We start from the raw sequence: 142033 nt of genomic DNA, 5'->3' as shown, positions 1-142033 counted from the left end.
ACAAATTCTTTCCAAAATCTTTTTAACCTAACAGATGTCTTGAAACCACAAATTCGTATTTCCAACTGCTTTTCAAGTGGTATAATATCCACATGGCAGTTGTAAATACTGTATGACTAGCATCAAGAAAGAAAACAATTACACACAATCTAGATGGGAAGACTCAGTCTCAGTAATACGATGTCAGAAGTAAGGGGATCTCTTGTATCTCTCAGTCCTGGCATGTGGGTGTGGGACAGAGAGGAGGCAGGTGCTGCAGGTGGTTCTGCCTTTCCCTTATCCTCCACAGGTAATCCATCTCAGGAATGGGGACTTGTAGAGAATTATTTCAAAGTCCAGGCACTGTTGCTCTCTTCTCTCTTCAAATGTTTGCAGTACATTTTCAACATATTTTGCACATAAGACAAGGTCTACTGTGACCTCGAGACGGCTCTTACCATTTCCATGAAATGTGCACTTTGATGTTGTGTCTCCAGATCTACCGCATTGTGTGTAAGTTGGGGTACGGTGAAGCGTGGTGGCCCACGACGGTGGTGACTAACCATGGGGACAGACGTCAGTCAGTGAGTCGCCAGCCTTCCTTCACCCTGTCAGAGTGGACAGATGCCCAGGAGGACCTGATGGACCTAGAAGCTGAACCCCAGACACCTGTTTTTGACCTGGGTCTGGACACCAGGACGGAGGGGGACATCATCACCCTCTCTGTTACACCTGTGGGCCTGCAAGAGAGGTCAGTGGGAGGATGGAGGTGGAGAGGTGGTCTCCGGGGGGGGGGGGGGGGGGGAATGTGTGTGTGTGCACAATTGCAATACATTTTTCTTGTACACTGTAAACCATAATGTGCTGTCATGACTCATAACTTTTGAGGAAACCTGTTGCACTTCATATATCTGAGTACGACCTGTACGCTCTCGTTGGCTGGCCCTCTCTTCATACTCGTCGCCAAACCCACTGGCTCCATTTCATCTACAAGACCCTGCTAGGTAAAGTCCCCCTTATCTCAGCTCACTGGTCACCATAGCATCTCCCACCTGTAGCACACGCTCCAGCAGGTATATCTCTCTAGTCACCCCCAAAACCAATTCTTTCTTTGGCCGCCTCTCCTTCCAGTTCTTTGCTGCCAATGACTGGAACGAACTACAAAAATCTCTGAAACTGGAAACACTTATCTTCCTCACTAGCTTTAAGCACCAGCTGTCAGAACAGCTCACAGATTACTGAACCTGTACATAGCCCACCTATAATTTAGCCCAAACAACTACCTCTTTCCCTACTGTATTTATTTTATTTATTTTGTTTTGCTCCTTTGCACCCCATTATTTTTATTTCTACTTTGCACATTCTTCCACTGCAAATCTACCATTCCAGTGTTTTACTTGCTATATTGTATTTACTTTGCCACCATGGCCTTTTTTTGCCTTTACCTCCCTTATCTCACCTCATTTGCTCACATCGTATATAGACTTGTTTCTACTGTATTATTGACTGTATGTTTGTTTGTCTCCATGTGTAACTCTGTGTTGTTGTTTGTGTCGAACTGCTTTGCTTTATCTTGGCCAGGTTGCAATTGTAAATGAGAACTTGTTCTCAACTGTTCTCAACAAGTTACTTAAAGTGATTCTGTGGTCATTACTCAAATTGATTGTCACTGTGACCCTGCAGGGGATCCAGAGTTGAGTTGTATCAGCTTGAACATTTTGAGTAACTCACCCACTAAGCCACCCCTCCAATATAATTTCCCAGTGTGCCTTGCCTTTTCAAGTGAATTGTACAGATGTAGGATTTTAATATGATCAATCAAATTTATAAAGCCCTTTTTACATCAGCCGATGTCACAAAGTGCTATACAGAAAGCCAGCCTAAAACTCCAAACAGCAAGCAATGCAGATGTAGAAGGACGGTGGCTAGGAAAAACTCAGGAACATAGGAAAAAGGAACCTAGAAAGAAACCTAGAGAGGAACCAGGCTCTGAGGGATGGCTTGTCATGCCCTGACCTTAGTATTCTTTGTTTTCATTATTATTTTGGTTAGGTCAGGGTGTAACGAGGGTGATATATTTGTTTTTGTATGTTTATGGGGTTGTCCCTAGTCTAGGTGTTTTTGTGTCTATGGTTGCCTAGGTTGGTTCTCAATCAGAGGCAGCTGTTTATCGTTGTCTCTGATTGGGGACCATATTTAGGTAGCCATATTCCTTGGGTATTTGGTGGGTTATTGTCTATGTGTTATTGTCTATGTATTGCCTGTGTCAGCACTCGGTTTACATAGCGTCACGTTCGGTTTGTTTATTGTTTCTTCTTTTATTAAAGAGTATGTATTCGTATCACGCTGCGCTTTGGTCTCCTCCTTACGATGAACGTGACATGGCTAGTCCTCTTCTGTCTGTGCCGGGTTGAGATTATAACAGAACATGGCCAAGATGTTCAAACGTTCAAAGATGACCAGCAGGGTCAAATAATAATAACAATCAAAGTGGTTGTAGAGGGTGCAACAGGTCAGCACCTCAGGAGTAAATGTCAGTTGGCTTTTCATAGCCGAGCATTCATAGTTAGAGACAGCAGGTGCGGTAGAGAGAGAGAGTCGAATACAGCAGGTCCGGGACAAGGTAGCACGTCCGGTGAATAGGTCAGGCTTCCATAGCCGCAGGCAGAACAGTTGAAACTGGAGCAGCAGCACAACCAGGTGGACTGGGGACAGCGAGGAATCATCAGGCCAGGTAGTCCTGAGGCATGGTCCCAGGACTCAGGTTCTCCTGGAGGGGAGGGAGAGGTAAAGAGAGAGAATTAGACTTAAATTCACACAGGACACCGGATAAGACAGGAGAAATACTCCAGATATAACAGACTGACCCTAGCCCCCCAACACAAACTATTGCAGCATAAATACTGGAGGCTGAGACAGGAGGGTTCGGGAGACACTGTGGTCCCGTCCGACGATACCCCCGGACGGGGCAAACCAAGCAGGATATAACCCCACCCACTTTGCCAAAGCACAGCCCCCACACTACTAGTGGGATATCTTCAACCACCAACTTACTGTACTACCCTGAGACAAGGCTGAGAAAAGCCCACGAAGATCTCCCCCACTGCACGAACTCGAGGGGAGCGCCAAACCCAGAACACTCTTTTGTTGCTGAGGATTTTCCTGAACAGCAAGAAATGCAAACATGTAGTGTTTAAAAAGGCTTCTAAAGTTTAACATTCCACTTTAAAATGTTTGACTTGATTTTCCCTGAAGAAAAATGTATCAACCCCTACAAAAAAATGTCCATTAATTATAATCCACATAATAATTCACATTTCCTGTTGTTGCAGGATTATTTTCATGCTGTAGCAAACTCAAATAAAGATCCTACATCTGTCGAGTTACCATCAATGACTGTATTTGTTATTTCTCTTTCATACTAAGATGTTTTCCCCAAACTTTTCTATACCGCCAACTTTTTTCACCTTTTCTTTATATCTCAAAGATATTGCTGGTATCAAAGCCAAAACGTGTTTTTCTGCCTAATGACCTAGTAATAATTTCCGTAAAGTTCTGCCTACGGTTTAGTATGAAACGTAGCCGTAATGCTGAGGCGGCATTGACACACCATATATATGGCTCTGTCTTAAACTGTTGATGGTTGCTACACTGTTAGAAAAAGGGTTCCAAAAGGGTTATGTGTGGAGGGATAGGGTTCTACCAAGAACTGATATGATCAGAAGAACCCTTTTTGAAAGACAAGGATTCCTTGTAAGACAAAGGTTTCTACCAAGAACCTTTCACATTCTAATAACTTTTTTTGGAAGAAAGTGTTTTTTGATGGTTCTTTGGAAGGCAAGACGTGTTCTTTGGTAGGCAAGAAGTGTTCTTTGGTAGGCAAGAAGTGTTCTTTGGTAGGCAAGAAGTGTTCTTTGGTAGGCAAGAAGTGTTTTTTGGTAGGCAAGAAGTGTCCTTTGGTAGGCAAGAAGTGTTCTTTGGTAGGCAAGAAGTGTTCTTTGGTCGGCAAGAAGTGTTCTTTGGTAGGCAAGAAGTGTTCTTTGGTCGGCAAGAAGTGTTATTTGGTAGGCAAGAAGTGTTTTTTGGTCGGCAAGAAGTGTTCTTTGGTAGGCAAGAAGTGTTCTTTGGTAGGCAAGAAGTGTTCTTTGGAAGGCAAGAAGTGTTTTTTGGTAGGCAAGAAGTGTTTTTTGGTAGGCAAGAAGTGTTCTTTGGTAGGCAAGAAGTGTTTTTTGGTAGGCAAGAAGTGTTCTTTGGTAGGCAAGAAGTGTTCTTTGGTAGGCAAGAAGTGTTTTTTGGTAGGCAAGAAGTGTTTTTTGGTAGGCAAGAATGGTTCTATATAGAACCATATATAATATTTTCCAGCATGATCTATTGCAGGGAGATTTTCAAAATGGTTTATTTTACTGTAGAATGTGTGTTTTTGCATGTACATTGATTGGTTGATTCATTTTATGCTAAACAACATAATTTCAGCACCTGTTACTGAGATGGTTGTTCCAGTTTAGATGTTTTACCTTTATTTAACTTGGCAAGTCAGTTAAGAATAAATATTTATTTACAATGACAGCCTACCCTGGACAACTGTGCACCACCCTATGGAACTCCCAATCACAGCCAGAGGTGACACAGCCTGGGTTCGAACCAGGGACTATGGTGACGCCTCTTGCACTGAGATGCAGCGCCTTAGACCACAGTGCCTCCGGGGTAGTCTAAGTATTCAATCTTCCATAACTTGGCAGTCATTCTGAATGCAGGTTGCGGGTGATTCACTTCTTGACGCTACCCATCCCTGTCACAGGATAATTTTCGTCAGCAACCGCTGAATAGCATAGCGCAACAGTCAAATAATATTACTAAAAAATATTCATGTTTTGCAATATTGCTAAACACAGCTTAGCCTGTCGTCTCAGATTTTGAAATTATGCTTTACAGCGAAAGCAATCCAAGCGTTTGTGTAAGTTTATCGATAGCCTAGCATAGCATTATGTACACTTAGCATCAGGAAGCTTGGTCACGAAAATCAGAAAAGCAATCAAATTAATTGTTTACCTTTGATGATCTTCGGATGTTTTCACTCAAAAGACTCCCAGTTACACAACAAATGTTCCTTTTGTTCCATAAAGATTATTTTTATACCCAAAATACCTCTGTTTGTTTGTCGCGTTATGTTCAGAAATCCACAGGAAAGAGCGGTCACGACAACGCAGACGGAAATTCCAAATAGTCTTCATAATGTCCACAGAAACATGTCAAATGTTTTTTATAATCATTCCTCAGGTAGTTTTTAAAATATATATTCGATAATATATCAACCGAGTGTGTAGGTTTTTCAATAACAGCGGGAGGAACAATGGCGGCTTTACTCTATACCGCAAAAACTCACTCTGAGAGCCGCCACCTATCCACATACGCAATGTGATTTTTCACGCTCATTTTTCAAAATAAAAGCCTGAAACTATGTTTAAAGACTATTGACACCTTAGGGAAGTCATAGAAAAGGAATCTGGTTGATATCCCTTTAAATGGAGGATAGGCATGCATAGGAACAGAGAGGTTTCAAAATAAGAGGCACTTCCTGATTGGAAGTTCTGTTATACTCACAGACAATATTTGACAGTTTTTGAAACTTTAGAGTGTTTTCTATCCTAATCTGTCAATTATATGCATATTCTAGCATCCGGTCCTGAGAAATAGGCCGTTTACTTTGGGAACGTTATTTTTCCAAACATAAAAATAGTGCCCCCTAGCTTCAAGAGGTTAACAATTCCACTTGTTGGATATCCTAACTCTGGCTGGATTGCAATAGGAATTAAATATTACTTTGCAAGCAGCATAATGTGATTTGCAGGCTTGATGTGGCCTGTAAACCAGGAGATTCTGAACATCACTGAGTTAGGGTATAACTAGGCCCTCAAAGAAAGGCCTTATGATATACACTGAGTGTACAAAACATTAAGAAAACCTTCCTAATATTGGGTTGCCCCCCCTTTCACCCTCAGAACAATCTACATATGTCGGGGCATGGACTCTACAAGGTGTTGAAAGTGTTCCACAGGAATACTGGCCCATGTTCACTCCAATGCTTCCCACAGTTGTGTCAAGTTGGCTGAATGTCCATTGGGTGGTGGACCATTCTTGATACACGGGAAACTGTTATTAAGCATGCAAAACCCTGCAGTGTTGCAGTTCTTGACACAAACCGGTTCGCCTGGCACCTACTACCATACCCCATTCAAAGGCACTTAAATATTGTCTTGCCCATTCACGCTCTGAATGGCACACATACACAATCCATGTCTCAACTGTCTCAAGGCTTAAAAATCATTATTTAACCTGTCTACACAGTGGATTTAACAGGTGACATTAATAAGGGATCATAGCTTTCACCTGGATTCACCTGGTCAGTCTGTGTCATGGAAATAATGTTTTGTATACTCAGTGTATGTAATGTATTGTCATAAATCATTTGATTTGAAAGGCTAATAAGGATGATGTAACCGTTCATAGAGGGTTCTAGGAATAACTTTTAGAGGATAAAATGGTTCCTGGTAGAACCCTTCATAGAGGGTTGTGTCTAGAACCATATACAGGGGGTTCTTTGAAGAACCCTACATAACCCTCTGCGAAGGGTTCTACCCAGCACGGAAAAGGATTCCAATATGGGGACAAACAGAAGAACCCTGTATGGGTATGCATCTCTTTTTCCTCTTGGCAGTTGTAAACTTTGCGAGGCGTGTGAGTTCGCCCATCTCTTCACAAAGCCCACCACATGCACTGTTTTCATAACCACTACTGGATGGATCCAGAAAGACTTACTGTGGGAATAAATATCACTGAATGACAAAAATAATGGACTAAAGTAGACTAATGCAATTGAAGGCTTGTATAACTCCCAAAGTCATCGAATCGTTGTAATACATTTGAAACAAAATCTAATTTATTAGAACATTTTGCCAGCATGTTATGTATGTAGTTTAATATTTTTCTCTTCACTAGCAGCGCTTAGTTTCCTAGACCTACTCCCAACCAAAAGCCTGACTTGTCTCAATTGTTTCACTGAATCTCTGTCTGTGTAGGCTATTGGTTAATTATTTTCTGGCTGGGCAAATACGTGTAGGATGTATAGCTCATCTATTCGTTTGCTCCTCTATCACTGATCCGAAACATTTAACATCCAATAATGTAGCCCAAATCAAGTGTAGGCCTATTATTTTGCTGGATCGCGTAATGTGAACTCCAAAAGCCATTGTAGGTTGTAAAATATGAACACGAAACTCGCATGCTTTTGAAAATAGGATTGCTATTATTTTCTATCGGTATCATGATGAAGACACTCTCAATGTAAGACCCTACACTTGCGAGGGTATGAAAGAGATTAAATGTGGGTCAAAAAAGCAAGGACTTTTTTGATGACAGCGGTTCCACGGGTGACTGTCACCAGTTGTAAGGGAAAAATTGGATTAGTATTTTATTCTGTTATATTCTTACTATAAAATATGTGTGTCGACTGTGATAGGGGTCGGTATGTCTTGTCTGTTTAATGAACAAAATAATGAACTATTGATATCATTAATTTGCACTGTAAACCCCAAGGCATTGTTTTACTCAAATACTTCTTGTAAGTGGTACTCAAAGTCAATGAGATGTCGTTATTACTTCAAATGTTTATGTGGTACTAACTCAAAACTAAATGAGAAGTCATTCAATTTAAATATACCTTACTCAAAAAAAATAGCATTTGTATTACTCATATGAAAGTAGTACAGCTCACTTCAGCTATTTACGTTTCTTAATCAGTTCACTCAAAATGTTGGAGTAGCAACATTGGTTTTACAGTGTGGATTTTAAAACATTGGTTTTACAGTGTGGATGTTACATACAGTGCCTTGCGAAAGTATTCGGCCCCCTTGAACGTTGCGACCTTTTGCCACATTTCAGGCTTCAAACATAAAGATAGAAAACTGTATTTTTTTGTGAAGAATCAACAACAAGTGGGACACAATCATTAAGTGGAACGACATTTATTGGATATTTCAAACTTTTTTAACAAATCAAAAACTGAAAAATTGGGCGTGCAAAATTATTCAGCCCCCTTAAGTTAATACTTTGTAGCGCCACCTTTTGCTGCGATTACAGCTGTAAGTCGCTTGGGGTATGTCTCTATCAGTTTTGCACATCGAGAGACTGGAATTTTTTCCCATTCCTCCTTGCAAAACAGCTCGAGCTCAGTGAGGTTGGATGGAGAGCATTTGTGAACAGCAGTTTTCAGTTCTTTCCACAGATTCTCGATTTTATTCAGGTCTGGACTTTGACTTGGCCATTCTAACACCTGAATATGTTTATTTTTGAACCATTCCATTGTAGATTTTGCTTTATGTTTTGGATCATTGTCTTGTTGGAAGACAAATCTCCGTCCCAGTCTCAGGTCTTTTGCAGACTCCATCAGGTTTTCTTCCAGAATGGTCCTGTATTTGGCTCCATCCATCTTCCCATCAATTTTAACCATCTTCCCTGTCCCTGCTGAAGAAAAGCAGGCCCAAACCATGATGCTGCCACCACCATGTTTGACAGTGGGGATGGTGTGTTCAGCTGTGTTGCTTTTACGCCAAACATAACGTTTTGCATTGTTGCCAAAAAGTTCAATTTTGGTTTCATCTGACCAGAGCACCTTCTTCCACATGTTTGGTGTGTCTCCCAGGTGGCTTGTGGCAAACTTTAAACGACACTTTTTATGGATATCTTTAAGAAATGGCTTTCTTCTTGCCACTCTTCCATAAAGGCCAGATTTGTGCACTATATGACTGATTGTTGTCCTATGGACAGAGTCTCCCACCTCAGCTGTAGATCTCTGCAGTTCATCCAGAGTGATCATGGGCCTCTTGGCTGCATCTCTGATCAGTCTTCTCCTTGTATGAGCTGAAAGTTTAGAGGGACGGCCAGGTCTTGGTAGATTTGCAGTGGTCTGATACTCCTTCCATTTCAATATTATCGCTTGCACAGTGCTCCTTGGGATGTTTAAAGCTTGGGAAATCTTTTTCTATCCAAATCCGGCTTTAAATTTCTTCACAACAGTATCTCGGACCTGCCTGGTGTGTTCCTTGTTCTTCATGATGCTCTCTGCGCTTTTAACGGACCTCTGAGACTATCACAGTGCAGGTGCATTTATACGGAGACTTGATTACACACAGGTGGATTGTATTTATCATCATTAGTCATTTAGGTCAACATTGGATCATTCAGAGATCCTCACTGAAATTCTGGAGAGAGTTTGCTGCACTGAAAGTAAAGGGGCTGAATAATTTTGCACGCCCAATTTTTCAGTTTTTGATTTGTTAAAAAAGTTTGAAATATCCAATAAATGACGTTCCACTTCATGATTGTGTCCCACTTGTTGTTGATTCTTCACAAAAAAATACAGTTTTATATCTTTATGTTTGAAGCCTGAAATGTGGCAAAAGGTCGCAAAGTTCAAGGGGGCCGAATACTTTCGCAAGGCACTGTAATTAAACTCAAAATATGCTATCCTATACTTTTAAAAATACATTTTCTTAGTGTGATAATATTTCTTAGGGCCTGCCTGAACGAATTAATAATGGGTTTATTTTTAATGGTGTATATTCAATTGATTTATTAAAATAGACACCCACCTACATCTGCACACCACTACTACCACTCGTCACCGGGATGCAGGCATGTACACGGGAGGTTTAAAAGGCAGGCCAGCATAGGGTAGAAATGGGCCTGTTTGTAAAGGCGACATAAAAACATTGCCCACACTTTGTTACAGGCAAAATACCGTAAATCATATGTGAAAGCAGTATTGGTGAACTCATTCATTTTCGGTCCTGTGGCCTTCGCCAAGTGAGTTGCTCGACGAATCTTATCATTAAACTTAATGACATTACATATCTCATGAGGACTTATTTTGAGGCCTAATAAAATTCCAGTAATATTCCCACATTTGCCAGATTTCCTAAAAATCCTGGTTAAAGGATTTCGAGGAACCTCCCAACCAGGATTTGTGGAAAGCCAGGGAAATGTACAAGAATTTCCCAACCATACCTGCAAGTCACATTATGTTGACCAGCAAAATGACATGTAACTCTTATTGGGTTCCAGCAAAATGTAGAACAGCCAACAAAATTATATTAACCTGAAACTGCATTCATTATAACAGACAGAGTTGGAAATGGTGTAAACAGACTAGCTAACCTTTTAAAACTGGAACAACTATTTCAGCAATGGGTGCAAAAAATCGAACTAAATGATTGGATTCATTTAGAAAAATCTGTTATTTATCTTTGTGTAGCATAAAAATGGTCAATGAATCACTCAATGTACATGCAAAAACACAGATGTAAAAAAAATATTCTAAAAACATCTACCCTGCAGTAGAGCATGCTGGGAAAAAAGTTAATTCGTTATCCTAACTTTTTTTATATAAATGTGTTGATCTGACTTCTCATTTAGTTTTGAGTCAGTACAACATAAACATTTGAAGAAATAATGTGTTGAATTTACTATAAGTATTTGAGTTAAAAATGCCTTGGGGATTACAGTATATGCGTCTGTGCCATCCTATGGGTGTGTGTGTGTGTTAGGAGGGGCTCCAACGTGTCCCTGACCCTGGACATGTGTTCTCCTGGCTGTACGGAGCCCTATGGCTACGGTGCCCAGCTCTCCCCCAGAGACCAGACTGCCAAGGAGTACCTGAGAGAGGGAACAAACGCACTCAGCCCTGCCCAGCTCCACACACGCGCTATGGACGACCAAGCCCTACAGGCAGAGTTCTATGTGAGTAACACACAAACCCACCAAAGAGCTCTCAACACCCAGAGGCTACTGTAAACAATGCATTAGCATTGTCAGCTCTATAGAGGATGCATTACACCTTTAGGCTGAGATATACACTCACAATCACACACACACACACACACACTCTCTCTAAGACAGAGGTAGGTCTACACAATCACACACTCTCTAAGGTAGATGTACACACTCACTATTAGTGTAAACCAAAGTTTCCCAAACTCAGTCCTGGGGCCCCCTCTGCGAGCACCGACTTTGGGCAACCCTGGTCTAAACTGTGTGTGCAATAGACACAAACCAAGATGAGCACAAACAATCATGCACCAGGGACACTATTTCCTGGACACAACCACACATCACTAAGCTACTATACATCCATTGTTCCGTTGCCAGGAAACTCCCATGAACTTTGTGGACCCAAAGGAGTACAACTACCCAGGGCTGGTGAGGAAGAACCGCTACAAGACCATCCTGCCCAGTGAGTGGACACACTCCCAACAGCAGTCATTTCAAAACGCTCTCTGAACCTCACAAATAAAAGCAGAGACACACACACACACACACACACACACACACACACATACACATACACACACACAGGCAGTTGTCTGGGTCTTGTGATATGGTCCTGTGTTTTCCAGACACACACAGTAGAGTGATCCTCCAGACAGCAGATGAAGATGAATTCCTCAGGACCTACATCAATGCTAACTACCTACAGGTAGGTCTCTGTCTAACAACATACAGGTAGGTCTCTGTCTAACAACATACAGGTAGGTCTCTGTCTAACTACCTTCAGGTAGGTCTCTGTCTAACTACCTACAGGTAGGTGTCTGTCTGCCTACTGCTCCATATCAACTAATTCATGTACAAGCAGTGCCGTCCCAGCCAATAAGCCACATAAGTGGACGATTAGGGCCCAGCGGCTTGTAAGCTAGGGCCTTGTGTGCAAGTTTTCTCATCCATGGTCCTGCGAGAACTACTGTGTTGCTGTCACTAGAACTACTGTGTTGCTGTCACTAGAACTACTGTGTTGCTGTCACTAGAACTACTGTGTTGCTGTCACTAGAACTACTGTGTTGCTGTCACTAGAACTACTGTGTTGCTGTCATTAGAGCTACTGTGTTGCTGTCATTAGAACTACTGTGTTGCTGTCACTAGAACTACTGTGTTGCTGTCACTAGAACTACTGTGTTGCTGTCACTAGAACTACTGTGTTGCTGTCACTAGAACTACTGTGTTGCTGTCACTAGAACTACTGTGTTGCTGTCACTAGAACTACTGTGTTGCTGTCATTAGAGCTACTGTGTTGCTGTCATTAGAACTACTGTGTTGCTGTCACTAGAACTACTGTGTTGCTGTCACTAGAACTACTGTGTTGCTGTCACTAGAACTACTGTGTTGCTGTCACTAGAACTACTGTGTTGCTGTCACTAGAACTACAGTGTTGCTGTCACTAGAACTACTGTGTTGCTGTCACTAGAACTACTGTGTTGCTGTCACTAGAACTACTGTGTTGCTGTCACTAGAACTACTGTGTTGCTGTCACTAGAACTACAGTGTTGCTGTCACTAGAACTACTGTGTTGCTGTCACTAGAACTACTGTGTTGCTGTCACTAGAACTACTGTGTTGCTGTCATTAGAGCTGCTGTGTTGCTGTCATTAGAACTACTGTGTTGCTGTCACTAGAACTACTGTGTTGCTGTCACTAGAACTACTGTGTTGCTGTCATTAGAGCTGCTGTGTTGCTGTCATTAGAACTACTGTGTTGCTGTCACTAGAACTACTGTGTTGCTGTCACTAGAACTACTGTGTGGCTGTCATTAGAACTACTGTGTTGCTGTCCACAGGGTTACGGGGGTGAGGAGCGGGCGTACATCGCTACCCAAGGTCCTACAGTCAACACGGTGGGAGATTTCTGGAGGATGGTGTGGCAGGAACGCTGTCCTATAATTGTCATGATCACTAACCTAGAGGAGAAGAATGAGGTAGGGAGGGAGGGAGGGAGAAAGAGGTAGACCAGAGGTAAATGCCCATGTGAACTCTGGCTCTCTGTTGCCCCTTACAGAAATGTGCAGAGTACTGGCCTGAGGACTCTGTGTCCCATGAGGGCATCCTGATCACGGTTGTCACGGTAACCCAGGAGGACGACTACAGCCTGAGGGTCTTCAGTCTGAAGGTAAGACTAATACTACAGTATGCATCTATACACCAATGCCAAGGACATCACAGGAGGCTGCTGAGGGGAGAACGGCTCATAAAATTGGCCTTTACAACGCAAATGTAATGGGATTAAACACCTGGAAACCATGGAAACCATGTGTTTGATGTATTTGTGTGTGTGTGAGACAGTGTGATGGAGAGGAGCGCAGCCTCAGGCAGTACTGGTACACCTCCTGGCCTGACCAGAAGACACCAGACAAAGCCCCGCCCCTCCTGGAGCTGGTACAGGAAGTGGAGCAGGCAAGAGAGGAAGCTCTGCTCACCAGCGGCCCTGTCATCGTCCACTGCAGGTGGGGTTGGAAACACAGACATTATACCCACACCTATTACCGTCAGTAGGGAGGATGTCTCAGTGGATTTTTTGGAATGTCTGTGCCCCTGGAGATAGAAGACATGTGGCAGCATTGGAAGGTCTGTGCCCCTGGAGATAGAAGACATGTGGCAGCATTGGAAGGGCTGTGCCCCTGGAGATAGAAGACATGTGGCAGTATTGGAAGGGCTGTGCCCCTAGAGATAGAAAAGGTGTGGCAGCATTGGAAGGTCTGTGCCCCTAGAGATAGAAAAGGTGTGGCAGCATTGGAAGGTCTGTGCCCCTAGAGATAGAAGACATGTGGCAGCATTGGAAGGGCTGTGCCCCTAGAGATAGAAGACATGTGGCAGCATTGGAAGGTCTGTGCACCTAGAGACAGAAGAAAATCGTGGTTGGTCAGGTCTAATACATTAATGGTTCCTCCTCATTCTCCTCCTCTTCATCATCACCCTCTTCTTCCTCTTCATCCTCCTCCTCCCAGTGCTGGGATAGGTCGGACAGGCTGTTTCATTGCCACCTCCATCCTGTGTAAACAGCTGAGGAGTGAGGGTGTGGTCGACATACTGAGGACTACCTGCCAGCTCCGCCTCGACAGGTCAGTCTACCGTCTGTCTTTCTTTACACCTGTCTGTCTTTGTCTCTTTCCTGACGTGTGTGTGTGTGTGTGTGTGTGTGTGTGTGTGTGTGTGTGTGTGTGTGTGTGTGTGTGTGTGTGTGTGTGTGTGTGTGTGTGTGCGCGACAGAGGCGGGATGATCCAGACGGGTGAGCAGTACCAGTTTGTCCACCACGTCCTCAGCCTGTACGAGAAGCAGCTGTCCCACACTGCAGAGGAGTAGAGCACTACACCTGTACCTCCATCTTAACGTCACCCTTTAACGCACAGACACAACAACATCCTGCCCCCTTCCATTTCAGAGGCCCACATACGAAAAGCCCAATCTTGATTTGAGAACTTTGCTTATAAGGCAAGACGGAATCTGCTGAGGTTTCATTATGCTGCCAGAAATGATTTGAAATAAAACAACTGCTATGAATTAAAACTATGTTACTGATTTGCTTTGCGGACGATGCTCTAGAAGTAGTGATGATGAAACATTCTGTCACTTCTAACTCAAACATTTGTTTTCACACTTGCCAGAGGTCTATGCAGGATATCTTATCCGGTATGCCCTATCAAGTGCCAGTTAACTTTGGATTATTCAGATTCCTCCAGATCAGAAAACGTTCAGCCTATATTAAAACAGTGATGTTAAACAATCGCACAGTGAGGGGTAACATGTTCGTCTGAAACGTAAGCATACCAAACTATCCCCTGTGAGCAGGATGAAAAGACATGCTCACTGGGTCTCTTTATGTTAAAACAGTACAGCAGGCCTTTCAAACTCCTGGTGCAGTCAGGAGTCACCTCATCTTCAGGTTGCACGGTGCTCCGTGTTCATTACCATTGACTGAGCCATGTACCATAGAACTCTACAGAACCATAGAGGACTGTAACCATTAGGTAACTAGGCATTGTGTGCAGTCCCTACAGTATTACAGTGTCATGTGTATGTGCAGTCAGTCCGTCATCATCATGACCTCACACAGAGGCGTCATGTGACCACCGAGACTGAGGGGGCGTGTGCATGTCTCATCTCCTGGGTTCACACATGAGCTGTTAGGACCGTCACATAGTGGAAGAATCCAGAGATAGAGGAGTAGCAAAACTTGCCCCTGTTCTTTTTTTTTTAAGTGTAAAATAGCCAGGGTGCCAGTCTGCATCGGCTCAGTGACAACCTCTTATGGTATTGTCATTCCTCTACCATAACAATGGAGTCAGAAAAAGCACAAACAGGTCTGGGACCAGGATAGGAGTAAATCAGATAGGAGCAGAAAAGGACAAATGTAAAGGTTGCGAGAAGAAACAACACTTCAAACTGGAGTTTATCTTAACTCTATTTGATGGTTTTGCTTTCTTTCTTAGTTGTTATTTCCCCTCTCACAAAGGATGCATGCTGGGAAAACCTGACCCCCGCCCTAACCCTTCCCATCAGTGCCCCCTCAGTGGTGTTGGGATGATGACACATCTACTCTCAACAGTAGCCTAAACACATGCGTGACGTTAGCTGCCCATGATTGTTGTATAGATAGGCCAAGCCTAATCCGTATCAAGCACAATAGACCAACTATGGTTGTGTCTCTGATGTTCAGCTGTAAATGTTATTTTCTGTGTCGTGTTTTGACTGTGTTGACTTAAATGGATTGCATGTGCTGTATGGGACTCTCGTAAGTCCACAATCAAAGCGAAGTGATTGGTTGTCCAGCTTTCCGTTGTGTAAGCGTTCTCCTATTATGTTGCAATGCTTTTGATACAGTTTGCTTTTGTGAAACCAACCAGAGATATTTTTAGAACATTTTGATACAACCCTTTCGAGTAGATGCCTTGTGTATATTACCATTTACACCACAATGGAATGTAGCTCATACTGTGGTCAAACCATTGGTTTATATTGCAAGATTTGACTGATTTAAAAAAAAAATGTGACAACTAACTAAGTTACCTTACAACAACAACAAACACTGATTATGTTTTGTCTACAGTATTACTTTGATGCCTCTGGGCTTTGCTTTAATATGCTTTGCTTTATGTGTCCAAGATTTTATCTTGTTTTCACAGAGTCCTTAAACATTCCCCATATTCAATTTAATGACATAAGGAAAATCACACTGTGGTTTCACTCTAAATGTTCACGCTGTAGTTAGGACGTTTGTGGAGTGTGGTTTCTCTTCGAAGCCAATGTCCATGAGAGGAACAGCTCGCAGCCAGGGTTTAGATGTGGTTAACACCTCCGATACTTAATATTCTGACCTACAGTGTGGTTTCTCTTGGTGTGTAACTGATTGAATTGGGGCCTGTGACTCTTGGCCAGACTGGCTTTACAACAACATGAGAAATAATATGAGCTACGTGTATGGCAGCTAAAACAATGATTAAGAGTTGTATGTAAGAAATCTCTGACAACTTTCATCTTGATTGAATACAACTGGTCAATTACAGCGAACATCACCAGGAGACAATCTCCTTGTTCTGGTTTGAAAGGCATCTCAAGAAGTCAGCACTAGTATTTTATCCTTCGATTTGAAACTGACAAAATGTTGAGTTTTGAAGATGGAAAATAGCTGAAACTTGGAGAAGCTGGAAATTAAACTGTGAAATCCTTTCTTGATAACACTTATTGCAATTGATCCAACAGCTACACTTTGAGTGCTTGTTTTCTGTGCTGACCGGGTCTCATTCCCGTGATGTAAAAGAAGATAGGTCAAATTGAAATAGCCAATCCAGTGAGCAAAATCGGTTGAATAGACGTGGAAAATATGTCTCTTTGGTTGAAGATGTTGAAAGTACATCTTTTTGGTTGAAAAGATGCTGAAAATACATATTTTTGGTTGAAAATATATTACAAACATGTTTTTGGGGATGAAAATATGTTGAAAGGTGTCCTTTTGGTTGAAAATGTAAAGACAGTTTTCGACCAGTTCTGCTCACTGGGAAAATATCAGACATACTCGAACCAACCAGCAAACAACCTACTCCTCTCCTCTGCTACTGCAGTATTGCTTTAAGTTGTGAGTTTTTGCATCCAAATAAAAGTTGATTTTCATGAATCTGTGTTGTCATTTCTCTAAGAATTCTTTGTCTGTCTCTAAATAGTAAAGTTAAATTAAGTTTTAAAAATAACACATTTATGTGAATGCCTTTATCATAGTATTACTTCAGTAATGGCACATTTCCATGGAGGATTTACCCCAGTCTTTTACCCAACATGCTCAGACTTTTCTGTTTCTATCTATGTAGCCTGGCACCCGTGTCTCACTGGGCCATGGGTCCAGTGGACCTGGAGCCAAGGCAAGGCCCTGGGTACTTTTCAGCGCTGCATTTACATGACAATGGCTAACTGTGAACTTTAGCACTTCACAAAGCAACAGTCTTGAATGATGCAGAAGTTGTAGATTCTGCTTGCCACAAGTCTTCAGTGTCACTCCTGATGGAAACACAATAACGCTAGAGCTAACATTAACATAAATCACTGGCGACACCCTGGTGTGGGGGTAAGTCTAGATGGAAAAAGCACCATGAGGCAACACTCCACAGAGGCTGACTTGAGAATCCCTGCTGCAGCAGTTGCCAGTTGAAGTAGAGAACTATGACCACTAGATGTCAGTTTATACAGTGCTATATTGAGCAATGAAAACAACACATAAAGAACGTCCCGTTTTATGAAAAAAAGACGTGTAAATCTCACAATGAGCATTGACCACCACTACAATAATATTAATATATTTATATTTATAATACATTGTCGCTAACAAAAGGCCAGGGAAGCGAACCAGATTCGCTCGTGTGAAAGGCAAACACCCTACATATCACACAATAGGATTATCCTACATGGAGGGAACTGTAATGTGGTTCATATAGTGATGATCACTACAATATGTTTTTGCTCTGTTGGGTAGTGGTGAATGATTATTTTTCCCCTTTTGTTGATTTTTTGTTTAATGCTGCAATATGTATCTTTTTTGGGCGAACTGAACCAAATTCACATAGAACTGTTAGTTATAGATATGTAATTCTCATTGAAAGCAAGTCTAAGAAGCTGCATAGCTGTTCTATGTGTACTATTTCTATGCTTCCCATGTTTACGTTTCGTTTTTGCATTTTTTAGTTTCAGTTTTGTACACCAGCTTCAAACAACTGAGTACACAATATTTTTGCTTATGGAAAATATATGTAGATGGTACAATGATTATGTACACTATACTTAGTTATTTTGTCACATAAACTGAAATTAGGCGAATTATTCGAATTTTAGCAACCAGGAAATGGCAGCGTGATTTCTGCATAGTGCACCATTAACTGGCTATTCTTTATTTTCATTCACTGCATTGTTTCCATATTAGAGTTAGCCCCTGTCTTGGCTCGCTCTCATTTTTCTTCTATATCCAATTCGGTCCCTCTTGACATTCTCATAAAATGTGTCTTCGTTTTATTCATGGTAAAGTCATGAAATAAAAGTTCTTTACATTGTTTATTTAATTATTTGATATTTAGTTAATTCCATGCTCTTATAGCCAAGGAGGGCATACATATTTGTTTACCTTTATTTAACTAGGTAAATCAGTTATGAACAAATTCTTATTTACAATGACGGCCAACCGGGGAATAGTGGGTTAACTGCCTTGTTCGGAGGCAGAACAACAGATTTTTACGTTGTCAACTCGATCCAACAACTTTTCGGTTACTGGCCCAACGCACTACCCTCTAGGCTACCTGCCGCATATCCTAGGATTCCGCACACCCATCCAGCAACATTTAATCATGGTTGGACAAAATCGTTTTTTCCTGTCTCAACAAAGGTGCATGATCCATACCATCCCTGTGTGTGATCTCCCGGCAGCCCGCGGGCCGCACGTCTCCTTTAAAAACCAGAGTGTCCCTTTATCCATGGCTCAAAAGGCTGACGTCAACTAACCCCTGAGCCACAGGCTCGGATTGGTTGAAGGTGACGTCAACTTGGATTTTTCTCTCTCTCCCCTCTGAACCATGACCTCATCCTTAGTTCATTTTAGTGCTATAGCTCACCTTCTGTTCTCCCAGGACGTTAATGCCTAGTAAATAGAGACTGCCTATCTACAATTGCGGTCACACTGCATGCCCCATATGCGAAACAATTTATTATTGTGCTTTAATGTGTTTCGCTCTGTTCTATTCTAGCGCTGTCAACTTTGCACTGGGACAGTAAAAGGCTCAGCTGTCGCACATTATTCCATTGCCCTCGACCCATGACAAGTAAACAGTGACCAAAGTTAAAGCGCTTTGAAGAGGGCTGACATGGCACACTGTTCCTTTACACATGGAGGTTAGCTGATCACAAATCACCAAACCGAGGAGACAGAGGTGAGTGTCTATGTTTGTGGACCCCTCCTGTTGTGTAGTGTGTGATCAGTCAGCTATCTGTCAAAAAAATTCCTACACTATAATTCCTGCGAAATATTACGTTAGCAGGGGGTGTTAGTTGGCTAGCCACAATAGCGCGCTGCTGCAGTTAATCCGCCAGTGCGCAACCCCGAATAATGGAACAATTCAAACCTGGGTTTATTTCTGCTTTATTTGGACAAATAGCTTACCGCTTCTCTTCGCATTTTCTCTCTGAATTTTATGGTTGGTGGAATGCAGTTATTTTTCTGTTTTTGTTTTGGTGCCGAAAATCATGTGCACGATGAATGGATGCGGTGGACAGATCCACACGTCACAAGTTCACAATAGAAGAGTCTACCGCACCGCACTGTATCATTCTCCATTGACGCACCGCGTGTATAATTTCATTGTCATTATCAAACCATTCACATTTTTGTGAGGTAAAAAAATACAACTAAACATTTTGCCACGATCATATCTATTCCATAGCTGGTCTTTATTGTCGTCTCCATTGGGTTTATTGTGGTGTGCTGCTCTATTCTCGCCCCCATCTCTATGCTGAGACTGGGGGACAGATTATTGTTTTCCATCCAATATTAGCCTACCGTTATTGTTATGATCATGTTATTATTTTGCAATAACCTAAGGTTATAAAACATTATAGGCTACTTCTATTTGCGTTTTTGTTATGTAGGCCTATTGATCATAGAGAGGAGATGATCAGCTAAAGTAGGCTACCTCTGTGTTATGGCAGGATGATCCTGCCCTGTTCATCAAAGCATTCAGAGGGGTCCTACCTCCTGCACTGTCATCTTCTGCCTGGGGATAGCCCATTACATTGATAGAACAGATATTTCCATTCAAACCAGTTCTATTTCGATATTGTGTTTACACTTGGGGAGTATTTTTCTACACTAATACAGGAGTAATGAAGGCCTAGATCACACTATCACTCACGGCTGGAAAAAAATAACTAATTGAAAGCAGACTCAAACCAGAATCTCTAGTGGCACAGCTAGCAACTGCGATGCAGTGCCTTAGACCACAGCGCCACTCAGGAGGCCCAACATTCAATATAATTTCTCAGTGTGCCTTGCCTTTTCGAGTGAATTATTGCATTACCACCAATTACTGTAGGTGTTAGTGACAGAGAAACATTGTTTAATTCGTTCCTGCTGTAGGAGAATGTTATCATTACAATTATACTCTTTAATTGTAAACTGACAGTGTTATTGTAACACCTCAAACAACACTATAAATGTTACACTGACAAATTAACACTAGGTAACACTGGCCAAAATGCTGTGTGTGTTCCACAGATTCCCATCCTATATGAGGTCTGTAGATGACGTTATTGGGAAGTTAATGATTAACTTGAATGATGTTACCTCATCGTTGGGTGTACTCCAGTTGATCCCTTTTTGTTTGCTTTCCCTCCACAAGCTTATGTGTAATTATTGACCTGAAGGAGACAGCCAGCACAGCCAACGTTGTTTATTTGACATGTATTGCATAGAAATGAGTTAATTGTTTTAAATGTATTGCAAAGCATTCTTTTTGAAAAATTTGAGTTAAAATAATTGACTCAGTTTGAGACTTCTGGTCATTTTTTAAAAGTCATGTTTCATTACTCCTGGGCTACTACAGCACCAAAAGTTTCATCTATATTTTGGATAGCATTATCCCGGCCCTATTTTGTTATTCTTCTCCTGGTTAGTGTATGAACCTGTTCCAATGCAGTAGTAATTGGTCAGTAGTGTTGGAGCCAGCCCTAGTCCCTGTGGTGGTACCCTACCCTACAGTACCCACTACACAGCATCCTCCCTCTGTCCTCCTCGTGCCCCCTGCTCTCCCCAATACGGGCTGTTTCCATGGAAACCTAGCAATCTGCTTCAGTCAGTCCCACCTGTTTCCTACTTCTTCTCTTCTGTTCCTCAGAGTTGAGCCACTGGCTATTTTAGGTAGTTAGGGCTTTTTATTCTAAATCTCTGAGGGTTTCTAAATGCAGGATGGAGGAGACTAGTTGTGCAGGGTAAGGAATGTCAATGTGGTTTACTATGTTCAGTAAGTATTCTGCATTGTCATGTTGGATGGATGAGGATGCTGAGGTTGGGGGCTCCCCTTCTCTCCTCTCTTCCCTCCTTTTCAGTCTAGACAGACAAAAGAGAATGAGAAGTGAGCTGTGATGCAATGATGGTGTTTGTACCTCTACAGATCTAACCTGCACACCCCTCCTCTTCCTGCTGGTACCTCTCTCCTGCTCAATACTACACCCCTCCTCTTCCTGCTGGTACCTCTCTCCTGCTCAATACTACACCCCTCCTCTCCCTGCTGGTACCTCTCTCCTCTCCCCACCCCTCCGCTACTCCTCTCCTCCCCTCTTCACCCCTCCCCTCCTCTCCCCTCACAGCCTCGTCCTTGTTGTCCTCACGAGAGAACGATAGAGAATGAGGGAGGGAGGGGGAGAGAGAGAGTGAGAAAGGGAGGAAGAAAAAGGGAGCTAGGGAGGGCGGGCTCGGGCGCCATTAGACATATGCAGTGGTCAGTGTGTGTTGCGCTCAACAGCAGCAACACAGAGAGGATAGGATCACGTCTCATCCTGCTCTCTAGTACTGCACTGTCTGTCTGAAGGACTCCACTGACATAGCCATGCTATGGGGATGTCATAAGGCATGGTAAGGATGACACAGGGATGCTAATATCCTTGGTCCAGTGAGGCTACACTAGCTGCTAGCTAAGGTGAGGAAATCAAATCTGCCTTTGTATTGGTCTTGGGAGAGAGGAGGGGGCGTGTGTGGATCTTTGTTTACATGCATTGCATGTGATGTGTTTTGTACTATGTGTTGTTGTGTGTGCTTTACTTGTATCTCCTCTTACATGTCAAGAGACGGTAGAGGCATTAGTGAGCACAAGATGATGAAATACATATTTTCAACCAAAGATACATTTTCTATGTCTTTTCAATGTCTTTTGCTCAGTGTACTGTAGTTTCCAGTGTCCCAGTGTCCTTGTGTTATGCAGGAGGACTCTGTTTGCTCTAGCAGTCTACATATAGAAGTTAGTTAGCTCTTCCATGTTCCAGATGCTGTGCTAGCACTGGTCACATTGCCAAGCAGCCACTGTAGATAGATTGACATCTATGTCAGATTGCTGCCCACTTGCTGGTGTAGGAGATGGAAGAAAATACCCCTGTTATGTAAGAACTACACTAGGAAGACATGTAATGGATGTTGTGTGCTGATGACAGTTTCAAATGCTCTTATCGTGACACACTCTATTCAATATGAATCGCTGAAGTTCAGAGTTACAGCGTGATTGAAATTTAAAGGCAATGTTCCTGCATTAGCGGAGGCTGCATTCACGGTAAACACTGCATATGTCGGCTCAATTGGAAATACATTAATATTTAATATCGCACAATTTGTAATGCTTCAGCGATACAGATTGAATAGAGTCCTTAGTGATGGAGATTAAGACTGTCGGTTTCACACCTAATTCTGTTAATCTTTCTCTCTCAATCTAATTTCAAACGCATTCTTTTATAAATCCTTTTTACATCAGTAGATGTCACAAAGTGCTTATACAGAAACCCAGACGAAAACCCCAAACAACAGCTCTCTTCTCCCTCTCTTCTATCTCTCTTTCTTCTGCTTCTATATTCTATATAGCTCTATTATATCTCTTCTCACTCTCTCTTTTCTATCTCTCATACCTCTATATCAGGGTTATTCAACTCTTACAAAACTAGTACCGGAGCCTGCTGGTTTCTGTTCTACCTGATCATTAACCCACCTGATATCCCAGGTCTAAATCAGTCCCTGATTGGGAGGGGAACAAAGACACAATGCAATGGAACTGGCTTCGAGGTCCAGATTTGAGTTTCAGGGCTCTATATTCTATATCTCTCTCTTCTATCTCCATCTCTCTCTTCTATCTCCATCTCTCTCTTCAATCTCTATCTCTCGTCTCTTCTATCTCAATCTCTCTATTCAATCTCTCGTCTCTTCTATCTAAATCTCTCTATTCAATCTCTCGTCTCTTCTATCTCAATCTCTCTCTTCTATCTCTCGTCTCTTCTATCTCAATCTCTCTCTTCTATCGGTCCTATTTTTGATATTTGGTATTTTATTAGGATCCCCATTAGCTGTTTGAAAAGCAGCTGCTACTCGTCCACACAAAATATGAAACATGACATAATACAGAACATTAATAGACAAGAATAGAATGCGTTTCCCCTGCTCAAGATTCCAATGGCGGCAAGCTCTACACCACTCCAACCGATACTTGGCATTGCGCATGGTGATCTTAGGCTTGTGTGAGGCTGCTCTGCCATCGGAAACCCATTTCATGAAGCTCCCGACGAACAGTTATTGTGATGACATTGCTTCCAGAGGAGGTTTGGAACTTGGTAGTGAGTGTTGCATCCAAGCACAGAGGATTTTTTTTTTCTTCAGCATTTGACATTGTTGCTCCTAGACATTTCCACTTCACAATGACAGCAGTTACAGTTGACCGGGCCAGCTCTGGCAGGGCCGAAATTTGATGAACTGACTTGTTGGAAAGGTGTCATCCTATGACGGTGCCACGTTGAAGTCACTGAGCTCTTCAGTACGGGCCATTCTACTGCCAATGTTTGTCTATGGAGATGTTATGGATGTGTGCTCAATATGTTTTTACACCTGTCAGCAACGTGTGTGACAGGGTGTCCACATGTCCTGTATCTTATAATATATATCTTATAATACATCTCTGACCATCTCTGGATAGTGCCAATATAATACTGAGATATTCACAGCAACTTGATGCCAGAGCAATGAAGGGGAGCAGTAAAATTGAACATTTTAAACTGTAAGAAATGTATTTAAACAGCATTTTACTGTAACTACAAGGGATTAGAGTGAGAATGTTGGCTGTAGGGATTTGCATATTAATGGCTACTTGGTGTTTTGTATGAATTGCACTTCTAGAAGCCTAACAAAAGGTTTCCCAACTGGCTATGATGACAAAGCAAAACATACCAAATGTACATGGGTAAATGTTCAACCATTAAAATGTTTAAGACCCGCTTCAACTCTGACCTTTTCCTTTCATACAGTTAATTATTTAGGAAATACTACCACATATCAGTTAAAGTGGTATAGCACTCTCACTAACGGGTGCAACAAACAGAGCTTCTTACAATCACGCCTTAAAATATGTTCATGTCCCAGTGATTTGTTCTACTCCCACAATACACTGAGTACAAAACAGCAGGAACAGCTGCTCTTTCCATGGCATAGACTGACCAGGTGAATCCAGGTGAAATCTATGATCCCTTATTGAAGACACTTGTTAAATCCACATCAAGCAGAGTAGCTGAAGGGGAGGAGACAGGTTAAAGAAGGATTTTTAAGCCTTGAGACAATTGAGACATGATTTAAGTGCCTTTGAACAAGGTATGGTTGTAGGTTCCAGGCAGACCGGTTTGAATGTGTCAACAACTGCAATGCTGCTGGGTGTTTCATGCTCATCCGTTTCTCGTGTGTATCAAGAATGGTCCATCACCCAAAAGGCAACCAGCCAACTTGACACAACTGTGGGAAGCATTGGAGTCAACACGGGCCAGCAGTCCTGTGGAGCGCTTTAAACGCCTTGGAGAGTCTATGCCCCAATTAATTGAGGCTGTTCTGAGGGCAAAAGGGAGTGCAACTCATTATAAGCAAGGTTTTTCTAATGTTTTGTACACTGTGTATTGCTCCACGATGCACCATCATTTACAGAATGCTGTAGTAAATATAACAGCGTAGCAATACAGTTCTTTATTCTTAAATTCTATCAAATAAAATCAGTAATTGCAAAAAGTGAATATTTAATTATATATTACACTATGCCAACTGATATTTGGTGTTTTCTATCATTTCCACTTTAAGCCTTAACAAAGGATTCTAAAATGTCAATACTACCGGGCAGAGCAGATCAAAAGGACATGGCTAGCCGCTCAACTGTTAAAGGTTTGTGACTTGCTACCACTTTGATCTGTTCCCTATGGACATTTAATTGGTAGGAATCACTACCACATATCACTTAAATTGATGCAGTACTCTCATTATCAGGCACAACAAATATAGCCTCTTATAAGGCACTCCTCAAAATATGTTAATGAGCAAGAAACAACAATACTGTGCACCCAAGGTTTTTGGCTCTCTACAAAATGCAGTATGGTATTGTATTTTGAATTCCAGTAAATTACTGGCAGCAATTAGTTTGTACGTTACTGTAGAGTTTCATAAGGTATATAGAAATCCTGAAGTACAGTATATTGCGGTATTCTATGAGGGTACAGCGTTCTCACTCACGGAGTGAAACAAATATAGCCTCTTATAGCACACAACATTTTCCCACAATGCATCATAATTAATGCAGTAAAACACATGTATGGTATTTTACTGTGCATTTTACAGTGTTTTACTGTTGATATGACAGAAAAGTCTTTAGTGTGCTGTTACTGATAAGAAAGCTAACAGTGTAGCCTTGAGCTAGATGTGTTGTTAGGCTGGGAGTTCCTCACAGAATAACAACCCTTCCTTCCCCCTCTCCTCCCCTCCCTGTGCCGTTGCCGTGGCGATAATGTCATAGTAGGGGTTAGAGGTTGTTGAGTAGATCATGGCCCCCGTCCATGGACACTGCTGACTGCTGACCAGAGCTCTCTCTCTCTCAATTCAAGGGCTTTATTGACATGGGAAACATATGTTAACATTGCCAAAGCAAGTGAAGAAGATAATAAACAAAAGTGAAATAAACAATAAAAATTAACAGTAAACATTACACTTACAGAAGTTCCAATAGAATAAAGACATTTCAAATGTCATATTATGTTTATATACAGCGTTGTAACGATTTGCAGATATTTAAAGTACAACATGGAAAATAAATTAACATTAATATGGGTTGTCTTCACAATGGTGTTTGTTCTTCGCTGGTTGCCCTTTTCTTGTGGCAACAGGTCTCTCTCTCTGTGTTTCTCTCTCTCTGTGTTTCTCTCTGTGTTTCTCTGTGTTTCATTTTCTCTGTGTTTCTCTCTCTGTGTTACTCTCACTCTGCATGTCTCTCTGTGTCTCTGTCACCCACCAAGTCCCTATTGGACAAGACTGAATGTTTCTTGTTTTTCTCTCTCTCACTCACACACACGTTTCTGTTTCCCACCTGTCTCTCATACACACAGAAATTCTTTCCCTTTCTCTCACATACTATTTTTTCCTCTCTTCCACTCCTTACACACATGGTGCCTCTCTTTCTCTCTGTCTCCATCTCTTTCACCTCTCTCTTCCTCCCAATCTCTCTGTATGTAAATGGTACATTTCTACTCTCCAGGAAAGCTATACTGGCTACTGTTGTTGTCGTGGAGATGTTGTCCTGATGTCCTGTATTAGACACAACCTCTGTTTCTTCATGGGAAAGCATCTCTCTCCCCCTGTTCCTCTCTCTCTCTCTCTCTCTCTCTCTCTCTCACTTTCTCTTTCGTCTGGGGTGTAAACCTTCCTTTACACAGTAAGCGAGAGGAGAGGTGACATGTATTTTTCACGACGCAGCGTAGCAGATAATAAATAAAATAACATGGCTGCTCTGCACCATCTTATGTAAAGTAGCACTTTCTGTCACCCCATCAGACAGTACCTCGGAATGTAATGTTTGTCCATCATGGGATTTCCTCAAATGCTTGGTCTACATTGTGTGTCTGCTAACAGTATGACAGTTGTGGAGAGGAGAGGAGCTTATAGAGGGGTCTCTGTGACATGTGACACGCACACACACACACACACAGGCTGTTTATCTGTGTCCAGACCTGCTCTGTGAATTCCCCCCTCGGCTTAATTTATCTCAGCTCCTCAGTTTCCTGTTTCACGAGCTGCCACACAAGAGACCTTGCATCCACCACAACACACACACACACACGCACGCACGCACACACACACACACACACACACACACACACACACACACACAGTTGAAATTGTAGTACAGCGCTGTAGTCAGTGTATACAGGCACTGTGTATTGTTGTAATTTCACCTGATAGTCCTCATAGTAGATTCCTCAGATCTCAGAACAGATTGAGCTCAGGGATGATCCAGAGCCCCTGTGAAGTCCTAACATGTTATATATTTGTTTAGTACTCTGGTTGTTTTTTTATATGCGAAGCCTGCAAAGAGACTGTAAATGCAAGAATGCTTTACACTTGACATTGCGGTTATGGTACTGATGGCTGATGTAGTTTGTTTTAGGTTGCTCTAATTAGCAGCCCAGGGTCTGGCATACAGGATGGAACATGGAAGACAGTAGGCTACTTTGTCCACTTGGTTACTGCGTGGTGTGAATCATCACTATGTCATGTGTGGTGTGAATCATCACTATGTCATGTGTGGTGTGAATCATCACTAAGTCATGTGTGGTGTGAATCATCACTATGTCATGCGTGGTGTGAATCATCACTATGTCATATGTGGTGTGAATCATCACTATGTCATGTTTAGTTTCAATCATCACTATGTCATGTTTCATAACTTCTCAGGATGATTGTTTCAGTACACCTTAAATCTGTCTCATAACCCTCACAACCATGTGTTTCAAAACTCCAACAAAGTTTTGTCTCAAAGTTGGTCGCAGCTCAGTTGCCACTAGTGTTAGATGATGCTGATTCACTTTAGATGGATCTTTCACATACAGGTTAGAATGTTTGACTGACTGACTGACTGACGCACTCTGTCTTCTCTCCTCAGACACCATGGCTCTCCTGAGGTCCGTTACAGTAGCGGTAGCTTCTCTACTCCATTGACATCCTCTCTTCTCCTCTTCCACCACCACTTCCTCTCTCCACTCATCTACCCATCCACCCTCAGCACCATCCCTCCCCCCATCCATCCACCCCTACAACCTCAGCACCACCCCTCCCCCATCCATCCACCTTTACAACCTCAGCACCACCGCTACAACCTCAGCACCACCACTCCCCCATCCATCCACCCCTACAACCTCAGCACCATCCCTCCCCCCATCCATCCACCCCTACAACCTCAGCACCACCCCTCCCCCATCCATCCACCTCTACAACCTCAGCACCACCGCTACAACCTCAGCACCACCACTCCCCCATCCATCCACCCCTACAACCTCAGCACCACCCCTCCCCCATCCATCCACCTCTACAACCTCAGCACCACCGCTACAACCTCAGCACCACCACTCCCCCATCCATCCACCCCTACAACCTCAGCACCACCCCTCCCCCATCCATCCACCTCTACAACCTCAGCACCACCGCTACAACCTCAGCACCACCACTCCCCCATCCATCCACCCCTACAACCTCAGCACCACCCCTCCCCCATCCATCCACCTCTACAACCTCAGCACCACCCCTCCCCCATCCATCCACCTCTACAACCTCAGCACCACCGCTACAACCTCAGCACCACCACTCCCCCATCCATCCACCCCTACAACCTCAGCACCACCCCTCCCCCATCCATCCACCTCTACAACCTCAGCACCACCGCTACAACCTCAGCACCACCACTCCCCCATCCATCCACCCCTACAACCTCAGCACCACCCCTACCCCCATCCATCCACCCCTACAACCTCAGCACCACCCCTACCCCCATCCATCCACCCCTACAACCTCAGCACTACCCCTACAACCGCAGCACCACCCCTCCCCCATCCATCCACCCTCAGCACCACCCCACCCCCCATCCATCCACCCATCCTCCCCACTCCTCACTGACCTCGTTGCTGCCCATCGTTGTGACATCATGGCGGGGGAGAAGGGACCAACCAGGCGGAGTGCCATGGACATCAAGCGCCTAGCAGGGCTGATCCAGAGGGGGGCGGGTCGTCTACTGGTGATTGACAGCCGGACATTCTCGGAGTACAACGCATCCCATGTACAAGGGGCGGTCAACGTGTGCTGCTCCAAGCTGGTGAAGAGGCGACTGCAGCAGGACAAGGTGTCCGTCACCGAGCTACTACAGCCCAACGGCAAGGTCAAGGTAGGTCAAAGGTCACGGGGACAGGAGTTAGAGGTCAGAGTTCGAGAGTGGATGGAAGTTACAGTTTATTGTCCTTCAAGAATAAATATTTTCAACAGCTCACCAGTTACACTGCACAGTTCACCACAGGAAAACATGCTGGTAATGAGGGCCAAGGGGCTGCCTACAGTGTATCATTCTAACATAGAAATCAAATCTAGATTATATTTCTATGCATTCTATGTCTGTGTTCCAGGAGACCATGACCAGTCATTAGTTCAGGATTATTTCCCGGATGTGAGAGATGCTTTTTGGATTGATCACTATGTTGATAACTGTAAGGGCGGGAGAAGAACAGCAGCCTAAGGACATGAACATTCTATGCTATTGTTCTATGCAACAGGGTCAGGTAGAGGACTGTGTACTGTTCTGTAGTCAGTCTGTGTCTCTCTGGCTTGCTCTGCTCTGGATTTCTGGGTGCTATATTTGGCAGGCTGGCAGGCGGTCATACTGTAGGTTTATTGCAATGAAACTGAATCCTCCCGTTTTCCATGACTTCTGCTCCCAATATGACAGCCTTTTTTCCATGGCCCAGCCGCCATGGCTACGCGAATCCTGTATTTTTAGTCGCTGTGTGAAACTGGAGGTTGGGTGTTTGTCTGTGTGCATGTCTGTGTGCATGTCTGTGTGCATGTCTGTGTGCATGTCTGTGTGCATGCCTGTGTGTGTGTGTGTGTGAGGGTGGTTGGGTGTGTGCGTGCATGTCCGTGTGCATGCATGCTCGTATATGCGCATGTGCGTGTGCGTGTGTGTGCGTGTGTGTGCGTGTGTGTGTGTGTGTGTGTGTGTGTGTGTGTGTGTGTGCTCTATCCAGTAACTTTACATGATGGGTAAATCCATCTCAACAGAGCTGGGGAAATGACATCTTCCTTCCCACAGCACCAACAAGACAGAAACAATGTTACCGTGGCGCAATTTGAATATAATTACACCTGCAATGCCAAAGAACATGACCACGGCATTGATTATGGGATGCTATAAGATATGGATGACACATGCCCTTAGTATTGTGATGATGGAAACATTTGGGGGATTTTTTTAGGTGTGACACACACAGTTTGAGTGGCGACTCATAAAAGCCAGTCGTCTACTTCCTGATGTGAACCAGCGGGCCCTGGATGCCTGACCTGTCATGTATGTGTGTGGCTCGTGCTTCGTCTCATTCTCTCCTTCCCCCCTAGTTGCTTATATTCATGATTTAGCACTTGGAGTCAGTCCTTCCAACTCAGCCTGTCAATGTAACTACCCTTCGACCCTCAGTAAGATGTAGAGGTGTCTAACCCGCTCTACATGAGTGGAAGCAGCAGCACCTTAGACCTTTATTCAACTGAATCAATATATGTATTTGCTCCATGGGATTGAAAGACATCTTTAGCTGGCTGGGGATGCTTGGCATTCTCTCTCCCTCCCTCTCTCTCTCTCCCTCCCTCTCTCTCTCACACGCTCTCTCTCTCTCTCTCTCTCACACGCTCTCTCTCTCTCTCTCTCTCACACGCTCTCTCTCTCTCTCTCACACGCTCTCTCTCTCTCTCTCTCTCTCTCTCTCTCTCTCTCTCTCTCTCTCTCTCTCTCTCACACGCTCTCTCTCTCTCTCACACGCTCTCTCTCTCTCACACACTCTCTCTCTCTCTCTCACACGCTCTCTCTCTCTCACACGCTCTCTCTCTCTCTCTCACATACTCTCTCTCTCTATCTCTCTCTCTCTCTGATTGAAATATGCATCATACCAGTATTTTCTGCCCTGGTAAGTTTAGAGTCATTATTACCCTGGGCAGAATGCTGTTGCACAACTTTTCTTTTAATAGACCAGTGACTAATGTCTCCCAGTCAGTGTGTAGAGGCTTTGGACTGGTCGGAAGGCTAGAACTGGTTTACATCAGGGCTGAGTTCAATTACAATTTCAACCCAATTCAAAGTTTTCCTAATTGAAAAGCATTGAAGATAATTGGAATTTCAGACTACATCCTGAATTGACTGGAGTTTAAATGGAATTGGCCCCAACCCTGGGGTGTAATCATTACTCCAAACATTTGCAAAACGTTCTATTGTGCAATGAAAACAAACTTTTCTATTGGACAGATTCAGGTAGGTCCCCCGTCCCTGTTTGCTGAAAATGTCCAATAGAAATACTAGTTTTCGTTGCAAAATGGAAAGTTTTGCAACTGTTTGGAGTAATGATTACACCCCAGGTTAACATAATCATTTAGGGCCCGATTCTGATCCGAGTTAAGAGCAAGTAAATAGCTTTCTATTCACCTGCTATTCGTTTTGAATATGACTTAATTCCCTAGTAATTCCACCACATTTACGAGGAAACTGAATAAGTTCTAGAGAACCTACCCGTTCCAAGTGGAAAAAGCATCTACTTAAATTTATCCTGATAGAAATAACATATTCTCTATCCACTGTAATGTACTTGGTATTAATTTGATAAGAGCTATTGATAACAGCTAGGTAACTGAGTTATCCGTTTGGATAAGGGAATTGTAAATATAAGTGACACTTGTATTAGATATATTTTACCTTATAATCGCTGGAGACAAATGTGAAACCAGTCATATGGCAGCACACTGAAGCATATCAACATATCAACCACAGTAAAGTTATGCAGAATATTCATTGTACAGACGTTTAACTTGCAGGGATGGGTACTCTTGATTGTCTTATAGACTACCCCGACTTTCTTCCATTTCTATCATGTTAAATGTTAGTCACTATCAGTATCGACCGTCAGTAGGCCAAATAACAACACATATTCAACTGACAATTTACTGTTAGTTTTCTTCAGTTGGTATCATTTCATGTAATTACATTGTTTCATTTACCTTCATTTGCTTCCTCTGTAAACGCTGGCACGGCCATGTGCTTGTTGATGATCTTTAGTAACAGTTGTTATTATATAAAAATAAAAAAAAGGTGAATTAAATCATTATGGAGCGCAGACCATGCCGTGACAGTTTGAACTCGCAAGGCACAATACTTGGCTGTGTCATCACACTGTTCATGGTTAGTGCAGGCAATAGATGAGGGTACAGACTACTATTGTACACTATTATCCCAATTATAATTATATGTACACCAGTGGTGTAGAGTACTTCAGTAAAAATTCTTAAAAGTACTACCTAAGTAATTTTTTGACAACTTTTACTTTTACTTCACTACATTCCTAAAGAAAATGATGTACTTTTTACTCCATACATTTTCCCTGACACCGAAATGGACTAAACAGAGAACATCCCTGGTCATCCCTACAGCCTCTGATCTGGAGGACTCACTAAACAGAGAACATCCCTGGTCATCCCTACTACCTCTGATCTGGAGGATTCACTAAACAGAGAACATCCCTACTACCTCTGATCTGGAGGACTCACTAAACAGAGTATGTCCCTGGTCATCCCTACTGCCTCTGATCTGGAGGACTCACTAAACAGAGTATGTCCCTGGTCATCCCTACTGCCTCTGATCTGGAGGACTCACTAAACAGAGAACATCCCTGGTCATCCCTACTGCCTCTGATCTGGAGGACTCACTAAACAGAGAACATCCCTGGTCATCCCTACTGCCTCTGATCTGGAGGACTCACTAAACAGAGAACATCCCCGGTCATCCCTACAGCCTCTGATCTGGAGGACTCACTAAACAGAGAACATCCCCGGTCATCCCTACAGCCTCTGATCTGGCAGACTCACTAAACAGAGAACATCCCTGGTCATCCCTACTACCTCTGATCTGGAGGACTCACTAAACACAAATGCTTCATTTGTAAATGATGTCTGAGTGTTGGAGCCTCTCCCTGGCTATCCGTCTTGTTTGCTTAATTATATGGAATTTGAAAATATTTATACTTTTACTTTTAATACTTAAGTATATTTGAGCATTTACATTTACTTTACATTTACTACTCAAGTAGTATTTTACTGGGTGACTAACTTTTCTATTAAGGTATCCTTACTCTTACTCAAGTATGACAATCGGGTACTTTTTCCACCACAGATGTACACTAATCTTCCAGTATTACCATGGGTCAAACAGTTCAATATAACTCAATGTAATAAATTGCTGAGGTGTAGTCACCTTTTAGGACACAAGCTCAATACAATACAAAACTGTATGAATAAGGCTTGAAATGACTTAGAGGATTTCGAAATATAGCATCATCAAATTATAAAATGACTAACTATAAGATTTTACCATCCTTAGAACTGTAAAATACATATTTCTATGTTTAGTGTTAGAGAAAATGTGCATATTTTCTAAAGTTCTCTGTTGATCAATGCATCTGCCCCCATTGCTGTAAACGTCTCACAGACCTCTAGCTTGGCTTCCTGAACTCATTAGGAACTCGCCTTCCATCTCATATTAATCCTGTCCACCTGTGACAAACAGAAACTGTTGTTTGTTTAAAGTCTATTAATTATTTTTAGATTCATGGATATAAATTGATCTCTGAATGTGCTACCGTGATGATTGCAGTCATGTGCTTTGTCAGAGCGAATGAAATGGAAGGAGGGACATCCCAGCTTCAAGTGGTTTCAGATTTCACATCCTACGACGCACAGACTCAAAAGAAAATACTAATGTGTCCTTGGGAACCAGGGATATCACTCAAAGCGAGCCATTTCGATCTATGGTATCCACAGATAGATGAGGAAGTGAAAATGTCGGTCGGAACTGATACCAGAAACACGCAGGTCCCCTAAAAATGGGACCTTACATCTAAGAGGTTTTAAATAACTTTTGATTCCCAGGAGGACCAGTATGAATGAAAAAAAGATGGAAATGTAAGTTGCTCTTGATAAGAGCTTCTGCTAAATAACTCAAATGTGATTAGAAATTGATTTGAGAAAAAAATATATATCTCTCTATATCACCATCTCTCTGTCACACTGTCTCTCTGTCCTGGTCCCCCCACCTGTATATCACCATCTCTCTATCAACATCCCTGTTTCCTCTCTTTCTCTCTGCCCCTCTTTTCTCTCTCTGTCTTCTCCATGTTGCCCTGTTGCTGGCTAGCTGTTGGTATTCTCTCCACCACAGTAAAGAGGATAATGCTGCCGATTTAATGCTAGGCTGGATAAAGCTGGAACTAGCCGGGTGACACGGGAGGGCCACACGGCCCCAGAGTCCTTTGTTATTGGCTAAGCATGACATCATCCCCTTTGTGTGGCCACTGGCAGGCCGTGAGCTGGGCACGTGCAGAGCGGCTGCGCGGTATTAATGCAAGTTCCTGCCCCCACCACACACACATACACACACACACGCAGACACACACTGCCTCCCACAGGGCTTTCAGCATCACTAGGGGCCGCCTCAGCGAGCCTGTCTCAGTCAGACGATGAAGCAAAGGACATCATTGTTGGTCCTTGTGGGAGTGAATGTAGGAAGCTGAAGAGAGAGGGGTATTCATGGGTGGGCTACCTCCTGCCTGCATCCTATTGAGTCATAATGGCAGGCGTCCCCCAAGGCTCTATGCTTGACCCTTTCAGATTTTATCATCACAGGATTAGGTTGAGTGAACTAAGTGTATGGACAGGAATCAAAATGGCGTCCTACCTCCCTACATAACCCCCATGTAATTCACTGTACTGACTCTACTAGGCTTAAACTAGGTCAGTTAAATACTGTAGGCTGTGTGTGTGAGCGTATTTGTGTGTAGTGTGTGAATGAACCTCGGCCTCAGCAGGAGCATGGTCCCTAGTCAATGACTGTGTGATGATCAGGCTGGGTTGTTTCTTGGCTTCAGCAAAGCTAATCCTTCCACGCTGCTCCATGCTGCTGGATGTGGTGTAGGAGTGAATCAGGACCAGGCCAGGACCAGGGCAAGTCTTCAAATATGGCCCAGAGGTTGGCTAGCTCCATTCAGGGCCAGGGTAAGGCCAGGGCAAAGTCTGACAGATGGCCCAGAGGTTAGTTAGCTCCAGTCAGGGCTAGGGTAAGGCCAGGGCAAAGTCTGACAGATGGCCCAGAGGTTGGCTAGCTCCGGTCAGGGCCAGGGTAAGGCCAGGGCAAAGTCTGACCGATGGCGCAGAGGTTGGCTAGCTCCAGTCAGGGCCAGGGAGAGTCTTAGACTGGCATTTAGGGAGGTCACCAGGCTCTGTTCTGTACTTGCACTGCACTGTATGCTGACTGACACAGTGCAGTTCACCAAATTCAAATCAGTCGCAAACACTCTCTATCACACACACTCTTCTTCTGTCTTCTTCTCTCTCTTCAGTTTTATTTCCACTACAATTGTAACACGTTTAACCTTAACTGATGTTCAACTGTCACTGGTTAGTCTTTGATACTAATTGGTCCTTTTGCAGGAAGACTGGGTTCCGGCTGCACGTGTCCCGTAAGCCATTTACTAAATATTTATCTCCGTCACCTACCGGTATCCACCTGCTAAGGATCCTGGGTAATGACTTAATGAAGTGTAATGCCTCATGGGATTGCCCCACCACAGACACGACACCTAGAAAAGACGAATACGTTGTCGTCTTACCATATGACAAATCTCTGACATAAATTGTCTTGAATATGGAAAAGAATAGCAAAATGGATCATTTTACAGTATTTGCATGATGAGCATTGAGCACTATATCATGAACTATAGATCTGTGTTATTTACATTTACTAGTATTAACTGAAATGCATTAGCAGTTTACGGTATCATCCTTATTTTAACTTAGGACTGCAGTATACAGTTGGATGCACAAGTGTGATATCCTGACCCTTGACTTTGACATTATTTCCAGGTAATGGTAGCGACGGAGTTAGCATATGCGAGTACAGTGTCATACTTATTTCCATCCAGGACAATACAGTAGTGTAGACATTGTTTTTAGGTCCATATCCTGTTCTAGCCTGGTGTACAGTAACATGCCTATTGCACCACTCAGGATAACTAACCCGCTGCGTGTCATGGCCAGGTAGCCAGGTTGATGGTAACAGAAGGGCACAGCAGGATGTTTGGGGATTTTTATGACACAGCCTGGAATGTTTTGGTGATTTCCTGAGGCAGACATTTTTAGCAACACTCATATTTTAGCCCCGACCGTGGCAATACTGTGGGAGAGGCTATACAGACATGCCTGGTGCCCAAAATGATGATGTATGTCGCGCAACGAGAGTTGAGTGGGGACGAACGGATTCGGTTAAGACCTCCGAGCTATAATAACAATGGTTCTGTGTTAGGGTACTTGAGGAGTTAGGGTGCATGAGGAGTTAGGGAGCGTGAGGAGGTAGGGAGCATGAGAAGTTAGGGAGCGTGAGGAGTTAGGGAGTGTGAGGATGTAGGGAGCGTGAGGACGTAGGGAGCGTGAGGAGTTAGGGAGCGTGAGGAGTTAGAGAGCGTGAGGAGTTAGGGAGTGTGAGGACGTAGGGTGCATGAGGTCATAGGGAGCGTGAGGAGTTAGGGAGCGTGAGGACGTAGGGTGCGTGAGGACGTAGGGAGCGTGAGGAGTTAGGGAGCGTGAGGACGTAGGGAGCGTGAGGGGTTAGGGAGGGTGAGGACGTAGGGAGCGTGAGGAGTTAGGGAGCGTGAGGACGTAGGGTGCATGAGGACGTAGGGAGTGTGAGGAGTTAGGGAGGGTGAGGACGTAGGGAGCGTGAGGAGGTAGGGAGCGTGAGGATTTAGGGAACGTGAGGACGTAGGGAGCGTGAGGAGTTAGGGAGGGTGAGGAGTTAGGGAGCGGGAGGAGTTAGGGAGGGTTAGGACGCAGGGAGCGTGAGGAGTTAGGGAGCGTGAGGAGTTAGGGAGGGTGAGGACGTAGGGAGCGTGAGGACGTAGGGAGCGTGAGGCAGACATTTTTAGCAACACTCATATTTTAGCCCCGACCGTGGCAATACTGTGGGAGAGGCTATACAGACATGCCTGGTGCCCAAAATTATGATGTATGTCGCGCAACGAGAGTTGAGTGGGGACGAACGGATTCGGTTAAGACCTCCGAGCTATAATAACAATGGTTCTGTGTTAGGGTACTTGAGGAGTTAGGGTGCATGAGGAGTTAGGGAGCGTGAGGAGGTAGGGAGCATGAGAAGTTAGGGAGCGTGAGGAGTTAGGGAGTGTGAGGACGTAGGGAGCGTGAGGAGTTAGGGAGGGTGAGGAGTTAGGGAGCGTGAGGAGTTAGAGAGCGTGAGGAGTTAGGGAGCGTGAGGACGTAGGGTGCATGAGGTCATAGGGAGCGTGAGGAGTTAGGGAGCGTGAGGACGTAGGGTGCGTGAGGACGTAGGGAGCGTGAGGAGTTAGGGAGGTTGAGGACGTAGGGTGCATGAGGACGTAGGGAGCGTGAGGAGTTAGGGAGCGTGAGGACGTAGGGAGCGTGAGGGGTTAGGGAGGGTGAGGACGTAGGGAGCGTGAGGACGTAGGGTGCATGAGGACGTAGGGAGTGTGAGGAGTTAGGGAGGGTGAGGACGTAGGGAGCGTGAGGAGGTAGGGAGCGTGAGGACGTAGGGATCGTGAGGATTTAGGGAACGTGAGGACGTAGGGAGCGTGAGGAGTTAGGGAGGGTGAGGAGTTAGGGAGCGGGAGGAGTTAGGGAGGGTTAGGACGCAGGGAGCGTGAGGAGTTAGGGAGCGTGAGGAGTTAGGGAGGGTGAGGACGTAGGGAGCGTGAGGACGTAGGGAGCGTGAGGACGTAGGGAGCGTGAGGAGTTAGGGAGCGTGAGGACGTAGGGTGCATGAGGACGTAGGGAGTGTGAGGAGTTAGGGAGGGTGAGGACGTAGGGAGCGTGAGGAGGTAGGGAGCGTGAGGACGTAGGGATCGTGAGGATTTAGGGAACGTGAGGACGTAGGGAGCGTGAGGAGTTAGGGAGGGTGAGGAGTTAGGGAGCGGGAGGAGTTAGGGAGGGTTAGGACGCAGGGAGCGTGAGGAGTTAGGGAGCGTGAGGAGTTAGGGAGGGTGAGGACGTAGGGAGCGTGAGGACGTAGGGAGCGTGAGGACGTAGGGAGCGTGAGGAGTTAGGGAGGGTGAGGAGTTAGGGAGGGTGAGGATGTAGGGAGCGTGAGGAGTTAGGGAGCGTGAGGACGTAGGGTGCATGAGGACGTAGGGAGTGTGAGGAGTTAGGGAGGGTGAGGAGTTAGGGAGGGTGAGGACGTAGGGAGCGTGAGGAGTTAGGGAGCGTGAGGACGTAGGGTGCGTGAGGACGTAGGGTGCGTGAGGATGTAGGGTGCGTGAGGACGTAGGGTGCGTGAGGACGTAGGGAGCGTGAGGAGTTAGGGAGCGTGAGATTTGGATCAAGGGGTCCAGAGGCAGGGTGTTTGTGGGTGAGGGGCAGTGTGTGGTGAACGGTCATCATCGGTCGTTTGAGTGATTTGGTCACACGATCTCCCCCCCCCGCTAGCACTTCATAATAGCTACACATAAAGCATTCAGAATGGATTAGTTAATAGTTTATTCATAATTTATTAATCATTACTCCATTCACAAGATGATTAATGTAGGTCCTTATAAACCATTTACTAGTCAGTTAGATGTTATCATCTAAAGTGTGGGGTATATACACTTCATAAATAATTTATAAATGTTTTGAGTGACCAGTGTAATTTCTCACAAAAAGATGGACAGATGGACATTCCAACAGTACATGATGTTCCTGGTCTCAAAATGACCTAGATCCTATCAATGGTTAAGCAATAAGCACTCAGATGATGTTAAAGAAAATATTTGAAACAGTTTATTCCAAAACAGTAACTTCAAACACACTCTATGCTGAGTAAAGTAACATAAGCATTTCTTGGCAGTGACTTGTCTAAGTGTGGATTACAGTCACACCTTAGAGCAGTCTAATATTGGTTAACCCAGAAATAAAATCTTGTGCAATTTGGTCAGCTGCATGACTAAATTATGGGTCCATACTTTTATTTAACCTTTATTTAAACATTGAGATTAAAAATCTCTTTTTACAAGAGAGCCCAATACGTGTTAGAAATTAGGAGTTGTGGTTTGCTGCAAGGACTCCACCCAAAAGTAAAGGCACCTACCCCCACCTCAATCACATAACAGTAGTAATGAAGGAATAAATATCCACAAGACAAAAACTGTCCGGTCCGGCCAGCTGTTATGTGTAGGCTGCATCTCCCTGTTTTATGGTTAGTTTGCTGTCGCGATGTTGACAACACTAGCAAAACATTCACATTAGAACTCCTTGCAACAGTTGTTTCACAACAGTTTCTGTTCATAAAATGTTGAATATATTTCCTTTAACATCCTGTGTTGTGTGCTTATGATTTGAACATTGATATGTTCTAGGCTATTTTGAGGCCTTAATGAGCATTGGGTACGGGAATGTGCATCTTTTTGTGAGAAATTACACTGGTTGCTCAAAACATTTATCACTAACATTGAGCGGCTGCTACCAACATACTGACTCAAATCTCTAGCCACTTTAATAATTAAAATTTGAATGTAATAAATGTATCACTAGCCACTTTAAACAATGCCACTTTATATAATGTTTACATACCCTACGTTACTCATCTCAGATGTATATACTGTACTCTATACCATCTACTGCATCTTGCCTATGCCGTTCGGCCATCGCTCATCCATATATTTTTATGTACAGATTCTTGTTCATTCCTTTACACTTGTGTGTATAAGGTAGTTGTTGTGAAATTGTTAGATTACTTGTTAGATATTACTGCATGGTCGGAACTAGAAGCACAAGCATTTCGCTACACTTGCATTAATATCTGTTAAGCATGTGTACGTGACAAATAAAGTTTGATGTGATTTGATAAAGTATTTATAAAGTATAAATAGCCCACACTTCAGATGAGGCCAGACAAAAATACTTAACTAATGATTAGTAAATGGTCTATAAGGACCTATATTAAACATCTGATTAATGATCTTAAGAATCATGATTAAATACATTAAAAATGGTTTATAAACCCTTACCGAAAAAACAGGCTTCTGGCAAACAGTTGTGGCAAACCTTTGGCCAATTTGCCGCAAATTTGCGGTAAGCTCATATTTTCACATGCAAATTTGTTTTGTGGCAAACTATTGCAGTAAATTTGCAGAAACTTGCAGCGAACATTCTGTTTGCTGCAAAGTCAGCATGAATATGCAAATTAGATCCATTTTTGGTTACTATGTTAAACAACATTGAAATGTATCTACATAAACCAAATCACAGATCAAAATAAATCCAGTACAACTTGAAATCATCAGCATGGGAATGAAGAAAATAGCAGACTGGATATTTCCCAAATAAATTGTTTCATCTTTTTATGTAGCTACAACATTTACATGAGATATGTGAACACTATGGGCATGTTGACTTTAGGATGTTTAAAGGTACAGGTACAACATAATTATTTACATGAGCCAAGTGATAACTGAGCAATAAATTAACCAATGGAAGTTTGAAAGATAATTAACAAAATGTTAATAATTAAAACAAAAATGAAATCAAACCCAGTTCAGAACTATTGCCTTTTTGTGTGGACTTTGGAGATGGCAGCCCTGGGGATGTCCTTCATCCAAAGCTTGTTGAATACATGCACTGAAACATTCAGAAAACAAAACATAATTAGTGTACTGAAAACAATTTATATTTTGGCATCTTAAAGGGTAGAAATTGATTTATGCCTAATATGGCAATTAATATTATTTTTCCAAAATCAATTATTCTTACTCAAAAATATGCTTGGTTAAAAATAACCCAATTTGTGTTATGCATCTAACCCAGCACCTTGGGTTGATTCGACTATATTGCAGGGTTAAAACAACCCAGTGTGTTGGGTTGTGACATAAACCCGGCACATTGGGTTGGGGGATTGAACCAGGAGCTGGGTAATTCATATAAACCTTGGGTTATTTTCAGTGTCATCCTAATTACAATTTGCTTGTATATTTTGGCCTTTACTACCATCCCATCCCCTCCCTTTCTTACACACAGAATCAGGATACAATGTTGAATTTCAAGTAATTCATTTCTATTGCCAGCATTTCAGCACATACATCACGTCAGAGAATGTACAAGAATATATAGAAACATGTAATATCACATTGAAACAAAGCCCTATTGTCTAAATATGTATTATTTCACAAGATAAGATTTCATAAGATAGGACTGATTATCAGAAATTATTTATATTATTTCATGAACCAATTGATATTCACATTCACTGACACACGTTGGCCATCTTAGGTGAGAGCACACACCATGCTGTTTTTCAATAGAATAATGGTCTACATTTGGGTCGAGTTAAAACATTGTTACACAAAACATTTGAAGGTCACTCTACTAAAGACATGGACTAATGACTCATTACTTAATAACTGTATTTCATTCATAAATGCACTTTTACAATCCCCAAAATTTAACATTTGTTTTTCAAATCAATTGTTGTGTTTGAATGAAAGTGTACCAGAACACACTTCAGTAGTTGAACTAAAGGCAAATGAGCCACATACCATACTGTAGCAAAAAGCAGGCACAAATGCATAAAAAACTAACTAAAAGTAAATTTAAAACTTCTTAGGGATCAAATCCCGTTAGCGGGATCGATTTGACAACATCCAGTGAAATGGCAGAGCGCCAAATTCACATTAAATTATTAGAAATATTTAACTTTCGTACAATCACAAGTGCAATACACCAAAATAAAGCGTAACTTCTTGTTAATCCAGCCACCATGTCAGATTTCAAAAAGGCTTTACGGCGAAAGCAAACCATGATAATATCTGAGGACAGCACCCCATCAACAAACACATGACAATCATGTTTCAACCCGCCAGGCGCGACACAAAACTCAGAAATAACGATATAATTCATGCCTTACCTTTGAAGATCTTCTTCTGTTGGTACTCCAATATGTCCCATAAACATCACAAATGGTCCTTTTGTTCAATTAATTCCGTCGTTATATCCCCAAAACGTCCATTTATTTGCAACGTTTGATTCAGAAAGACACCGGTTCCATCTCGCCCAACATGACTACAAATTATCTATTAAGTTACCTGTAATCTTGGTCCAAACATTTCAAACAACTTTCCTAATCCAACTTTGGGTATTTTAAAACGTAAATAATTGATCAAATTTAAGACAGGATAAACTGTGTTCAATAGCGGATAAAATCAAAGTGTAGCGGGCTTCAGGTCGCGCGCCCCAAACAAAAGAGTCCACTTGGCTCGACTCCCAGAAAGGAAAGGGCTACTTCTTCATTACTCAAAGGAAAAACATCAACCAATTTCTAAAGACTGTTGACATGTAATGGAAGCCATAGGAACTGCAAGCATATTTCTATTAAAACGGGCTTGCCATAGAAACCTAATGGAAAACAGATTGACCTCAAAAAAAAAAAATCCCTCGATGGATTGTGCTCGGGGTTTTGCCTGCCAAATCAGTTCTGTTATACTCACAGACATTATTCAAACAGTTTTACAAACATCAGAGTGTTGTCTATCCAAATACTAATAATATGCATATCCTAGCTTCTGAGCCTGAGTAGCAGGCAGTTGACTTTGGGCACGGTTTTTATCCGGACGTGAAAATACTGCCCCCTATCCCAGAGAGGTTTTAACAGAGCTGGAATATACAAGCGTACAGTCAATAACACAATAGAAGAAAAATAAAGTCTATATACAGTGTGTGCAAATGGCGTGAGGAGGTAAGGCAATAAATAGGCCATAGTAGCAAGTAATTACAATTTAGCAAATTAACACTGGAGTGATAGATGAGCAGATGGTGATATGCAAGTAGAAATAATGGTGTGCAAAAGAGGTAGATTGGGTGGGCTATTTACAGATGGGCTATGTACAGCTGCAGCGATCAGTTAGCTGCTCAGATAGTTGATGTTTAAAGTTGGTGAGGGAAAGATAAGTGTCCAGCTTCAGTGATTTTTGCAATTCGTTCCAGTCATTGGCAGCAGAGAACTGGAAGGAAAGGCAGCCAAAGGAGGTGTTGGCTTTGGGAGTGAGATATACCTGCTGACCAGTGAGATATACCTGCTGGAGCGCGTGCTACGGGTGGGTGTTGTTATCGTGACCAGTGAGCTCAGATAAGGTGGAGCTTTACCTAGCATAGACTTATAGATGACCTGGAGCCAGTGGGTCTGGCGATGCATATGTAGCGAAGCCCAGCCGGCTAAAGCATACAGGTCGCAGTGGTGGGTGGTATAAGGGACTTTGGTGACAAAACGGATGGCACTGTGAAAGACTGCATCCAGTTTGCTGAGTAGAGTATTGGAAGCTATTTTGTAAATGACATCGCCGAAGTCGAGGATCGGTAGGATAGTCAGTTTTACGAGGGTTTGGCGGCATGAGTGAAGGAGGCTTTGTTCTGAAATACGAAGCCGATATATGCTTTAGCCGGCTGGGCTTCGCTACATATGCATCGCCAGACCCACTGGCTCCAGGTCATCTATAAGTCTATGCTAGGTAAAGCTCCACCTTATCTGAGCTCACTGGTCACGATAACAACACCCACCCGTAGCACGCGCTCCAGCAGGTATATCTCACTGGTCAGCAGGTATATCTCACTCCCAAAGCCAACACCTCCTTTGGCTGCCTTTCCTTCCAGTTCTCTGCTGCCAATGACTGGAACGAATTGCAAAAATCACTGAAGCTGGACACTTATCTTTCCCTCACCAACTTTAAACATCAACTATCTGAGCAGCTAACTGATCGCTGCAGCTGTACATAGCCCATCTGTAAATAGCCCACCCAATCTACCTCTTTTGCACACCATTATTTCTACTTGCATATCACCATCTGCTCAACTATCACTCCAGTGTTAATTTGCTAAATTGTAATTACTTGCTACTATGGCCTATTTATTGCCTTACCTCCTCACGCCATTTGCACACACTGTATATAGACTTTCTTTTTTTCTATTGTGTTATTGACTGTACGCTTGTATATTCCATGTGTAACTCTGTGTTGTTGTTTGTGTCACACTGTTTTGCTTTATCTTGGCCAGGTCGCAGTTGTAAATGAGAACTTGTTCTCAACTAGCTTACCTGGTTAAATAAAGGTGAAATTACAAAATGTTAAAAAAAAATGTGATAGGACAACCTATTTAACCTGAATGACCATTAAACTCATAATTCATAATAATTGTTACTTAATGTTTTCATGGTTTTCAGTCAGCCAAAATCTGTCGAAATAACTTTCACCTGTTTCCACTCGTCAGTCAGTCAGTCGCACTAGAACTGGAATACTTGCATGTATTCTGGTGGACTTAATGTGCTGGTGGTGTCACGCCCTGACCTTAGAGAGCCTTTTTACGTCTCTATTTGGTTTGGTCAGGGTGTGATTTGGGTGGGCATTCTATGTTCTTTTTTTCTAGGTGTTGTATTTCTATGTTTTGGCGGGGTATGGTTCTCAATCAGGGACAGCTGTCTATCGTTGTCTCTGATTGAGAATCATACTTAGGCAGCCTTTTCCCACCTGTGTTTGTGGGTGATTATTTTCTGTTTTGTGTTTTTGCACCTGACAGAACTGTTCGTTGTCGTTTTGCTCTTTGTTGTTTTGTTCAAGAGTTTTGATAATAAATCAAAACTTTGCTTTGGTCCACTTCTTCCACCGACGACAGGTGGCGGTATAATTACCCCACTGGCTGGGTCAAATACCCATAGCCCAACTTTAATAACCCAGCATTTTTTAGAGTGTAACTTTAATCTTTAAGCCATGCATGCAAGAAGCGTTGACCTGTCTGGTGCACACGCATTACTCTTACCTCAGTTTGATTGAAGGCCTCACTCTGTATTTCTGCATTGTAACTGATGGCTTCTAGAAAGAGAGAACGAACAACATAAGCTCAAGATCAGCTACCTACTAGTTTAAAGCAATGAAAGATCTAATTGTTACAAATAATGAATGTATGGGCTACATTTATGAGAATAATACATGCATTTACTTACCTTAACAATCTTGAAGATGATACAATCATTTATCACTAAAAAAAAGTAATATGAGTGATTATCCTTCTCCCAATACAGCCTCTTCCAACGCCACGTGCTAGCTAACATACTACTGAATTGTAACACTAGCATATTGACATGTATATTGGTATTAAACAACAAGAACATAATCACCTAAAAATATTCAGTACTGTTCAAAAGTTTGGGGTCACTTAGAAATGTACTTGTTTCCATGAAAATATACATGAAATGAGTTGCAAAATGAATAGGAAATATAGTCAAGAAGCTGACAAGGTTATAAATAATGATTTTTAATTGAAATAATAATTGTGTCCTTCAAACTTTGCTTTCGTCAAAGAATCCTCAATTTGCAGCAATTACAGCCTTGTAGACCTTTGGCATTCTAGTTGTCAATTTGTTGAGGTAATCTGAAGAGATTTCACCCCATGCTTCCTGAAGCACCTCCCACAAGTTGGATTGGCTCGATGGGCACTTCTTACGTACCATACTGTCAAGCTGCTCCCACAACAGCTCAATAGGGTTGAGATCCGGTGACTGTGCTGGCCACTCCATTATAGACGGAATAACAGCTGACTGCTTCTTCCCTAAATAGTTATTGCATAGTTTGGAGCTGTGCTTTGGATCATTATCCTGTTGTAGGAGAAAATTGGCTCCAATTAAGCACCGTCCACAGGGTATGGCACGGCGTTGCAAAATGGAGTGATAGCCTTCCTTCTTAAAGATTCCTTTTACCCTGTACAAATCTCCCACTTTACCACCACCAAAGCACCCCCAGACCATCACATTGCCTCCACCATGCTTGACAGATGGCGTCAGATTTTTTCTGCGTCTCACGAATATTCTTCTTTGTGATCCGAACACCTGAAACTTAGATTTGTCTGTCCATAACACTTTTTTCCCAATCTTCCTCTCTCCAGTGTCTGTGTTCTTTTTCCCATCTTAATCTTTTCTTTTTATTGGCCAGTCTGGGAAAAAAAAATCTCCAACTTCTGCAACTATGCTGCATCCCGGAATCTCCTCTTCACTGTTGATGTTGAGACTGGTGTTTTGCAGGTACTAAAATAAGCAAAAAAAGAAATGTCCTCTCACTGTCAACTGCGTTTATTTTCAGCAAACTTAACATGTGTAAATATTTGTATGAACGTAACAAGATTCAGCAACTGAGACATAAACTGAACAAGTTCCAGAGACATGTGACTAACAGAAATTGAATAATGTGTCCCTGAACAAAGGGGGTGTCAAAATCAAAAGTAACAGTATCTGGTGTGGCCACCAGCTGCATTAAGTACTGCAGTGCATCTCCTCCTCATGGACTGCACCAGATTTGACAGTTCTTGCTGTGAGATGTTACCCCACTCTTCCACCAAGGCATCTGCAAGTTCCCAGACATTTCTGGGGAGAATGGCCCTAGCCCTCACCCTTCGATGCAACAGGTCCCAGACGTGCTCAATGGGATTGAGATCCGGGCTCTTCGCTGGCCTTGGCAGAACACTGACATTCCTGTCTTGCCGGAAATCATGCACAGAACAAGCAGTATGGCTGGTGGCATTGTGGCATTGTCATGATGGAGTGTCATGTCAGGATGAGCCTGCAGGAAGGGTACCACATGGAGAATGGAGGAGGATGTCATGGAGGAGGATGTCGTCCCTGTAACGCACAGCAGAGATTACCTGCAATGACAACAAGCTCAGTCTGATGATGCTGTGACACACCGCCCCAGACCATGACGGACCCTCCACCTCCAAATCGATCCCGCTCCAGAGCACAATCCTCGGTGTAATGTTCATTCTTTCGACGATAAACGCAAATCCGACCATCACCCCCGGTGAGACAAAATCGAGACTTGTCAGTGAAGAGCACTTTTTTCCAGTCCTGTCTGGTCCAGCGATGGTGGGTTTGTGCCCATAGGCGACGTTATTGCCAGTGATGTCTGGTGAGGACCTGCCTCAGCAGACACCACAAGCCCTCAGTCCAGCCTCTCTCAGCCTATTGCGAACAGTCTGAGCACTGATGGAGGGATTGTGCGTTTCTGGTGTAACTCGAGCAGTTGTTGTTGCCATCATGTACCTGTCCCGCAGGTGTGATGTTCAGATGTACCGATCCTGTGCAGGTGTTGTTACATATGATCTGCCGCTGCGAGATCGATCAGCTGTCCGTCCTGTCTCTCTGTAGTGCTGTTTTAGGCGTCTCACAGTACGGACATTGCAATTTATTGCCCTGGCCACATCTGCAGTCCTCATGCCTCCTTGCAGCATGCCTAAGGCACGTTCACGCAGATGAGCAGGGACCCTGGGCATCTTTCTTTGGTGTTTTTCAGAGTCAGTAGAAAGGCCTCTTTATTGTCCTAATTTTCATAACTGTGACCTTAATTGCCTACCGTCTGTAAGCTGTCTAAACGACCGTTCCACAGTTTCAATTTCATTAATTGTTTATGGTTCATTGAACAAGCATAGGGAAACCGTGTTTAAACCCTTTACAATGAAGATCTGTGAAGTTATTTGCATTTTTACGAATTATCTTTGAAAGACAGGGTCCTGAAAAAGGGACGTTTCTTTTTTTTCTGAGTTTATTTAATGAAGCTGCCAGTTGAGGACTTGTGAGGCATCTGTTTCTCAAACTATACACTCTAATGTACTTGTCCTCTTGCTCAGTTGTGCTCCGGGGCCTCCCACTCCTCTTTCTATTCTGGTTAGAGCCCATTTGTGCTGTTCTGTGAAGGGGGTAGTACACAGCGTTGTACCAGATCTTCAGTTTATTGTCAATTTCTCGCATTGAATAGCCTTCATTTCTCAGAACAAGAATAGACTGACGAGTTTCAGAAGAAAGTACTTTGTTTCTAGCCATTTTAAGCCTGTAATTGATCCACAAATGCTAATGCTCCAGATACTCAAATAGTCTAAAGCCAGTCTAAATAGCCAGTTTTATTGCTTCTTTAATCAGAACAACAGTTTTCATCTGTGCTAACATAATTAGAAAGGGTTTTCTAATGATCAATTAGCCTTTTAAAATTATAAACTTAGATTAGCTAACACAATGTGCCATTTGAACACAGGAGTGATGGTTGCTGATAATGGGCCTCTGTAAACCTGTTTAGATATTCCATTAAAAAATCTGCCATTTCCAGCTACAATAGTCATTTACAACATTAACAATGTCTACACTGTATTTCTGATCAATTTGATGTTGTTTTAATGGACAATTTTTTAAATTTTCTTTCAAAAACAAGGACATTTCGAAGTGACCCCAAACTTTTGAACGGTAGTGTAAGTGTTTAGTCAAATCATTAGTTAGCTAACTATCTATCACATGAATTGTGCAAAAATATGATACTTAACGTTAGCTAGCTAAGCGCTAGCCAGTCAGTCAGTGGCGCTGACAGATTAAACTGGTATCAACAAAATGTGTTTCACTCTATCCCATAAAACATTACATTGCTAACTATGCATGTTTGCCAATAGTTGCAATAAATATTGTTATTGCCAAAGGTTTGCTGTAGATTCACCACTAGTGGCAAACGTTTGCAAAATCTGGCAATATTTTGTGGCACACTATCTAGTTTTGTCACTAACTAACAGGATGTTTGCAGCAACAAATTAATATTTGTAAGGGAATTTGTAAATTACTAGGTTACAAAAATGTACAAATGTGGGAGTAATGATTAATAAATGATTAATAAACTATTTACTAATCCATTATAAATGCTTTATTATGTGGAGGTATTATAAATTGCTACCACACCCTTTCACAGCAAATGATAGAGGGGACCTTTGCCCCAACACGTCTGAAGACAGACACACACACACACACACACACACACACACACACACACACACACACACACACACACACACACACACACAGCAGTGCCAGCTGCCAGTGCCAGTCAATGACATCATATCACCATTGAGTGTTATCTTTACTGACGGGGTTGTTTGTACAGTCTCAAATCCTGCTGATGGACTAAAGCTTTGATGGTTCGAACCAGCACTCACCTGCAACTACAGAGCCTTCAGAACGTATTCATACTCCTTGACTTTTTCCACATTTTGTTGTGTTACAGCCTGAATTCAAAATGGATTAAATATGTTCTTCTCTCACCCATCTACACAACACACAATACCTCATTATGACAAAGTGAAAATATGTTTTTAGACATTTTTGTTAATTCTTTGAAACTAAATACAGAAATATCTTATTTATATAAGTATTCACACCCATGTCAATACATGTTAGAATCACCTTAGGCAGTGATTAAAGCAGTGTTTTTCTGGGTAAATCTCTGAGCGCTTTCCACACCTGGATTGTACACTATTTGAACATTATTGTTTGTTTAATTCTTCCAGCTCTATCAAATTCGTTGTTGATCATTGCTATACAGCCATTTTCAAGCCGTGCCATTGATTTTCAAGTTGATTTAAGTCATAACTGTAACTCGTCCACTCAGGAACATTCAATGTCATCTTGGTAAGCAATTCCAGTGTACGATGCATTCAGAAAGTATTCAGACCCCTTTACTTTTTTCACATTTTGTTACGTTACAGCCTTATTCTAAAATGTATTAAATCTTTTTTTCCTCATCAATCTACATATAATGCCACATAATGACAAAGCAAAAACAGGTTTTTAGACATTTGTGCAACTGTATAAAAAAAACAGAAATATCACATTTACATAAGTATTCAGACCTTTTACTACTTTGTTGAAGCACCTTTGGCAGCGATTACAGCCTCGAGTATTCTTGGGTATGACTTTAAAAGCACACCTGTATTTGGTGAGTTTCTCCCATTCTTCTCTACAGATCCCCTCAAGCTCTGTCAGGTTGGATCGGGAGCGTCGCTGCACGTCTATTTTCAGGTCTCTCCAGAGATGTTCGATCGGGTTCAAGCCCGGGCTCTGGCTGGGCCACTCGAGGACATTCAGAGACTTGTCCCGAAACCAGTCCTGCGTTGTCTTGGCTGTGTGCTTAGGGTCGTTGTCCTGTTGGAAGGTGAACCAAAAAATGTCTGCAGCACTGAAGCTCCCAAGAACACAGTGGCCTCCATCATTCTTAAATGTAAGAAGTTTGTTGGAACCACTGGACGCCCTGCCAAACTGAGTAATCGAGGGAGAAGGGCCTTGGTCAGTGAGGTGACCAAGAATCCGATGGTCACTCTGACAATGCTCCAGAGTTCCTCTGTGGAGATGGGAGAACCTTCCAGAAGGACAGCCATCTCTGCAGAACTCCACCAATCAGGCCTTTATGGTAGAGTGACCAGACGGAAGCCACTCCTCAGTAAAAGGACGATGACACCCCGCTTGGAGTTTGCCAAAAGGCACCTAAAGACTCTCAGACCATGAGAAACAAGATTCTCTGGTCTGATGAAATCAGATTTAACTTGGCCTGAATGCAAAGCGTCATGTCTGGAGGAAACCTGGCCCCATCCCTACGGTGAAGCATGGTGGTGGCAGCATCATGCTGTGAGGATATTTTTCAGCAGCAGGCTGGGAGACTAGTCGGGATCGAGGGAAAGATGAACGTAGAAAAGTACAGAAAGATCCTTGATGAAAATCTGCTCCAGAGCGCTCAGGACCTCAGACTGCTGCGAAGGTTCCAGAGTTTAAGAGGATCTGCATAGAAGAATGGGAGAAACTCCCCAAATACAGGTGTGCCGAGCTTGTAGCGTCATACCCATGAATGCACTGTTTGTCTGAACAAAAATATTAACGCAACATGTAAAGTGTTGGTCCCATGTTTCATGAGCTGAAATAAAAGATATAAAAAATGTTCCATAAGCACAACAAGCTTATTTCCCTCAAATATTGTGAGCAAACTTGTTTACATCCCTGTTAGTGAGCATTTCTCCTTTGCCAAGGCAATTCATCCACCAGACGGGTGTGGCATATCAAGAAGCTGGTTAATCAGCATGACCATTACACAGGTGCAACTTGTGCTGAGGGCAATAAAAGGCCCCCGAAATGTTGTGTCACACAACACCTTGCCACTGTTGTCTCACGTTTTGAGGGAGTGTGCAATTGGCATGCTGAATGCAAGAATTTCCAACAGAGTAGTTGTCAGAGAATGATCACACCCATCATTATCTTATTTCCCAGCATGCTGGATTGCTGGTAGATTTTTTTTTAAATTGTTTGTTTCAATATCTTTGTTTGTGCATTTACTTTGATTGATTGATTAACCTTATGTTACACAAAGATAAATAACATACATTTTCTAAATGAATCCAATCAGTTAGTTAGATTTCTTTTGCACCCATTACTGTAATGTTTGTTCCAGTTCAGATTATCTGGGTAGTCCCAATCCGCACACTCATTCTGAGTGCATGTTGCATTTGAAGGAAACATCTCAAGGTGTCTGGATTCTAACACATCACTTTACAAGCCAGCAAAATGTGACTTGTGGGTAGGGTGGCACAATTCTGTTAACTTTGGCAAAATTCCCAGGATTTCCAGAAATTCTGGTTGGGAATTTACTGGAACGGAAGCAGGAAATTCAACCAGGATTTTGGAATAATCTCGGAGTTTTGTAAACCTACTTGCAAGCCTTATAACAAATGGTATGAAGGATGACCTTACAGGGTACTTGTGATGTTACATTTGATAGCAGAGCTCAGAGGAATGCTTAAAAATGGCTGTGCAGTGTGCCGATCCCTGTATCACTTCATCCATGTTTAGAATTGTTTTCATCACCTGCATCCTGTATTCAAAATGACTGCCAAGGTTGGGCAGACTAAGCTACAGGACTACCTGAAGTATCTAAAGTGGAACAACCATTTCAGGAACAGGGGCAATAAATCCAAGCAACATATTTAATTCGTTTAGAACATTCTATCATTTATATTTGAGTAGCATAAGGGGATTCAAATTTAAAAATCTATCATGCACAAATAATTTAAAAAAAGAAACCTGCAATATAGTTTGCTGGGAAATATGATAATGATGGTAGTGGTTTTGATTCAAAGTGATGTGTATGAGTTTCAGGCTCCTGTATCAGGGTAAAAGTAGGCCCTCGAAATAACGCTTATTTTGTTGATTATTTTTGAATGATACCATATTCACTTAGGATCTCACTTGGTGAAGTACATATAACCGAAAATGTCTCTGTCACTAACAAATACAGTCATTTGTGGTAACTCTACAATTTACTCGAGGCAAGGCACTCTGGGAAATATTTGAATACGGCTTTACACTAAGCAGTATGTTAATTTAACACTGTTCCCATGTCTACATGGGTCACAGACTCAACACTGTCAGTGTTCATGTGTTTGTTTTTAAACACGGGTATATATGCTGTGTCTGTCTTCTCTGCAGCAGCAGTTGAAATCATTAGGTTTCGACCTAGAACATTTTATGCTCTCACTGCGGGCCATTTTCCCTACTGCCTGTGTCATGTTTGTTGCTCATAATGTCCTATTTGAAGCCAGACCTCTCGTTATTGTACACAGATAAAACACCCGCTGAGAGGCAGATCTGGGGGGGTGTGAGGTCTTAGACTCACAGGCCAGTAACGGAGGGAAAAACGCTCTCCCACTCCCTCCCTCCCTTCTTCTCTTTCTGTGGAGGAGGTAAGAGAAAAGAGACTCTACTTACATCCTGCTGTGATGCTCTCTCTCAATTTCAATTTAAGGGGCTTTAATGGTATGGGAAACATATGTTTACATATACAAGTGAAATAGATAATAAACAAAAGTGAAATTAACAATATAAAATGAACAGTAAACATTACACTTACAAAATGTCCAAATGATCAGAGATACTTCATCTCTCTGTCTCTGTCTCTGTCTCTGTCACTGTCTCTCTATTTCTGTCTCTCTCTGTCTCTGTCTCTGTCACTGTCTCTCTATTTCTGTCTCTCTCTCTCTCTCTCTCTGTCTCTGTCACTGTCTCTCTATTTCTGTCTCTCTCTCTCTCTCTCTCTGTCTCTGTCACTGTCTCTCTATTTCTGTCTCTCTCTCTCTCTGTCTCTGTCACTGTCTCTCTATTTCTCTCTCTCTCTCTCTGTCTCTGTCTCTCTATTTCTGTCTCTCTATTTCTGTCTCTCTCTCTCTCTCTATGTATGTCTCTGTCTCTCTCTCTCTCTCTCTCTCTCTCTCTCTCTCTCTCTCTCTCTCATCATTTCAATTTGCTGTATTGGCATTACGTAACAACGTACATATTGCCAAAGCATGCTTTGGAGATTAAGTGAGACATTTACAATATTAATGTAATTAAAATAATAATAATCAAGATTGCCAACGGGACAATCAGTAACAATAATAATCAAGGGTAAAAATAACCATACAATTAACAATAACAATGGCATGAAGGACATGTGCAGGTTGGTTTGTCTCTCAATCTCTCTGTCTCTCGCTCTTTCTCTCTCCATCTCTCTGCTCGCTCTCCCCCTCTCCCTCTCTCGCTCTCACTCTCACTCTCACTCTCCTCAATTCAATTTAAAGGCCTTTATTGACATGGGAAACATATGTTTACATTGCCAAAGCAAGTGAAATAGATAATAAACTAAAGTTAAATATACAATAAAAAATGAACAGTAAACATTACACTCACAGAAGTTTCAAAGGAATAGAGACATTTGGAATGTCATATTATGGCTATGCACAGTGTTATAACTATACAAATGCAAAATGGGTTGTATTTACAGTGGTGTTTGTTCTCTACTGGTTGCTGCTGTGATGGCACACTGTGGTATTTCACCCAGTAGATATGGGAGTTTATCAACATTTGATTTGTTTTTCGAATTCTTTGTGGGTCTGTGTAATCTGAAGGGAATATGTGTTTCTATGGTCAAACATTTAGCAGGAGGTTAGGAAGTGCAGCTCAGTTTCCACCTCATTTTGTGGGCAGTGTGCACATAGCCTGTCTTCTCTTGAGAACCAGGTGTCCTTTCGGCGGCTTTTCTCAATAGCAAAGCTATGCTCACTGAGTCTGTACATAGTCAAAGAGTTCCTTCATTTTGGGTCAGTCACAGTGGTCAGGTATTCTGCCACTGTGTACTTTCTGTTTAGGGCAGTTGTTTTTTTTAGGGCAGTAGTTTGCTCTGTATTTTTGTAAATTCTTTCCAATGTGTCAAGTAATTATCTTTTTGTTTTCTCATGATTTGGTTGGGTCTAATTGTGTTGCTGTCCTGGGACTCTGTGGGGTCTGTTTGTGTTTGTGAACAGAGCCCCAGGACCAGCTTGCTTAGGGGGCTCTTCTCCAGGTTAATTTCTCTGTCGGTGATGGGTTTGTTATGGAAGGTTTGGGAATCGCTTTGTTTTAGGGGGTAGTAGAATTTAACGGCTCTTTTCTGGATTTTGATAATTAGCCGGTATCAGCCTAATTCTGCTCTGCATGCATTATTTGGAGTTTTACTTTGTACACAGAGGATATTTTTGCAGAATTCTGCATGCAGTCTCAATTTGGTGTTTGTCCATTTTGTGAATTCTTGGTTGGTGAGTGGACCCCACGCTCCCATCCCACGCTCTCTCCCTGCCTCTCTCTCACTCCTCTCTTATCTTTCTCCGTTGTACCTATGCAACACCTGCATTGTTAATGGTAAAAACAGCAGTATGGTAGTGTAGTGCTGCTGCCTGCTGGCTGGTGAAGGGGGAGGGACTGAGTCTTTTCATATGCTGCAGTATGTCAACTCCAGAGGTTATTGACCTCTAACAATGCAGTAATCATTATCTCTTTCTCTCTCTCTCTCTCTCTCTCTCTCTCTCTCTCTCTCTCTCTCTCTCTCTCTCTCTCTCTCTCTCTCTCTCTCTCTCTCTCTCTCTCTCTCTCTCTCTCTCTCTCTCTCTCTCTCTCTCTCTCTCTCTCTTCAATTCAATTCAATTCAAGGGCTTTATTTTCATGGGAAACATATGTTAACATTGCCAAAGCAAGTGAACCCAGATGGTATCAGTGGACTCAGATGGTATCAGTGGACTCAGATGGGTATCAGTGGACTCAGATGGTATCAGTGGACTCAGATGGGTATCAGTGGACTCAGATGGGTATCAGTGGACTCAGATGGGTATCAGTGGACTCAGATGGGTATCAGTGGACTCAGATCGGTATCAGTGGACTCAGATCGGTATCAGTGGACTCAGATTGGTATCAGTGGACTCAGATCGGTATCAGTGGACTCAGATGGGTATCAGTGGACTCAGATGGTATCAGTGGACTCAGATGGGTATCAGTGGACTCAGATGGGTATCAGTGGACTCAGATCGGTATCAGTGGACTCAGATCGGTATCAGTGGACTCAGATGGTATCAGTGGACTCAGATGGGTATCAGTGGACTCAGATGGTATCAGTGGACTCAGATTGGTTCAGTTGACTCAGATGGTATCAGTGGACTCAGATTGGTTCAGTGGACTCAGATGGTATCAGCGGACTCAGATGGGTGTCAGTGGACTCAGATGGGTATCAGTGGACTTGGGTGGGTTCAGTGGACTCGGGTGGGTTCAGCGGACTCGGGTGGGTTCAGCGGACTCGGGTGGGCTCAGTGGACTCAGATGAGTTCGGTGGACTCAGATGGGTATCAGTAGACTGAGATGGGTGTCAGTGGACTCAGGATGGGTGTCAGTGGACTCAGAATGGGTGTCAGTGGACTCAGATGGTGTCAGTGGACTCAGATGTGTTCAGTTAACTAAGATGGGTTCAGTGGACTCTGATGGGTTCAGTTAACTCTGATGGGTTCAGTTAACTCTGATGGGTTCAGTGGACTCTGATGGGTTCAGTGGACTCTGATGGGTTCAGTGGACTCAGATGGGTGTCAGTGGACTCAGATGTGTTCAGTTAACTCAGATGGGTTCAGTGGACTCTGATGGGTTCAGTGGACTCTGATGGGTTCAGTGGACTCAGATGGGTTCAGTGGACTGCTGTACTGGAGGTTGTGTTTAAACGCAGACTAGGTGGTCAGGTTGAGATGCTATCTCCCCTCTCAGATGGTCACTGACCACACAACAGTAAAGACGGGGAACAACAGTCTTTTACAGGTGTTGTAGATGTGTTAGAAACATGACACGACATACTGTACTCATCCATCCATTTTGTACTCATCATCCATTCTGTACTCATCCATCCATTTTGTACTCATCATCCATTTTGTACTCATCCATCCATTCTGTACTCCTCCTTTCTGTACTCCTCCTTTCTGTACTCATCCATCCATTCTGTACTCCTCCGTTCTGTACTCATTTATTTTGTACTCATCCATCCATTACTCATCCATTTTGCATCACTGGCATTTGCTGACTCAAAAACATGTTTTCACTTTTTCTTCATGGAGTATTCTATGCCGATGGGTCAGGAAAAACATGCATCAGTCACCTCTGTATCTGTCGGCCAAGACACTCTGGTACGGCTGCTGTGTAACATGAAGCACAAACACACATTGACACACACACACACACACACACACACACACACACACACACACACACACACACACACACACACACACACACACACACACACACAGACACACACACACTGACACACACACACACACACACACTGAGGCATGCACACAAACACACACTATTGCAGAGTAATAGACTCTCTGATACACACTATAGACCTGTGTGTCTACCATGACCCACTGCATGGTAAAGCTCACAGAGAAAGACAAGGGGGCCACTCAGCAGTGAACAGTGGTCTTGGAGGAAGTGTTGTTTTGCCCAGCAGCTATAGTGTAGTCTTTATGCTATCTGAAGGTCGGAGGGAGCGCATGAAAACAACACGAAGAAAAGGGTTAAAGAACCCCCTTTCAGTGGTGTTTTAGAGCTGCAATGCGATAGGCTAGGCGCTGGTCATGTGACCAAAACCTGCCTGACAACATGGAGAAGGAGCCTGACTGGCGTGTCACACACACAGCATAGACAAACACAGGCGCATGCTCGCATCTCTTCCTCTTTTACAAACACATTGTGACAAAGCCTCTACAGCATGCTGATGCATTGAACGTGCTTGAACTGCCCATTTACACACATGCATTTGGATGGAATGTTTTGTATTTAACAGATAATATGTCCTCATTATTTAGACGTTATTTACTGTTACAGCATTGCTTCCTGGATATCAATGTGAAAATCCCTTTAGATTTTTTTTTTACTCTGTCCAGATGGTGTAATACTTTGCTATGTTCCCAAATGTTGTTTCGGTAACCCCATGCACCACCCACCCAACCCCCTCTATATCATAAGATTTAAAAATGAAGATAAATGTGTGTTTTAATACAAACAGCAGTTTTTATCAGTGCAACTTTTTGTACTCATGGATTATGACAACTTCATATTCCTTTTGCAATGAATGATACTAACCCTAACCTCCATTGACATCTTCTTGCTCACTGGTGTTTCTACAGGTTGAGATGGGCAGGAAACAGGAAGTGGTGGTGTACGACCAGAGTTCCAAAGAGGCGGGGCAACTGTCCAAAGATGGTTTTGTCCACATCCTGTTGGGCAAGCTGGAGGGCACCTTCCATCGAGTCTCCCTGCTCACAGGTAGGCACTTGCTGTGTGTGTGTGTGTGTGTGTGTGTGTGTGTGTGTGTGTGTGTGTGTGTGTGTGTGTGTGTGTGTGTGTGCGTGCGTGCGTGGGAACCACCATCCTGGAATCAGTGTTTACAAGCAGATGGTGTTTCACAGCTGATCCAAAGTCAGTTCCTGTGTGTAAATAACAATGTGGCCTGCATTGAACAAGTAGGCATGGTGCAGTGTGCCATGCTTCTGTTTGGACAGCAGGTATCACTAGTGAGCATCATCTGTAATCGTGTTCATCATTCTTTCACTCACTCATTATATGTTCTACTCGCACATGGTTAATAATGCATTTATTTATTATATGACATATTGGTCACTCTGTCGATGGAAGGAAGGAATAGGAAAATAGTCATTGTGAACATCTATGAGTTTTGCATTGCAAACCTCTCCTAAGAGTCCCCCACCCCTCTCTCTTTCATTCTCCAAGCCCTTTGAAATTGAGGCTTAAGCTTAAATTCAAATATGAATACCTGTTTCTCAAATCAGCCAGTCTTATTTACCATGCTTAATATCTTTTTCCTTTTGGCTGGTAAGCACCCTCAGAGTTAGAAAGGAGGCCTGACGCGGGTATTAATCTGAGACTTAATACCTTCTCAGTATCTATCTAGGACTGCAGCGCTGCAGAGAGACAGTGGCAGTAAGCACACAGATGCTCACACACACACGCAATAATCTCCCTCACTCAGGATTGGGAGAGAGACAGTGTGTGTATGTGTTTGTGTAAAGATGTTTCCTACCCCTGCAAATCTCCAAAAGCATAGTAAGATTCACACATATTCACACACACACACACATATTCACACACACACACACACACACACACATATTCACACACACACACACACACACACACACACACACACACACACACACACACACACACACACACACACACACAAAGTAAGCCTGGAATTTTCCATTTCAGCTTTTTGATGAGGCTACCACCTATCCCTCTTCTCAGTCTTTCTGCATCTCTCACTCTCTCTCTCTCTCTCTCTCTCTCTGTATGTCTCTCTCTCTCTCTCTCTCTCTCTCTCTCTCTCTCTCTCTCTCTCTGTCTCTCTCCCTTTCTCTGTGTCTCTCTCTCTCTCTCTCTCCCTCTCTCTCTATGTGTGTGTCTCTCTCTCTCTTTCTCCCGTTCTCTGCTGTTTCCACGACAACAGTGGAAGAGAATATGCTGGTGGATGATTCAACCAATGGGAAAGACTTTTGCTTTGTGAAATCGGGGTCAGTGGTGTTAACAGTCATAGCGGAATAATGTGTGTGTATGTGTCTGTATGCATGCATGCATTCGTGTGTGTGTTTCGGGGTCATGTGCGTTAACAGTGGTCTCTGTTAACAGTGGTCTCAGCACTGGCAGGGTAGCATGGAAGTGACGGCCTCAGAGGTCAATCTGTGCCAGCTTGACCATCTGACGTCTGGTCATCCATCGTGTGACATTGGTTCTGGCGTCTGGTCACACGGGTGTTAATTGCCGTTTTTCACCTGTTTCTCTTCTTCAGTCTTCAGCATCAGAATTAGACCTTCAGTTAACAAAGTTCATTTATTTCCCCCATCCTCTATCTCTATCCTCAGATTCATTTAACAGTTATTCTGGTTTAATTGTCTCAGAATACCCAGGGAATACCCCATTCCCCCCCTCCCCAGTCTTCAGGGAACAAGGCCTGATTTATGATGTCATTAACGGTGCCAATGACTTCATACCCGAGGGATGGCTTGATGTGGGCCCAACAGCTCACACACTCACTCACTCACACACACAATTATAAACATGTAGACTGATACACACACACACACACAATTCTAAACATGTAGACACACATAGCAGCACAGCGCTCCAAGGGAGATAAAGGAAGAGGGACGGCTAGGATAGAGAGATGAAAAGAAATCAGCCTTTAAATGGGATAGACAGAGTGAATAAAGGAATAATTGCAGCAGTTTGGTCTCGCTGTCTGGGGGAGAGTGGATTTACTGCCTAAACTGTAATGTACACACAGGCATGTTAAATGGAGGATTAAAACACACGCGTGCTGCTATGGACACACACACACACACACACACACACACACACACACACACACACACACACACACACACACACACACAAACACCAGGGCCAGTCCAGTCCCCATTGGGTGGAGCCAGTTTGTTTGTTGGTTAGCTGACAACAACACTAGAGCATAGATCTTATCCCATTGTTCTTACGTTAGCATAGCTATCATAGGAGAGAGAGGGGGAAAGAGAGAGAGAGAGAGGAAGCCAGAGAGATTTGTATGAGCAATGCAGGCATGACTATAAAATCAAATCAAATGTTATTTGTCATTTGCGCCAAATACAACAGGTGCAGGCCACAACCTTATCTTGAAATGTTTACTTACAAGCCCATAATCAACAATGCAGTTGAAGAAATGGAGTTAAGAAAATATTTACTAAATAAACTAAAGTAGAGAGAGAAGAAAAGGAGGATGTAGAGGGGGTCATCTAGTGTTAGCAGAGGTAGAGAGATATAAATTAGATGGGGAGAGACAAAGGTAGGGTCCCATTTTATTTGGATAGTCTGGATAGATGGTCTACAGATGGTCATACTATCAACACACTATCTGTTAATAAGCAACTGCTTGTCTAAGGTTACGGTTAGGATTAGCGTTAGGTTTAGAATAAGGGTTAGGATTAGGGTTAGTAAACAGTCAGTTGAAATGTTTGTCTGTAGATCATCTACAGATTAACTATCCATATTAAGTGTTACCAAAGGAAAAGATGCAGATGATGACAATGTGCCCTCTGCAGATGATGACAATGTGCCCTCTGCAGATGATGACAATGTGCCCTCTGCAGATGAGAGTATGTGAAAAGAGAGAGAATAGGAGAGGATGGAGAGAGCGAGAGCAAGCTCTGCAGATGTGGAGAGATGAGGACAAAGGCAGAGATTGGAGATAGAGAGAGAGGTAGAGAGGTAAGGGGAGATGCAGGTGTGAGAGTGTGTGTGTGGTCTGCCTGTTTTTTTTCTCAGGATTACTAAAGCTACACACCAAAGTGAGAGAGAGAGAGAGAGAGAGAGAGAGAGAGAGAGAGAGAGAGAGAGAGAGAGAGAGAGAGAGAGAGAGAGAGAGAGAGAGAGAGAGAGAGAGAGAGAGAGAGAGAGAGAGAGAGAGAGAGAGAGAGAGAGAGAGAGAGAGAGAGAGAGAGAGAGAGAGAGAGAGAGAGAGAGAGAGAGAGAGAGTGCCGCTTGTGCCTAGATGCCCTACATTGGCAATGGGAAAATAAATGGTAAGCAGATGTTATTGGTCACATACACATGGTAAGCAGATGTTATTGGTCACATACACATGGTAAGCAGATGTTATTGGTCACATACACATGGTAAGCAGATGTTATTGGTCACATACACATGGTAAGCAGATGTTATTGGTCACATACACATGGTAAGCAGATGTTATTGCAAGTGTAGTGAAATGCTTGTGCTTTTTGTTCTGACAGTGCAACAATATCTAGCATGTAATCTAACAATTCCACAGCAACTACCTAAAACACACACATCTAAGTAAATGTATGGAATAAGAATATATACAATACCGTTCCAAACTTCGGGGTCACTTCAAAATGTCCTTGTTTTTGAAAAAATGTTGTGCATTAAAATAACATCAAATTAATCAGAAATACAGTATAGACCTTGTTAAGGTTGTAAATTACTATTGTAGCTCGAAACGGCTGATTTGTAATGGAATATCTACATAGGCGTACAGAGGCCCATAATCAGAAACCATCACTCCTGTTCCAATGGCACGTTGTATTAGCTAATCCAAATTTATCATTTTAAAAGGCTAATTGATCATTAGAAAACTATTTTTCAATTATGTTAACACAGCTGAAAACTGTTGTTCTGATTAAAAAAGCAATTAAACTGGCCTTCTGTAGACTAGTTGAGTATCTGGAGCATCAGCATTTATAGGTTCGATTACAGGCTCAAAATGGCTAGAAACAAAGAACTTTCTTCTGAAACTCGTCAGTCTATTCTTGTTCTGAGAAATGAAGGCTATTCCATACGAGAAATTGCCAACAGACTGAAGATGTCGTACAACGCTGTATACTACTCCCTTCACAGAATAGCGCAAACTGGTTCTAACCAGAATAGAAAGAGGAGTTGGAGGCCCCAGTGCACAACTGAGAAAGAGGACAAGTCCTCAACTGACAGGTTCATTAAATAGTGCCCGCAAAACACCAGTCTCAACTTCAACAGAGAAGAGGCAACTCTGGGATGCAGGCCTTCTACGCGCGGGGAGAAGAGTTAGGATTTCAGATGTTTTCAGAAGATAGGAAGAGACTCTGCTGTCCTAGCTTCAGGGGGAAGCTGGTTCTACCTTTGGTGTGCCAGGACAGAGAAGAGCTTTGACTGCCCCCATAGGGGTCAGAGGGCCAGGAGACCAGAGGTGGCAGAACGGAGTACTCGGGTTGGGGTTGTAGGGTTTGAGCAGAGCCTGGAGGTAGGGAGGGGCAATTCCTCAGTTCCTCATAGGCAAGTACCATGTCTTGTAGTGGATGCAAGCTTTGACTGGGAGCCAGAGGAGTGCGTGAAGGAGCAGGGTCACATTGGAGAACTTAGGAAGACTGAACACCAGGCGGGCTGGAGCGTTCTGGATAAGTTGCAAGGGTCTGATGGCACAGCAGAATGGAGATGACAAGTTCCTTGATTAGGACCTGCGCCTGTTCCTGTGTGAGGTTGGTTCATACTCTACGGATGTTGTAGAGCATCAACCTGCAGGAGTGAGTCACTGCTTTGATGTTTGCAGAGAACGACAGGGTGTTGTCCAGAGTAACGCGAAGGTTTTTGCACTCTGTGAGGGGGACACCGTGGAATTGTCAACCTTGATGGAGAGGTCTTTGAGCGGGTAGGCCTTCCCCGGGAGGAAAAGAAGCTCCGACTTGTTGAGGTTGAGCTTTAGGTAATGGGCTAACATCTAACATCTGTCAGCCACGCAGAGATACATGTCACCACTTAGGTGTCAGATGGGGGAAGGAGAAAAGTAGTTGAGAGTCCCTGAGGGACACCAGTAGTGAGAGTACGGACCCCAGATCCTCTTCACATCATCTGGTAGGAGTGGCCTGTCAGGTAAGAGTGTGCAGAGTCTGAGATGCCCAGGCCTGAGAGGGTGGAGAGGAGGATCTGATGATTCACGGTAGAGGTCGACTTATTATGATTTTTCAACGCCGATACCGATTATTGGAGGGCCAAAAAAAAGCCGATACCGATTAATCGGACGATTTTTATTTATTTATTTGGAATAATGACAATTACAACAATACTGAATGAACACTTTTATTTTAACTTAAAATAATACATCAATAAAATCAATTTAGCCTCAAATAAATAATGAAACATGTTAAATTTGGCTTAAATAATGCAAAAACAAAGTGTTGGAGAAGAAAGTGAAAGTGCAATATGTGTCATGTAAGAAAGCTAACGTTTCAGTTCCTTGCTCAGAACATGAGAACATATGAAAGCTGGTGGTTCCTTTTAACATGAGTCTTCAATATTCTCATGTAATAAGTTTTAGGTTGTAGTTATTATAGGAATTATAGGACTATTTATCTCTATAACATTTGTATTTCATTAACCTTTCTATTGGATGTTCTAATAGGCACTTTAGTATTGCCAGTGTAACAGTATAGCTTCCGTCCCTCTCCTCGCTCCTCCCTGGGCTCAAACCAGGGTTACATCGAAAACAGCCACCCTCGAAGCATCGTTATCCATTGCTCCACAAATGCCGCGGCCCTTGCAGAGCAAGGGGAACAACTATTTCAAGGTCTCAGAGCGAGTGCACACCCCGCTAACTAGCGCACACCCCGCTAACTAGCTAGCCATTTCAGATCGGTTACACCAGCCTAATCTCGGGAGTTGATAGGCTTGAAGTCATAAACAGCTCAATGCTTGAAGCACAACGAAGAGCTGCTGGCAAAACGCACGAAAGTGCTGTTTGAATGAATGCTTACGAGCCTGCTGCTGCCTACCACCACTCAGTCAGACTGCTCTATCAAATAACAAATCATAGACTTAATTATACCATAATAACACACAGAAATATGAGCGTTAGGTCATTAATATGGTCAAATCCGGAAACTATCATTTAGAAAACAGATATAGATATATAGATATACCTCTCCTTAAAAACTTAATGTATAAAGCAAACCATGCAATAATCTGAGACGGCGCTCAGAAAATAAATACAATTATCCACCATGTTGGAGTCAACACAAATCACATGATAAATATTCCCTTACCTTTTTTTTATTTTTTATTAAAGTTTTTACCCCTTTTTTTCTCCCCAATTTCGTGGTATCCAATTGTTGTAGTAGCTACTATCTTGTCTCATCGTTACAACTCCCGTACGGGCTCGGGAGAGACGAAGGTTGGAAGTCATGCGTCCTCCGATACACAACCCAACCAAGCCGCACTGCTTCTTAACACAGCGCGCATCCAACCCGGAAGCCAGACGCACCAATGTGTCAGAGGAAACACCGTGCACCTGGCAACCTTGGTTAGCGCGCACCACAATCGGTGTCCAAAAATGTCAATTACTGATTGTTATGAAAACTTGAAATCGTCCCTAATTAATTGGCCATTCCGATTAATCAGTCGACCTCTAGTTCACGGTGTTAAAGGCACTGGATAGATTTAGGAGGATGAGAACAGAGGAAAGAAGTCTCGGTTGACTGATCCGCCTTAAAGCCTGACTGGTTAGGGTCAAGAAGATTGTTCTGAGAGAGTTGGCCAGAGACAACTCGCTCAAGTGTTTTGGAAAGAAAAGAAGGGATACTGGTCTGTAGTCTTTGACTTCAGAGGGGTTGAGTGTTGATTTCTTGAGTAGGGGAGCAACTTTGAACATTTTGAAGTCGGAGGGGCAGCCAGTGTTCGGGTGGCCGAACCTCACTAGTCATCTGGAGAGAGAGGGGAGAAAGAGGTCTAGGCTTGGGGTAGTTCTGTGTGAGTGGTACCAGTGGACTCAATAGGCTGAGTGAATGAGGAGCGGATGTCATCAACCTTCTTTTCAAAGTGACTGACAAAGTCGTCAGCAGAGAGGGAAAGGGAGGGGTGGAGGATTAAGGAGGGAGGAGAAGGTAGAAAAGTGTACTAATCTGTTAATCCTCCTGCTATTGTGCAGCTTCTGCTACGAACTCTGAACAGGCCTGGAGGGATGACTGCAATGCTAACATGCTAACAGTTAACAGGCCTGGAGATGGCTGTAATGCTAACATGCTAACAACTAACAGGCCTAGGGTAATGGCTGTAATGCTAACAGTTAACAGGACTGGGGTAATGAGTCTCAGACTGCCTGTCAGTCTGCCAGCCTGATGAAGAAACATAAACACATCATAATAGGGTGTCATTAGGAGATGAAAGAGACTGCTCACACAACACACACACACACACACAGAAGCCGCTGTGCGAGTGCCTTTAGGCTTTGATGAGATTGGGTGTGGGTGTGACTGCACAGTCTACAATGCAAAGTTTAATCCAATTATGTGTCATTCATCTGTGCTCTTATACAATAGGGTGGCGGCCCTTGTGCGTGTGTGTGCGTGTGTGTGTGTGTGCGTGTGTGTGTGTCTGTCTGTCTGTCTGTCTGTCTGTCTGTCTGTGTGTGTGTGTGTGTGCCGCTGAGTTAATCTTGGGAGACAGACTCTCACAATGCAGCCGTTCACAGAGGCATTCCAAAACGCTATATAAAGCGGCCTGTGTGTGTTTGTATGTGTATTGGTTAGATAGACCTATTGAGGAGGTGAGATAATTCACGTCATTCCATCCTGCTGAGTGACAGTCTGTGTGTGTGTAGACGTTCATTTATTGCAGGCCTGTAGCATGACATGTCTGAGGCCTCGCCACCATTCTCAGAATGGAAGCTTTGTGTTTCTCTCTCCTTTCCAGCACTGGGTGGAAATCCCCATATCCTATTGGCTATAGACCCGGAGTAGCACACGCTTATATTCAAAGGCAGTTACAGTGTGTGTGTGTATTCAGTATTCTATATGTGGCCTGTGCAGGATTCAAACCAACAACTCCAGTATTCCAAGGACAGTGCTCTTACCAACTGAGCCAATCGGAATCAATGGCCAAATGATAATCCCAGCACATTTTACAAGCACTCAACTGCTCATACACTTAGTATAATGCCTTTTTAATGTGGGAATTAAGCCACCATAAAGTCCACTGTAATACATGGAGCATATTGCCATTTGGCACAGATTTTGTATTGAATTGCATGGCTTTTTCAAAATGTTTTCTAGCAACCTCACTACATTATTGACTACCAAATGGTTTGAGCTGAATAATGACTGGGATGTGTGTGGCCTGAAGTGGATGTATGGGATCATATGATTGGATGGTTTAGGTTCACAGCTGCATGTTGATTGGTCACAGTTGAGGTCATTGAGGTCACAGTTATTATGGTTGGCTGACATGGGTCATGGCCCTGTCTCTCGCTCTCTCTTTATTTCTCCCTCTCTCTTTCCCTCACACCTCTCCTCCAGATCTCCTTCCCCCTCTCCCCATTCACACCTCTCTACCCACCCTGTCATCCCCCTCTTCTTCCTCTCTTCCTATCTGATCCTTCAACATTACGCTCCAGGGACTCCTGCCAGATCAATGATTTCATTGAGAAGAAGCCAGTCGTGCCATTAAGAGGTGAGCTCACCATCCCACGGGAGGTCTGGCACATTATTCTCAATGACCTCCTCCCCTTCTTCCTCTCTCCTCCTCCCTCTTTCCCTCCACCTTTCTCTGTATCTCTCCCTCTGAGCTACCCCTTTCCTCGCCTTGCTGATCCCCTCCTCTTATACCTCTCCTCCACCTCCCCTCTCCTACCTTTCCCCATTTCCTACCTTTCCCCATTTCCTCTTCTTTCTGATCCCCTCTTCTCATGCCTCTCCTATCCGCTCACACTCCTCCACCTCCCCTCTCCTACCTTTCCCCATCCCCTCCTCCCTCTGCTCTCTCTCTCTCTCTCTCTCCCTCTGCTCTCTCTCTCTCACCCTCTGCTTTCTCTCTCACCCTCTGCTCTCTCTCTCTCTCTCTCTCTCTCTCTCTCTCTCTCTCACCCTCTGCTCTCTCTCTCTCACCCTCTGCTCTCTCACCCTCTGCTCTCTCTCTCTCTCTCTCTCTCTCTCTCTGCTCTCTCTCTCTCTCTCTCACCCTCTGCTCTCTCTCTCTCTCTCTCTCTCTCTCTCTCTCTCTCTCTCTCTCTCTCTCTCTCTCTCTCTCTCTCTCTCTCTCTCTCCTCCTCTCCTATTTCATGGTGCAGAGAACAGAGGTTTATATTTAGCTCCAGTCTCCTGCGGTCGTCACATCTGGCGCCAGTGGCCTGTGCGCTCTCACCCTGCCCTGTAGACACACACACACTGGAGAAAAACCTAATACTTACACTCTAAATAGTAGGCATTTTAGGTAGGTGAAAATATAACGTTTTATAGAATGTGGAATTTTGAAAATCAAGTATGCTTTTAATGCCAGAATGTTATATGCATTTCAGCTTTTCATGTAGAATCGCTGCACACTTTTGAGGAAGAGACTCATGTGTGTCTCATGTACCCAAATGAACCTATGGCGGGAATGAATGCATTGACATACAGTGCTGGCAAACACACGTACACGCCTGCACACACACGTGAACACACACACACACACACACACACACACACACACACACGTGAACACACACACACACACACACACACACAGTCCCACACACACAACTCAGAGGTACTGGTTTTCTTAGCTGTAGCAGTGTTCTATAGCAGTGTTCTATAGCAGTGTTCTGTAGCAGTGCTCTATAGCAGTGTTCTGTAGCAGTGTTCTGTAGCAGTGTTCTATAGCAGTGTTCTGTAGCAGTGTTCTGTAACAGTGTTCTGCAGCAGTGTTCTATAGCAGTGTTCTGTAGCAGTGTTCTATAGCAGTGTTCTATAGCAGTGTTCTATAGCAATGTTCTATAGCAGTGTTCTATAGCAGTGTTCTATAGCAGTGTTCTGTAGCAGTGTTCTATAGCAGTGTTCTGTAACAGTGTTCTGTAGCAGTGTTCTGTAGCAGTGTTCTATAGCAGTGTTCTATAGCAGTGTTCTGTAACAGTGTTCTGTAACAGTGTTCTATAGCAGTGTTCTGTAACAGTGTTCTGTAGCAGTGTTCTGTAGCAGTGTTCTGTAGCAGTGTTCTGTAGCAGTGTTCTGTAGCAGTGTTCTGTAGCAGTGTTCTGTAACAGTGTTCTGTAACAGTGTTCTGTAACAGTGTTCTGTAACAGTGTTCTGTAACAGTGTTCTATAGCAGTGTTCTATAGCAGTGTTCTGTAACAGTGTTCTGTAACAGTGTTCTGTAACAGTGTTCTGTAACAGTGTTCTGTAGCAGTGTTCTATAGCAGTGTTCTGTAACAGTGTTCTGTAACAGTGTTCTGTAACAGTGTTCTGTAACTGCGTTGTATTTCTGTTCTCATCATCTCCCTGCATGGCTTCACATGATGAGCTTGCTGTCATCTTCCTTTTTTCCCCTCAAAACAATGTAAACAGGCCAATGAGGTCTGTGTCTGTCTTGTCTTTGTCTGTCTGTGTGTGTGTGTGTGTTTGGTGCTGCCAAAAGTTTCCAACATGACGTGATCTAGCTGTGTCCCTGCTCTCCCTCTTCCACCTCTTCCCCCACTGGTTTAAAAGGCCACACAGACACACACAGGAAGACACACACACATACCAGAAGGTGGAGCCATGCTCTGACATAACTTTGCTATTTTGTGATTCTTTTGTCATTTATTTTTACTTTTATTTTCACAAAAATGTATCCGCTATCATTTCTCACAACCGACAAGTACTTTTGGAATATCAGATCGGCAGTTACTTATCTCAATTCCAGCTTCAACTTCGACTTCGACTCATCTGCCCTGGTCTCTTTCTGTAATTCCGACACAATTTTCGGATTGGAAATACAGGCGTTACAGAGGCAAGAGAGGGGGGGTTCTGGCAAGATTAAGGCGAAGGGAAAACCGGCGACCTCTTCCCTCCAGTCACTTGATAATAAGATGGATGACCTCCAATCGTGGGTTTGCTACCAACGGGACTCACGAAACTGCAATATGCTCTGCTTTTCTGAAACTTGGATCTTGGACAAGATACCACCCATGGTTATTCAACTCGATGAATTCTTCATTCACTGTGCAGAAAGGACAGTGGAGTCAGGGAAATCGAGAGTGGGAGGGGTTCATCAACAACAACTGGCGTGCTGACTCGAACACAGTGGAGATGTCGACCCATTGTTCACCCCTCTTGGAATACCTGATGGTCAAATGGCGACCCTTCTTCTTCCTTCTTCTTTTTCTTCTGTTATTGTGACTGTTGTATAAATTCCACCTCAGGACAAGAAAAATAACAAGCTGGCACTTAACGAACTGTATGAGGCTATAAACAAGCAGGAAAACTTACATCCAGAGCTTGCTTTTCTGGGCGACACGTCTCCCTCGCCACTAGGGGCGATAAAGTCCTAGAACACTGTTATTCTACCCACAACCAATTATACAAGGCTCTCCCTCGTCCGCCATTTGGCAAATCCGATCATGACTCTGTGCTCCTGCTTCCTGTTTACAAGCAGAAGCTCAACAGGAAGTACCCGTGATTCACTCTGTTGAAAAATGGTCACCAGAATCAAATATTATGCTACAGTACTGCTTTGCTAGCGGTGATTGGACTACATGGACTATCTAAGTTAAACCTTGTATTTTATTTTTGCACTGTTTCTATGCACACTCACAGGGCCCTACACATTCACTGTCACTCCAGCACACGTACAAACACTCACTTGATAATTTGCTCACACACGCATAATATGCACATACAGTGCCTTGCAAAAGTATTCAGCCCCCTTGAACTTTGCGACCTTTTGCCACATTTCAGGCTTCAAACATAAAGATATAAAACTGTATTTTTTTGTGAAGAATCAACAACAAGTGGGACACAATCATGAAGTGGAACGACATTTATTGGATATTTCAAACTTTTTTAACAAATCAAAAACTGAAAAATTGGGCGTGCAAAATTATTCAGCCCCTTTACTTTCAGTGCAGCAAACTCTCTCCAGAAGTTCAGTGAGGATCTCTGAATGATCCAATGTTGACCTAAATGACTAATGACGATAAATGCAATCCACCTGTGTGTAATCAAGTCTCCGTATAAATGCACCTGCACTGTGATAGTCTCAGAGGTCCGTTAAAAGCGCAGAGAGCATCATGAAGAACAAGGAACACACCAGGCAGGTCCGAGATACTGTTGTGAAGAAGTTTAAAGCCGGATTTGGATACAAAAATATTTCCCAAGCTTTAAACATCCCAAGGAGCACTGTGCAAGCGATAATATTGAAATGGAAGGAGTATCAGACCACTGCAAATCTACCAAGACCTGGCCGTCCCTCTAAACTTTCAGATCATACAAGGAGAAGACTGATCAGAGATGCAGCCAAGAGGCCCATGATCACTCTGGATGAACTGCAGAGATCTACAGCTGAGGTGGGAGACTCTGTCCATAGGACAACAATCAGTCGTATATTGCATAAATCTGGCCTTTATGGAAGAGTGGCAAGAAGAAAGCCATTTCTTAAAGATATCCATAAAAAGTGTCGTTTAAAGTTTGCCACAAGCCACCTGGGAGACACACCAAACATGTGGAAGAAGGTGCTCTGGTCAGATGAAACCAAAATTGAACTTTTTGGCAACAATGCAAAACGTTATGTTTGGCTTAAAAGCAACACAGCTGAACACACCATCCCCACTGTCAAACATGATGGTGGCAGCATCATGGTTTGGGCCTGCTTTTCTTCAGCAGGGACAGGGAAGATGGTTAAAATTGATGGGAAGATGGATGGAGCCAAATACAGGACCATTCTGGAAGAAAACAAGATGGAGTCTGCAAAAGACCTGAGACTGGGACGGAGATTTGTCTTCCAACAAGACAATGATCCAAAACATAAAGCAAAATCTACAATGGAATGGTTCAATAATAAACATATCCAGGTGTTAGAATGGCCAAGTCAAAGTCCAGACCTGAATCCAATCGAGAATCTGTGGAAAGAACTGAAAACTGCTGTTCACAAATGCTCTCCATCCAACCTCACTGAGCTCGAGCTGTTTTGCAAGGAGGAATGGGAAAAAATGTCAGTCTCTCGATGTGCAAAACTGTTAGAGACATACCCCAAGCGACTTACAGCTGTAATCGCAGCAAAAGGTGGCGCTACAAAGTATTAACTTAAGGGGGCTGAATAATTTTGCACGCCCAATTTTTCAGTTTTTGATTTGTTAAAAAAGTTTGAAATATCCAATAAATGTCGTTCCACTTCATGATTGTGTCCCACTTGTTGTTGATTCTTCACAAAAAAATACAGTTTTATATCTTTATGTTTGAAGCCTGAAATGTGGCAAAAGGTCGCAAAGTTCAAGGGGGCCGAATACTTTCGCAAGGCACTGTACATTTATACTGACTCTGCACACACCCAGTCACATACAATCATCATATGCTGCTACTCTGTTTATCATATATCCTGATGCCTATTCACCTTCCTCCTTATATCTACCTCTATAACTCCAGTATCCCTGTCATCTTACTCCTATACATATCTACCTCTATAACTCCAGTATCCCTGCACATTGTAAATATGGTACTGGAACTGACTGACCATGTACAGTACATTCGGAAAGTATTCAGACCCCTTCCCTTTTTACATATTTTGTTATGTTACAGCCTTATTCTAAAATGGATTAAATAAAAACATTTCCTCATCAATCTACACATAATATCCCATAATGACAAAGTAAAAACAGGTTTTTAGACATTTTTGCAAATGTATTTACATAAGTATTCAGACCCTTTGCTATGAGACTCCAAATGGAGCTCAGGTTTCCATTGATCATCCTTGAGATCATGAGATCATTGAGATCATCCTTGAGATCCTTGAGATGTTTCTACAACTTGATTGTGGAGTCCACCTGTGGTAAATTCAATTGATTGGACATGATTTGGAAAGGCACACACCTGTCTATAAGGTCCCACTGTTGACAGTGCATGTCAGAGCAAAAAGGAATTGTCCGTAGGGATCCGATACAGGATTGTGTCGAGGCAACATATTTGGGGAAGGGTACCAAACCCAGTGGCCTCCATCAGTCTTAAATTGAATAAGTTTGGAACCACCAAGACTCTTCCTAGAGCAATCAGGGGATAAGAGCCTTGGTCAGGGAGGTGACTAAGAATTCGATGGTCACTCTGACAGAGCTCCAGAGTTCATCTGTGGAGATGGCAGAACCTTCCAGAAGGACAACCATCTCTGCAGCAATCAGGCCTTTATGGTAGAGTGGCCAGACGTAAACCACTCCTCAGTAAAAGGCACATGACAGCCCGCTTGGTGTTTGCCAAAAGGCACCCAAAGGACTCTCAGACCTTGAAAAACAAGATTCTCTGGTCTGATGAAACCAAGATTGAACTCTTTGGCCTGAATGGAGGAAACCTGGCATCATCCGTACGGTGAAGCATGGTGGTGGACCATACAGAGATGGGCGCCCTGGCAAAAAGGATTTGGGGCATTTGGAAATGATTTTAACTTAAATATTATGTATTCATAGAGTACTGTAAATACCAGTGGAGGCTTCTCAGAGGAGGAAGGGGAGGACCATCCTCCTTAGTGAATTAAATAAAAATATTGAGAATTTTAGATAAAACTACACAAAATATATTCACGTCACCAAATAATTGATTGAAAACTAGGTCTACAGTAGCCTCTATAGCACTCTGTAGGGTAGCACCATGGTATGATAAATACACATTTAACACACACACAGTAAGGCGCTGGTGTTGTAAATACATGTTAAACACTCCCGTTGAGCCTCCTGGGCTTCTGTTTCCTGTTACAGGCTGGAGATTTTCCATCCCCGTGGCAGCAGCAGGCTACATTTGGAATTCAAGTCGAGCCTAAGGCCCCCGGTCCATCCAGTGAGGAATGCTGCAGTTTGTCATCATTCCATTCCCAGTCTTCCTCATATCCCTCCTGCTTTCACTCTCGCTCTCTTTCTCTCACACACACACATACATACACACAATAGACACAACCGTACCCATACACACATACACAACATGCACAAATTCCCACAAATACACACACCGTTTACAAACACAAACATACATACAGACACTTAGGCTGCCACAAAACCTTTGCTTCCTGCCTCTTGTGTAACAACTTCCTATTTCAGATGAGGCGAAGTGACGTCAGGGTCAGGGCGGGAGAGGGAGACGCCTATGGCGGGTGGATTGTGTGTGTGTGTGTGCGTCAAAGCCATAGGGATCCTCAGAGATCCTGTATGTATTGAATAGGGCTGGGAATTACCAGGGACCTCGCGATACAATATTGTCAACATGCTTAGGTGCCGATACGATATGTATTGCAATTCTCACGATTCTATACTGTGATTTTATTGCGATTTGATGTTCCAAACATATTTCTTACCATATGTCTGTTGCAGAGGGATAGGAGAGAGCCATGAGAAAACGAGTTTTGATCAGTCATGGAAATAACAATACTGAAAACAAATTGGCTCTCTATTTAAAAAGAAGATGGAGAACAAGCTATGAAGGAAAAATACTGTTGTTTTGGTGCAGGTACAGCCAACTAGAACAACAATAATATTACAACATTGTCAAAACGATACGATATATTGTCAATTATAAACCGGGTGGTTCGAGCCCTGAATTCTGATTGGCTAAAAATACTTTTTACTGTTCTAATTATGTTGGTGACCAGTTTTTAATAGCAATAATGCACCTTGGGGGTTTGTGGTATATGGCTAATATACCACTGCTACGGGATGTATCCAGGCACTTCACATTGCGTTGTGCATAAGAACAGCCCTTAGCCATGGTATATTGGACATATACCACACCCTCTCGGGCCTTATAGCTTAAAAACAATATCCCGATATGTAACTGTATTGATTCCTTCCCTCACCATTAGTATTGATGTTGATGGGGACAGCATGGCTGGTTCCTCTGAGCCTTGCGTCATCTCCATTGTTCTCTGTCAGGACACTCAGCTAATGATGTCACTCACTGCTGGATGGCTGTGACCACAGTGCTGCCTCACACACACACACACACACACACACACACACACACACACACACACACACACACACACACACACACGCACTGTTCTGTCTCTCACACTCTGTTTTGCTTCAGTGACAGGAAAGCACACCCTAACCCAGTGCGCTGAGATATCCACTGTCCCCATCTCCGCCCAAACACAGCCCTCCTGGGGATAGATGTTTATATAGATGTTTATTTTTACACTGACATGACTTTACCCAGAATATATCTTCTGGTGCAGGGCTCTTCAACTCTTACCCTACGAGGTCCAGAGTACTGCTGCTTTTCTGTTCTACCTGACTATTTGCACACACTTGGGGTCCCAGGTCTAAATCAGTTCCTGATCAGAGGGCAAGAATGAAAAAGAAAGCAGCGGAACTGGCTTTGAGGTCCAGATTTGAATTGATGGGTTCTAGTGCCATATGTCAGTTGGACGGATTCTAAAAAGACTCACATTGTCCTCAAACACTTTTTCTAAAGTATCTTTCAGACCAAACTTGCCTGTAGGAAAATTTGAATTGACAGGTGTATAAAATCAACCACACATGTGATGAGAGAACTCGATCCCCATTCACTGGCAAGAGGGAGAGCTTGGTTTGCTGTTTTGAAAAGTTTGTTGTTCTGAAAGTGTATTGGAAAGTTTCTTAGTGGCTAGCTAAAATTTTATTTTGGATCCCGCGATGCAGTTGGCATCAGTTGCTGGGACCACTAGTCTCTGTCCAGTGATCCTTCCGACCAAAGCCGCGTCTGAGGAGCTATTGGGCTTAGCAGCTAGCCTAGCTGTTATCTAGCTGCCTATCAATGGTTACCCATTGTGGCTGGGACTGCGGATTGTACCGGGTTTGTGGCTGTTTAGATCCCTGCTGATTGTTGTTTTAAATCTTCCCTGTGACCACCTGCCCTGTCTGGAACTGCGAGGAGTAACAGTGGAACAAGGCGGAACAACATGGTTGTGGATGGAATTGCAGAATCTCCACATGATACCTGGACGTAGACTGAGGACAAAGTGAGGGAAATGATCTCTGAGAAATTGAAAATGGACCACAGGAAGATTGAGGTGGAGTGCGCCCACAGGACTGGAAAACCCACCACTGGCCAGTGTGAAAGGCCCAGGCCGATAGTGGTCAAGTTCCTGAGGTTCAAGGACAAAGTAGCTGTTATGGAAAGAGCCAAGAATTTGAGAGGAACGTTTATCTTCCTCAACGAGTACTATCCTGAAGCCGTGCGCCAGTAGAGGAAATAACTTTTCCCAGCCATGAAAGCTGCCAGAGCACGTGGGGACATTGCTTACATCCGCTATGACAGGCTCATTGTCCACCCTCCCTCCCAGAAGCCTGGAAGGGAAGAGAGAGCCAAACCTATGGGTTTGTAGCTTCAACCCTGCAGCACACACCAATTGATTCATGGGGAATGTATGTATCTTTTTTTATATCTTGCTCTTTTCCATACTATAGAGAGCAACAGCTGTATGTCATAAATGTTACGTTTTTGCCAAGGAGATCTTAGTCGCGCAAATTTACATCTAACTAAGATATTGCAGTATTTCTTAATGAAAAAATGTGCATGAAAACAAGTCGTCTCTCGTTGAATTACAACAAAGACTTTATTGAAGAATTCCTACATTTGACAAATCACTGACGAACTGGTGTAGACATTGGCTACCAACTTCGGTTTGCCTCGAGAACATTTTTTGTTTGCCCGAACAGCTGGGGAAAAAAACATACCGAAGTCTAAAACTAACAAAATGTCACAAAATGTTGTGATAATATATGCACAAACTCTTCCAAACTCTTTCAGCTGTGAAGATTGCAGACGCCTTAAAGAAGAAGAGAGACTCGATTAGAGGGGAATAAAGCAGATGAGGAGAGGGAAAGAGAGCGATAGGTGAACTGTGTGTGTGTGTGTGTGTGTGTGTGTGTGTGTGTGTGTGTGTGTCTGTTTACCATATGATAACGGGACACACACACACACACACACACACACACACACACAATGACATAACCAACCAACCCCAATCCCCCGTTATCATATGGTAAACAGACACACAAACACACACACACACACATACACCTTCCCCTATCCACAAACTCTGATGTGGATAAACACACATGCAAACATACGGTACACACACACACCATCTCCTCCACACACACACGCGCACACACACACACTGTCACCTCCACACACCAGTGAGCACCTCAAACTGGGATTCTGAAGAAGCTCATCTGGCTGGTGAGAGGCCGTATGGTCCTGACTGGCCCCCTATGGAGTGTGTGATGGCTTTCCCTACCCCCTGCCTGCCTGCCTGTGTGTGTGTGTGTGTGTGTGTGTGTGTGTGTGTGTGTCATGTCCCCCTGTGTGTGATGGAGTTTACGTCTGTATAAAGTCTGTATGTCTGTGCAGTCTGCTTCTCCCAGGCCTATCTCATGGGGGGGTAGATTAGATGGGGAGGGGGACTAGCATCAATCATCCTAGAATACAACTTAACCACCAGAGGTTACTGTCTTAGTATTACACACACACACACACACACACTTTTTACAATCCTACTACCCTCCAGCATACTGACCCCTTCTCTGTGGGGGACTATCTCACCAACCCTCCCCCTCTACCCCTCTATCAATTACATTTCAATGTAAGGGCTTTATTGGCATGAGAAACATACAGTTGAAGTCGGATGTTTACATACACCTCAGCCAAATACTTTTGAACTCAGTTTGTCACAATTCCTGACATTTAATTCTAGAAAAAAATTCCCTGTCTTAGGTCAGTTAGGATCACCACTTTATTTTATTTTATTTATTTTATTTTATTTTAATGTGAAATAATGAATAATAGTATAGAGAATGATTTATTCCAGCTTTTATTTATTTCATCACATTCCCAGTACATACACTCAATTAGTATTTGGTAGCATTGTCTTTAAATTGTTTAACTTGGGTCAAACGTTTCAGGTAGCCTTCCACAAGCTTCCCACAATAAGTTGGGTGAATTCTGGCCCATTCCTCCTGACAGAGCTGGTGTAACTGAGTCAGATTTGTAGGCCTCCTTGCTCGCACACGCTTTTTCAGTTCTGCCCACTGTCACGACTTCTACCGAAGTCGGTTCCTCTCCTTGTTCGGGCTGTGTTTGGCAGTCGACGTCACCGGTCCTCTAGCCATCACCGATCCATTTTCCATGTTCTATTTGTTTTGTCTTGTTTTCACACACACCTGGTTTCAATTCACACCTGGTTTCAACACACCTGGTTTCAAATTAATTACATGTTGTATATTTTCCCTCTGTTTCCCCCCATGTCCTTGTCGGGAATAGTTTATTTGTAAGTACTCGTGCTATGTGTTACTGGTGCGCTACGGGTTTTGTACTCATGTGTTTGTTGTTTTGTATGCCATTAGTTTTATATATTAAACTGCTCCAGCTGTTCACCAAGTTCTGCTCTCCTGCGTTTGACTTCCCTGCCACCAGTTACACACCCCTTACACCCACAAATGTTATATAGGATTGAGGTCAGGACTTTGTGATGGCCACTCCAATACCTTGACTCTGTTGTCCTTTAAGACATTTTGCCACAACTTTGGAAGTATGCTTGGGGTCATTGTACATTTGGAAGGCCCATTTGCGGCCAAGCTTTAACTTCCTGACTGATGTATAAAGGGCTATGGGCTATGAAAAGGCTGATGAAAAGGGCTATGGGTTCTATAACTGATTCAAGTATTTTTTGCCAGATCCTAATTGGTAGGTCGAATTGTATGTTCCTTTTGATGGCATAGAAGGCCCTTCTTGCCTTGTCTCTCAGATCATTCACAGCTTTGTGGAAGTTACCTGTGGTGCTGATATTATATGTATTTTTTTACCTTTAACTAGGCAAGTCAGTTAAGAATAAATTCTTATTTACAACGACAGCCTTCACCGGCCAAATGGGGACGATGCTGGACCAGTTGTGCGCCGCCCTATGGGACTCCCAATCACAGCCAGTTGTGATACAGCCTGGAATCGAACCAGGGTGTTTGTAGTGATGCCTCTAACACTGAAATGCAGTGCCTTAGACTGCTGCACCACTCGGGAGCCCCAAGTATTTTATTTCAAGGTGGCACCAGGATGTTAAGGCCGAGGTATGTATAGTTTTTTGTGTGCTCTAGGACAACGGTGTCTAGATGGAATTTGTATAAGTGGTCCTGACAACTGGACCTTTTTTGGAACACCATTATTTTTGTCTTACTGAGATTTACTGTCTTTTGTCTTTTTTTTTGACAATTTTAACCTCACACTTGTTGTTTGTGTACATGGATTTTATAATGTCGTATGGTTTTCGCTTGTGATGCACCAATATGACATTTTTGGCCGATACCGATATCCGATATTTTCCTTGCCAAAAAAAAATGATACCGATAACTGATATTTAACATTTTATCGGCCTTTTAAGCATTCTAGTACAGTTAAATAGTTAACACACACACATGGATGCAGCTGTCTAAGGCACTGCATCTTAGTGCAAGAGGCGTCACTACAGTCCCTGGTTTGAATCCAGGCTGCATCACATCCGGCCTTGATTGGGAGTCCCATAGGGCGGCGCACAATTGGCCCAGTCTCGTCTGGGTTTGGCCGGGGTTAGAACGTCATTGTAAATAAGAATTTGTTCTTAACTGACTTGACTAGTTAAATAAAGTTTACAAAAACACACCACACTGACCAAAAAGTTATTTTGTTGGAATTTCCGTATGTCCCCATTACCAGTAAAACATCATCAAAACCTATTTCTTTCACTTACTTGCTGTGCTGTTTCGTTGTTCATTTGTTCAGTCATTTCATTCTCAACCAGGATTTCTATGGAACTCTGTTTGGGTCTTTGCATGTCAAAAAATATACAATTTAACACTTTGACGTGTGAAATTACACTATTTGACGTGTCAAATAAGTTTGTTGACCAATCAGGACATAAATATGACTGCACGTCACATAATAATTGAACGCGTTCATTAATTTTTCACGTAGTTATTACACATTGATTACACTATCACTCGTATTTCATATGTCACAACGATTCATCAATACATATGCTTTGATGCTGGTAAAGTTGTCTCACGCACCTATAGTGCTGGTCATAAAAAAAGCTAGCTAGCTCATGGATGCAAACAATGTTCTTCCCCAAAACATAATCTGTTTCAGTAGCTATAGTTAGCTAGCTAACTATATAGCTAGGTGTCATCATCTTAAATAACCCTAATTTATAAGGCAGTTCTTATTTGATTAATGGTGGTCAGAACCATCTATGTGAAGCTAGCCACAATAAGGATTAGCCACAATACAAGACAAATGAGATGATTGTGGACTACAGGAAAAAGAGGACCAAGCATGGCCCCATTCTCATTGACGGGGCTGCAGTGGAGCAGGTTGAGAGCTTCAAGTTCCTTGGTGGTCCAAGCACACCAAGACAGCCGTGAAGAGGGCACAACAAAACCTATTCCCCCCCAGGAGACTGAAAAGATTTGGCATGGGTCCTCAGATCCTCAAAAGTTTCTACAGCTGCACCATCAAGAGCATTCACTGCTTGGTATGTCAACTGCTTGGCCTCCGACCGCAAGGCACTATAGATGGTAGTGTGAATGGCCCAGTACATCACTGGGGCCAAGCTTCCTGCCATCCATGGCCTCTATACCATGGCGGTGTCAGAGGAAGGCCCTAACAATTGTCAAAGACTCCAGCCACCCTAGTCATAGACTGTTCTCTCTGCTACCGCACGGCAAGCGGTACCAGAGAGCCAAGTCTAGGTCCAAGAGGCTTCTAAACAGCTTCTACCCCCAAGACATAAGAGTCCTGAACATCTAGTCAAAGGGCTACCCAGACTATTTGCAGTGACTGCTCGACTTGTTGATTGCTTGATCCACACAGCAGACATTGCGGGCTAGTTTAGGAATGCTGTGTTGCACGTATAGCGCAAAATTATACGTGGCGTCATTACGTCACGTGTTTAGTCCCAGGGTCCTTAGCTTGGTGCTAAACTTTGAGGGCACTATGGTGTTGAACGCTGAGCTGTAGTCAATGAATAGTATTCTCACATAGGTGTTCCTTTTGTCCAGGTGTGTGAGGGCAGTGTGGAGTGCAATAGAGATTGCATCATCTGTGGATCTGTTGGGGCAGTATGCAAATTGGAGTGGGTCTAGGGTTTCTGGGTGTTGATGTGAGCAATGACCAGCCTTTCAAAGCACTTCATGGCTACTGACGTGAGTGCTACGGGTCAGTAGTCATTTAGGAATGTTACTTGAGTGTTACTTTAACATGTCCTGGTAATCCGTCTTGCGGCCTTGTGAATGTTGACCTGTTTAAAGGTCTTACTCACATTGGCTACGGAGAGCGTGATCACACAGTCGTCCAGAACAGCTGATTCTCTCATGCATGGTTCAGTGTTACTTGCCTCAAAGTGAGCACAGAAGTAATTTAGCTCGTCTGGTAGGCTCGTGTCACTAGGCAGTTTGCGGCTCTTCTTCTGTTTGTAGTCTGTAACAGTTTGCATTTCCTGCCACAGCTGACGAGCAATGTAGTACGATTCAAATTTAGTTCTGTATTTAAGATTTGCCTGTTTGATGATTCATCGGAGGGCATAGCGAAATTTCTTATAAGCTTCGGGTTAGAGTCCTGCTCCTTGAAAGCGAAAGCTCTACCCTTTGGCTCAGTGCGGATGTTGCCTGTAATCCATGGCTTCTGGTTGGGGTATGTACGTATGGTCCCTGTGGGGATGACATCTTCAATGCACGTATTGGTTAAGCCAGTGACTGATGTGGTGTACTCCTCAATGCCATATGTGCTAGCAAAACAGTCCTGTAGCTTAGCATCTGCTTAATCTGACCACTTTATTATTGACCGAGTCACTGGTGCTTCCTGCTTTAGTTTTTGATTGTAAGCAATCAGGAGGATAGAATTATGGTCAGATTTGCCAAATGAAGAGCGGGGGAGATTTGTACGCATCTCTGTGTGTGGAGTAAAGGTGGTCTAAAGTGTTTTCCCTCTGGTTGCACATTTACCATGCTGGTTGAAATAGATACAACGGATTTGAGGCACCCGGACCTTTGTCCCGATACCTCCGTCTCTTTCTCCTGCTAATGACAGGGATGAGGGCCTTGTTGGGCGTCTGAAGTAAATCCTTCCCAGCCGACTCATTGAAGAAGAATGATTCCTCCAGTATGGGGTGAGTAATCGCTGTCCTGATATCTAGAAGTTATTTTTGACACAGTGGCAGAAATATAATGTACAAAATAAGTTACAAATAACGCAAAAAACATACGCAATAGCACAATTGGTTAAGAGATTGTAAAACGGCAGCCATCTCCTTTGGCGCTATTCTCATATGTAGATGTTTTTGCTGTTTGTTCTTATAGGGCCAAAAAGATTGGAGAAGTGGTTTACCCATACATCTCCATTTTGGATAGATAACTCTTCGTGTTGTTGTTTGTTTAGTGTTTTCCAATTTTCCCAGAAGTGGTTAGAGTCTATGGATTCTTCAATTACATTGAGCTGATTTCTGACGTGCTGTTCCTTCTTTTTCTGTAGTGTATTTCTGTATTGTTGTTGTTATTCACCATAGTGAAGGCTCAGGTAGGCTCAGGTTTTCTGGGTCTCTGTTTTTGGTTGAATAGGTTTCTCAATTTCTTTCTTAGATTTTTGCATTCAATCCATTTGTCATTGTTGTTAATTTTCTGTATGAAATGTTTCAATTTGATATGGAAGCTGAAGTAAAATACACTGTTTAGGTTTTCTACTGCCAAGTTTACACCTTCACTATTACAGTGAAACGTTTTGTCCAGGAAGTTGTCTTAAAATGTGTTGTTGCCTAATAGTTTTTTTGTAGATTTCCACACTACTGTCCCTCTGTCTCTCTCCCCCTCTCAGAGGGACAGGCAGCAGGACAATCCGGGTAAAATGTGTTGTTGCCTAATAGTTTTTTGGTAGATTTCCACACTACTGTCCCTCTGTCTCTCTCCCCCTCTCAGAGGGACAGGCAGCAGGAGGTTGAGTGTCATTCTACCCCACTGGATCATCTGTCAGGATATCAGCGGAAAGAGACATCACCTCAGAGTAGACTACAGAACAGGAGAGGGATTAGGTTAATGAAGTGTGTGTGTGTGTCTGTGTGTATGCGTGGATATGTATGTATGCAAGAGTATTTGTGTGTGCGTATGGCTGAGTTTACACCAACAGCCCGATTCTGATATTTTTTCCACTAATTGGTATTTTTTTCACATCAGATGTTTTCATATCAGATATTTTTTAAAGCTGATCTAACTGGTCAAAATACCAATTAGTAAAAACATACAAATAATTGGGCTGTCTGTGTAAACGCAACCTATGTGTGTGCATGTTTGAGTGTGTGTATGCGTAAGTATTTGTGTGTGTTGATAGGACTAGTTGTCAGGAGATCTGTAATAGGTCTTCTCCATCAGTGAGGTAATGCCTACAAGAGAACAGAACACAGCTGTGGGGGGTTAGGTAGTCACTGGGGGAGAGAAAGGGGGAGGAGGGAGACGGATATCTGGGTGGGGGGGGTACCATGGGGATAGGGGAAAGATACATAATCCCAGGCCGTGAGCAGACAAACAGGCCCAAATCCCACTCTTTCACTAGCCCAAGCCAATGGCATGTACCATATTACTCAGCAGGCTCTGCTCACACTTACTGGTCTGAGGCTAAATCACACGACTAACAACATCAGACACTTTATAGAACACAAAGCCTTCACTATCTCATCCTGGAATATCCAAGGCCTGAGGTCATCTGCCTTTGGCCTAAAGAGCAGGAACCTAGACTTCAAAGAAATCAGAAATACAAGAAACCTGGTATAGAGGAGACGGACTCACTGGTTGTCCTCTAGGTTAGAGGGCTGGTAGTCCCATCCACCAAACTGCCAGGTGTGAAACCTGGTATAGAGGAGACGGACCCACTGGTTGCCCTCCAGGTTACAGAGAGCTGGTAGTCCCATCCACCAAACTGCCAGGTGTGAAACCTGGTATAGAGGAGACGGACCCACTGGTTGTCCTCTAGGTTAGAGGGCTGGTAGTCCCATCCACCAAACTGCCAGGTGTGAAACCTGGTATAGAGGAGACGGACCCACTGGTTTCCCTCTAGGTTACAGAGAGCTGGTAGTCCCATCCACCAAACTGCCAGGTGTGAAACCTGGTATAGAGGAGACGGACCCACTGGTTGTCCTCTAGGTTAGAGGGCTGGTAGTCCCATCCACCAAACTGCCAGGTGTGAAACCTGGTATAGAGGAGACGGACCCACTGGTTGTCCTCTAGGTTACAGAGAGCTGGTAGTCCCATCCACCAAACTGCCAGGTGTGAAACCTGGTATAGAGGAGACGGACCCACTGGTTGCCCTCTAGGTTACAGAGAGCTGGTAGTCCCATCCACCAAACTGCCAGGTGTGAAACCTGGTATAGAGGAGACGGACCCACTGGTTGTCCTCTAGGTTACAGAGAGCTGGTAGTCCCATCCACCAAACTGCCAGGTGTGAAACAGGGAAGAGACTCAGGGGGTATGCTAATTTGGTATAGAACAGACCTAACTCACTCTATTAAATTAATCAAAACAGGAACAAAAAACAAACAGCAAATACAAATCTTAGAACCAACTAAGATTTGTAATCAGACCCACTGGATTTTCCAATGACATTGAATGAACTACAGGACTAAATACAAACCCTCCAACCCAAAAAGGTGTGTTGGGTTGATGGTATCCTAAATTAAATATACAGACCACAAATTCCAATTGGCTATACTTAAACTCTTTAACATCACCCTCAGCTCTGGCATCTTCCCCAATATTTGGAACTAAGGACTGATCACCCCAATCCACAAAAGTGGAGACAAATTTGACCCCAATAACTACCGGGGGATATGCGTCAACAGCAACCTTTGGAAAATCCTCAGCATTATCATTAACAGCAGACTCAAATCAAAAATCAAGTCAAATCACATTTTATTGGCCACATGCACATGGTTAGCAGATGTTGCGAGTGTAGCGAAATGCTTGTGCTTCTAGTGCAACGAAATCAACATGTAATCTAACAATTCCACAACAAATACTTAATACACACAAATCTAAGTAAAGGGATGGAATGAATATGTACATATAAATATATGGATGAGTGTATCGATATGCGCTGAGTCGGGAAGAAAGTTCAGGGAGTGAGTGAATTAATCAATAAACGAAACACGAACAATGCACAGACATGAAACTGAATCAATAACGCCTGGAGAAGGAACCAAAGGGAGTGACATATATAGGGAAGGTAATCAGGGAAGTGATGGAGACAAGGGGAGTCTGATGACGCGCAGGTGCGCATAACGATGACGACAGGTGTGCGCCATAACGAGCAGCCTGGTGAGCTGGAGGCCGGAGAGGGAGCACACGTGACAGTACCCCACCCGACGTGAGGCACCAGCCGCAGGACGCCGACCAAAGTGACGGTCCCAGGGATCAGCAGCGGACCGGTCACCTCTGCTGAGGTGCGGGAAACCTGTCAGTTCGGCTGAGACGCGGGAACATGGCGACCTAGAGCACCTGAGAGAGAGCATACGTGATGGTACCCCCTCCCCAGCGCTTTTGGCTGCTGCCGCAGGATGCCAACCAAAGAGACAATCCTGGGGATCAGGAGCGGATCAGTCACACCTGCTGATGTGTGGGAACCGGTCGCAGGCTGGTGCGCAGGAACCAAACAGACCAGCGATCCGGCCGAGGCATGCAAGCCCAATGATCCGGCGGAGGCAGGGGAGCTCAACGAGCCGACGGAGGCAGGGGAGCCTGCCGATCTGTGTGAGGCATGAGAGCCTGTGGTTGCTCCCGGACCCGACGTCATTCCCACCTTAAAAAAATAAAATACACACTCCCAGATGCTTCCCTTAGGTGAGGCGTTATTCTGTAACGATGTGCGCTGAGAGTCGGGAAGCACCTTTGTTGGGCCCCACTGTTGAGGATCAGCGAAGAGGAGATGTTGTTTCTACCTTCACCACCTGGGGGCGGCCCGTCAGGGAGTCCAAGACCCAATCGCACAGACGCGTACATTTCCTCAGCGAAAACAATGTACTGCGCAAATGTCAAAATTGGCTTTTCACCAAATTACCGTACTACAGACCATGTATTCACCCTGCACACCCTAATTGACAAACAAACCAAAACAAAGGCAAATTCTTGTCATGCTTTGTTGACTTAAAAAAAATGTTTGACTAAATTTGGCATGAGGGTCTGCTATATAAATTGGTGGAAAGTGGTGTTGGAGGAAAAACATACGACATTATAAAATCCATGTACACAAAGAACAAATGTGCGGTTAAAATTGGCAAAATAAAAACATTTCTTTCCACAAGGCCATGGGGTGAGATAGGGATGCAGCTTAAGCCCCACCCTCTTCAACATATATATCAATGAATTGTCAAGGGGACTAGAACAGTCTGTAGAATCTCCAGTCAAATGTCTACTATTTGCTGATGATCTGGTGCTTCTGTCCCCGACCAAGGAGGGCCTACAGCAGCACCTAGATCTTCTGCACAGATTCTGTCAGACCTGGGCCCTGACCGTAAATCTCAGTAAGACAAAAACAATGGTGTTCCAAAAAAAAAAAAAAAACTGTTCACATCTTGGCCTAAACATCAGCGCCACACGTAACTTCCCCAAACATGTGAACGATCTAAGAGACAAGACAAGAAGGGCCTTCTATGCCATCAAAAGGAACATACAATTTGACATACCAATTAGGATCTGGCTAAAAATACTTGAATCAGTTATAAAAACCCATTGCCCTTTATGGTTGTGAGGTCTGGGGTCCGCTCACCTACCAAGAATTCACTAAATGAGACCAACACCAAACTGAGACTCTGCATGTAAAATTCTACAAAAAGATCCCTTGTGTACAATGTAAAACACCAAATAATGCATGCAGAGCAGAATTAGGCCGATTCCTGCTAATTATCAAAATCCAGAAAATAGACGTCATATTCTACAACCAACCAAAAGGAAGCGATTCCCAAACCTTCCATAACAAAGCCATCACCTACAGAGAGATGAACCTGGAGAAGAGTCCCCTAAGCAAGCTGGTCCTGGGGCTCTGTTCACAAACACAAACAGACCCCACAGAGCCCCAGGGCAGCAACACAATTAGACCCAACCAAATCATGAGAAAACAAAAAGATAATTACTTGACACATTGGAAAGAGTTTACAAAAATACAGAGCAAACCATAATGCTATTTGGCCCTAAACAGAGAGTACACAGTGGCAGAATACCTGACCGCTGTGACTGACCCAAAATTAAGGAAAGCTGTGTACAGGCTCAGTGAGCATAGCCTTGCTATTGAGAAAGGCTGACCTGGCTCTCAAGAGAAGACAGGCTTTGTGCACACTGCCCACTAAATGAGGTGGAAACTGAGCTGCACTTCCTAACCTCCTGCCAAATGTATGACCATATTACAGACACATATTTACCTCAGATTTAACAGACCCACAAATAATTTGTAAACAAATCAACTTTTGACAAACTCCCATGTTTATTGGATGAAATACCACAATTTGCAATCACGGCAGCAAGATTTGGGACCTGTTGCCTCAAGACAAGGGCAACCATTTTAAATACAACCCATATTTATGTTGATTTATTTTGATCTATTTGCACATCGTTACAACACTGTATATAGACATAATATGACATTTGAATTTTTTTTTTTCTTTTGGAACTTGTGTGAGTGTAATGTTTACTGTTATTTTTTATTATTATTTCACTTTTGTTTATTATCTATATCACTTGTTTTAGCAATGTAAACATATGTTTCCCATGTCAATAAAGACCTTCATTTGAGTTTAAATTGAATTGACAGAGACAGACAGAGCGAGAGAGAGACAGAAGGAGCATGAGAGACAGAGAGAGAGACAAAGAGAGACAGAGACAGAGAGACAGAGAGAGCGAGCATGAGAGACAAACCCTCACAAATTTTTACAGATACACAATTGAAAGCATCCTGTCAGGCTGTATCTCCGCCTGGTACGGCAACTACACCGCCTGCAACCTCAAGGCTCTCCAGAAGGTAGTGCAGTCTGCCCAACTCATTACTCGGGGCAAACTACCCGACCTCCAGGACACCAAAAGCACCCGATGTCACAGGAGGCCAAAAACTGCCTGTTTACCCCCACTATCATCCAGGCGAGGTCATTACAGGTGCATCAAAGCTGGGACCGAGAGACTGGGACCGAAGCTGGGACCGAGAGACTGAAGAACAGCTTCTATCTCAAGGCCCATCAGACTGTTAAACAGCCATCATCACTAGCACATTAGAGGCTGCTGCCTATAGGCGTAGACTAGGAATCACTGGCCACTTTAAGAAAGGGAACACTAGTCACTTTAATAATGTTTACATCTGGCATTACTCATCTCATATATATATACTGTTTTCTATACTATTCTACAGTATCTCATTTACTTAATAATGCTTACATATCTTGCATTACTCATCTCATATGTATATACTGTTTTCCTGTACTATTCTACTGTATCTTAGTCCGTTCCGCTCTGACATCGCTTGTCCAAATGTATATAGTCTTAATTCATTCCTACTTATATTTGTGTGTATTGGGTATATGTTGTGTAATTTGTTAGATATTACTTGTTAGATATTATGGCACTGTCGGAGCTAGAAGCACAAGCATTTCACTACACCCGCAATAACATCTGATAATCACATGTATGTGACCAATAGCATTTGATTTGATTTGAGAGAGTGAGAGAGAGAGAGAGAGAGAGAGAGAGATTGAATATAACATGCTATCACATTCAACACATTATAGTCAACATGCATACTATTCACATTAACAGAACTTCCCATTACATATACTGTAGCTCTTGTATTTGAAAACATGTTGCTGTAAGTTATTAAGCATATCCTTTCAGACTTTCAAACCCGTTCAAACATTGACAGACAATGGAGACAGCAGATGGCTTTCCTTTAGGTGCATTAGAAGTTTACATTTGTTCTTGTGCATTTTACCCGTCTCTGTCTGTACGAGCCCTAAATGTGCCGTACTGTACTGTAGTGCCCCTCCCTCCCTTCTGTCAAGTGTGGCCTGGGGTGTGAGACAGGCACGCAGGTGGTGCATCTCCTTAGGCGCAACCTATCCTTGCCCTGCTGTACTGAGACAACCTAACCAAACAGATTTTACAGGCAGACACAACCTATCTCTGCTGTGCTTAGACAACCTAACCAAACAGATTTTACAGGCAGACACACTGCTGTGCTTAGACAACCTAACCAAACAGATTTTACAGGCAGACACAACCTATCCTTGCCCTGCTGTACTGAGACAACCTAACCAAACAGATTTTACAGGCAGACACAACCTATCTCTGCTGTACTGAGACAACCTAACCAAACAGATTTTACAGGCAGACACAACCTATCTCTGCTGTGCTTAGACAACCTAACCAAACAGATTTTACAGGCAGACACAACCTATCTCTGCTGTGCTTAGACAACCTAACCAAACAGATTTTACAGGCAGACACAACCTATCTCTGCTGTGCTTAGACAACCTAACCTGACACACTTTATGGGAATGGAATAAGGAAGAGGTTATCTCTCCTAACTAGAAGAGGAAGGAAGCTCTCACTCTGCCACAAAGAAACACATACACTATACCACTGTTTTGCATAGGTGGAAATACCAGGGTTGTGCGTTAGGTAACAACATCCTCTACATAGGCGTAAAGAGGCTCATTATCAGCAACCATCATGTGTTCCAATGGCATGTTGTGTTAGCTAATCCAAGTTTATAATTTAAAAGGCTAATTGATCATTAGAAAACATTTTTGTAATTGTTAGCACAGCTGGAAAAAGTGTGGTTCTGATTAAAGAAGGAATAAAACTGGCCTTCTTTAGACTAGTTGAGTATCAGGAGCATCAGCATTTGTGGGTTTGATTACAGGCTCAAAATGGCCAGAAACAAATTACTTTCTTCGGAAACTTGTCAGTCTATTCTTGTTCTGAGAAATGAAGGCTACTCCATGCGAGAAATTGCCAAGAGACTGAAGATCTTGTACAACGCTGTTTAAATACTCCCTTCACAGAACAGCGCAAACTGGCTCTAACCAGAATAGAAAGAGGAGTGGAAGGCCCCAGTGCACAACTGAGCAAGAGGACAAGTACATTAGAGTGTCTAGTTTGAGAAACAGATGCCTCACAAGTCCTCAACTGGCAGCTTAATTAAATAGTACCCTCAAAACACCAGTCTCAACTTCAACAGTGAAGAGGAGACGCCGGGATTCTGGCGTTGCCTCTTCACTGTATATACAGTTGAAGTTGGAAGTTTACATACATTTATACCCTGACTACACTGCTCTCGTCGCGCACGTGAGCATGGCAAAATACATTTTGAAATGTATATTATTCAATTATTGCACCCACACTGCTCGCAAAACGCGCCAACGAGCGTCTGCGTTGTCAAGGGCTAAAATAGAAGTCAGTTCTATTTGTGATGCAGATCGCACTGCAAGTCCTGCCTCTCCCATCTCCTCATTGGTTTATAGAAGCAGGTACCCACGTACCTTCTCCTCATTGGTTATACCCACGTGGGTGACTGAAAGACGAACGAGGTCGGTGGCGGCAATGCACCAAATTTATGAACGTTGCCAATCGCAATATAAAGTCCAGAGAAGAGAAAGCCTGGAAGGACAGATGACTAGAAACAATTCGGTTGACTGTTTTATGTGTGGATTAATTGTCGGAGTAGAGGACCTTGTGCATTTCAGCTAAAATAACAACTCAGTGTTTATATCCCAGGACAAATTAGCTAGCAAGTGCAAGTGGGCGAGCTAAATTGCCATAAATATTTAATGCTTTTCGACCTGTCCCCAAATTAATGTAATTGGTTCAGAGTTTGTTTTGATATTTTATCCTGCGAGTCATGATTGAGTTTGGTGTGGGGGGACAAAATACATGTATGCACAATGGCACACGACGGTTTGGGTTCCGTGTTAGGTTGGAGTCATTAAAACTCGTTTTTCAACCACTCCACAAATTTCTTGTCAACAAACTATAGTTTTGGCAAGTCGGTTAAGACATCAGTTAAGACAACAGCTTGGAAAATTCCAGAAAATGACGTCATGGCTTTAGAAGCTTCTGATAGGCTAATTGACATCATTTGAGTCAATTGAAGGTGTACCTGTGGATGTATTTCAAGGCCTACCTTCAAACTCAGTGCCTCTTTTTGCTTGACATCATGGGAAAATCAAAAGAAATCAACCAAGACCTCAGAATTAAAATTGTAGACCTCCACAAGTCTGGTTCATCTTTGGGAGCAATTTCCAAATGCCTGAAGGAACCACATTCATCTGTACAAACAACAGTACGCAAGTATAAATACCATGGGACCACGCAGGCGTCATACTGCTCTTGAAGGAGACACGTTCTGTCTCCTAGAGATGAACATACTTTGGTGCGAAAAGTGCAAATCAATCCCAGAACAACAGCACAGGACCTTGTGAAGATGCTGGAGGAAACAGGTACAAAAGTATCTATATCCACAGTAAAACAAGTCCTATATCGACAGCAAGGAAGAAGCCACTGCTCCATAACCGCCATAATAAAGCCAGACTAAGGTTTGCAACTGCACATGGGGACAAACATCGTACATTTTTGGAGAAATTTCCTCTGGTCTATTGAAACAAAAATAGAACTGTTTGGCCAAAATGACATTCATTATGTTTGGAGGAAAAAGGGGGACGCTTGCAAGCCGAAGACCACCATCCCAACCGTGAAGCACGGGGGTGGCAGCATCATGTTGTGGGGTTGCTTTGCTGCAGGAGGGACTGGTGCACTTCACAAAATAGATGGCATCACGAGAAAGGAAAATAATGTGGATATATTGAAACAACATCTCAAGACATAAGTCAGGAAGTTAATGCTTGGTCGCAAATGGGTCTTCCAAATGGACTTTGACCCCATTTGTGGCAAAATGTCTTAAGGACAACAAAGTCAAGGTATTAGAGTGGCCATCACAGACCTCAATCCTATAGAAATTTTGTGGGCAGAACTGAAAAAGCGTGTGCAAGCAAGGAGGCCTACAAACCTGACTCAGTTACACCAGCGCTGTCAGGAGGAATGGGCCAAAATTCACCCAACTTATTTATTGTGAGAAGCTTGTGGAAGGCTACCCGAAACATTTCTCCTAAGTTTTAAACAATTTAAAGACAATGCTACCAAATACTTATTGACTGTATGTAAACTTCTGACCCACTGAACTTCTGACCCACTGGGAATGTGATGAAAGAAATAAAAGCTGAAATAAATCATTCTCTCTACTATTATTCTGACATTTCACATTCTTAAAATAAAGTGGTGAACCTAACTGACCTACGACAGGGAATTTTTACTATTGTCAAAAACAGAGTTTAAATGTATTTGGCTAAGGTGTATGTGAACTTCCGACTTCATATATATATATATATATATATAAATATATGTATGTATGTAGACACCTGCTCGTTGAACATCTCATTCCAAAATCATGGGCATTAATATGGAGTTGGTCCCCTCTTTGCTGCTATAACTGCGTGATTCATCACTCCAGACAACGCGTTTTCACTTCTCCAATGTCCAATGACAGCAAGCTTTATACCACTCCAGCTGACGCTTGTTTGTGGCTGCTCGGCCATGGAAACCCATTTCATGAAGCTCCCGACGAACCATTATTGTGTTGACGTTGCTTCCAGAGACAGTTTGGAACTCAGTAGTGAGTGTTGCAACCGAGGGCAGACTATTTTTACATGCTACACGCTTTAGCACTCGGCAGTCCCATTCCGTGAGCTTGTGTGGCCTACCACTTTACGGCTGAGCCGTTGTTGCTCCTAAACGTTTCCACTTCACAATAGCATCACTTACAGTTGACCGGGGCAGCTCTAGCAGGACAGGAATTTGACGAACTGACTTGTTGGAAAGGTGTCATCCTATGACGTGCCACGTTGAAAGTTACTGAGTTCTTCAGTTTGTGCCATTCTACTGCCAATGTTTATCTATGGAGATTGTATGGCTGTGTGCTCAATTGTACACACCTGTCAGCAATGCATGTGGCTGAAATAGCCAAATCCACTCATTTTAAAGGGTGTCCACATATCTTTGGCTATTTTGCTGCACCTGCGATAACATTGCAAAATATGTGTACGCAACCAATAACATTGATTTTATTCCTATTTGTTACTTTACTTGTAGGGCCAGGAGTTTTTCATTACCAGTCCTGGTTATATTTAGCCTTGGTGCCAGTCTGATTTGCTCTATTGCTCAGTCCTTATGGAACTACTGTCATGCAAACCATGTTTGGCTTGACAATGTCAATGGTTTAGACAAAAGCCATTAGGGTGGGTCAGAGTGGCCAGCACACCTATTATTTACCTGGCAGGCATACGTGTGCAGTAAATAAAAATGTTCCCCTTTTGTTTTTAACACCCTGTCTGCAATTCCTTGATTAAAGACCTGCTATTCGGGGCCTTGTTATCCTGCCTGGGGAGGAGACAGGGACAGGAGGGAAGTGAGGTGAAGGGGAGAAGAAGTGAACGAGGGAGGAGAGGGGAAGGGGAGGAAAGGGAGAGAGGACAACAAACCCCATTGAAGTTTACCAACTGATGGTCACGTAGTTGGCTACTCAAAAGAAATGGACAGGAACTTACTGGACACTAAAAGCCAATTTATGCTTGCTTTAAATAATGACAATAGTTACACAATATGGCCTCTAGGGAGTGCCACACCTGTGTTGACAAATGAGATTGATATGATTTCCAGACGGGTGGATAGGTATTTGTAATTGAGGGCTTAGAAAGCATTGCTATGTGTGTGTACGTACAGTACGTTCATGTGTGAGTTAGTGATGATTCATCAAGAAGATGAATTCAGCAGATGCTTTCATCCAAAGCATCTTAAAAGGCATACAACAACTGAGCTACATGGCAGGGTTCAGCGCTTATTTCCAAATGACCTACTTCTTCTGCCTCTCTCTCTGACCATCATGGACCACAGATGTTGGCCTACTGCTAGTTCCACCACTGTAGTCACTCACTCACAGAGTTATAGGAATAACAACTTCCCTCTAATCACAGATCTTGGATCAGTCTGCCCTTCCCAATCCAAACCTCAACCATTACGAGGCTAAAAACAAGACTTTACAATGTAGCTAATTCAGTTAACCATTTTTACTGCAACAATGTAGTATATTTTACAATTGTTCTGTGATCATACCGGAAGAAAATGATTGCCGTTGACATTATAAAGATAATCTAGATAATCGTAAGATTAGGGTGACAATAACTCAATTTTAACTTGATGATCAAAGTGATTGTTTAGATTTTCACTTCCTAAAACAGAGCAGCTAATCCTCGTTGCTTAGTGTGAGGACATTTGGCCCATAGAAATAAAATCTATAGAACGTGCCTCCCCATTCAAAGCAATAATGGCATAATGGGTGGATTCTATTTCTATGGTTAGCCTACATGTTTGTCATACCATAGTAAGGCATTGTGTGTGTGTGTGTGTGTGTGTGTGTGTGTGTGTGTGTGTGTGTGTGTGTGTGTGTGTGTGTGTGTGTGTGTGTGTGTGTGTGTGTGTGTGTGTGTGTGTGTGTGTGTGTGTGTTCTTTCTTTCTCACTGCTCCCCGAGCGAGAACATAGTGTCTTAAGACAAGAGCCGGAACAGGCAGATCGTTCAAAATTGGGCGTCTGACATGTCCGGAGGACGTCAGGAAATGCCTTCAGAACTTGCCATTAGGGGCAACAGTGAGTGCTATTGCTATCAAGTTGGCTTGCGTTTTGCTAAGGCAGATGGGCATAATCCCATGACTCCAGATCCAATGGTTGCATGTTCAATACCAGTGATAGACCCTTAGTTATATATATTTTACCCTTTACCCTTTACCCTATCCCTATCCTTATCCTTATACTTATCCCTATCCTTATACTTATCCCTATCCCTAAAGTTAATGTTTTAACCCTTCCCCAAACCTTAACCCTTATTAACCGTTTCCCTTCGAAATATGACGTTTGGGAAACGGAACGATGCTGAGCAGGAGCAGTCAGTGTGTCAAAAACACTTTGAAATGTGATGTTTGGGAAACGGAACGATGCTGAGCAGGAGCAGTCAGGGTGTCAAAAACACTTTGAAATATGACGTTTGGAGAAACATGGATAAACGTCATAATCTGAAGTCAAGTTGGTAAAACAACGAGATCTTGTACACACACACACACACAAGATGGTCTACCCATACTGGAATTCAAAACTCATTATACCATGTGATTGTTGAATATTCGTTTCTGATTGACTTGAAGGGCATTCTAGAGTCTGCATTATTTCACAACGGTATATCTGCACGATAGAATTCAATGGCTATAGTTAATTCTTACATGTTCTATCTTTGAGCAAAAGTTGAATTGAAAACATTATTGACATTGTTGAATTGGATTTTCATAAAAACAAGCTAGGACAGATGGTTTGGTTAGTTAAACTAGGAAGTCTGTTTGTTTGGTTACCAAGCCAACTACTGTAGCTACCAAGTAAACTGTCTAGCTACTTCAATAGATGTTGAACACAATTCTACAGGCAAATAAACACAGTTCTAGTGGCAAATGTGTTAAATTATAGCCATGGTATGAAAGACATAATCACCTCAGGGCTCTATGCGTTCTCTGAAAAATCATGCATCTTCATGGAAGGATAGTTCCACTCCGCTAGTTGTACTTTTGACTCATCTGTCCATAGAACATTCTTACAAGATTCTTGAGGATCATCCAGCAGCTTCCAGGTGCTTTTTTGGCAAACTTGAGTCACCTTTCTGGATGAGATGGGTCCCATTATGTCTGGTCGAAAACCGAACACTGCATTCCACAGTAAGAATCTCATACCAACGGTCAAGCATTGTGGGGGTAGTGTGATGGTTTGGGGATGCTTTTCTGCCTCAGAACCTGGACGACTTGTAGAAGGAACCATGAATTGTGCTCTGTATCAGAGAATTCTACAGGAGAATATCAGGCCATCCGTCTGTGATCTGAAGTGCAGCTGGGTCCTGCAGCAAGACAATGATTCTAAACACACAATCAAGTCTTCATGAAAATGGTTCAAAAGCAACCAATTTGAAGTTTTGGGAATGTTCTAGTCAAAGTCCAGACCTAATCCCAATTGAGATGTTGCAGCAGGACTTGAAACATGCAGTTTATGCTTGAAAACCCACAAATGTCGCTGAGTTAAAGCAGTTCTGCATGCAAGAGTGAGCCAAAATCCCTCCACAGTGATGTGAGAGACTGATCAACAACTACAGGAAGCATTTGGTTGCAGTCATTGCATATAAAGGTGACACAACCAGTTATTGTGTGTTAGGGGGAAATTACTTTCTCACACAGGAGAATTGAGTGTTGCATAAATTTGTTCATTAAATGTAAAAAATATTTTTTGTTGTTGTTATTTGTAAACTCAGGTCCCCTTTATTTTAATATTCGTTTTTGGTTGAAGATCTGATAATTCACTATAAAAAATATGTAAAAATTGAGAAAATCAGAAAGGGGCTAAATACTTTTGTGTTCTTTCTTTGGAGGTGGAAGGAAGTTTAATAAACACCGATCCATCCTCCAAGCGTTTTATAAATGCTTTTTAGAATCCATGTTAGCTTTTAATATTTTCTGTTGGTTTGGTGCTCTAGGGAACACAAGTTAGAACCAATTGGACAGGTTATTAAGAATCAGTAGGAAGATCATTGGAGCAAGCCAGGAACCCCTCAGTGACATTTACAAAAACGAGTGAGGAAGAAGGGGGAACAAATAGCGTTTGACATAACACACACACACTGAATAACCAGGTATAGACCAGCATAGCCCCCTACCCTCCAGGCCCAGGTATAAAGATCTCCCATTCAAATCTAAGAGAGCAGCATCTAGTTTTGTGCCAACATCCATTAAACTACTTAACTCTATTGAAGTTTGTATTTGTATTTGTATATATGTGGATATACCCTGGGATTACATAGAATGTGTCTAATCCTTTATACTGAAGCCTACATGTTTTTGTGTTCTATGTTGTTATATGTCTTGTTTGTACCATTCTTCACCATACATGAAGTTCCCTCCCAGGAAATAAGAGTTATTTGAATTGAATTAAATACTCACACACTCCAATACATGCTGTATACTGCACAACACATAATACAGTGCCTTCAGAAAGTATTCATACAGTGCCTTCAGAAGGTATTCATATCCCTTGACTTAATTCCACATTTTGTTATGTTATTGCCTGAATTCAAAATGGACAATTTTTTTTTTTCACACAATACTCCATAATGACAAAGTGAAAACATGTTTCGATATTTTTTGCTAATTTCTTGATGAAATACAGAAATATCTAATTTACATGCTGTAAGTATTCACACCCCTGAGTCAGTAGAAGCACCTTTGGCAGCGATTACAGCTGAGTCTTTTGGGGTACGTCTCTAAGAGGTTTGCACACCTGGATTGTACATTATTTTCCCATGACTATTTTTAAAAGTCTACAAGCTCTATCAAGTTGATTGTTTATCATTGCTAGACAGCCATTTTCAAGTCTTGCCATAGATTTTCAAAACGATTTAAGTCAAAAATGTAACTAGGCCACTCAGGAACATTCAATGTTGTCTTGATAAGCAACTCCAGTGTAGATTTGACCTTGTGATTTAGGTTATTGTCTTGCTGAAAGATGAATTTTTCTTCCAGTGTCTGGTGGAAAGCAGACTGAACTAGGTTTTTCTCTAGGGTTGTGCCTGTTCATATAGCTGTATTCCATTTTCTTTATCCCACAGAACTCCCTATTCCTTTCCGATGACAAGCGTACCTATAACATGATGCAGCCACCACCATGTTTCAAAATTCCATGCTTGAGTGGTATTCAGTGATGTGTTGTGTTTGATTTTCCCAAAACATAACACTTTTTATTTAGAACAAAGTTCATTTCTTTGCCACATTTTTTACAGTATTGCTTTAGTGTCTTGTTGCAAACAGGATGCATGTTTTGGAATATTTTTATTCTGTACAGGCTTCCTTCTTTTCACTCTGTCATTTGGGTTAGTATTGTGGAGTAACTACAACATTGTTGATCCATCCTCAGTTTTCTCCTATCACAATCATTCAACTTTGTAACTGTTTTAAAATCACAATTGGGCTCATGGTGAAATCCCTGAGCGGTTTCCTTCCTCTCCTGCAACTGAGTTAAGATGGACACCTGTAACTTTGTAGTGACTGGGTGTATTGATACACCATCCAAATTGTAATTAATAACTTCACCCTGCTCAAAGGGATATTCAATGTCTGCTTTTAACATTTTTACCCATCTACACTCACACACACACACACACACACACTGCACATCAGAAAACATACCGTATTTAATTAAGCACACATAGGCATTGAGTGTGTGTTTTACAAAGGCAGAGAGTGATGTGTTTCAGAGGGAGCGATGTCATCTACTTGTTGTATACACACTGCACATTATAAATCACAAACTATTTAATTGAACACAAACACACAGAGATGCAGTGTGTATCTTGCTAAAACACATAGAGCAATAGTTGCTGTCTCCCTGCTCCAGCTCACTAGGCCCCTGAGGTGACCACATATTTGTCTGGTGAGTAAGGAATGCGGTTACATGCCTTAGACATTAGCTATGACGGAGCACTGGCTCCACAAGAGAGGGAGGGAGTGAGGGAGGAAGACTGGGAGGGAGGAGGGGAGAGGGGAAGGGCAGGGTCAGAGTCTGAGCTCACGGCAAGTGAGCTCATTCACCCCCCCGGGCGAGCAAACGAGGAGAGAGAGAACAACTACGTCATCCTCTACACAGAGGAGCGGGAGGGAGAGAGAGAGGGAAGCAGGCAGGGAGGGAGGGGGAGAAGTGTGAGCGAATGAGAGACGGGGAGAGCCAAACAGCACAACAATAGGGTACTGCTCTTCTGCCTGTGGGCTCACACACACGGAGAGAAGGCACGGAGAGACACACTCAGTAGCAGCTACAGACAGACAGACATGTACTCTCTTTCTTCTTTCTTCTCTCCATAGTTATTCCTTTCATTATTCCTCAAAATACTACTGGACCTCTATGGCTTTGGTAGATATTATAGGAAAAATATGATTCTTGGTGGATTTGAACTGAATGAGTTCTAGAAGTGACTTGTGGAACTTGTGGGCAGCACATCTACAGATGTTTGGGAGTAGTTTACTTTCTGGAAGTGGGTTCCGTCCGTTCTCTTGAGTTCGGGGACTAAGGTTCCTTCCCTCCTTGGACTTTGGGATCTGAGTTTGGACTTGGACTTGGTCACCACCAGTCGGAGTAGTGACAGCTGGGACTTTGTAGTGTGGAATTTTAGACCTGACCGGCTTTCCCTCTGAAGTTTTTCGGAACAAGTGATTTGTTTGTTTAGCCGTTCTGCTAACTTTTTCGTGGGGGACTCCATTGGTCTGGACGGCAGTCAGTGTGTTCCCGATCTGAGTGCACTAGAACGCGTGTATGTTGAGCGTGTTGAGGGTGATGCCTCTGGACGTGGTCATAGCCCCGGCTGAGGACTGTTTCTGGCCTGTCCTGCAGGAGTCAGACAGGAGGCTGAAGATCAGAGTCCGCAGGACCAAGGAGGGGAGGGAGCTACGAGGTGTGTACTGACCCAGTCTGGGAAGGGGTGTCAGTAGGTTAGAAAGAGATGAGAGAGAAAGAGATGACAGAGAGCTCAGCGCTGCAGTACACTTTAAAACATTTCCTATATAATAATGGCAGCAATTGGCCAGTGAGTACAGACACTGTAATCCATTTTACGGTACCAATTGTTTTACTGTAATCTAATTTACAGTATTCACGGTAACTTAATGCCAGAGCAATGAAACACAGTACAATACAGTAAAAGTGAGCATTAAACAGTACACATTGTTGTCTACAGTATGTTACTGTAGTTATAAGGGATTATAGCAAGCAGCATGGCTGTAGGCATTTTGAATTGATGAATAATCTGTTATTTATCGCTTGCATATCTAGAGTTAAAAGATACTTTCACCTCTACTTTTTTATTTTACCTTTATTTAATCTTACACTTCTGACCTTTTCCCTACATACATTTAGGTGTCAGGGAACTACTGCCACATATCACTTACATTGGTACAGGACTCTCACTAATGGGTGCAACAAATATATCCTCTTACAAGGCAAGCCTTAAAATATGTTAATGAGCCAGCAATTCTTTCTCTGCCCACATTAATTCTCAACAAGGCACCATCATTTACAGCATGCTGCAGTAAATGTATATAGCAAAACAGCATTATAGTACTTTATTGTTGAATTGTTCAAAAATAAAATCAGTAATTGCTAACAGTGAATATTTAATTATATATTACACTATGCCAACTGATGTATGGTGTTTTCTATCACTTCCACTTTAAGCCTTAACAAAGGATTCTAAAACGTCAATACTACCGGGCAGAGCAGATCAAAAGGACATGGCTAGCCGCTCAACCGTTAAAGGTTTGTGACTTTCTACCACTTTGATCTGTTCCCTATGGACATTTAATTGGTAGGAATCACTACCACATATCACTTAAATTGATGCAGTACTCTCATTATCAGGCACAACTAATATAGCCTCTTTCAAGACATGCATAAAAATGTGTTAATGAGTGAGAAACAACAATACCAAAAGGTTTTTGAACAGTATTCTGAATTACAGTAAATCACTGGCAACAATTGGCCAGTAAGCTACTGTAGAGTTTCAGGACAAGGTTTGAAGAATTCCTAAAATACAGTATATTACTGTATTCTGCAGTGGTACTCACGGGTTCAACAAATAAAGCCTCTTACAAGGCACGGTATAAAATATGTTAATGAGCCATAGACTCTTTCCCCGCCCACAACAGTTTTTCACAATGCAACATAATTAATACTGTAAAACACATGTACAGTATTTTACTGTGCATTGTACAGTGTTTGACTGTTGGAATGACAGGTCTTAGTGTGCTGTAAAACAAAGGTATGGTATTTTACTGTGCATTCTACGGTAATCTACTGTATTCAGTTTATACAGTATCAGACTGTTGATTAATACAGTTAGTGGCGTAGTGGTCTATGGCACTGCATCACAGTGCTAGCTGTGCCACTAGAGATCCTGGTTTGAGTCAAGGCTCTGTCACAGCCGGCTGCGACCGGGAGACCCATGAGGCAGCGCACAATTGACCCAGTGTCGTGCGGGTTAGTGTTCACGCTCTCTTCACCTGTGGTCATTGACATGTAAAACTATCACAAATGCCCATTTCTCCTTCCCTCTGTCGCTCTCTCTGGTTCTCCCACTCTATTTTATCTTTCCGTCTCTTCTGCATCGGCAGTGTGTGAAGCCAGGTGTTCTATGTTACACCTTTCACACAGCAGAAGACGAAGTGTTACATTTCCAAAATGTGTGTGGTGCACAGTGTGCATTGATATACTGTACAGTTTGTGTATTTCCAACATAACGTGTGTTTGTATGTCTAACTATATACACAGCAAATGATCCAGTGTTAAATCAACACTGGGACAGTGTCTACACAGGTCCACACTTTTCAGTCTTAAATCAACACTGGGACAGTGTCTACACAGGTCCACACTTTTCATTTTTAAATTAACACTGTGCTCAGTGCTGACACTATTACACTTTGTCAGTGTTAGGTAATTTACACTTAGTGTTACACAATAACACCTCATATAGTCTTTTTAACACTATGAAGTGTATATTTGATTTGATTTGATATAGTTTGCACCAATGTGTTATGCAATAACACCTCATATAGTCTTACGCAAAGCAGTCTGTTACTCAAACAAGGTCACTCAGTGTTGGGTTTAAGGACATTACAATAATATTTACACATCTTCATTGCAGCATGCTCTTAAGTACTTCCAAAAAAGACTGGATTCCTTTTGGAATCCAGTCAGAGTTAGGATATCCAACAGTTGGAATGTATATTCACAGGCAACCTGCATTCAGAATGACTGTCAAAACCATTTCAGTAATGGGTGCAATACATCTAACTAACTGATTGGATTAGTTTAGAAAAATGTATGTTATTTATCTTTATATAGAATAAGATTAATCAGTCAATCAATGAACATGCAAAAACTTAGATATTAAAAACAATCCTAAAAATCAACACTAGGTAACACTGGCCAATTTGCTGTGTGTATAGATGTGCTGTAGAGTGTGTATACTGCATCAGAGTATAGTATGCATGTGTTTCAGTGCAGTGAGCTGGTTCAGTGCAGTTAGCCCAACACCTGGTCCTGTTCACACTGCACATTGCGTGCTCGTATGCATGTGTTCACACCACAGCTTCAAGGCAGATGGGCAGATTAGCCCAGAGAGAGACAAAATCACATGTTTGCCGTCACCTGTTGAGAATAGAGGTGTTGTTAGTGGTTATTTTTAGATTGTGTTGCCCTCAGAAGGTTAGCTGCCTAGCTGCTGCAAACCAGCCTCACTATTTACACTCAAACACACATAGCTAAATTCTAACGCTACCATAACATATGGATCTAGATTAGCTAATACATGTATTGGCATGGACTTTTTCTTAAATATATTGATGTACACACAATTCAGTTTAACTGCCATTTATACTGAAATAAAACTCAACAAAAAAATCTCTGTTAGCCACATGCTAACGCTACCTTACTGACGTATAGATCTCTGTTAGCCACATGCTAACGCCACCGTACTGACGTATAGATCTCTGTTAGCCACATGCTAACGCTACCATACTGACGTATAGATCTCTGTTAGCCACATGCTAACGCTACCATACTGACGTATAGATCTGTTAGCCACATGCTAAATCTACCGTAACATAAACATAGGCACAAACAGATACTGGTTGCCCTTCAATCCTCTATATTGCAATTGTGGTGTTCTTTGTAACATGCTGATTGAGTGGCTACCCTCAGGCCCCCTGCTGCTGTAGCAGACTCTTTGTGGAGTAGAGTGGAGTGGGGCATGTGTGCAATGATGTCATAGCGGTGGGGGAGACACATTGAAATGCTAATGTCCCCTACAGAGCACAGGGGACAGCTGGAGGGGCACAGAGGATGGTGTCATGTCTCTCCCATATGAGCGATAGAAGAGAGGGATGGAGGGAGGGCAGTCATTCAGGCAAATCAATGCCCCCGGGATGGAGAAGAGAGGGGGAGTGTGCGTGTGTGTGTGCATGTGTGTGTTCCCCTCCATTAAGGCATAATGCAGCTGAAAGCCTCTCACACACCCATGCACACACACACACACACAAACACACAGAGAGGGGTCTGGTATTGAGGGCCAGTCAATAGTACCAACAGCGTAATGTTACAGACAGGCTCTCTCTCTCTCTCTGTTCAGTCAATATCTCAGTAATTTCAGGCCATACAAACATACCTTGTATCATAACTCACCAATTCTGGTTAGAGCTTTGGGCCAGTAACCGAAAGGTTGCTGGATCGAATCCCCAAGCTGACAAGGTAAAAATCTGTCGTTCTGCCCCTGAACAAGGCAGTTAACCCACTGTTCCCTGGTAGCCTGTCATTGTAAATCAGAATTTGTTCTTAACTGACTTACCTAGTTAAATAAAGGAAAATTCACCAGAAGACAGTGTTTGTAGCAATGGAGGATGTGATTGGTGTTGGTGAAAAAGCATTTCTGCTTCCAAATTATGGCAACAAACAATCCATGTGTTTCTGTGTCGAACAGGGATCATTTGTCCTCATGAACTTGCTTTCCATTTCCTCACAAGCTTTCCATTTCTTTCTACAATACATTGAAATATGTTGATATACACTTCTTGTAAACATGTATTTCTCTATGAAATTCATTCATATGTGGAGCATTTTTAGATTGTATTGATTTGTGTACATTACCCTACTTCTCCCGATTGGGTGCCCTGTGGAGGGAGAGAAGAAAAGATAAAAAGGGGAGAGAGACCATTCGGTAAACGAGGGAGGGCCTGGCCGCTCAGAGAGAGGAGAGAACAAAATACATGATATAATCTGTGGAGTGTTGGGACAGTGGAGATGGGATGTGGGGGGGAATAGGAAGTCTGTGCTGGCTGGTGGGCCCATTGTGACGCCCTCTTTCCAGTGGGTTGTTTACCATGCATAGACTGAAAGGTGGATGGCTACTCAACAACCAGGGTCAGTTTGGCTATTCAGTTCATAATGGTGAAGGTGAGACTGTGGGGAACGGGCAACTGGTCCTAGAACAGTTGTTTTGAAACTAAAAGGAGCAGGAGCCTCAAACGACAGTTTGAGCTGCACTTGCTTGACCTAATTGTAGGCGTTGGGTCACTTAGTTGGGTTTTTTTCTTGAAGAACTGCTGGGGTATTGATGCTGGGTGCTGGGTTATAGACAGGTTGGTTGTTTAGCAACAAAACCAACGCGTGCGCAAATAGGTGGCAAAACAGACGGGGTTGGCTTCGATTATTGACAATATGCAAGCTATATTTAGTCTCTGTTTATTGAAAACATAAATACATTTGCACAATGAGGACTTGTTGCCTCTCAAATACATTGTTTAACTAGGCAAGTCAGTTAAGAACAAATTCTTATTTACAATGACGGCCAACACCGGCCAAACCCGGACGACGCTGGGCCAATTGTGCGCCGCCCTATGGGACTCCCAATCACGGACGGTTGTCAGGGTCTGTAGTGACGCCTCAAGCACTGAGATGCAGTGCTGTAGACATCGTTACAATTATTGGTTAGCTAGCTAGCAAATTTGAGCCATATTAGCATTAACATGAAATCATTCAAAACAAGACATGATATCAAGAACAAGAGGAAACGAGCTGAAACAAGCCACTTACGATTCCCAACATGGCGGTTTCTTGTCATTCTTCCTAACAATCTGGCCATCCAGATTTCCAACAACACACTGACTTCTGCCCCATGGAAGCATGGGCATCGTTTTGGTGATGTTGTCAGATAATCCATCTATCGGTGCTGGGTTGTTGAGATACGACCCAGCGGGTGAGATCAGAAGACGAGTTGTAGTTTAGTAGGGGTGTGGCATTCAGATAGTTATAGCCAACCTTGAGAATAAATGTCATTCCTGTTCATCTGTTCTGTTGCATAGTTATCACATGTTAAGGTTGAACATTAAATTCTATAGCTTCAATGATGCTTAAGGAAATGTATGAGTTCCCTAAAAACCCAAGAAAATTCCATTGTGGGGATATATTAAGTCATATATCTTACTAGGCAATAAGGTATATAAATAATTGCATTTAAAAAAATGTATATAGACTCTTTAACAAACTCATTTACATTTTCACATTACATTCTAAATAAGCAGTGTCAACAAATGTCGGCACATGCATCCAAACCAGCAAGTCTGTGGAGGTCTGCAGGGCTTCCATGTTATTTGGAGGGGGTGAGCCAGAGCTTGGTGGAGTCCCGCGTTGAAAAGGGTCTCTGGCTCCCCCTGTACAGCAGCAATGTTCTTGGTAAGACCTCCCCTGCTAGCAGGCACAGCATACTTGCATTGGTTTCTAGTGGCAGTGGTCTCTGACTGTAGTGCCGGACACGCGACAGCCACTGGTCGAGAGGGGCTCCTGGGTGGTTATCCAGGATATACCTCTGACCGGCTTGGCCAAGCAGTACAGACCAAACCTTGCAGGATGTTGGCGCGATGTAACCATTTGTGGCCAACCCTACACAGAGGTTCATTAAGAAGGAGACGTTTGACAAGATCCCATTTGAACACACACATATCACAACCGACACTCTGGTTTTCAAAGTAAAAAATGGATTGTGCCATCTGAGTGTGTGACCTCAAGACAACACTGCATTTGTCCCCTCTGGTTGCCTGTGATGGCCCTTTCCATACCCCAACAACACAGCCTGGAGCCCAGTCCATGAGCAAGCCGCATCGCACTGCTCCTACCACCAGGTGGTGCCAGGATCTGTCCCTCCATCAGCTTCTTTGCCTGGAGTGGGATCAAACACAAAGGAGAGAGGAAAAAACACATAATAAATGGCAATAATACATTTTCAAGGTTCAGGATCAGGGTCAGGAGACACCCATTCTCATACCCCAGCAACAACATGGAGCCCAGTCACCAAGCGTGCCACCTGTCACTTCTATCACCTCTCCCCTTTTCTGAAGCTCAATCAACCTTTTGTGATTTGGGGATGGGCACGGGTGGAGGCCACAAGAATGGTCTGAAGAGACAGTAAGTTTGGGGTGTTTTCAGGGAAAGTGATGTTGCTTAAAAAGGAAACTGTGTTGGGGGAGCTTGAGAGGAAGACTCTTGGTCTATTCTCAGAGGAACCAACCTCCCAACCTGCCCTCCCAGCACACCAACTTCGGTAATTCCTGCCTCCATTTCCTCACCTGCAACTTCCACCACATCAACAATAATGACTAACCCCTGCTCAGTACTCACTACACCAGAGCCACCCTTGGGTGCCTTTTGAGTATACTTGGTGGCAATCTCTGTAGAGAAAAGCCTCATCACAGAGATTACACTTTCTGTGGTTCCAGCAGTCCAAGGAGTGGCCCAGTCCCCTGCACACCACCTGCTCTCCACACTTCCTACATAACCTTGGTTGTATGAAGCCCTGGATCTCTCCCAACACCATTACCGAGGGCAGGTGTAAGCCCCCAAAACCTTATAGAGCTGCTCTTTGTTGGATTGAAATTCCAGATGCCTTCAGCATCTCTTACCTTTTCAGGTGCACCTGTCACTTTACAATTTCTATTCAGCCAAAAGCATGTGTCTTCCCCACTCACTGTTTCTTTGAACATTCTGATGACCACCACCTTAGTAGTGGCCTCCTCTCCACAGTTTTTTTTCATACCTGGTCTAGAACTCTTTCAACAGAGCTGCTGTCTGGAAACTCACATCGAACCTATTTGCTAAAGTCAACCCAAGAATGCAGTTTATAACACCTGGATTGAATTTAAGGGTATTTTGCAATAACTTTCTGGAGAATTCTCTGAACAAATCCAGTGGATTCCCATCTTTAAGTTTCAAGAGAAACCGCACACTGTGGTGCTTCCTCATGCCTGGCTTGGAGTCTGACATGATGCAGGCCCACTATGAATAACCAAATGTCTTAGAAGGTACAACGAGCTGAAAAGGGGTTAGGCTATATTAGGCTAAAAGGCTAGTAGGCTATGGCTAGCAGGATGAGGAGGCTAGCAGGCCGAGGCTCGCCATCTTGTAAGCTATCAACAAACTCAACTCAAGCAAACCAGCAAAACTAGCCGGCCAGCAGGCTAAATCTAAAACAGATAATAGCTGACAAACAATGAACTAGAGTGAGGATACAGGAGAGCTAAGTTAAGCTAGACAGCAATTAGCAAGCTAGCAGGCTAGAAAACTAACAAACAATACAACTAACAGCTGCCAACACTTAGATACCTTGACAAGAAAGCTAAAGCTGGCTAGGCAAAAAGGAGAACAGGAAGAAATTGTTGACGCAGAGAGAGAACAGTAAGCTAACACAAGCTGAGGGGCAAGTTAGCCAACTGCTAGCAGGCTAGACTAACCAGAAAGCTAGTTAGCAAGATAGCCGGCCAAAAAGCCATCCCAGCTAAAAGGTAACAAACAATTTGCTATACCGGGCCACCCTACACAACCATAAGCAACTAGAGCCAAAAACTAAGAAAGCTACCACAAGTTAACAAGAACTAAACATACTAACAAAAGTAAAGACATAAGGAAAAGCAAAGACCCAGAGTTCCCCTGCCACGCCTGGGCTCTCTCCTCCAACAGCCTGGTTTCAAAAAGACAAGAATCAATAACACAAAAGTCAATCTGAATAATATATATATATATATATAGGACATTTATTCTCATGGGTGGCCAATAACATCTAGCTGAAAGCCAAGTCCCTAATAAGCCACACCTCCTAAAAATAACCTAAGGATTATACAAAAAAAAGACCCAGCTGCTAGGTCAACATAGCATGAAAGTAAAAAATACCAAATTGATGGTTAAATTAACCTATGTTTGGTTAATCCCAACAACCCAACATGTTGGGTTATTCACGCAACCTAACTGGCTGGGTCAAAATAACGTGCTCTGTCCACTGTCTGTTTTTAGCCCATCGTTTTTTAGAGTTGGGCCCTGATCAATAGTAGTGCACTACATAGTGAATAGGGTGCCATTTTGGGATGCAAGCCTGGTGTCTGACTGTGTTTGGTCATAAGACTAAAGGTGATCTCAGCGCTTACAGACAGTTGACTTTCTGATGTCATCTCATCAGACAGCTGGGCCTCAGTATGTGACAGGGTATTTTCAGTGATGTGTTTGGATTGAAATGGAGAGATGTGTCATCCGGTGGTTTTGGGGGATGTGAGTGCATGTCTCTCTGGGTACTTTCTGAGTGTGAGTGTCTATGCGTGTGTGTGTGTGTGTATGAGGGCACAATATATTTGCGTGCTCTTGGTGGGGTTTTTCCATAGTGACAGCACCCCGGGGACAATAGAAACAACGGTCAACCACATCATCCCACGTTTGTTGCCATAGCAACATGACCTCTGAAGGCCAGGTGACCAGCGACGATGACGGGGAGATTGTGTGTTATCAGTGGTGACTAAGAACACAGCACAGGACCACTGTAAACGTTTGGACATCCCAGTGGTGTGTGTGATGATGGGTGTTGACTCAATATTACTGAAACGTTATAGGCCTCAATAGACCCATGCAGGCACACAATCCTGACTCCTCATCTCTGCTCTCTGTACCTGAGGAGAGGAAGGGAGTTTGTCAGAATATCCCATGCTGACCCTGTCCTCTCAACAACTCTCCTGTAATGAAAAGTGACATGTAACTTACGTGAAGTGTTTTTTTCCTGTTTATGTGGAGTTGTATTGTGTGAATAAAGACCTTTACATGTGGAGGAAGGGTTTTGAATGAGGAATATATCATAGACTCCTGCTGAAACAAAGTGTGCTAATTGAGGAAAGAGGGACTCCCTTAGTAATAACAAGAGCCACTCTTTCTGTCTCTCTCGTTCACTCTCTTTCTTCATTTATTTATTTATCTTTCTCTCCCTGTCTGCTGCATGTGGAGAGGTGATGCCATCTTTCTGCCAGTTGCCATTAATAGCTGGATACAGGCAGGCCCTCCTCTCCTCTCTCCTCTCTTCTCTTCTCCTCTCTCCTCCTCTCCTCCTTTCCTCTCTCCTCCTTTCCTCTCTCCTCCTTTCCTCTCTCCTCCTCTGCTCTCTGGTCTTAAAGGGACAGGCACCAGATATAGCCGTCTGTCTGTCTGCCTTTCTGTCTATCTGTCTTTGGGTCAGAATACCCTCTGCTCTCGCTGACTCCACCACGACCCATATTCAGCCCAGCAGAATTTGCTCTGGGTTCAGACCCATACCCACTGTAGGTTAAACTGAGGTTACAGGGCCAGTTATATATTGCTAGCAACTGAGGTTTCAGGGCCAGATATAAAACTAGCTTTTCAACCACTCCACAAATGTGTTATTCACAAACTATAGTTTTGGCAAGTTTGGCATGACACAAGTTATTTCTCCAACAATTTTTTACAGACAGATTATTTCACTTATAATTCACTGTATCACAATTCCAGTGGGTCAGAAGTTTACATACACTAAGTTGACTGTGCCTTTAAACAGCTTGGAAAATTCCAGAAAGTCATGGCTTTAGAAGCTTCTGATAGGCTTATTGACATCATTTGAGTCAATTGGAGGTGTACCTGTGGATATATTTCAAGGCCTACCTTCAAACTCACAGCCTCTTTGCTTGACATCATGGGAAAATCTAAATAAATTAATTCTAGACCTCCACAAGTCTGGTTCATCCTTGGGACAAATTTTGAAATGCCGGAAGGTACCACGTTCATCTGTACAAACAATAGTACGCAAGTATAAACACCATGCGACCACTCAGCCGTCATGCCGCTCATGAAGGAGACGCGTTCTGTCTCCTAGAGATTAACGTACCTTGGTGCAGAAAGTGCAAATCAATCCCAGAACAACAATAAAGTACCTTGTGAAGATGCTGGAGGAAACAGTTACAAAAGTATCTATATCCACAGTAAAACGAGTCCTATATCGACATAACCTGAAAGGCCGCTCAGCAAGGAAGAAGCCACTGCTCCAAAGCCGCCATAAGAAAGCCAGACTACGGTTTGCAACTGCACATGGTGACAGAGATCATACTTTGTGGATAAATGTCCTCTGGTCTGATGAAACAAAAATAGAACTGTTTGACCATCGTTATGTTTGGAGGAAAAAGGGGCATCATGTTTTCGTGGTGCTTTGCTGCAGGAGGGACTGATGCACTTCACAAAATAGATGACATCACGAGAAAGGAAAATAATGTGGATATATTGAAGCAACATCTCAAGACATCAGTCAGGAAGTTCAAGCTTGGTCGCAAATGTGTCTTCCAAATGGACAATGACCACAAGCATACTTCCAAAGTTGTGGCAAAATGTCTTAAGGAAAACAAAGTCAAGGTATTGGAGTGGCCATCACAAATCCCTGACCTCAATCCCATAGAACATTTGTGGTCAGAACTGAAAAAGCGTGTGCAAGCAAGGAGGCCTACCAACCTGACTCCGTTACACCAGCTCTGTCAGGAGTAATGGGCCAAAACTCACCCAACTTATTGTGGGAAGCTTGTGGAAGTCTACCCAAAATGTTTGACCCAAGTTAAACAATTTAAAGGCAATGCTACCAAATACTAATTGAGTGTATGTAAACTTCTGACCCACTGGGAATGTGATGATAGAAATAAAAGCTGAAATAAATCATTCTCTCTACTATTATTCTGACATTTCACATTCTTAAAATAATGTGGTGATCCTCACTGACCTAAGACAGGGACTTTTTACTAGGATTAAATGTCAGAAATTGTGAAAAACTGAGTTTAAATGTATTTGGCTAAGGTGTATGTGAACTTCTGAATTCAACTGTATATATTACTAGAAACTGAGCTTACAAGACCAGTTATATATTACTAGAAACTGAGGTTACAGGGCCAGTTATATATTACTAGAAACTGAGGTTACAGGGCCAGTTATATATTACTAGCAAAGTGCTTACTTACAGCTTTGTGTGTGTGGAGTTAAAGGGTGTTGTGTTGTAGCCTGGTGTGTGTTACACCTTTAGGCTATGTCGTGTCCTGTGTGTGCTAGTTTAGCAGGGTGATGTCATGTCTTTGGGTGTGTGCGTGCGTGTGTGTGTTTGGCAGTAGCCCAGATAGGGTCAGACAGGACTGAACCTAGATTAGGTTCTAATCCTTCTGCTGGGGCTCAGGGTTTCCTTGAAGCACTCCTTCTTCCCTGCCTCATTCCTTTTCATTCCTCCCTCACTCACCCCTTCCCTCACCTGGCGAGGTCATTTTCTCTCCCCTTCTCATCCCATCCAGCTAGAAGTTAAACAACCGTGGTAATGCAGAGTAAGTGTGTGTTTTAGTCAGATTTTGAAAGGGAGTGTGAGCAAATGTGTATTATGTTTGTGTGCTGCTGTATGAATGTCTGTGGTTAGTGTATGTACTGCACGGTTGTGCGTATGTACTGCACGGTTGTGCGTATGTACTGCACGGTTGTGCGTATGTACTGCACGGTTGTGCGTATGTACTGCACGGTTGTGCGTATGTACTGCACGGTTGTGCGTATGTACTGCACGGTTGTGCGTATGTACTGCACGGTCGTGCGTATGTACTGCACGGTCGTGTGTATGTACTGCACGGTCGTGTGTATGTACTGCACGGTCGTGTGTATGTACTGCACGGTCGTGTGTATGTACTGCACGGTCGTGTGTTTGTACTGCACGGTCGTGTGTATGTACTGCACGGTCGTGTGTATGTACTGCACGGTCGTGTGTATGTACTGCACGGTCGTGTGTATGTACTGCACGGTCGTGTGTTTGTACTGCACGGTCGTGTGTATGTACTGCACGGTCGTGTGTATGTACTGCACGGTCGTGTGTATGTACTGCACGGCCGTGTGTATGTACTGCACGGTCGTGTGTATGTACTGCACGGTCGTGTGTATGTACTGCACGGTTGTGTGTGCGCTGCGCATCTGTGTTTTATTTTTTTTATTTAACCTTTATTTAACCTTTATTTAACCTTTATTTAACTAGACAAGTCAGTTAGCTGCCTTGCTCAGGATCAGAACGACAGATTTTTACCTTGTCAGCTCAGGGATTTGATCTAGCAACCTTTTGTCTACTGGCCCAACACGCTAACCACTAGGATACCTGCCGCCCCAGGTGGTGGTGTGTGTGTACTGCACGGTTGTCAGGGGGATGTTACTGGGCCTCTGTGCTGGCCCTGCACCTGTGGCCTCTCTAATTCCCCAGCCCTGACGCAATGCTCTGCTACAGGACATGAGCTCATGAAGGAAACAGAGCCACACACACACACACACACACACACACACACACACACGCACACACACACACACGGTCTTTAACACACACACAGGCCAAAGTGGAGCCGTCTGCACTTAAAGGGCCAGCCACACACATTCCTCACCGCCCAGCAGCCAAACTATCTCCCAGAGTGCAGCAGAGAACGATTTCCTACTGAGCTGGGAGCAGAAACCTTAACCCACAATCTAGCTCCAACGGTTATGCATGTACACAGTTTGAAATGGTTCAGCCGTGTTGTTGAAACACAAGTCTGTAATGTAAGGGGATTCAGTGCACAGTCAGGGAGAGTAATAAACAATTATATAATAATAAAACATGAAAATACTTTTTCTTTCACTTAAAAAATGTGGAGCAAGTTATGCAGATCAGTAGGAAAAATAATATAATTTAATCCAGGCAGGAAAATGTGACAACTATGCAAGGGGTGTGTAGACTTCCACTTGACAACAGGGAAAATTTAACGTCAAGCAGTTTCCTGTGTTGGAGTTGTGAGTTCTGTATGTGTATGAGCAGTAGCTCCCAAACTTTTCGGGAATTGTATTTATTTGGAGTATAACAGACCTTTCCTCTCTGTCTCTCTCTTTTTCTCCTTTAGGGGGCTTTGCTGCATTCTCCTCCTGTTTCCCCGGGCTTTGTGAGAGCAAGCCAGCTCTGCCTATGAGCATATCCCAGCCCTGTCTGCCTGTAGCTAACGTAGGCCCCACACGCATCCTACCACACCTCTACCTGGGATCACAGAAAGACGTCCTCAACAAGGTAAGCCCGTAGCAGTCAAGGGGAAGTAGAACGTGAGAGGAAAGGAAGTACAGTGAAGCGTTAACTTTGATGTTGTTGTTCTCTGTTATTGCCTTTTCTAACAGTCCCCTTGTCTGCATGTGTGTCTCTCTGTCTGTCTGTAGGACCTGATGGTTCAGAATGGCATCACGTACGTGCTGAATGCCAGTAACACCTGTCCCAAGCCTGACTTCATCAGAGAGAGCCACTTCATGCGGATCCCTGTCAATGACAACTACTGTGAGAAGCTACTGCCCTGGTTGGAGAAAACCAATGAATTCATCGGTAAGTCATGATTGTGTGTCTTTGCATGTGCAGAGAATATAATAAATACCATTTAGAAGACGCTTTTATCCAAAACGACTTACAGTCATGCTTAAATGTATAGGTGGTCCCAGGAATCGAACCCCCTTTCTGGCAGTAACAAGCGCCATGCTCTACCAACTGAGCTACAGGGGACCACATATATGCACGTATATGCAGAATATGCATTAGTAGTAGTAACCTGAGCAGGAGTGGTGTATGTCAGTGTATTTGGGCTCCTGAGTGGCTCAGCGGTCTAAGGCACTGCATCTCAGTGCTAGAGGCATCACTAAAGACCCTGGTTTGATTCCAGGCTGTATCACAACCGATTAGGAGTCGCGTAGGGTGGCGCACAATTGGCCCAGCGTCGTCCGGGTTAGGGTTTGGCCGGGGTAGGCCGTCATTGTAAATAAGAATTTGTTCTTAACTGATTGGCCTGGATAATTAAAGATGAAATAATAGATTGTCATACAGCATAGTGAAACAGACCTCATATTCAGTATATCACAATATTGTAATGTATCACCCTCCTTGTTTTCACAAGTGGTACACTCCCAAAGCGAGGTTAATCGTGATGACGACGACCCCCTGTGCTGAAGAGGTGGTTGGTCTTCTATGGGTGTTCCATAGACGGGTTGGTTGTTTAGCAACAAAGCCGATGCGTGCAGAGCTATGGTTCAAACAGACGGCTTGGCTTAGATCGCTGCTAACATGGCAACTGTATTTAGTCTCCAACATTTGTTGAAAACATAAATAGTTGCACAATGAGCACTTGTCTCTCTAATACACAGTTGTTGGTTAGCTTGCTAGCTAGCAAATTTGAGCCATATTAGCATAGATGTGTCAGTCAGTCATAACACCTCAAAATAAGACATGGTATCAAGAACACAATCAAACGAGCTGAAACGAGACACTTACGTTTCACCACATGCCAGTTTCTTGTCATTGTTGCCAGCTATCTGGCCGTCCAGAACCGTAACACACAGCCTTCTGCCCCATTGAAGCGTGTGCATCATTTTCGTGACGTTGTCAGCTAACCCATCTATTCTCCCGGGAGACTCTCTATTCTAACTAATCAAATTCGATGGGTGTTTCATTCTCCCAGAAGACTCTCTGTTCTAACTAATCCTGTTCCTGGGTTTTGTGTACAGCCGTGTGTGTTCACATGTGTTTGTTCCCCCCTCCCACAGACAAAGCCAAGGTGTCAAACTGCAGAGTCATTGTGCACTGCCTGGCTGGAATCTCACGCTCGGCAACCATCGCCATTGCATACATCATGAAGACAATGGGCCTGTCATCGGATGATGCCTACAGGTACACTCTCTACCCGACGCTCTCCGCCAGCGGAGCTTAAGTTGCAGCATCTTTAAAAAGTGGACTCAGTGTTTGAGGAAATGCTAGACGCTCATCTGTACCCCCCAGTCTTGAGAAATGCCATTCTTCTGGTTGCCAGAGGAACTAGTGTACAGGTCTGGAGATCATTGCATAGGATCATCTTTTGTATGGCAGTTAGTTCACACCAGTTCATTCGGGGGTAACCTGCTACTTAAATGCACGCAACCCAACGATGAATATTAGGTTTAAACAGGAAGTAACTTAGAAGAACTTTACAAAGTATTTATTTTGTTTTACTTTGCATCTGGAGCCCCAACTCTAACTGGAACTAACATTTTGCCCTCTTATTTCCTCTTGACCAGGTTTGTGAAGGACCGACGGCCTTCAATATCGCCCAACTTCAACTTCCTGGGGCAGCTCCTGGAGTTTGAGAAGGGGCTGCGGCTCCTCCAGGCGCTGTCAGACGACAAGACCTCAGAGGGCAAAGGTCAATCCCAGGGCTCAGATGTCAACGGGTTCAGCTCAGGGTCAGAAGTCAATGGTCACCATGACTCTTCATCAATAGAGCCCCAGACCCCACCAGAACCGAAGCTCCCCTCGCCGACTTCTCTCCAGCAGGGCTTCAACGGCCTCCACCTGTCGGCCGAGCGCATCCTGGACACTAACCGGCTGAAGCGATCCTTCTCCCTGGACATCAAGTCTGTCTACTCCCCCAGCAGCCCCCACTGCCTGCGCCTGGCAGCGCCCACACACTCTGAAGACGTGCCCAAGCTATGTAAGCTGGACAGTCCCCCTGTCAATGGTGTCTGCCCTCAGTTCTCCCCTGTCCCAGACAGCCCCAGCTCGGCTGAGTCGCCCTTCCCTTCCCCGGGGTGCGGCGGCAGCATCGGAGGTCTCGACGTTGGGGGTCCCAGTGAGGGGGGCGTTCGTTCTGGAGGTCCATCATCGTCCAGGCCCAGGAGGAAAGCCAAGCACAGCCCTGGATCTGGATCCACAACCAGTTCCCCGGTTCACCCCCAGTCCCTGAGTCTGACTCTGGGACGCTCCCTGCCCGTTCACAAGAGCCCCAGCCTAGACGAGAGCCTGAAGGGCTCCATGCTTCTCTCTCTGCCCCCCAAAGAGTCCGGAACCATGTGGACCAAACACAGAGACACAGTCCAGGCCACCACCCCAGTCACACCTGTCACCCCCACTGCCGACGCCCCCTGGTACTTCGGGGCTGAAGAGGTAGGGGAAGGAGGGATGGAACTTGGAGGAGATGGAGGAGGAGGGGTGGAAGTGCGATTCGGAAGCAGCTCTGCATACGTGGCGTTCGGTTGTAGCGAGGGGGTGCGGCTACGGGAGAAAGTGCAGCGGGACAAAAGGGCATCGTCGTCATCATCGTCATTACAGAGGGACTCCTCAACGACCGTCGCCAACGGGACGGCCTCCAACAGCACCGAGAAGCAGTTCAAGCGGCGCAGCTGTCAGATGGAGTTCGAGGAGGGCATCTCAGATACGCGTTCCCGGGAGGAGCTGGAGAAGATGGGGAAGCAGTCCAGCTTCTCTGGCAGCATGGAGATCATCGAGGTGTCCTGACTAACCGCACTCCTGACCACAACCGGCCCACCCAGGGAGGAGGAGAAACGGACCTGAAGGAGGAGGGAGGACAGTGGGGGGAAATTTACGCTCCCCAAACAGACCGTGTTAAAGACTCAAACTCTGAGAAGACAGAAACACCAGAGAGATTCCGGGAGTCCCTTATCTAGCTAGTGTTCCTGGACTAGACATGGGGTTCAGCAGGCTGTTGATTTCCTAGGTTACATTTACAGTTCTACCAACCAAAGCTCTGAACAGAACAACTACGGGAAAAGACGGAGACTATAGGTCACTGACACTGAACTATGAACTGTGAACTATTTCCTCTGTGTGGTGTCAGTTCAAGAAGAACAGATCCATGGGCAAATCTCAAACACCCTATCACCCATATAGTGCACTACTTTTGACCAAAAGTCGGCAAAAGTATAGTGCTATTTTCATAATTGGGTGTCATTTGAGACATAGCCAAGTGCTTTCCTCCCAAAGACTTCAATCCCCAGCATGCCTCAGTCCGCCCCTCCCTTCATTTCAAAGACTTCAGCCCCAGAGAACCACAATCCCCAGCATGCCTCAGTCTGCCCCTCCTTTCATTACAAAGACTTAGAAAGAGCTCTGTACCCCAGAAATGCACCACAGCACAATGCAGAGAGAGACTATTCAGACTGTCCTAAGAGACTATACCGGTGGTACTGCATCAAAACAATGACGAATCCTCCATGTTGGCGTGTCAGCCCAACATGGTTTACAAAGATTTTGCAGTTTAAGAGGACTCACAGTGACTGATAAAGACTGGCATTGTATTTTCCCGCAATACTCGTCTGCTTCCTTGTTTCCAGTGTTTAACAGTGTGACGTGACTGTTGGGGCGGTGGGGAGGAGAGGAGTTAGGTCTAAGTTACGCCCTCTCTGTAGTGGAGTTCAGTACTCGCATGTCTCACTCCACACCCCCCAAGTATACTCCACCCCAGCCTCTCAGAGCATGCTCCAGGGTGGCTGGCGACAGACAGACAAATACTATATATACTATATGAATATATATATAGCGATTTTAATGGACTTTTAATCAACAACAAAAAATCTCAGTTCTGGTTGTAATTTATTTGATCGGTTCATTCTGGTAATGAGAAATAATAGAATGTTTTGTGGACTTTTTCCTTTCCTTTGTTAATCTCAGTTTTTGTTGTATGGTATTTATTAAAAACATACAACCACACACTCATGCACACACACACACACACTCATGCACACAAAACTACAAGCAAGCAATATGTGCTGTTCCTTGTTTGGAGGAAGAGTGATGTATTTTGGGTTTCATCTGACGTTGAAATGCACTTTTCTGTTACTCTTCAAAAACAAGTATCCCATCCACATCCTAAGAGGGTACCAACACCCTCTAACCTAGGGGTGGGAAAACTACAGCTCATTCAATCCGGCCCATGGGAGGTTTCAGTAAAAACAACTAACAAAATGGGGGCTAAATTACTATTTGGGGTTTAAAAACGACTCTAGGCCACACTTAAATGTCTAAAACTAGATAGAATGTTTTGTAGAAATTATAATACACCTGTATATTTTCAAATAACTGCCCTTTTTCTGGCCCCGAAATTGATTTTGACAAACAAATCGGTTCCCAAATCTTCTGTGTTACCCTCAGTTGAATTTCTAAATCCTGATGTGGCCTTCGAGCCAAAATGTTTGCTCACCCCTGCTCTTACCTCTGGTGACATCACCAGATGTGTGGTATGGTGAAGAACAGTCCCTATGAGCATGAAAACTTTGAATTTACATTGACAAGATGTTGAAAATACATATTTGTGGTTGAAAATACATAAAAAATAGGTGTTTTCATCATCTTATGTTCACTCAGTTGAGTGTAATTAAGATGTTATTTATTGTGATTGGGGGCTCTTACAGTTAGTGCATCTCCTGGGAGACGGTTAATGTGTGTGAGCGAGAATGAAGAACTTTATTCAACCCAGTACTAAAGAGCAGAATTATTGTAGGAAGGACTGTTGATTTCTCCAGGGCTCATGACAACAACTACCGGTATATGCAAGTAGATCCACACAGTTGACAATGTTAGAGACATCCACCTAACACACTGCTAAACTCACTCTTTTGGCTAGTTTCCAAATATACACACACACACATACAGAACTAAACTGTGTTGGGATATGAGAGAAGCCCATAGCTGAAACAAATCCCTTCCACACATACACACACACAGACATAAACACACAGACACATATAGTCACACACAAAGATATGCCACCACCTTTTGTTTGTTCTCAGGGGATCTTTCAGTGAGCCAAGCCTGGTGCAGGGTACACAATTGCTTGCACATCAGCACAATGCAGGTCACTCCCTCACTATCTCTATCAGTCTGTCGCTCTCACTCTCTTATTTTCCAAAGGTTTGATAAAAACAAAACGGAAGGGATGAAACTAGAACGTGATTCAGAAGTTAATAAATTAATGCTATTGCTCTGCTGGTGCGAGATTGTCTATTTATTTATGATGTACCTATATGTGTTTTTTCTTTTCCTTTGGTTAGCTTTTCTCTATTGTGACCTTTGACCTATACCTTTGTGCTGCTGTAAGGTCAGACCTGGATTTCCTGTGTTCAGTTCTCTGAGGCTTTCCTTCTAGTCTCTTTACTTTTAAAAGATGTTATAATTCATTTTAAAACATGTTAAGAGAAGATGCAGGCTGTCCCGATTGCTATAATTGTTGGTTTTGATGTATTATTATTATTATTATTGATGTTATGTTGTGTAAATAGCAAGGTATCTAAGAATATTGAATTTAGGTACATTTTTTAAATAAAATCCTGATACCTTAGGCTGCTTGACGCAAAATACCTCAGGTTTTTCCTTCCTTGTACATGTTTTGTGAAAATGAGACAAAAATACAAAAATAACAAAATATGAACTGTTCTCTGTCTCTGTTTTGGTTTTGGTTTTAGGTGAGTCCGTCTTGGGCTGGTGGTCCACATGGGATAATTGCAGGACAAAACAGCCATACAGGCTGGCATATGGATAAAAACCAAGCCATACAGGCTGGCATATGGATAAAAACCAAGCCATACAGGCTGGCATATGGATAAAAACCAAGCCATACAGGCTGGCATATGGATAAAAACCAAGCCATACAGGCTGGCATATGGATAAAAACCAAGCCATACAGGCTGGCATATGGATAAAAACCAAGCCATACTGTCACGCCCTGACCATAGAGAGCTTTTTATTCTCTATGTTGGTTAGGTCGGGGTGTGACTAGGGTGGGTCATCTAGGTGAATTATATTTCTATGTTGGCCTGGTATGGTTCCCAATCAGAGGCAGCTGTTTATTGTTGTCTCTGATTGGGGATCATATTTAGGCAGTCATTTCCCCTTTGTGTTTTGTGGGATCTTGTCTTTGTATAGTTGCCTGTGAGCACTATAGCAGCTTCACGTTTCGTTTGTTCGTTTATTGTTTTGTTTTGCTGTGAGTTTCACAGAGTAATAAAAAGATGTGGAACCCAGATCACGCTGCGCTTTGGTCTAGTTATTATAACAATTGTGACAGAAGATCCCACCAACAACGGACCAAGCAGCGTGCCCAGGAGGAAAGCCAGGAGTGGAGGACATACTGGATGTGGGAAGAGATTATGGCAGGAGACAGAAGCCTGCCATGAAAGCAGGCGGAGGCAGCGAGGGAACAACAACGACAACACCGGGGTTCGCGGCCACGACGCAAGCCCAAAAGACAGCCCAAATGTTTTTTGGGGTGGGTACACGGAGTGGTCGGCGTTGCTGAGGGGTGAGTCAGAGACCGAGGAGGAATATTGGGACAGATTGAGCGAGGAGTGGGCGGCGAAAGTTGGGGGTAGTGAACCAGAGACTGTCAGACTGCCCTCAGGAGAGTGTTATCGATTTAAAGGCACCTGAGTCAGCTCTCCGTACTCATCCTGAGAAGTGTGTTAAAGTTCTGGTACAAGTGTTGCCGGCTATACGCACTAGGTCTCCAGTACGCCTTTCCAGCCCAGTACGTCCTGTGCCAACTCCCCGTACTCGTCCTGAGAAGTGTGTTAAAGTTCCGGCACAATTGATGCCCACTATACACACCAGGTCTCCAGTGCGTCTTCACAGCCCAGTACGTCCTGTGCCAACTCCTCATACTCACCGTGTGAAGTGTCATCGTTCCGGTTCAATGTGTGCCGGTTCTACGCACTGTGTCTCCAGGTCGCCTCCACAGCCCGGTACGTCCTGTTCCTGCTCCTCGCTCTCTCCCTCAAGTGTGCCTTCCCAGTCAGGTACGTCCTGTACCTGCTCCTCGCACTCGCCCTGAGGTGCGTGTCACCAGCCCGGTGCCACCTGTACCGGTCCCACGCATCAGGCCTCCAGTGCGCCTCCACAGTCCAGTGCGTCCTGTGCCTCCTCCCCGCACTCGCCATGAGGTGCGTGTCATCAGTGTGGTGCCACCTGTACCGGCCCCACGCATCAGGCCTCCAGTGTGCCTCCACAGGCCAGTACGTCCTGTGCCTCCTCCCCGCACTCGCCCTGAGGTGCGTGTTACCAGCCTGGTGCCACCTGTACCGGCCCCACGCATCATGCCTCCAGTGTGCCTCCACAGTCCAGAGCTTCCGGCGACAGTTCCCAGTCCAGAGCTTCCGGCGACAGTTCCCAATCCAGAGCTTCCGACAACGTTTCACAGTTCAGAACCTCCAACGACGGTCCGCGGTCTGGAACCTCCTGAGACGGTCAACGGTCCGGAACCTCCTGAGACGGTCAACGGTCCGGAACCTCCTGAGACGGTCAACGGTCCGGAACCTCCTGAGACGGTCAACGGTCCGGAACCTCCTGAGACGGTCAATGGTCCGGAACCTCCTGAGACGGTCAACGGTCCGGAACCTCCTGAGATGGTCAGCGGTCCGGAACATCCTGAGACGGTCAGCAGTCCGGAACCTCCGGCGACGATCCTCGGTCCGGAGTCCCTGGGGACGATCTACGGTCCGGAGTCCCCGGTGACTATCCACGGTCCGGTTCCTACGGCGACGACCCACGGTCCGGTTCCTCCGGTGACGATCCAAGGTCCGGAGTTTCCGGCGACGATCCCCGCACCAGAGCCACCATTGAAGATGACATATCCACGAGCGGAGTGGGTACTTCGCCCCGCACCGGAGCCGCCCCCGACGGTAGATTCCCACCTGGACCCTCCCCTATTGAGTCAGGTTTTGCGGTCGGAGTCCGCACCTTTGGGGGGGGGGGGGGGGGGGTACTGTCACGCCCTTATCATAGAGAGCTTTTTATTCTCTATGTTGGTTAGGTCGGGGTGTGATTAGGGTGGGTCATCTAGGTGATTTATATGTCTATGTTGGCCTGGTATGGTACCCAATCAGAGGCAGCTGTTTATCATTGTCTCTGATTGGGGATCATATTTATGCAGTAATTTCCCCTTTGTGTTTTGTGGGATCTTGTCTATGTATAGTTGCCTGTGAGCACTATAGCAGCTTCACGTTTTGTTTGTTCCATAATTGCTTTGTTTTGCTGTGAGTTTCACAGAGTAATAAAAATACGTCGAACCCAGATAACGCTGCGCTTTGGTCCAGTTATTATAACCATCGTGACACATACAGCCTGGCATATGGATAAAAACCAAGCCATACAGGCTGGCATATGAATAAAAACAAAGCTTATGGCTTGACAAACTTTATCCCTAAGGGGAAATTTGGCTTGGACATCATAACTAGACAATCACAACAATGCATGAAATCCACATGATCTAATAGATACTGGAGCCCATATACATTATATAAAATAGGCGTACAGTTGAAGTCGGAAGTTTACATTCACCTTAGCCAACTGCATTTAAACTCAGTTTTTCACAATTCCTGACATTTAATCCTAGTAAAAATTCTCTGTCGTAGGTCAGTTAGGATCACCACTTTATTTTACGAATGTGAAATGTCAGAATAATAGTAGAGAGAATGATTTATTTCAGCATTTATTTCTTTCACCACATTCCCAGTGAGTCAGAAGTTTACATACAGTCAATTATTATTTGGTAGCATTGCCTTTAAATGTTTTTACTTGGGTCAAACGTTTTGGGTAGACTTCCACAAGCTTCCCACAATAAGTTGGGGGAATTGTGGCCCATTCCTCCTGACAGACCTGGTGTAACGGAGTCAGGTTTGTAAGCCTCCTTGCTTGCACACGCTTTATCAGTTCTGCCCACATATTTTCTATAGGATTGAGGTCAGGGCCACTCCAATACCTTGACTTTGTTGTCCTTAAACAGTTTTGCCACAACTTTGGAAGTATGCTTGTGGTCATTGTCCATTTGGAAGACCCATTTGCGACCAAGCTTGAACTTTCTGACTGATGTCTTGAGATGTTGCTTCAATATATCCATAGAATTTTCTTGCCTCATGATGTCATCTATTTTGTGAAGTGCACCAGTCCCTCCTGCAGCAAAGCACCCCCACAACATGATGCTGCCACCCCCGTGCTTCACAGTTGGGATGGTGTTCGTTCGGCTTGCAAGCATCCTCCTTTCTCTTCCGAACATAAGGATGGTCATTATGGCCAAACAGTTCTATTGTTGTTTCATCAGACCAGAGGACATTTACCCAAAAAGTACAATCTTTGCCCCCATGTGCAGTTACAAACTGTAGTCTTGCTTTTTTTATGGCGGTTTTGGAGCAGTGGCATCTTCGTTGCTGAGCATTCTTTCAGGTTACGTCGATATAGGACTCGTTTTACTGTGGATATAGATAATTTTGTACCTGTTTCCTCCAGCATCTTCACAAGGTCCTTTGCCGTTGTTCTGGGATTGATTTGCACTTTTCGCACAAAAGTATGTTAATCTCTAGGAGACAGATCTCGTCTCCTTCCTGAGCGGCATGACGGCTGCGTGGTCCCATGGTGTTTATACTTGCGTGCTATTGTTTGTACAGGTGAACGTGGTACCTTCCGGCATTTCTAAATTGCTCCCAAGGATGAACCAGACTTGTGGAGGTCTACAATTGATTTCTTTTGATTTTCCCATGATGTCAAGCAAAGAGGCACTGAGTTTGAAGGTAGGCCTTGAAATATATCCACAGGTACACCTCCAATTGACTCAAATGATGTCAGTTAGCCTATCAGAAGCTTCGAAAGCCATGACTTTCTGGAATTTTCCAAGCTGTTTAAAGGCAAAGTCATCTAGTGTATGTAAACTTCTGACCCACTGGAATTGTGATACAGTGAATTATAAGTGAAATAATCTGTTTGATAACAATTGTTGGAAAAATTACTTGTGTCATGCACAAAGTAGATGTCCTAACCGACTGGCCAAAACTATAGTTTGTTAACAAGACATTTGTGGAGTGGTTGAAAAACAAGTTTAATTGACTCCAACATAAGTGTATGTAAACTTCAGACTTCAACTGTACAGTGCCTTCAAGAAGTGAAGCTGGTTACCTATTGCAGATTCAGTCTTCCCAGCCTGGTGCAGGTCTATAATTTTGTTTCAGGTGTCCTCTGACAGCTCTGTGGTCTTGGCCATAGTGGAGTGTGACTGTTTGAGGTTGTGGACAGGTGTCTTTTATACTGATAACAAGTTCAAACAGGTGCCATTAATACAGGTAACGAGTGGAGGACAGAGGAGCCTCTTAAAGAAGAAGTTACAGGTCTGTGAGAGCCAGAAATCTTGCTTATTTGTAGGTGACCAAATATTTATTTTTCCATCATATGGAAATCATAAATTCATAAATTCATTAAAAATCCTACAATGTGATTTTCTGGATTTTTTTCTTCTCATTTTGTCTGTCATAGTTGAAGTGTACCTATGATGAAAATTACAGGCCTCATCTTTTTAAGTGGGAGAACTTGCACAATTGGTGGCTGACTAAATACTTTTTTGCCCCACTGTATATCAAAGAATTAGCAAGGGCACTAGAACAGTCTGCAGCACCTGGCCTCACCCTACTAGAATCTGAAGTCAAATGTCTACTGTTTGCTGATGATCTGGTGCTTCTGTCACCAACCAAGGAGGTCCTACAGTAGCACCTATATCTTCTGCACAGATTCTGTCAGACCTGGGCCCTGACAGTAAATCTCAGTAAGACAAAAAAGGTCCAGTTGCCAGGACCACGAATACAAATTCCATCTAGACACCGTTGCCCTAGAGCACACAAAAAACTATTCATACCTTGGCCTAAACATCAGCTCCATTGGTAACTTCCACAAACCTGTGAACGATCTAAGAGACAAGGCAAGAAGGGCCTCCTATGCAATCAAAAGGAACATAAATTCAACATACCAATTAGGATCTGGCTAAAAATACTTGAATCAGTTATAGAACCCCTTGCCCTTTATAGCTGTGGTCTGGGGTCTGTGGTCTGGGGTCCGCTCACCAACCAAGAATTCACAAAATGGGACAAACACCAAATTGAGACTATGCATGAAGAATTCTGCAAAAAATATCCTCTGTGTACAATGTAAAACACCAAATAATGCATGCAGAGCAGAATTAGGCCGATACCTGCAAATGATCCAAATCCAGAAAATAGCTGTTAAATTATACAACCACCAAAAAGGAAGCGATTCCAAGCCTTCCATATCAAAGCCATCACCTACAGAGAGATGAACCTGGAGAAGAGTCCCCTAAGCAAGCTGGTCCTGGGGCTCTGTTCACAAACACAAACAGACCCCACAGAGCCCCAGGACAGCAACACAATTAGACCCAACCAAATCATGAGAAAACAAAAAGATAATTACTTGACACATTGGAAAGAATTAACAAAAAAACTGAGCAAACTATACTTTTTTTATTGAAATAGACAAGTCAGTTAAGAACAAATTCTCATTTACAGCCTATGGGGGAAACAGTGGGTTAACTCCTTTGTTCATGGGCAGAATTACAAATTTTCATCTTGTCAGCTCAGGAATTTGATCCAGCAACCTTTTGGTTACTGACCCAACACTCTAACGACTAAGCTACCTGCCACCCCAATGGTTGTTTGCCTTAAACAGGTAGTACACAGTGGCAGAATACCTGACCACTGTGACTGAACCTAATTTAAGGAAATGTACAGACTCAGTGAGCATAGCCTTGCGATTGAGAAAGACCACTGAAGGCAGACCTGGCTCTCAAGAAAAGACAAGCCCACTAAATGTGGTGGAAACTGAGCTGCACTTCCCAACCTCCTGCCAAACGTATGACCATATTAGAGACACATATTTCCCTCAGATTACACAGACCCACAAAGAATTCAAAAACAAATCCAATTTTGATAAACTCCCATTTCTATTGGGTGAAATACCACAGTGTGCCATCACAGCAGCAAGACTTGTGACCTGTTGCAACAAGAAAAGGGCAACCAGTGAAAAACAAACACCATTATAAATACAACCCATATGTATGTTTATATATTTTCCCTTTTGTACTTTAACTATTTGCATATAATATGACATTTGAAATGTCTTTATTCTTTTGGAATTCTGTGAGTGTAACACTTCACTTGCTTTGGCAATGTTAACATGTGTTTCCCATGCCAGTAAAGCCCTTAAATTGAATTGAATTGAAATTTCAGAGAGAGAGAGAGAGAGAGAGAGAGAGAGAGAGAGAGACCACGTCACTATGGATTGTCTCTGTAGTTCCCTCCTTTGATCGGTTCATTGTCTGTGTTATTTCTCTCTCACACACACACACACACACACGATACACCTACATACATGCCCTCTGTCCAAATGTGACAGATATTTACTCCGTTGGTTCCCTGTTGCCTCTCGTTATCTTCCAGCGATGGGCACAGCGATGGGCACAGCGATGGGCACAGAGATGGGCACAGCGATGGGCACAGCGATGGGCACAGCGATTTGAGGATGGTTGGACCATTGGATGGGTGAAGTGTTTGCCCAATGATGTGATGTGTTTGAATAGGGATTACCTTTAGGGGATGAGAGAAGCGAGAGAGAATGTGAGAAGGTATTTTTCAATGTGTGTGTGTTAGAGAGAGATAAAGAGGAAGGTATTTTGCCCTCAGCAGATCAATGGTACCAATTCATCACCAGCATCTCTGTAGTAATTGAATGGTTGAATGAGACAACAATAGCCCTTTTGGTTTCTTGATGTCATGAATCTCAGAACACTTTCTATTAAACCATCAACATAAAGTATGTAATGTAACTATTGCGTGCAGGCGTGTGTTCTGAGCAGAAAAGCCTGTATTATGGATTTTTAGGGATTTCCCCAGGAAAGACTATGTTATTCGACTATATTAATCTGACAACGCTTTGTAGGCTACCCCAAAAATATCAGCTGTCTAAGGCCTATCCTAACTGTCTGATTGACAAATTGTGGGTATTCAATTTGTATGTTTTGCTAGCTGCTACACATGAGCACATAAGACAAAGGTTTACACTGCACTGTGCAGTACTCTATCAGCTAAATGTCAGTGAGTCTTTTCCATGCGTGTATTGGGTCAGTGGATCATCCTGTCTACAGTATGTCTATACGTCTATCTCTTTCTCAGGGTGCCCTTGGTGAGTATTAAGATCTGCTCGCTAATACACCTTAAACAGGTCACATCGGATCACCTTGCATTCGGCTGAGGTCTGCATTATGAGACTATGAGAACGCTCTTAACATACTTGGACACATTACACTGTCAGACCCATCTGATACTCGTGAACACTATTGTTGATGAGCTACTGTCTATGGATGAAAAAAACGGAATATAGGAACAGAATATAGTTTAATTGAGTATACAGAAAAATACATTTGAATGTGTGCATGTGTGTGTCCTCCTCCTCCCAGTGGTTGATGGGTACCAGACGCGGCCATGCTGAGTGCCGGCCTGGCGCCTGATCCCAAGCCTTATATATGGAAACTGTTAGGAGCGATATGTCAGCACGGCATTCCACACTTTTCCACTCTCACGCACACACACACACACGCACACACACGCACACACACACACTCTCTCTGTTAGGAGAGTTACGTCAGCACAGCATTCCGCACTTTTCCACTGGCCGGCCAGAGTGAGCGATTCCAAAATTGATTTATTTTCCTCTTGTCCTTATATGACCCTATCTCTGAATGCCTACATTCTCTATCTCTCCTCCCTCTTTCTCTCCTGCTTCATTCTTCTCTCTCCCTCTTCTCTCTGTTTGTCTGTCTTGTTGTTTTATTCTCTCAGTCTCTCCTAGTTTGTCTCTTTCTGTGTTTCTTTCTCTTCACAGAAGGAAATGCAGCCTAGGCAGTGCCTCAGTATGGTTAGAGGGAGCCTGAGACCTGCCATGCTTTATTTATATACACTTCCATATGTGTCTTCTCACATCCCTTAGAAATAAATGCCATTTAGCAGACACTTTCAACCAAAGCAACTTACAGTCACACATGCATTTTACATACAGGTGATCCTGGGGATCAAACCCATTACCCTGGTGTTGCAAGTATCTTGCTCTACCAGTTGAGCTACAGATGTAGATGGTGAGTAATGCTGCAAACACATGGATGACTGCAGAATGTAGTGGATCTGTGACCTGCAGATAGATTGCAATCCCTGGCTCACTGCTGTGAGGCTGTTCTGCAAAGCTTCATCCGTCCTAATGCAGTTAGTGTTGTCATGGTCACCTGTGTATTACATGCTGTAGCTCTTCCTACGGTGAGCGAGAGGTGACATTTAAGGCTCTATTCAATCCGTAGTACGGAAGTTTAGAGTTACAGCATGATTTAAATTTAAGTGCAATGTTCCCGCGTTAGCGGAGGCTGCATTCTTGGTAAACGCTGCATATGTCGGCTCAATGGGAAAGTAACTTTACATTTAGAAAAGACTGTCCCCTTAGTCTGCAAATAGTGGAAATGGATTCCAAACAAAGGATGCAGGAGAGGCTTATGTGCTAACGCACAATATATCTTAATAAAGTTCATTACGTTTGTTTCATTCATACTGGCAAATTATTATTATTTTTTTTACCAATCTATCTATGCTTGAGTTATTTGACCCCTAATCAAATAAAGACATCGGACAAAATCTGAATGAAGTTCACAATGAATCAATCACTGGTTGGTTATGAGCACACAGAAACTAAAGGCCATGAATACCTTGTTCAAAAAGAATGGCACGGATTGGCCTATAGGTGGCGCTGTTATAAGCAGTCTCACTTAAACCCTCATATCAGTTGCCCCGTTTGACCGAGAGACTTGGAACTTCGTATGTCTTTCCTCATGCTGAACAAATTTGACTCAAGGACCCATAAGGTCCGTCAGGATATATTTTCCACCATCTTGGACATTTTGGAAAACCTTTGAAAACTTTTTCTCATGAACCGTGAGATGCTAATGCTTAAAATAATAATTAAAAATCTTCTTCTCATGAACTAAATGTCAGATTGAGCTCCAAATGTGGTCTTCGGATTCATCACAAAAGTCCCTAAAGAGATTGAGATGGCCACACTGTACCAGTAAATATTAACACATAAAATATGTATAGTTTTTATTGAACCTTTATTTTATCAGTGAGTCATACTGAGACCACGGTCTCTTTTACAGACAAGCCCTGAATTACATCAATTACATAAATATACACACCAAAATGTAAATACAAAATGCAAGCAGAATAAAAACAGGGTCATAAAAAACACATTAATCAGTAATAAGGTCCTCAATCAGCTTTCTGAAACATCACATTTAACAAAATTTTGAAGACTGTTCCACAAATATGGTGCAAGAAAAATAGAATCGGATTGTGGAACGCTCTTAGAGGAGACTTACCCAGAAAAACTTGAAGTTGTAATCGCTGCCAAAGGTGCTTCTACAAAGTATTGACTCAGGGGTTGATAAAAACAACATGTTTTTACTTTGTCATTATGGGGTACTGTGTGTACTGTAGATGGGTGAGAAAAAATGGATTGAATCAATTTGGTATTCAGGCTGTATCACAACAAAATGTGGAATAAGTCAAGGGGTATGAATACTTTCTGAAGGCACTGTATGGACATTGCATACAGAATTGCAATCGCAATGAACAGGTTCCTCTATTTTAATGAATCAAATGGATCAATTATGTTACAATTGACCAGGTCTACAATACAGTGAGATGGATTTGCTCTGCCGATTGATCAGCTCAGGTTTTCCATGCGTAACTTAATGCTGCCACCTAATGGCTGTGAGTCAAACTCACCATCTCCGGTAATACTCTTTGGTGAAGGTGAAAAACAATCAATGATTTTGTTCTAAAGTCTAAATAGATACGGACTGCATATATTTCATATGTCCTCGGGTTACGCTTACCGTATGACAAGAGATGCCCAGGGGAGAGAGAGAGACAGAGAGTCTGTGAGAGAAAGAGACAGAGAGTGAATGGTGCATGGGTGGGAGTGAGAATATGTGTGTGTTTCTCTCTGTACCGTATGAGTGTACTCTCAAAGCGCTGACTAAAGCAGCTGGACATGCTGACGCCTGTCTCTCAAATGGTGAGGTGCTGTTCCAGACTGAGACAACACTCTGCCCCATGCAGCTATACCCCTATCAGCACTGTTACACTGTTACTGTCTCCATCAGCACATATCAGTGCATAGCCCAGCCCAGCCCCATCTCTATACCCAGCCCAAGCTCTATACCCTAGCCACATCTCTATACCCAGCCCAAGCTCTATACCCTAGCCACATCTCTATACCCAGCCCCAGCTCCATACCCTAGCCCCAGCTCTATACCCATCCCCATTCCCAGCCCCAGCTCTATACCCTAGCCACATCTCTATACCCAGCCCAGCCCCAGCTCTATACCCAGCCCCAGCTCTATACCCAAGCCACATCTCTATACCCAGCCCCAGCTCTATACCCATCCCCATTCCCAGCCCCAGCTCTATAGCTAGCCCCAACTCTATACCCCAGCCCCAGCTCTATACCCAGCCCCAACTCTATACCCAGCCCCAACTCTATACCCCAGCGCCAACTCCATACCCCAGCCCCAACTCTATACCTCAGCCCCAACTCTATACCTCAGCCCCAACTCTATACCCCAGTCCCAGCTCTATACCCATCCCCATTCCCAGCCCCAGCTCTATAGCTAGCCCCAACTCTATACCCAGCCCCAACTCTATACCTCAGCCCCAACTTTATACCTCAGCCCCAACTCTATACCTCAGCCCCAACTCTATACCCCAGCGCCAACTCTATACCCAGCCCCAACTCTATACCCAGCCCCAACTCTATACCTCAGCCCCAACTCTATACCTCAGCCCCAACTCTATACCCCAGCCCCAACTCTATACCTCAGCCCCAACTCCATACCCCAGCCCCAGCTCTACACCCAGCCCCAACTCTATACCCAGCCCCAGCTCTATACCTCAGCCCCAACTCTATACCCCAGCCCCAGCTCTATACCCCAGCCCCAACTCTATACCCCAGCCCCAGCTCTATACCAGCCCCAGCTCTATACCAGCCCCAGCTCTATACCAGCCCCAGCTCTATACCCAGCCCCAGCTCTATACCAGCCCCAGCTCTACCCCAGCCCCAACTCTATACCCCAGCCCCAGCTCTATACCCAGCCCAAGCTCTATACCAGCCCCAGCTCTATACCAGCCCCAGCTCTATACCAGCCCCAGCTCTATACCCAGCCCCAGCTCTATACCAGCCCCAGCTCTATACCCAGCCCCAACTCTATACCCAGCCCAAACTCTATACCTCAGCCCCAACTCTATACCCAGTCCCAACTCTATACCCCAGCCCCAGCTCTATACCCAGCCCCAACTCTATACCCAGCCCCAGCTCTATACCCAGCCCCAGCTCTATAGCCCAGCCCCAACTCTATACCTCAGCCCCAACTCTATACCCAGCCCCAACTCTATACCCAGCCCCAGCTCTATACCCAGTCCCAACTCTATACCCCAGCCCCAACAGCGTTGTCATCAAACCCACTATCCTGGAATTACAAGTGTCCTTCTGTACCGACTGAGCTACAGAGAACCATGCGTATGTCCTCGTGGCCTATTCTAACCCTTTAGCCCCATCAGCACTCCATCAGCACATATCAGCATATCCCATATCCCAGTGTCTGCACCTCAACAACCACATCCTGGACCACCACAGAGGAAGACTCAGAGTAGGTAGAACTCAGCAAATCCACTGGTACTGTGTCAAATATTTTCTCATCCTTCCAAAGGACACATAGACACACACACACACACACACACACACACACACACACACACACACACACACACACACACACACACACACACACACACACTTAGATGAGTGCAGGCTGACAACACTGTAGTGTGACTTATAATTTTCCTGCTCTCTGGTGATGACATCAGAGCCACATGTGGGCTATTTCTGTTTGGTTGCCGGGTGAAAATGAGGTTGTGTCTGATGTGTTGAAAATGAAAAGAAAAGACCCATATCAAACAAGTTCATGCATTGATTAGCGTTATAAAAACAGTTCACGTAGATTTGACTTGATGTAGTCTGGTAAAAGTGGATTTTCTCTCTGAACAGTGAGCCTGTCTGTTTATGTTCAGACACTCTTTTCCAGGGGTAGGCAACTACAATAGATTCAGCTGTGGGACGATGTTAGTCAGAGCAGAGCGTCGGGGGCCAGAACATACTTGCAAAAATGTGCACCCAACAAATTGACGACAAGTAATCGCAAAAAGAGATGGTATTTGAAAATAAATAACTAATTTAATATCTTGGTTACATTGAGACATGACCATGTCTCTCTTTTTATTTGTAGGAACACCTGGGAACAGATTGCCTGAATTGAATTATATTTTTAACTGATTTATTGGTGAATGACAGTCTTTTTGGGAAAAAAAACATTGGGGGGACAAAATAAATCACTTGCAGACAGTTTTGGCCCACGGGGTGCGTCTTGCTGACTCCTGCTCTATTCTCTAGTCTAAATGACTAGATTTACTCATACTCCTCCCTCCTCATCCCTTCCTCACCCCTCCTCATCTGTCCTCACTCCTTCTCATCAACCCTCACCCCTCCACACCCCTCCTCATCCCTCCTCACCCCTCCGCACCCCTCCTCATCCCTCTCTCTCTCTCTCTCCTCCGCATCCTCCCCCTCTCTCTCTCGCCCTAGTGATGAGTGCAGGAGGCTGGAACCAGGTAGGGCTGTAGACATGAGTAATGTGGCAAGACTGACTCACACACTCAGACGTCAGACACTCAGACGTCAGGCTTCAGTGTGGAGACGTCCATGACACACATGCACACACAAATGCACTGTGTAACTGGTAATACAGACAATCTGATACCCATGGTGCACCACAGTGTGCTTTTTTTATCATGAGGAGTAGACCCTGCAGGCAGGCAGTGTGGACAGAGTATGGATCTGTCTGTGAACAATGACCTCTGAGGGATTAGAGTAACACTAACCATTAGCGGGGCACTTCCACTAACGCCAATGTCCCTTTGTGTAGCTAGCTGTTTATATGTTACATTGCCTAGGAGAGAAACTCCTATTCCTCCTCCTTCCTCCTAAACTCCTAATGTCCTCCTCAGCCTTCCCCATAACCTATGTAACGACCCTGTTACAAGTAAGTACAGTTTATGTTTTGCAGCAAAATACTCTATTAACACACGGTGTATTTGGTGTGACCTTTGACCTCTCTGTCCCTGACCCAATGTTCACCTTGAGGGCAGGAGTCCTAACGCGGGTGAAATGTGACTGCAGCATCTTCTGTTCGCTGGGGTCGGACGATGGGGTCGGACGATGGGGTCGGACGATGGGGTCGGACGATGGGGTCGGCTGTAACTGCTACTCCCAGAGAGGAAACACAGAGCATCAGCTGGATGGTCAAGTGATTCTCCTCAGCACACACACACTGGCACACACACACACTGGCACACACACACACTGGCACACACACACACTGACACACACACACACACTGGCACACACACACACACTGGCACACACACATACACATACACTGGCACACATACACACACACAGACAAACACACAAACTGGCACACACACACACACAAACTGGCACACACACATACACTGGCACACATACACACACACACAGACAAACACACAAACTGGCACACACACACACACAAACTGGCACACACACATACACTGGCACACATACACACACACAGACAAACACACAAACTGGCACACACACACACACAAACTGGCACACACACATACACTGGCACACATACACACACACACAGACAAACACACAAACTGGCACCCGTAGACACAAACAAATGCACACAAAAAAGATACACTCGCAGACAGTTGCGTGCACATACACACACACCTCTACTTTGCATCTATTACGTATCTATTATTAATGCAGGAGTAATGTCAGGTTTTAATACCTGCTAATGGCTTTTAGACTGGCTATGAATAAATCATATCAGTCACGCCACAGCCAATACCTCACCTTCACTGCCTCTGTTGACGTGATCTATAGGTGTGTGTGTGTGTGTGTGTGTGTGTGTGTGTGTGTGTGTGTGTGTGTGTGTGTGTGTGTGTGTGTGCGTGTGTGTGTAGGCTATGAGAAACAGAGGGGTTTGTGTCTTTAACTACACTCTTAGAAGTGAAGGTGCCTGAAAGAACCTTTTGGGTTGCCACACCCGCGGAACCTTTCCAGTTGAAAAAGGTTCCTCGAGGAACCCCTGCGTAAAGGTTCAAATTGGAACCTGGAACCTTTTTGTGATGGGAGGGGTTCAATTTGAAACATTTCTATAATATATTGTAGAGTTGGTAGCCTATCAGATTGGAGGTGTGGCTTATTGGAGGCGTGGCTTTTGATATTTTTGGTCACTCATTAGCGTATATCATTCTTATTCATCATTTTAAGTGTATGCACTTCGAAGTTAAATGTGTCTTTAATATTTATGCATATTACATGTTCTATATAATATTAACAATGATCCTTACATACAGTTATAACTATTCCAACTTCGGGATTTGCATAGGCTCTTGAGGAACTCATACACCTCTGTTAAAACTACAAAACTGTCAGTGTACAACCTTAATATGCGATGACAATACAACAGCAGGAATGACATTTACTCAAACGTGTGGCCAAAAAAACATCTATCTTAAACCCACGGCCCAACTAAGCCACGCCTCCACTTCAGTGTTCCTCCACGAACCTGTTAGTGCATTGAACCATTTAAGGTTCCTACAAGAATCCCCCAACTAATCTAAGGTGCAAATATGAACCATTGAGCAATGGTTCCTTGAGAAACTCCAGGGGTTCCTTGAGGATCTCCAGAGTTATTTGAGTCACCACAGTGCATGCTTGAGGTAAATCTATTCCTTTAGCTCATCACCTGACTGAGATGTTGTAATAACCTCCAGGAAACTATAATGGTGTGTCTTCTATGACGTCACCCTGAGTTCCCTTGTCATCTCTGTCGCCTCCCAGAATAGGTGTGAGGTCTGAGGTCGCCACCCAGAATAGGTCTGAGGGGTGAGGTCTGAGGTCGCCTCGCAGAATAGGTATGAGGGGTGAGGTCTGAGGTTGCCTCCCAGAATAGGTCTGAGGGGTGAGGTCTGAGGTCGACCTCCCAGAATAGGTCTGAGGGGTGATGTCTGAAGTCGCCACCCAGAATAGGTCTGAGGGGTGAGGTCTGAGGTCTCCTCCCAGAATAGGTCTGAGGGGTGAGGTCTGAGGTCACCTCCCAGAATAGGTCTGAGGGGTGAGGGGGTTAGGGAGTGCTCCCGTCAGCCAGGCTTAGAGCAGCAAGTTCGGGATTGGTGTGTATCGATCCTTGCTTGTTGTGTCGGTATCGATGGAGAGATATGTTTCAGGAAGTGACCTTGGCAGGCACAGACGGACAGATAGACCGAGGTGGACAGATAGAACCGGACGGACAGGGAGACAAACAGAAAGACGGGTACCTGCCAGGACATAGTTCTGTCTCCTACGGTGTACCATGCTGGCACCATCAGCCCTGCTGCCCTGGCACTTGCACCACCATGATAGTGTGTTCGATTCCCGGGACCACCCGTACGTAAAGGAGAAATGGGGATACTTAGTTGTCCAACTGAATGTATCTTCCGCATTTAACCCAACCCCTCTGAATCAGAGAGGAGAGGGGGGGGGGGCTGCTTTAATCGACATAAAAATGTATGCATGCATGACTGTAAGTCGCTTTGGATAAAGGTGTCTGCTAAATGGTATACTGTAGAAAGGTGACATATCTCCTGAAGGCCACATGGGAGTTTGCAGTGATTCAGATATATATTGTTACATTATATGTGAATGTATAATACAAAAACATAAACGCAACATGCAGCAATTTCAAAGGTTTTACTGAGTTCCAGTTCATACGAGGAAATCTGTCTATTTAAATACATTCATTAGGCCCTAATCTGTGGATTTCACATGACTGGGAATACAGATCTGTTGGTCACAGATACCTTAAAAAAGATAGGGGTGTGGATCAGAAAACCTGTCAGTATCTGGTGTGCAGCGCGACACAACTCCTTCGCATAGAGTTGATCAGGCTGTTCAATGATCAGGCGGTTCCTCTTCCATGGCTGTGCGAAGTTGCTGGATTATGGCGGGAACTGGAACATGCTGTCGTATATGTCGATCCAGAGCATCCCAAACATGCTCATTGGGTGACATGTCTGGTGAGTATAAAGGCCATGGAAGAACTGGGACATGTTCAGCTTCCAGGTATTGTGTACAGATCCTTGTGACATGGGGCCGTGCAGTATCTTGCTGAATCATGAGGTGATTCAGATTGAGAAAACTTTAATATCCTCAGAGGCAATTCATCTTGCAGCAGTCATAAAACATATAACATCTAAAAATGTACAATAAATATCAAAGGATATTTACAAACAAATAGGCAGGGAAAGTAAAATGTCATAGTGCAAGAGCAATTAGTCCAACATTTGTTAAGTTGCAGAATTGCATTCGGAATAAAAGAGACCTTGGTCCTATTTTTTAAATTTTTCACCTAAGGTAGTTTGTACCTACGGCCAGAGAGAAGGAGCTGGAATTCAGGGTGGATGAGAAAGAGAAAAGAGAACCATGATAGTTAGATCAACATTAAAAAAGTACAGTTTCCGTAGGAAATACAGTCTCTGTTGGCCTTTCTTAAAAATAGCATCAGTACACTGATCCCTAGACAGCTCGTTGTTAATGACTAGCCCAAGGTATTTGTACTCCTCCACTATTTCAATGGGCTTACCTTTTATCAGTGAAGGTGTGTGCATGGTAGTGTTCCTTCGAAGGTCAATCACCATGCCCTTTGCTTTTGATGTATTTAATATTAGATGGGATGACTCACACCAGACAGTAAAATCATTCAGAGCCGGTCCATGCTCCGTCTCATCCCCTTCGAGAAGACCAACCAAAGCAGTATCTTCAGATTATTTGATCAGTTGGCGCCCTGGAAACCGGCTCCTGCAGCTGTTTGTATACAGTATGTATAGTATGTACAGTATGTATAGTACTGGTGAAAGAACATTGCCCTGTTGGGTTCCAACTGAAGTAGTGTGCACCTCAGAGAGTGTGTTGCCAACTTGTACCTGCTGAGACCTATCAGTTAAAATATGAGGGATATAAGATTTTAAGGAATAAAGTATATCTCACTGGTCACCCCCAAAGCCAATTCCTCCTTTGGTCGTCTTTCCTTCCACTTCTCTGCTGCCAATGACTGGAACGAACTGCAAAAATCTCTGAAGTTGGAGACTCATATCTCCCTCACTAGCTTTAAGCACCAGCTGTCAGAGCAGCTCACAGATCCTGCACCTGTACATAGCCCATCTGTAAACAGCCCATCTATCTACCTACCTCATCCCCATACAGTATTTATTTATCTTGCTCCTTTGCACCCCAGAATCTTTACTTACACATTCATCTAATGCACATCTACCATTCCAGTGTTTCAATTGCTAAATTGTAATTACTCCGCCATCATGGCCTATTTATTGCCTTAACTCCCTTATTTTACCTCATTTGCACTGTTTTCTTTTGTTCCGCTGTATTATTGACTGTATGGTTGTTTATCCCATGTGTAACTCTGTGTTGTTGTATGTGTCGAACTGCTATGCTTTATCTTGGCCAGGTCGCAGTTGCAAATGAGAACTTGTTCTCAACTAGCCTACCTGGTTAAATAAAGGTGTTCTCAACTAGCCTACCTGGTTAAATAAAGGTGTTCTCAACTAGCCTACCTGGTTAAATAAAGGTGTTCTCAACTAGCCTACCTGGTTAAATAAAGGTGTTCTCAACTAGCCTACCTGGTTAAATAAAGGTGTTCTCAACTAGCCTACCTGGTTAAATAAAGGTGTTCTCAACTTGCCTACCTGTTTAAATAAAGGTGTTCTCAACTTGCCTACCTGGTTAAATAAAGGTGTTCTCAACTTGCCTACCTGGTTAAATAAAGGTGTTCTCAACTAGCCTACCTGGTTAAATAAAGGTGTTCTCAACTAGCCTACCTGGTTAAATAAAGGTGTTCTCAACTAGCCTACCTGGTTAAATAAAGGTGTTCTCAACTAGCCTACCTGGTTAAATAAAGGTGTTCTCAACTAGCCTACCTGGTTAAATAAAGGTGTTCTCAACTAGCCTACCTGGTTAAATAAAGGTGTTCTCAACTAGCCTACCTGGTTAAATAAAGGTGTTCTCTACTAGCCTACCTAGTTAAATAAAGGTGTTCTCAACTAGCCTACCTGGTTAAATAAAGGTGTTCTCAACTAGCCTACCTGGTTAAATAAAGGTGTTCTCAACTAGCCTACCTGGTTAAATAAAGGTGTTCTCAACTAGCCTACCTGGTTAAATAAAGGTGTTCTCAACTAGCCTACCTGGTTAAATAAAGGTGTTCTCAACTTGCCTACCTGGTTAAATAAAGGTGTTCTCAACTTGCCTACCTGGTTAAATAAAGGTGTTCTCAACTAGCCTACCTGGTTAAATAAAGGTGTTCTCAACTAGCCTACCTGGTTAAATAAAGGTGTTCTCAACTAGCCTACCTGGTTAAATAAAGGTGTTCTCAACTGGCCTACCTGGTTAAATAAAGGTGTTCTCAACTAGCCTACCTGGTTAAATAAAGGTGTTCTCAACTAGCCTACCTGGTTAAATAAAGGTGTTCTCAACTAGCCTACCTGGTTAAAGAAAGGTAAAATAAAATAAATGTAAAAAAAAAAGTTTTTTTAAATGTTGCGTTTATATTTTTGTTTAGTATATAAGCATTACCCAATATCACAAACAACGGTTACCTCTTACATGAGGAATATGCACACCTTTGTTAGATGGAAAAGGTGGCCTCAAGTTACAGAAATCCCTGCAGTAGTTACTCTCTCATTCAGTGGACATGAACCAATGCCAATAACAAACAAATATCCCACAGTGCTCTCAAGTGGTCAATTGTGGTACTAAAAACGTTCTGAGAACATTCCACAAGCTACCCTGTCAATCACCGCTCTGCCTCTCATAGAGCTGATTGGAGCTCAGTCAGCCAATCCCCTGACTGCCTACTGTTGGTCTCAACCTGTGTTCAGCCATTATTTATAGAATCCTCAGGATGCTGGGGTGTGAGGGGACAGGGGAAGAAGGAGGAGAAGGAGGGAAGTGGGGTGTGGGGAGAGATGGGGGGATATGGGGGATACCGATGAGACAGCAACCATAAGTCCAGCTCTGACCTGGCTCTCGAGAGAAGGCAGGCTATGTGCCCACTGTCCACAAAATTAGGTAGAAACTGAGCTACACTTCCTAACCTCCTGCCAAATGTATGAACATATTAGAGACATTTTTTTTCCCAAAGATCACTGAGACCCATAAAGAATTTGGAAACAAATAAAACATTGATAAACTCTCATATCTGTTAGGAAAAATACCGCAGTGTGCAATCTTAGCAGCAAGATTTTAGAAAGGGGCAACCGGTGGTGCACAAACAACATTGTAAATACAGCCCATATTTATCTGTTTATTTAGTTTCCTATGTTCCAACTACTTGCACATTGTTACAACACTGTACATAGGCAATAATGTAACATGTGAAATGTCTATATTTTTTTGTGTAATGTTTACTAATGTTTCCATTTTTTATGTCCATTTGGTTTCAAATCAAATTGTATTGGTCATTTACACATGGTTAGCAGATGTTATTGCGAGTGTAGCGAAATGCTTATGCTTCTAGTATTTTACGTCATGCCAATAAAGCGAATTGAATTGAATTCAGAGAGAGAGAGAGAGAGGGGGGGGGGGGCATGGAAGGAGAGAGAGAGAGAGAGAGAGGGAGGGAAGGAGAGAGAGAGAGAGCATGAGCCTGAGAGAGAGAGAGGGGCATGGAAGGAGAGAACGAGAGACAGAGAGAGAGAAAGAGAGAGAGAGAGAGAGAGTGAGAGAGAGGGAGGGAAGGAGAGAGAGAGAGCGTGAGCCTGAGAGAGAGAGGGGTATGGAAGGAGAGAGCGAGAGACAGAGAGAGAGAGAGAGAGAGAGAGTAGGAGAGAGAGTGAGAGCGTGAGCGTGAGAGAGAGAGAGAGAGAGAGAGAGAGAGAGAGAGAGAGAGGGGGCATGGAAGGAGAAAGCGAGAGAGAGAGAGAGAGACTGAGATAGATAGAGAGAGAGAGTGAGAGATAGAGCGAGAGACAGAGAGGGAGGGAGAGAGAGGGAGAGAGAGAGGGAGAGAGAGACTGAGATAGATAGAGAGAGAGAGAGAGAGAGAGAGAGAGAGAGAGAGAGAGAGAGAGAGAGAGAGAGAGCGTGAGCCTGAGAAAGAGAGGGGCATGGAAGGAGAGAGTGAGAGACAGAGAGAGAGAGACTGAGATAGAGAGAGAGAGAGAGAGAGAGAGAGAGGGAGGGGGGGGCGTGAGCCTGAGAGAGAGAGGGGTATGGAAGGAGAGAGCGAGAGAGAGAGAGTGAGAGAGAGAGAGAGAGAGAGGGAGGGAAGGAGAGAGTGAGAGACAGAGAGAGAGAGAGTGGGAGGGAGAGCAAGAGACAGAGAGAGAGAGAGTGGGAGGGAGAGCAAGAGACAGAGAGGGAGGGAGCGGGAGGGGGAGAGAGGGAGGGAGAGAACGAGAGACAGGGAGAGAGAGTGAGGGAGAGAGAGAGCGAGAGACAGAGAGAGAGAGAGAGAGATCGACAGAGAGAGAGAGAGAGAGAGAGAGAGAGAGAGAGAGAGAGAGAGAGAGCGTGAGCCTGAGAAAGAGAGGGGCATGGAAGGAGAGAACGAGAGAGAGAGAGCGAGAGAGAGAGAGAGAGAGAGAGGGAGGAAAGGAGAGAGTGAGAGACAGAGAGAGAGAGAGTGGGAGGGAGAGCAAGAGACAGAGAGAGAGAGAGTGGGAGGGAGAGCAAGAGACATAGAGGGAGGGAGCGGGAGGGAGAGAGAGGGAGGGAGAGAACGAGAGACAGGGAGAGAGAGAGTGAGGGAGAGAGAGAGCGAGAGACAGAGAGAGAGATCGACAGAGAGAGAGGGAGATTAAGACGACCAGTCATTTTAGTAGTGCAGAGTACACATTGATCCTCTCCTTCCAGGCTGTCATGTTTTAGACTAATGCTCCATCCTCTGATAGAGGGAGACTGGAAGAGAACAGAGACGAATATTAAAAGAGTGGCCAAGGAAGATATGAGTACTTGCCTAGGCTTCAGCTCAATGGTCTAGCAGTCTTGTGGCGCACAACCCAGATTCAAATAAAATCTGTACCTAGTTAACAACAATAATATAAGTCTTTGTCAGTGCAACGTTGTGGATATATCATGTATCACCCTCATATTGAACTCTTGACCATGAAACCAGTTCCACTTTTTTTTTTCATTACTTCCCTCTAATCAGAGACTGATTTAGACATGGGATACCAGGTTCCAGACCATAGTTTAAGAGTTGAATATCCCTGATGCATCACAAAAAAGTGCCAATTGTCACACATGAACAATGCATAATGCAATACCTCCTAACTAGCTGCAATGAATGGGATGACTGCATGAAATACAGTTGTTGATATGCCATACTAATAAAGCTACATTCGATTTATTTTGTTGCATGCATAACTGAGAGGTAATTTTAAGGAAGATGGGTCTTCTTTGAACTACATATCCCATCTATTTTCTTTGGTTGTGACGAAACACAACGCATACGCATTGGAGGGGGTTGGTCGGATCTGTGTTTACTTCCGGATTTCGTTCGCATCAGCAGCTGAAGACCGCTGTAGCTAGCGGTTTGAGCTGCATAGTAATTTTCGTGCAATTTAGCATTCATGACAGAGTGTAGCTAGCTAGCTAGACAAGCGGCGTCCCAAGACAAGATTCGGTTCATTCAGTCGGCGAATGACATTGGGTACGCTAGCGGACGGCGACTTAAAAACCGAAGCTACGAGATACCTCGCTGACCGGAAAGTGGACCGAGACCGTTGCCCGCTCTCCTCCACTCGTCTCCGAGCTCAAAGTCACTCAATGCTGCGCTCCTCTCGCTCGCCCTCGGCGCAGCACCTCGGCTCCGACTAACGAGATAGTTGTTCATGTTCTTGTTGTTATCTAAGCTCAGGTTCAAAACAAGGACACCAGCGATACGTTTTTGACATTTGACGACCAAATTAGGGACCGAGAGACACCGATCCACGGAGAGAGACGGGTCGGGACCAGGTGGTGAAGCGAGGGTTGGCCGGATAAAGTAGGGGGTCGCCTCCAACCCTTGCTGGTGGATTTATTCCTAGATACAAGCATCACCATGGATTGGTTAATGGGGTGAGTACAGCTACCGCTTTCCAGCTGTCACGTTGACAGTACATAGCTAACGTTACCAGTTAATAATCCATGTTTGTGGCCGGTGATATTTGACAACAAATTAGAGGTTTACTGTATCAGTACATGTACTATGAACAAGACTACCAGTGAAAATTAGTTCACTTTCCTCTAGATGGCTAGTTAGCTTGCCAAGTAGAGATCATTATGCAATCTTCTATTTTTTAGGAAACAACGGTAACGTTAACCTGCGGGCGGAGCATCCCGTGGCCTGTGTAGCACAGCCAGCGGCCCAGATTAGGTCCTGAAAATGTATTGTTACACACTAGTTTATTTTTAGGCAGATTTATTTAGCTAGCAACATAGCCGTGTTCTGTGTAACGTTATTTCCCTCGCAAGGTGCGTTGTTTGATTAACGTTTTGAACAGGTTTCAAGTAGCTAGCTAGTTTATTAGCTATTTATCCAGCTAGCTACGTAGCGTTGGCTTGGTATTTACTGTAAATTGGACAGCTAACAAGCTAGCTGGAGGGCTAGCTGGCTGACAGCACACAGGCCCGGTGACTTCTGCGGATGATGATACTTTTTCGAGTCTAAAATACATGTTATATCTACAATGTAGCAGATTTTGTTAAAGCAAATACAATTTCATTTCAGAGGTTATCATCACAGTGTAGTTTGTGCAGATCAATTGTGTTGAAATGCAAGTGTGTGGTTTTGGTGGTGACATCATGCGAGTTGACACCTTTCGAGCCGCGTATGCGATGCCGACCTGTCACTTTATTTTTGTTTGACACTTCCGTTTTAGAAGTCCTAAATCTGAAAATCCAATTCCAGTTTTTCCATCATGACATGTGAGACATTGCAAGACAAGTGTATTCTCTCATTTGCCTTAGTTTTGTTTATTGACTACAGATTTGTTTCATGACTTAGTTGCACACTATTTACAATGCAAACTCCGGTGAATCAGGCATGGGAAGAGTCTTAATTCATATTTGCGTGCAAAGAGAGGAGAGTAATGAACATGTAATCGACAACTTTGCATTGGCATGATAAGCCCAGGACATACAAATAAATAGCAGGTAGACAGATTTGCCTGTTTGTGAACTCACTCAAGGAGTATACG

At 43.6% G+C, this 142033-nt stretch overlaps 4 protein-coding genes across 5 annotated transcripts in view; all 4 read left to right on the top strand.

Moving 5' to 3' along the window:
- LOC139407566 (tyrosine-protein phosphatase non-receptor type 5-like) overlaps positions 1-16722 on the top strand; it is a 31796-nt gene extending 15074 nt beyond the window's left edge. Inside the window, exons 6-14 of the mRNA XM_071151390.1 lie at positions 477-730; positions 10581-10773; positions 11182-11266; positions 11430-11509; positions 12640-12777; positions 12858-12968; positions 13142-13302; positions 13804-13917; positions 14066-16722. Of these exons, the coding sequence (XP_071007491.1) occupies positions 477-730; positions 10581-10773; positions 11182-11266; positions 11430-11509; positions 12640-12777; positions 12858-12968; positions 13142-13302; positions 13804-13917; positions 14066-14159 (1230 nt within the window). The 3' untranslated portion in view covers positions 14160-16722. The remainder of the gene's footprint in view (positions 1-476; positions 731-10580; positions 10774-11181; positions 11267-11429; positions 11510-12639; positions 12778-12857; positions 12969-13141; positions 13303-13803; positions 13918-14065) is intronic.
- Positions 16723-28961: 12239 nt separating this feature from the next.
- LOC139406431 (dual specificity protein phosphatase 8-like) lies at positions 28962-118197 on the top strand. 2 transcript variants are annotated; one of them, XM_071149001.1, is made up of 6 exons: positions 28962-29305; positions 57550-57688; positions 111874-112034; positions 112178-112337; positions 113546-113669; positions 114053-118197. In XM_071149001.1, the coding sequence occupies exons 1-6, from the start codon at positions 29069-29071 to the stop codon at positions 115266-115268; spliced, it is 2037 nt and encodes a 678-aa protein (XP_071005102.1). In that variant the 5' UTR covers positions 28962-29068; the 3' UTR covers positions 115269-118197. The 2 variants fall into 2 exon arrangements, with proteins under 2 accessions (XP_071005102.1, XP_071005103.1); XM_071149002.1 differs by lacking the exons at positions 28962-29305; positions 57550-57688 and adding an exon at positions 97859-98537.
- Positions 118198-119857: 1660 nt separating this feature from the next.
- Positions 119858-130191, top strand: LOC139407495 (uncharacterized). The gene is made up of 4 exons (XM_071151289.1): positions 119858-120034; positions 120202-120442; positions 128965-129666; positions 129767-130191. Exons 1-4 carry the CDS (start codon positions 119858-119860, stop codon positions 130189-130191), a joined length of 1545 nt encoding a protein of 514 aa, XP_071007390.1.
- A 10142-nt stretch (positions 130192-140333) lies between these two features.
- Positions 140334-142033, top strand: part of LOC139406425 (MOB kinase activator 2-like) — a 104230-nt gene continuing 102530 nt past the window's right edge. The window contains exon 1 of the mRNA XM_071148982.1: positions 140334-140912. Coding sequence (XP_071005083.1) covers positions 140896-140912 — 17 coding nt within the window. The 5' untranslated portion in view covers positions 140334-140895. The remainder of the gene's footprint in view (positions 140913-142033) is intronic.

The sequence above is a fragment of the Oncorhynchus clarkii genome, chromosome 4, assembly GCF_045791955.1.
Source record: "Oncorhynchus clarkii lewisi isolate Uvic-CL-2024 chromosome 4, UVic_Ocla_1.0, whole genome shotgun sequence".
NCBI lineage: Eukaryota > Metazoa > Chordata > Actinopteri > Salmoniformes > Salmonidae > Oncorhynchus > Oncorhynchus clarkii.
The sequence above is the reverse complement of the archived record's forward strand: the minus strand, read 5'-3'. Positions and strand labels throughout refer to the sequence as shown.

What these genes read in the sequence shown, in the direction of transcription:
- LOC139407495 (XM_071151289.1), top strand. Translation starts at nt 119,858, where the DNA reads ATGCCTCCAGTGTGCCTCCACAGTCCAGAGCTTCCGGCGACAGTTCCC. An exon ending in GTCCGGAACCTCCTGAGACG is followed by an intron (nt 120,035 to 120,201) that starts GTCAACGGTCCG and finishes TGAGACGGTCAG; the next exon opens with CAGTCCGGAACCTCCGGCGA. An exon ending in CACCGGAGCCGCCCCCGACG is followed by an intron (nt 120,443 to 128,964) that starts GTAGATTCCCAC and finishes CCCCATTCCCAG; the next exon opens with CCCCAGCTCTATACCCTAGC.
- LOC139406431 (XM_071149001.1), top strand. Translation starts at nt 29,069, where the DNA reads ATGGCGGGGGAGAAGGGACCAACCAGGCGGAGTGCCATGGACATCAAG. An exon ending in GAAAACCAATGAATTCATCG is followed by an intron (nt 112,338 to 113,545) that starts GTAAGTCATGAT and finishes CCCCTCCCACAG; the next exon opens with ACAAAGCCAAGGTGTCAAAC. An exon ending in TCATCGGATGATGCCTACAG is followed by an intron (nt 113,670 to 114,052) that starts GTACACTCTCTA and finishes CCTCTTGACCAG; the next exon opens with GTTTGTGAAGGACCGACGGC.